Genomic DNA, 144,179 nt, shown 5'->3' on the forward strand with positions numbered 1-144,179 from the left:
AAGGAAGAGCATAGCCCATAGGAACTAAACTAGAGCAAAAAAGAGTATAAGGTTCATCACACCAAAAGAAAGCAGAGAAAAACTTTTCAACTCCATAGTTTTTAACAACAGAGCACCTTCCAACTTTGTTTTAATTTTAAAGACTTCAGTACTTTGGAATTCTTCCTTCCCAGGCATATTTTCTAATCACTAAAGTGTCTGCCCCACTTCTTATTTGCTGTAGATTATACCAAAGCTATTACACCTCAGAGGTAACAGAAAGTGCAGGCAGGGCAATGCAGGTCATAAACAGCTATGAGTGATCAGTATGGGTCATTATTTTCAAGAGCACTGTTAAAGAAGGGGTCAGCGAGTAAATAGCCCTCTTGAGCTGAGTAAACCAGGGAAGTTCATAAACTGGGTATTCATCTTTGGCTGATGTATTTCTGATTCCTTACTCCCCAGAACCACTCTGTGCTTTTTAACTCTTGTTTCATGAGAATACTCAGTAAACTAAGGTAGTTTGTCTTACTCAAAATGTGTCTGCAGCTACCTGAAAGGAGATTGTAGCAAGGTGAGTGTTGGTCTCTTTTTTTTCCCAAGAAACAAGCAATAGGTTGAGAGGAAATGGCTTCAAGTTGTGCCAGGGAAAGTTAGACTAGATATTAGGAAAAATTTCCTTCACCAGAAGGGTTGTCAAGCACTGGAACAGGCAGCCCAGGCAGGCGGTGGTCACCATCCCATGAGGTACTTAAAAGGTATTTAAAAGATACGTAGATATGGTGCTTAGGGACATGGTTTAGTCATGGACTTCGCAGTGCTAGGTTAATGGTTGGACTCAGTGATCTTTAAGGTCTTTTCCAACCTAAATAATTCTATGATTCTATGACTTAAGTTGAATTCAACAGCTGAGGCAATTCATCTCACTTTGAAAAACAAACAGGGGTTGCATAAGACATGTTTTACACCAAGGCAAATACAAGGTGGCTTAATTAGCATTTCTGCTAATTCAACTCTTAATTGTTCATGTGTAGCAAAATAATGCTAGATCATGTTTCAGTAAAAGTTGTGGCTTGTAATAAGATCGCTCAGTAAATATCCATGTTGGGACAGGTACCTCAGGATTCTTTTGACATGCTTACGTAACAGAACATATAGACTTAAATGAAGGTGCTAGCTGAAGAAGATGGAGAAGGAAATCAAATAGTAGAATTTTTATCTGAAGACAAATGAAAATGGATCAGTTTGACCATATTTATTTTCCTACCTCGGTATTAGGTAATAAAGCTGGAAGAGTGCAACAGCATAACAGTACTTACAACATACAGGGTTTTTTTATCATGCTTTAAGGGATTTCTTGACGTTTTACTGTCCAAAAATGTATGTGCATGTCTGTCGTGGTTTAAGCCCAGGCCGTAAATCAGAACCACGCAGTCTACTTCCCCCCCACCACCCCCACCCTGCAGCATTCCAGCCCTTCCGGGAACTCTCAGTTCTACATCCTGGGCATGACGTGCTGTGGTATGGAATACCTCTTTGGCTAGTTTGGGTCAGGTGTCCTGTCCCTGCTTCCTCCCGGCTTCCCCTCCTCCCTGGCAGAGCATGAGACTCACAAAGTCCTTGGTCAGAGTAAACATTCTGACCAGCAACTGAAAACATCGGCTTTATCAGTATTATCCTCAGGCCGAAAGTCAAAACCACAGTGCTGCACCAGCTACTAAGAAGGAGAAAAACTGACTGCTGCTGCTGAACCCAGGGCAATGTCCTTTGCTGCTTTGATCCATTAAAATTTTCAGATGTGATAGATTCTACAGCTTTACCCTAACTTTCTAGGGAAGTCCCTAGGAATGTTATTAATGCTGTGCGCCAGGTTGCTTGCTTCATAGCTACTTGCTCAGGCTTCCAGCTAATTCTGAATTTTTCACTTGTATGAAATCCTTCTCAGTTGCCTGCAATACATGTCAGTTTAGGAGTTAGGAGGTGAAATAATTGGGTTAAGAGGGACTGTTTCTGTAGCGTTAAAGCTGATCAGTAGGTGAAACTACCATTTTTTTCACTCATTGTTACAGATTTATCAGACCAGAAGCATCTTACAGGAAAACCAAATATGTATATTTCATTGAGGTTGTTAGTTTTGGTTTGTGACAGCAGCACAGTGGTAGAATCAATTTACCAGTTTGAGAAATCTGTTTTAACTTGCTGTTCCTCTCATTCCCTTGCGTTCCCAAAGTTACTGAAAAAAGCAGTCCTGAACATCAGCCTACTGACTGTGTCTAAGCCAGGCTTCTCAGGCCTCAATTCTGAACCACTTTCAGTGTGGACCAACTTATCTTGCCAACGAGATTTCAGAAAGGTGCCCTGAACGTGCCTGGTGCTTATAACTTTAATCAAGACAGTATATTCTGAACATGGGTGAAAAGAAAAGGCTGCCTGTGTTTTTAGTTGGTGTATGTTGTGATTCATCCGGGCTTCTCTTTTTTTCCTTCAACACATAGATGTTTGGCTTTGAGTTAAGATACCAAATTGTCTCTAAGACAAATGGAATATAACCAGAAAGAAGGTAAAGCTGTAGGGATGTTGCTGTTTTGCATTAATGCTGCTATGTTACCACAAGATGGAGCAGTTTGCAATCTAATGAAACGAGCTATTTTCAGGACTGGTATGTAACTTGAGAAAGAAATTATGATGAATCTTCCTTATAATGATTTTACAGCAACAGATTAATATGAAAATAACGTTTTGGGTTTCAAAAGGGAGATTCAGATTGTCTTTCCAGGATTTTTTTTCCTTCTGGAAAGAGATTTCAATGAGAAATAATAAATGCCAGTTAATGCTAGTTTTCAGCAGTCTAATCTCAGTGTATACACTGAGAAATGCTAGCTGCAGATGTGTGAAGCTTAGAAATGGTATGTTAACACTGTGCCAGTCATCATAAAGTTAAAATCATAGGATGGCTTGGGTTGGAAGGGACCTTAAAGGTTTAAACTTAAAAGGATCAGGTTGCTCAAAGCCCTGTCCAATCAGGCCTTGAACACTGCCAGGGGTAGGGCAGCCCCAGCTTCTCTGGGCAACGTGCGCCAGTGTCACATCACGCTCACAGTAAAGAATTTCTTCCTTGTATCCAACCTAAATCTCTGCTGTTCAAATTTGAACCCATTACCCCTTGTCCTATCGGTACAGTCCCTGGTGAAGGTCCTGAGAACCCAGCTGCCCTATGGTTTTGTATGTGAGCTGAGGGGGGAGGATGTCATGTAACCATGTGCCTGCATTCTCCTTTTTGCACTGAAGTTGGATGAAGCAGATGTTTTGTCTCACACAGTATTTTCAGCATGCACATAGGTTTGCTAGGCACTGGTGTCCCTGCACAGGAGCTCTTACTGGGGATTTTGCTGGCTAACCTCACACTTGCAGAGATGAGTACATGGTGCTCAGCCAAGCATGAAAAGCAGTATGTAAGATAGTCACAAGGTCCTTTACAAAGCAGTGACCTCTTTTTCCTCTGTTATGCACTATAACAATATAAATATCATGTTATTATTGACAATTAATATATACCACTGTTGCTTTGCACAGTATTTTTCTCTTTTACATTATATGAACACAAGTTTAAACAAACAAAAAAAAGAAGAAATTCTGGTATTATCTCCACCAGCTAAAAACTTATAGCTGTCAATGCCTACATGTGATCTATCACTCAAAGTACAAAGTATTTAAGGTCAAAGCACCACCAACCTCCATCTCGCAGGGCTGCTCTGGGGCTTGAGGTAAGGACTGTACATGGACACAGTGGAGATTTTTGAGTAATTTCTGCCCTGGTCCTACTGGGGCAATCACCTTTATCTTGGCATTATCGTGTTTTTTGACAAGTTACTAATGAAAGTATAACCAGGCAAGGAGGAACAGATGAAGGACCAGTCCTGAAACCGGGAGAATTTGCTTTTTGTTGATCTCATTCAGCTCTGGACCCCAACATAAGAAATATATCTATATTTTGTATAGTTATATGCATATTTATGTATATAAAGTGACTGTCACAATATTCTTTGGAACCACCACTTGAGCAAGTCCAGGGGAGGGCTACAACACTTCAAGGGCTGGAGCACCTCTCCTATAGAGACAGGCTGAGAGAGCTGGGTTTGTTCAGCCTGAAGAAGAGAAGGCTCAGGAGAGACCTTAAAGCAGCACTCCAGTACCTAAAGGGATCCTATAGGAAGGCTGGGGAGGGAGTTTTTGGAAAGGCATATAGAGACAGGAAAAGGGGGGTTGGCTTTTAGCTGAAAGAGGGGGGATTTGTATTAAGAAGAAAATTCTTTACTATGAGGGTGATGAGACACTGTTTGCACAGGTTGCCCAGAGAAGCTGTGGCTGCCCCATCCCTGGCAGTGTTCAAGGCAGAGTTGGATGGGACTGTGAGCAACCTAGTCTGGTGGAAGGTGTCCCTGTCCATGGCAGGGGGTTGGAAGGAGATGATCTTTAGAAGTCCTTTCCAACCCAAACCATTCTGTGATCTGCCAGTTTTCTGCTGCAAGCCACCTTTCACGCTCAGCCAGAGCTGGACATTCCCATCTCTGTAAGCAACTTTGGAGATCGTTAAGGAAACACCACTGGCAACTGCTTGGTGCTGGCATGTTTGCTGTCTTTCTGTACTGTAAAAGGGATGTGAGACTTGGAAGGGTCTCGCTGAGGCTGTCAAGTTGTGGTGGGTTTGGAGCCCAGCATCACTGAAGCAAGGGCTGCCCCTACTCATGTAGATGTAATATATCTAGGATCTGTTATTTAGTTAAAGTTAATCCATGAGTTATATCATAGTCCTGGGTTCAGCAGTACCAGTCATTTTTTCTCCTTCTTAGTAGCTGGTGCAGTGCTGTGGTTTTGACTTTCAGCCTGGGAACAGCACTGGTAACACCGATGTTTTTAGTTGCTGCTCAGTAATGTTTAGTCTGACCAAGGACTTTTGGAGTCTCATGTTCTGCCAGGGAGGAGGGGAAGCCGGGAGGAAGCAGGGACAGGACACCTGACCCAAACTAACCAAAGAGGTATTCCATGCCACAGCACATCATGCCCACTCTATAAACTCGGGGCAGTTACCCAGAAGGGCTAGATCACTGCTTGGGTTGGGCTGAATATCGGTCAGCAGGTGGTGAGCGGTCGTATTCTCTTCCCTTGTTACTTCCTTTATCATTATTATTATTGGTGGCAGCAGCAGTGGTTTGTGTTATACCTTAGTTATTAAACTGTTCTTATCTCAACCCATGGGAGTTACATTCTTTTGATTCTCCTCCCTGTCCCTCTCGGAGCAGGGGGAGAAAGGGGGGAGTGAGCAAGCGGCTGCATGGTTCTGGGTTGCCAGCTGGGCTTAAACCACAACAGTTCTTTTTGGTGCCCAACATGGGGCCTGAAGGGTTGAGATAACGACAGATCTGACCAGAGTGTGTATAATAGTATTTGCGATAAGCATTCAGTGTTTCGGATTAATAGTCACTCATCACAATGCTGATTTGTTGGCTCTCAAAGTTGTTGCTCTTGATCTCGGAGTTTCAGCATGTTGTACCTTACTTACAGCCGGTATTTGCTGTGTTAGTGTTTATCAGCTGAGGGGCTTGGGATAAGGTTCTTGTTTTGCTGTACTTTATGGTAATGACTTGTAATACAATACAGTCATTGGTCGTGAAACTGATCTGGCTTGCGTTCCCAGTGTGGTCACCACCTCTATACTTTGGGAGATATATAATAGAAGTGTTTAGCAATTACACATCTTTTTTCCCCTCCTTGGGTGGTCAACCTGTGAAGGAGACATTCTTACCTTCCCAGCCCCCCCACCAGACCGTTTACAGCATCATGTGAGAGTTCTGAAGGTTTTGAATGGCCTTTGGGTACCCTTAAGACCTGCCTGCTGATTGTGATGGGGATCAGCATGTTGGCACGCATACAGAGTGTGTTTTACCCGTTGACAATTTTGTCTGATCTCACGAGTTAAGCAGAGTCAGGTTTGGGTCTTGTCTGGGGTTAAACGATGATATAGGAGGACCGAGAGATTTTCCCTGAGGCTGGACAGCCATGAGTGGCAGGGTGTGTGGGATAGTATGGGCAAGTTTCTAGGCCAGTGAGCCCCTCCAGTGCTTTGGAATTTCACCACCGAACAAGTGCAAAATCCAGAAGAATTAGTAAAACACTTAAATGAGGTGTGTTGTCATCCTGGTCATACCGGAGAGGGACAAATCATGGCAATGTGCTGTGGCTTGGCCCATGCTTACAGAGCCTTGTTCAACACTATCCAGCACCTTCAAAGGGAAAAAAATGTCCCTGGATCTGAGGGCAAAGCAGCAGACAACGCAGAGGGAAACGCATCTGGGCTGCTGCACTGTGGCAAGGTATTGCTGCCGGGGTGCAGAACCTGGTGGTGAAGGTGTGCCATGTAGACGCCCATGTACCCAAGAGTCAGGCCACTGAGGAGCACCAGAACAACCAACAAGTGGATAAAGCTGCTAAGATTGAAGAGGCTCAGATGGACTTAGATTGGCAACATAAAGGTGAATTATTTTTGGCCCGGTGGGCCCATGACACTTCAGGCCATCAGGGCAGAGATGCAACATACAGATGGGCCCGTGATCGAGAGGTGGACTTAACAATGGACACTATTGCCCAGGTGTCGTGGTTTAAGCCCAGGCCGTAAATTAGAGCCATGCAGTCTACTTCCCCCCCCCCTTTCTTCCCTCCGCTCCTGGAGGGACGGGGAGGAGAATCAAAAGAATGTAACTCCCATGGGTTGAGATAAGAACAGTTTAATAACTAAGGTATAACACAAATCACTACTGCTACCACCAATAATAATAATGATAAAGGAAATAACAAGGGCAGAGAATACAACCGCTCACCGACCGGTACCTTGCCTCCACCCCGCAGTGATCCAGCCCTTCTGGGGACTCTCAGTTCTACCTCCTGGGCATGACGTGCTGTGGTATGGAACACCTCTTTGGCTAGTTTGGGTCAGGTGTCCTGTCCCTGCTTCCTCCTGGCTTCTCCTCCTCCCTGGCAGAGCATGAGACTCACAAAGTCCTTGGTCAGGGTAAACATTCTGACCAGCAACTGAAAACATCGGCTTTATCAGTATTATTCCCAGGCCGAAAGTCAAAACACAGCACTGCACCAGCTACTAAGAAGGAGAAAAAATGACTGCTACTGCTGAACCAGGACACCAGGTTATTGACGAGTGTGAAATGTCCTGCAATTAAGTAAGCCAAACGGTTAAAGCCTCTTTGGTATGGAGGACGATGGCTGAAGTATAAATATGGGGATGCCTGGCAGATTGATTATATCACACTCCCGCCCACCCACCAAGGCAAGCGCCATGTCCTTACCACGGTGGAAGCAACCACCGGATGGCTGGAAACATGCGCTGTGCCCCACGCCACTGCCCGGAACACTGTCCTGGGCCTTGCAGGTGTGCCCACTGCAAGGTGGAACAGAATTCTGTTTCCTCCTCACTCAGCTGCAGTTAAATTCCTAGGAATTGAAGACTTGTTCTTTAGTGAGACATTGAGAAGATGTTGAGAAGATGTTGACAAGAGCATTGACATCTCTTGGGTATTTCTGAGCCAAAGCCACAGGGGTCCCTCCTGTGTCTTTCACCTAAGACAACTCTCTGGGTAGTTACTGCTTCTGCTAGGAGAGCTGATGAGACATTCAGGTTTAACAGTCAGCTTCCCTCATAGTGTTTCTTTCCCTGTGAAAAAGTCACTTTGAGACCTGAGTCTCCCCCTAACATTACCTCTGAACTCCATTTAATTTCAAAGCAATTTGTTAAGCAAACAGGCAGATTATTTCCTCCTCTTCTGCCTGCTTCCAAGGCTGAAGGACTCATTTGTACTCAGGCTGCGAAGAACACTTAATGATTTTATTTGACTACGGCAAAATGAGAAAGGAAAACGATATTTAGCGAATTTCATTAGAAAAACATTTGCTGCTTTGTTTCTGTAACAGCAAGATTACTGGGTAATCTCTGCCTTAACACATTGGGGAGAACTGATTGCATCAGGTACTACGCTGATGGAGCTGATATTGATGGGCTGAACCTGCAAAACATACTCATTACCCTCTGGAAGATGCCTCAGACCAGGAATGTGCAAAATGGCTGTCCCATAAGGTTATCCCAAGGTACAAAACAAAAACTAGGTGGGAGGCAGAACAGTTCAGAGCAGCAGCAGAGGGTCAAGGGCAACTGAACTTGTTAAGGCATCAGGTCAACCCTGGTGGCTGCTGAAGGCTGGGAAGGTCCTGGGAGAGGAGCCAGCTCAGGCAGCTAATTGCTGCTGAATGCGGATGCTGCGGCACCAGCTGATGCAGTGATGGTGTCTAGCACTTCAGTCCTTTGGGACGTCAACCTCATACAAGAGGGATGGGGTCCTGGATTTCACCCACCAACACACTGGCCAGGAGTAGGAGGCAGGCAGCTGGGCTGGCCTCAGCTAGGCAGGACAGCAGTGGGAAAGGGAAGGAAGAACCGAGGGCCGGAGCTCTCACATCTTGCACGGACAGAGGATGTGCCCCTTCCCTACAGCAATGTGGCCATTCCAAATTCTGTCATTTTCCAACGAAAAGGGGATGCTAGCTGTGTTTCATAACCCGCTGTAAGTCTGATTCTACCTTAAGAAGCTTATCATTCACAAATAGAACGCTTTACTTTAGCATAAAGTTTTATCAGATGTTTAACATCAAAAGTCAAGACTTCATGCACTGTCTGAATTTGGCATCAATCTGATTGGTTTCTTTTGTAGAACGCCAGTTTAGGAATCAATTATATGTTGTAGTGGGCGTGAAAACAGCTTCTCTTTGGTCATTGTAGTAGATTACAGCTTGTAGTCTGACATCACTTAACTGCGTAGCAAATTGTCTGAAAATGAAAACTCCTATTAGGACACTTAAAATTTTCTGTTTCAAAATGACTACTTAACAACCATTAAAGCATCTTTATAGAAATGTCACTAGCCTCGTTACATCTGTACCTTTGGTTAGTTTCTTTCCCCCTTTCCAATTCTCCCAGCATCTTGCAGCTTGCCTATTATTTGGATGTATAATTAGAAATCCATTATTATGTTTTATGGAGATGTAAAGAGTAGGAAGAAAGCTGCGTAACTACTTTTTACATGCAGCATGCAAATTATCCACCTTGTGTATTTTGGCTCTGAATGTTCCGCAGATGTAGTTTCATTTCCCTTGGATCTCTGTTTACCCATTTTTATTGCTAGTCATCAAGTATAGCAGCAGAAAAATCAAAATAGGAGGGGGGAGGAACCTTCCCATAGAAGCAGCTTAGCATGCCCCTGTTGCAGAGTGGTATAAGCACATTAATGTCCTTCACCTACACAGTTCTGTGCATGGCCATTATTTATAATAGATGGTCATGGAAATGGTAGGGGTAATCAACATTGCATGAGAAAACGGTCACTGCCAAAGCTGAATAGTTGGGAAGTGCTTTGAAAGATACAATTTAAAATGTTCTGTCCAGATGCTATGTGTACTGAGAACAGATGCAGCATGGAGCTGCAACTGTACCTCACAACTCAGAACGAGCAAATGCCTCTTTTCTCAGCCTGCCTCTTCTGGATAACATTTGTTCTGGTCTTGTCTAAGGATGGTATCCCACTGTGTGGTACCCTCAGGACCTGATTCAAAGTCAGTGGAAATCATATGGAAATCATATGGACTTCAAGGCCCTTTACATCAGGCCTTTATGTTTTTAAGGAGTTAAGATCTGACCTTTATCCTCTGCGGAATCCCATCAATGCCTATGGCACAGTGTGGTTTAGGGGTTTGCACTCCTCCCATGGCTTCTTCAGATCCACCAGTCCACCAGAGCACGAACAGGGTGGAGGTTCATCGCTTCTCCCTCTCCTTCCCACCAGACAGAAGTGTCCTGAGTCAAGGGGCCTCTCCACCCTCTACAACTTCTGACCAGAAAGGTCGGTGATGCTCCTGAAGCTGGCAAAGCCTCTGGAACTGCGACTACCCCTTTCAGCTTGGCATTAACCACTGAGCGCCTTGAGAGAGCTGCAAGCCCTGCCTTTGGAGGACCCTTGTTGGGTGCTTGATGTTTTTTCCCCAGGTGACACAATGCCTCCAAGTGGGGATAGGCTGCAGTGCAATGGCCTTAAAGCGAAGTTTGCTTTATACTGGTGTTGGACACTGGGTCCGTTATAAGTGTATGGTAGTAGCTCTTGGAGAGAGTATCAGAGCACATACTCTTTTCTTTTGTTGGGGGGCAAGAAGAGGGTGCCAGTGTCTGAGGAGGAGCTGGCTTCACAGGAAAGAAGGAGCCTCCTCAATGGGGGTCTGGCAGAGCTGTGATATGGGAATTTTTATTACGGACCGTGGTGATGTTCCATGGCTTGGTGGTTCAGTGTAGCTTTCTGAGTATTATATTTTAAAAAGGGAAAAAAGGACAAAGTGCATCTAGTCGGTATGCATTGAAAAAACACCAGATAATCCTGAACACTTGTATCTATTCCTTTAGCCCCTGATTGGACGTAACCAGATATAACATCTCTACCATACACAGATTTTACCTCATTCCGAATTGCTGCTGGTTTTGCTTAGCTTTTAATTTCATACAACTGGCAAAATAATATGTTGCCCAAGAGTATCAGTCTTTTTTAGTCATGGTGAAAGTAGACAACAGATTCTGGTCAACCAGACATTACCACTTCATAATAAAGTAGTGTTTGATCAGCGTGTTATATGCCTATATATATACACACATGCATTCAGGTTTTATACATATTTTAGAATATTTACATTTATTAGAATGAAGGAAGATAGTTTATTCTTTCTGATTAAAAAAAAAATAGGAAAAAAAGTATTTCTTGAGCTAATTTGAGAGCTGTGTGTCCTGGGTTCAGCAGTAGCAGTCATTTTTTCTCCTTCTTAGTAGCTGGTGCAGTGCTGTGGTTTTGACTTTCAGCCTGGGAACAGCGCTGATAACACCGATGTTTTTAGTTGCTGCTCAGTAATGTTTACTCTGACCAAGGACTTTCTGAGTCTTATGCTCTGCCAGGGAGGAGGGGAAGCCGGGAGGAAGCAGGGACAGGACACCTGATCCAAACTAACCAAAGAGGTATTCCATACCACAGCACGTCATGCCCAGGATGTAGAACTGGGGGCAGTTACCTGGAAGGGCTAAATCACTGCTCGAGTCCGGCTGAGTATCCGTCAGCGGGTGGTGAGAAGTTGTATTCTCTTCCTTTGTTATTTCCCTTATCATTATTATTATTGGTGGTAGCAGTAGTGGTTTGTGTTATACCTTAGTTATTAAACTGTTCTTATCTCAACCCATGGGAGTTACATTCTTTTGATTCTCCTCCCTGTCCCTCTGGGAGCTGGTGGGGGGGAAGTGAGCGAGTGGCTGCATGGTTTCTGGTTGCCAGGCTGGGCTTAAACCATGACACCGTGCTATAGTTATGACTTAGGGAAGTCATATAGCTATAAAGACTGGAGCAATTCAGAAGGATATAGCAATTGTGAAGTTCTTATGGTGCTGGGGTAGGACACAGAAAATAGTTCAGCTCCTGCTCCTTTCGAGAGCTTGTATGTGACTACAGGAAAATTGCTAACCATGACCATGAGCTGCAGGAATTTGGTAACACTGGGTGCCTATTTAGCTCTTGGTCTTTCTGACCATGTCCAAGCTTTCAGTTGAGAATCCAAATAAAGGAGTGCTGGTGCCTGGCACCCTGACCCTGTTTGTCCATCCTTATGGCTGCTTGCGGGCAGGCTGATGCTTGTGTTGCTGCCTTTGTGCTGGGTCCTGAGCCAAGTCCTCATACCTGACAGCGTCAGAGATGCTGCTCTCAGAGGAGAACAGTGCTGCCTCCTTATCTGCACCACGCAAGCCACCAGCCCTCCAAGGGCTCAGTTTAGGAGGCTTTTGAGATGTTTTAAACGTAATATGGCTATATAACTTTTAGGTGGTGGTCAAAACCACTATTTCAATTGCTGAGGTGAGTAGCTCGAGAGAGGACGCCTTCAACACCGGAGCGGGGAGGAGATCAGTGTCCAGGAGCCTCAACTCAGAGAGGCCAGAGCCACCGAGGGAGCCTCAAGTCCTCGACAGGGCTCGCCCAGGAGCCGGCAGCTCAGCTGACGCGGGCAGCTGACTCACAGGGGGCGGAGCCAGCAGGGGCGGCACCAGCCCTGACTGGGTAAAAACCTGCCCTTGGGAGCGCGAGGAACAGGGCGGGCAAACAGGGCGGGTCGAGGCAGTTTGTGAGGGCAGGCGAGCGGGATGGTGAGTACTCGCTGTATGACCACAGCCCGCTCTGGGAGCTCTGCTCTGGCTGCCCCGGCGGTGGCCAGCGTAGGCACCCAGACAGAGCCGATGAGAGGGGAGGCTGCAGTGCAATGCTCAGAGTGTAGAGAGTGCCTGCACTGGTCTCCTGAGGGAACGGTGCCCAATGGGCAGGGCTGCACTCGGTGCTCCCTGGTGGAGGTCCTCCTGCAGCAGGTGGCTGAGCTGCGGGATGCTGTTAATAGGCTGCAAGATGTCAGGGAAGCTGAGAGGAAGCAGGACTGCCTCCTCCAGGCCCAAACTGTGCAGGGGCCTCAAGCGTCCCCTGCAGCTCATGGAGGAGTGGAGGAGGCTGTCAACCCAGGAAGCTGGGAAATAGTAACAACAAAAAACAACAAAAAAAAAAAAAGAGGAAGAGGACAATTAAAAATAAGGGGCTTCCTCCTAAAGCTGTTGTCCCCACCCAGAACCGCTTTGCTGTCCTGCAGGGTGCAAAGAAGGAAGGGCACTTGCACCAGAAACAAGCAGCTGGTGCACCAGTAAAGAAGCTCACTACTGGTGCTGCCAGGAAAAAGAGGCGGGTCAGAGTGGTAGGGGACTCTACTTTGAAAGGGACAGAGGCACCCATCTGTCGGCCTGACCCGGTCTCAAGGGAGGTGTGTTGCCTACCTGAGGCACAGATCAGGGATGTTGCAAAGAGGCTGGCTGCTCTAGTGAGTCCCACGGACTATTACCCACTTCTAGTGATCCATGTGGGTGCTAGTGATGTTGATAGCAGTAGCCTGGAGAACATGAAGAAGGACTATAGAGTCCTGGGAGAGGTGGTTAGGAGCTCTGGAGCTCAGATTGTCTTTTCATCAATTCTCCAGGATAAGGGGAGTACCTTAAAAAGGCTCGGAGGACTGGCCAGGTTAATAAATGGTTAGAAGGGTGATGCCATAGTCAGGGGTTTGGGTATCTTGAACACGGGACCCAAGTTAGTAGGCCAGCTCTGCTGGGGGCTGGTGGAGCCAATCTGGCAAAGAAGGGGAAGATGGGCTTTGGTAGGACCCTTGCCAGGCTGGTCAAAGATGCTTTAAACTAGATGTGTTGGGGGAGAGGGAAATCATTCCATCCCATCACACCCAGTCAGTTGCCAGCACCTACAATAAATGCTTGGAGCAATGTAGAGATATTAGAGCCGCTCCAGCCAATGAGCTGGCTTCATTTGGAGCTCGGCTCAGGTGCCTCTATACAAACGCCCGTAGCATGGGAAACAAACAAGAGGAATTAGAGATGTGTGCACGTCGACGGGAGTATGATATAATAGGCATCACAGAAACATGGTGGGATGGCTCCTATGACTGGAGTGTTGGAATGGAAGGTTACAGGCTCTTTAGAAAAGACAGGCCTGGAAGGTGGGGTGGGAGTGTTGCTATTTATGTTAGGGATAGGCTGGAGAATATGGAACTCTGTCTGGGGACAGGTGAGCAGTCAACAGAGAGTTTGTGGGTCAGGGTTAAAGGGAGAAGAGCTATGGGGGACATTACTGTGGGGATCTGTTACAGACCGCCTGATCAAGAGGAATCTGTGGACGAAGTGCTCTATAGGCAGATAGGAACAGCCTCACGCTCACAGGCCCTTGTTCTCATGGGGGACTTCAACCACCCTGACATCTGTTGGAGTGAAGGTACGGCCCGGCACAAGCAATCCAGGAGGTTCCTCGATTGTGTGGAAGACAATTTCCTTCTGCAAGTAATAGAGCAGCCGACAAGGAGAGGTGCCATGCTTGACCTCGTGCTCACCAACAGGGAAGGGCTCGCTGGAAATGTGACACTCCAGGGCAGCCTTGGCTGCAGCGACCACGAGATGGTCGAATTCGAGATCCTCGGGACAGTGAGAAGAGCGTGCAGCAAACTCACTGCCCTGGACTTCAAGAGAGCAGACTTTGGCCTCTTCAGGAACCTGCTCAGTAAGGTTCCATGGGATACAGCCCTAGAGGGCAGGGGGCCCAAGACTGTTGGTTGTTATTCAAGGATCACCTGCTCCAAGCTCAGGAGTGTTGCATCCCAACTAGAAGGAAGTGCAGCAGGAGGGCCAGGAGACCTCCTTGGATAGATAAGGAGCTGCTCAGGAAAATTCAGAGGGAAAAAGAGGCTTATAGAAGGTGGAAGCAGGGACAGGCGGCCTGGGAAGAATACAGGGATGTTGTCCAGGAAGCTAGGGACCAGGTGAGGAAGGCTAAGGCCCAGTTAGAATTGAACTTGACTAGGGATGTTAAGGATAACAGGAAGGGATTCTATAGGTACGTAGCGAGTAAAAGACAGACTAGGGACAACGTAGGCCCCCTCTGGAAGATATTGGGAGAACTGGCTACCCAGGATTTGGAGAAGGCTGAGGTTCTTAATGACTTCTTTGCCTCAGTCTTCACTGGCAAAGGCTCTGACTGCACCACCCAAGTCTTGGAAGGCGAACGCAGGGACTGTGAGAATGAAGACCCTAGGCCCACTGTGAGAAGGGATCTGGTTCGAGACCATCTTAAAAACCTAAACGTACACAAGTCCATGGGACCTGATGAAATCCATCCGTGGGTCCTGAAGGAGCTGGCGAATGAAGTTGCTAAGCCACTGGCCATCATATTTGAAAAATCATGGCAGTCAGGTGAAGTTCCCGACAACTGGAAAAAGGGAAGTATAACCCCCATTTTCAAGAAGGGGAAAAACCCAGGGAATTACAGACCAGTCAGTCTCACCTCTGTGCCTGGCAAACTCTTGCAGCAGATTCTCCTGGAAGGCATGCTAAGGCACATGAAAAACAACAAGGTGGCTGGTGACAGCCAGCATGGCTTCACTAAGGGGAAATCCTGCCTGACCAATCTGGTGGCCTTCTATGATGGGGCTACGGAACTGATGGACAGGGGCAGAGCAGTTGACGTCATCTACCTGGACTTGTGCAAAGTGTTTGACACAGTCCCACACGACATCCTTGTCTCTAAATTGGAGAGACATCAATTTGATGGGTGGACCACTCAGTGGATAAAGAACTGGCTGGATGGCCGCACGCAAAGAGTTGTGCTCAATGGCTCGATGTGTCCAGCTGGAGAACGGTAACGAGTGGTGTCCCTCAGAGATCGGTGTTGGGACCGGTCTTGTTCAACATCTTTGTTGGTGACATGAACAGTGGGATTGAGTGCGCCCTCAGCAAGTTTGCCGATGACACCAAGCTGTGTGGTTCAGTTGATACGCTGGAGGGAAGGGATGCCATCCAGAGGGACCTTGACACGCTTGTGAGGTGGGCTGATGCCAACCTTATGAAGTTTAACCATGCCAAGTGCAAGGTCCTACACCTGGGCAGGGGCAATCCCAGGCACAGCTACAGGTTGGGCAAAGAAGAGATTCAGAGCAGCCCTGCAGAGAAGGACTTGGGGGTGTTGGTCGATGAGAAGCTTAACATAAGCTGACTTCAGTGTGCACTTGCAGCCCAGAAAGCCAACTGTATCCTGGGCTGCATCAAGAGGAGCGTGACCAGCAGGTCAAAGGAGGTGATCCTGCCCCTCTACTCTGCTCTCCTGAGACCTCACTTGGAGTATTGTGTGCAGTTCTGGTGTCCTCAACATAAAAAGGACATGGAACTGTTGGAACAAGTCCAGAGGAGGGCCACGAGGATGATCAGGGGACTGGAGCACCTCCTGTATGAAGATAGGCTGAGAAAGTTGGGTCTGTTCAGCCTGGAGAAGAGAAGGCTGCGTGGAGACCTCATAGCAGCCTTCCAGTAACTGAAGGGGGCCTACAAGGATGCTGAGGAGGGACTATTCATCAGGGACTGTAGTGACAGGACAAGGGGTAACGGGTTCAAACTTAAACAGGGGAAGTTTAGATTGGATATAAGGAAGAAATTCTTTGCTGAGAGGGTGGTGAGGCACTGGAATGGGTTGCCCAGGGAGGCTGTGAATGCTCCATCCTTGGCAGTGTTCAAAATCAGGTTGAATGAGGCCTTGAGTGGCATGGTTTAGTGTGAGGTGTCCCCACCCATGGCAGGGGGGTTGGAACTTGATGATCTTAAGGTCCTTTCCAACCCTAACTATTCTATGATTCTATGAAAACTGGCCCCAAATGGCTTTTTGTAATTGTAGATGAAACAGAATTGTGTGGCTGGGCTGAGCCATAGAAAGCAGAAAAAGGTGGGTCTGGAGACCAGGGCAGACTTTTTGTTTTTGCTGCTATTAGCAAAACTGGTGTCAGTTCTTCCTCAAAAATGAATGATATTCTTTCTCCGTGTCTTCACCTCTTCCTTGAGGGCAGCAACAGCAGCAGCAGCAGCCACACTGGCTCTCCAGGAGTCTCATGTGCACCAAAGAGGTTTAGTAATGCTCTGTCCAGATTGTTACACTGAGGAGTTTCCTCCCACGGGTGATGCACGCACTGTGCCTAAGCCTAAGTGCTCCTGCTCACCGGAGAGGGAGGCTTTGTCCCATCTGAAGGGCTGCCACCGTTATTCCCAGGCATGACTGACTAGGCTGTGTTTGTGCAAAACTGACATCCACCTGCATTTTAGCCAAGGAGGGTTGCTGGCATGTTAGCCTTTCTCTAGGACACAGTGGGATTTGAAGACCTTGGGGCTGTTGCTTGCGTATCACCATGACTGACAACAGCTTTATACTGAACCTGGGGCTGAGGACTCAGGTCAGTGCAGTGGTGCAGTTTGGCTAGGTACAGACCAGAATGTCTCCAGCTCAGTCCCGTCCCATTTGTGGTGTCTCACAGGTCCAACAGCTGTAGAAACTTTTTGTAATCACTAGTTTAAGAAGATATATCTCTGGATACATCCAGGGAGTAGATCTGTTGAGGAAGCAGGTGCCGGTTTCCCATAGTTACTTCTAAGAGCCAAATTGTGCTTTAGTGCTGATTTTTAGTTTTAAGGCAATATTGAGAATTTAAAAACCCTTCTTTATTTTTTTTTTTTTTTAATTTTTTATTTGATCCAGCTGGAGCTTGTACTTCCTCTTTAACTTTTCCTTTTATTATTTAAAATCCTTAATTATCCGAGACAAAATTGGTAAGGAAATCTGCAGCATCTAGGGATTCCACAGAGCTCTCTCTATAAACACTCAGGCTATTCACTGTTGCCAAATAGACATGTGCCAGCTCTGAAACACCCACCCACTCCCTCCTTCTGCCGCAGCAAACTAATAAGCACATTGATTACATTCATTTAAAGAAAAACACTGCTCTTTTAATCTTTACATTCCGCGTGCTGTAGATTTCTGATTATGAGAGATATCCTGTTTATCACACATCATGTGGTGAAAAAGCTACTTGACACACCTCAACGCATTAGCTATTTTAAAAGAATATTTTATAGGGTACCATAAGTGGTAGTAGGAGATAATTATCATTTCCTGCAAGCTGTTGTTCACGAGATGAACGAGAGGTCTCTTAAATGTGGGTTTTGTAAAGGTCCCTTAAATGCCTTCAATCCCCCCAAACAAAAATGTTCATACGCAGTTTCTCTCTTCCTTCCCTCTCCTCTCCTCCCTCTCCCCCTCAACTCTGGGCGAACTTTGTCATAATGATATGAGACAACCACATGATGCCTATTTCGTTGCTCTGTAGAAATCAGTCGTTAAGAATGACAATTGCATAGTTATATATAGGTGCATATGTAAATATATATGTGTATAGATATAAATGCAAATACAAAATCATATGTATGTGTTGAACATGCCTTGATAAAACACATAGTGCGTATTTAAGCCAAACTTGAAACCCACCTTTATTAAAGAGTTGAACACCTTCTTTTAAACAGTTCGTAACATCCCAAGTCAGGTGCAAAATCCTTCTGAAATGTCCCATGCAGGTATATGGATGTACGTACATAGACAAGCCTGCCTGCCTCTAGCTGACCCTTGTGGAAGTTCCCCACAAACCCCACGGCCACAGAGCAGGCCACCGGTGCTCCCTGGAGTCTGCCCCCAGCCAGGTCTCCTGGAGGTGCTGGTGCAGGGAAGGGAGGCAGGGAGGTCCCCATTGGGGCAGCTGAGGCTGATTACAGCTTCTGAGCAGCTCAGAAATAAGCCACAAACTCATATCAGAGCTATGGGAAACCTCCCTTGAAATCCTCCTATGGCCTTTTGAGTTCATAGAATCTCAGAATCACAGAATGGGCTGGGTTGGAAGGGACCTTAAAGCTCATCCAGTTTCAACCCCCCTGCCATGGGCAGGGACACTTTTCACTAGACCAGGTTGCTCAAAGCCCTGTCCAACCTGGTCTTGAACACTGCCAGGGATGGGGCAGCCACAGCTTCTCTGGGCAACCTGTGCCAGTGCCTCAGCACCCTCATAGTAAAGAACTTCATCCTTGTATCTAATCTAAATCTCTCCTCTTCCAGTTTAAGGCCATTCTCCCTTGTCCTGTCACCACATGCCCTTGTAAAAAGTCCCTTTCCACATTTCTTGTAGGCCCCTTTAGGTACTAGAAGACTGTTATAAGGTGCCTGCTCATATTTCCCAGTAGAAGCAGGTCTCCTCAGTTACAAATTCATTTTGCTAGTTACCTTTAACACAATTATTTATTATGGGTCAAAAAATGGATACTCCAAAAAAAGCATTTTTTCCCCTTTGCTCTGTTGCCCTAACGTAGGTTGAATCTTTCAGTTAAACCTAGCTAAAGATAGGTATAAGAATAAAACTGTTTGGGTTTTTTTATACCATGTGTGCAATCTCCACAGCTATTCTAGTAGACTTTTAAAGGCGGCATTTACTGAGAATTCTTCCTAATATTTTGACTGCTAACCATGTTTTTTCCCCTTAGAATAGCTTTTTTAATGGAACAATTCAGACAAAGCACTATCATCATATCATAATGTACTGTGACAAGAACTGTTCAGCTTTATGTTTTGGCACTTAATATATTCTCAGCTCTTCACTGTGTCTGGAAAGGGTGACTTTCATTGTAGAGAAGTAGCTAGAAAAAATTCTGTAGTAAGAGATCCAGGACAATTGGTAGCAAATCTTCTCTTGCTGTTTTACAATTGGTTTACAATTGTTTTTAACCCGCGTGTGCTTCTATCTGGCATCTTCCAACAGAAGTAGCAGGCACCAGCTGAAGACTCCTGTGATTCACAACTTTAAAGTTTCTATAGACATTCCAAGATCAAGTAGAGATCACCTCTGTCCTTGAAAGTAGGGACCAACCAGCTCGCACAGAAACCCTAAATATACAGAAATAATGGCTCAGAGGGCTTCTGGTTGTTTGCTTCCAGAAACTTAATTGTGGTGGTGTCCGAATATGAACTACATTGCTATGGGCTTGGATATATGTCACAAATAAGGAACTTGTACAAGTAAAGAATACCCTGGATTTTCAAGTGCTGATGTGAAGCCCTCTGTAGGGCTCAGCAGAAATTGTAAAAGCATTTCTCTGCAGCGAAAGGACTTGGAAATAATTAAAAATATAATTTTTTTGCTATAGAAGCTTGTTCCTCTTGCCACGTATTTTTGTTGTCGTTCCAGTTGAGACTTTCTGCTGTAGTGATCCTTACAGGAAGCATTCCCAAAAGGCCTGAAACCTTTCAGATCTTATTGCTTATATGTTTTCTTTTCTTGACAGAACAGTATGAAATAGTTGACCTTGCCCAGAGCAATATCATTAAAGCTAAACAAGACAACACTTGTACTGTGTCTTGGTCAGGAGCTGTCTAAAGCACTCTCTGAGTTCCTGTGGAACAAGAAAAGAAATTACAGGCAATTGAAATACATGTGATGACAGCCAAATAATGTTTCTTATTTTAACATGAATTCATGGGTATATTAATACACATGTTTAAAATGAAGAAATTGAGTGGTTTATGGCTAAGAAGCTCATCTTGAAACTTTAAATCGTACAATAAATGAAATTCAGACTTAGATATTTTGAAGAGCCTTTGTTTTGAGGATCCACTAACATGCTCTGGGCTAACATCTGTGTTTTATCAGATGGCCAGCCGAGGTATGTCAGGATGTTTTATCCCTCATGTCAAATGTTGGAAAGCAGACACAGCCCTACTGACATTAGCTACCAACTAGCGACTGCACTTCAATCCGAGTGAACAGAGAGCCCGTAAGGGCTAGGAAAGGCCAGTGGGGAAGGCGACTACACAGCAGTTTCTGGACTGAACACAAGAAGACAAAAATGAATTTTTGGTAGGCAATAAATCTCTTCCTTTTTTTCTTTACTCATGAAGGAGCTTGGCATGTTTTAGATGTAGGTCCCACTCATGCAGCCTTTGTGTCCACATGCTTAATTAGGCAAATATTTTAAAGTCATTGCTCTCTTCACCTTCTTCTTCCCAGCGCCCCTGTCTAAGTGCTTCAGGGGCTTATGCAAGCACTGCTTCTGTCACAATGCTTGTGCCATCCAGTGACTTAGTGCATTCTAACTCCCAGTTTAAGGAGTGAGATGCTGCAACCTGTTCACGAAACCATGCAAACAGCATGGGCAATACCCTACTTTGGGCAGAGTTTTCCTTGCCTACCCATTAGCTAGGTGTAGGTCTTTTATTTCGAGGAATAGGAATACCTTTGTGCTTGCACAGGCTGGGTAGAGCTGAGGAAGGCGAATAGCCTCATAAACAGGATTATTCTCCTTTCTGGATCACCTTTTCCCATGACGTACTGGCTGTTATGCATTTTTCCCTCACCATCAGAGCTTTACTATGCTAGAGTGCCATTCACAGCACCCTTCCCATCCTAGAGATTGTAGTCAACACAGATGGCTCTTTGTCGCTAACTATACGTGAGTGCTAAATTGAATGTGAGCTCTTGTCTAATATTTAACAAAGCACATTGAGTTAATGACTAATGTTTCATTACTGCAGGAAGCTTTTAGTACCAAAAGGTTAAGTGGTTCATTTGAATATTGCCCAAGTATCTTTGCCCTGTCAGGGTTGGTTTTTTCCCCCTAAAGTTAATTTGCTATTGTTTGTGATCATGTCTGACAAGTGGTGGGTAAAAGCAAAAGCAGGTTATGGGAGTCCGTTTCCATGACATAAATTCACTGGTATTTAGCAAGCTGGATTTTACTTGGCTGAGCATTTAATTTGCATGGACCCTTATTTGGGGTGAAAAGATGGTTTTCAGCATAGGCCTTTTTCTGCTGGGAATTATTTGCATCAGAGGGAAAGGGATTGATTGGGGGTAGGAAGTGAAGAGAAAAGCGGACAAAGTGAATGGAGCCAGAAAAGGTTACCAGAGCTACCAGAAGAGACTTGCTATGCATTCACACAGGTAGAGGCTTAGGAATTACTACATATAAAATTGCAGTGGTGTAAAGCACCATGGAATCAATTTTCTGCTACACTAACATTAATGATATAAACTGCTTGTGACATGTGGTCATAAAAATGGAAAAATGTATATTTCTAAGACAAAACCCCCTCCATAATACTTTGGTTATGCTGAACTCTGTTCTTTTAACAAGTTTTGTCAGTGAAAAGCAGATTTCTAGTAAAGTACTTCACATCTTTTCCAGTTTAGTTTGTAGGGAAGGGGAACCCACCCCATCCGGCTTTGCTGTTTGCCAGGATGGGAGCAGTTTGTGAAGTTGGCGTCTGAACCCTGCAGGAAAAACACGACTGTTGCAATTAAATCAGCCTTTCTTTTTCTGCATTGCCACTGTAGTGACTTTACCACCCTACAGCAGAGTGTAACGCTAAATGTTCACCTGTGGCTTTATAGCACTAGCATTTTTAGCACAACTGCTTCTCAGGTCTGTGTGCTCCAGTTGCCTTTTGAGTAGATTTGGATACTTTTTGCTCTGAATCTTCAATTCAAAATCTTTTCTGCTTTTGATTAATGATAACCCCCTATAGCTTCACCTCTCTGGAAGAGAGATCCAGCTTAGTACAGCAATGCTAATACCAAGAGGAAAAGCAATCAGAGAGGCTTTGCTTTCAACTAGTTCATTATTACAGTTTCTGTATCAACTCTTTCAACTGGGCAAGTTTCTTTCGTCTAAATGTCTTTTAAAGCTCTAAAAGTTGAAGGAACCCTTGGAAGCCACTAACACTTCCCTTGCGCAAAAGCAGACTCTGAGCTTTGCAATGTGATCCACCCCTTAACCTTACGCTCACTGAAAATAGGGAATTTCTCAGTGCTGAATCGCTATGTAGGGTTACTTCCTGTAATCTGTTTCCATGAATTTACCTCTCTGGGATCTGAATCAATTTAATGCTCTTCCCAGAGTCTTTCTGTTTTGAAAGTCCCCTACTTCTGTCTTGCTGTAGATGCTGTTTTCTGGCACTTCTGGGTGTACCTGAAGTTTGCTAAATCTCTGAATTTTGGCTGCTTCCACACCTAGGATGTTGATAAAATAAACTCAAAATCTTAAAAAGAAAATTTAAAGGACCAATGTGCCAGTGCAATTCACTTTCAAAATTAAACCAAATGGACTACTTTGGCTGAACACTTGTGACAGCAGAGGTTTCTAATGAAGAGTGTGAAAGGTGTGAACATCCAGAACAGACACAGCTTGTTTAGTCCAGGCTAGAGACACATATATCACCTGTTCAAGATAGACAGAACTTGCTCCTCAAGAGAGCCTTCAACTTATAAGTAACTGTCAAAGAACAGCAGGGAAAGTGTCCTAATGTGAGTTATTATCAAGGGAAAAGGGGTCTCAAGACACTGCTGTGAAACATACCTTCTATGTATCACAGTATCACAGTATGTTAGAGATTGGAAGGGACCTCAAAAGATCATCTAGTCCAATCCCCCTGCTGGAGCAGGAACACCTAGATAAGGTTACACAGGAATGTGTCCAGGCGGGTTTTGAATGTCTCCAGAGAAGGAGACTCCACAACCTCCCTGGGCAGCCTGTTCCAGTGTTCTGTCACCCTCACTGAGAAGAAGTTTCTTCTCAAGTTTAAGTGGAACCTCTTGTGTTCCAGTTTATACCCATTACCCCTTGTCTTATCATTGTTAGCCATTGAGAAGAGCCTGGCTCCATCCTCATGACTCTCCCCCTTTATATATTTATATACACTAATAAGGTCCCCCCGCAGTCTCCTCTTCTCCAAACTATAGAGACCCAGCTCCCTCAGCCTTTCCTCATAAGGGAGATGCTCCACTCCCTTAATCATCTTAGTTGCCCTGCGCTGGACTCTCTCCAGCAGGTCCCTGTCCTTCTTGAACTGAGGGGCCCAGAACTGGACACAATATTCCAGATGCGGTCTCACCAGGGCAGAGTAGAGGGGAAGGAGGACCTCTCTCGACCTACTGACCACCCCCCTTCTAATACACCCCAGGATGCCATTGGCCTTCTTGGCCACAAGGGCACAGTGTTGGCTCATGGTCATCCTGCCATCCACTAGGACCCCCAGGTCCCTCTCCCCTACACTACTCTCTAACAGGTCGTTCCCCAACCTATACTGGAACCTGGGGTTGTTCCTGCCCAGATGCAGGACTCTGCACTTTCCCTTGTTATATTTCATCAAGTTTCTCCCTGCCCAACTCTCCAGCCTGTCCAGGTCCCGCTGGATGGCAGCACAGCCTTCTGGCGTGTCAGCCACTCCTCCCAGCTTAGTGTCATCAGCAAACTTGCTGACAGTACACTCAATTCCCTCATCTAAATCATTGATGAATATATTAAATAATACTGGTCCCAGTACTGACCCTTGAGGCACTCCACTAGATACAGGCCTCCAACTGGACTCCGTCCCATAGACTACAACTCTCTGGCTTCTGTCCTTCAGCCAGTTCGCAGTCCATCTCACTACCTGATCATCCAGGCCACACTTCCTCAGTTTAGCTATGAGGATGCTGTGGGAGACTGTGTCAAATGCTTTGCTGAAGTCAAGGTAGACCACATCCACCGCTCTGCCATCATCCATCCACAATGTTATTCCTCATAAAAGGCTAGGAGGTTGGTCAAGCATGACTTCCCCTTGGTAAAGCCATGTTGACTGCCTCTCATAACCCTCTTATCCTTGACATGCCTTAAGATGGCATCAAGGATAAGGTGTTCCATCACTTTTCCAGGGATGGAGGTGAGGCTGACCGGTCTATAGTTACCCGGGTCCTCCTTCTTGCCCTTTTTGAAGACTGGAATGACATTTGCTTTCCTCCAGTCCTCAGGCACCTCTCCCGTTTCCCAAGACTTGGTAAAGATGATGGAGAGTGGTCTAGCAATGACTTCCGACAGTTCCCTCAGCATCCGCGGGTGCATCCCATCTGGACCCATGGATTTATGGATGTCCAGATTGCTCAACTGGTCCCTAACCCATTCCTCATGGACTAAGGCAATGTAAATCTAAGTAGGCTTCAGTGGTAGTCTGGGATGGATTTAGCTTCTCCAGTGCTAAAGTTGCAGGTTCTCAACTCTTATGCCATCAAAAGGCTACAACTCCAGGTCCACTTATGTTTTCTTTCTCAGCTTCAATTACTGCATAGGTGCAATAGCCATTATATGTGGCAGGTGCCAGGCATTTTCAAGGTGTTAAAACTGTCTTATAATGACTTTCCCACCCCAGTTTTGTTTTGCTGTGGCATGTGTTGGGTTCATAAGGTATTGTGAATACAGAAGCCTTGTCCTTGCCTGTGTAGAAGCTCATAGGAACTGCCAGCATCTCCACCCCATTCTCCAGAACACAGCACTAGCTGCCTAATAACCTCTCACAAAGCCCAGGGGCCTGTGAGTGGTGACCCCCACCATCTCTCAGATAGTCAGAATGATACACTGGCTGGCTAACACTGCACCCCACAGCAGGTCAAGTCTCAGTCACATTCTGAAGAACTAAAAGCAGTTTGGTCAGTAATTGGCTATAGAGGCCTAAATCCCAAACTTATCTAACGTATAAATGCAGCAAGCTGCCTTAAACTGCTAACCTCAGCGTAAAGACAACACAGACTGGTTTGGGTTGGAAGAGACACACAAAGCTCATCTAGTTCCAATGCCCCTGCCATGGGCAGAGACACCTTCTATTACCAGGTTATTCAAAGCCCCATCCCATATCCTTATTTTCATGCTCATCATGACCCTGCCAATTGTTTTTGCAAGAAGGAAACTGAAAAAGGTCAGTGACAAAGTGAAGCTATCATGTCAGTGCTCACAAGGCTGGCTAGCACTCCTTTGCCTACTGTTTTCAACACTGCAGTCATGCTTAGTTTTCCACAGACACATGTCTAGCTGTAACCCACCGAGTTTTGTCTCTTACCATATGCTTCTCCCTTTTAAGCACAGCATTTCCTATAGGAACTGTGCCTAGTGTTTGCTTCTAATTACTTGATTTCAGTGGTCTTTCCTGGTAGCAGGAGATGGACTGGGCTGCTGTAGGCAATGGTGCTACCTGGTGCTCACGGGGCAGGGCTAGCTGGGCTGGCAGGTACCAGGTATTGCTTTTGCTGCTGTGCTGCCAGACCAGCACCCTGCTTCCTCACTAGCTTCAGCAGATGTGCATGATTAATGGATTATTTACCTTTTGCTGCCTGATTATTATCTTTTCTGCATCTAACCTTTTCACTTTTACAAATTTATTTTGACTTTGAAATTCTGGGGATTCCACATATAACCTTTATGTTTATTGGTGAAGCTGCTATTATTAGCCTGTTTTCCCCCCTTTCTAATTCTAGAGTTTAATTATATTTTTCCTTCTGCCTTTTGGTACAGGTGCAGTAATTAAATGGCATTAAGTCTGTTTCATGATCATTAAGTAGGCTCGTTATTGTCCTTTTTGTATATATTTGAAGTTGTGAATAAGTCACCTCTCTAATAAATCTGCTGAGCTAAACTCTGATGTGCCACTGATAGTAATGCTATGGTTGTACAAAGAAATGTCTTGAGTTGGGTTTAGTCCCTGACCCTTTCCAGCAACCACCTGAGAGAGGCTGGAGGGAAAAGAGATCCGCTGCATTTGAGAGTGCAGAATAAGACTTGCAGGTGGAATAAGCCGAAGAGAGAAGAGGTGAGGAGGAGAGCAGCAGGACAGAGATTTCGTTTGACTCTTAAGGGGACCTTCCCAAAGCCCCAGGGCATGTGGGGAATGGCATCTGACCTTCCGCCAGAAAGGTTCTAAGCGCTGGGTGGGCACTGGGGGATACTTGCATCATCTTTTTTTCCCTCCTCTCTGTCCTTCCTCTTCTTTCACCTTGGCTTTTGTTCCTTTCCCCATTCTGCCAGCCCCCTCCAGAATTGTCTTCGGATTTTTTTATGCCATTTCTGTAATTTGCCTGCTAAAGCACATTGTGCTGATTCTTTCCTTAGTCTTCTAGTGGATACTGTCCCGGTTTTGGCTGGGATAGAGTTATTTTTCTTCCTAGAAGCTGACAGTGCTATGTTTTGGATTTAGAGTGAGAACAACATGGATTTAGTGCAAGAACAGTGCTAATAACACACCCATGTTTTATTTGTTGCTAAGTAGTGCTTAACGCTACCAAGGACTTCTCAGTCTCATGCTCTGCCAGTGATGAGGGGCACAGGAAGCTGAGAGGGAGCAGAGACAGGACACCTGACCCAAAGCAGCCAAAGGGGTATTCCATACCACAGCAAGTCATGCCCAGTATATAAATTGGGCAGAATCACCCGGAAGAGCAGATCACTGCTCAGGTTGGGCTGGGTATTGGTCGGTGGGTGGTGAGCAATTGTATTGTGCATCATTTGGGGTTCTTGGGTTTTATTTCTCTTTTTGTTGACCCCATTTTCATTAGAATCATTATTATATTTTATTTAGGTTATTAAACTGTTCTTATCTTAACCCATGGGGTTTTTATCGTTCTTTTTTGATCTTCCTCCCCGTCGTACCTGGGGTAAGGGGCAGTGAGTGAGAGGCTGAGTGGTACTGAGTTGTCAGCAAGAGCACCTCCACCATTGTTTCACTGGCAAATCATGACAGTATTCAAAGAGAAATGAGGTCCTCTTCTCTCAGATATTACAAGGAACTGGGAAAAAAGCATTCCCAGTGCTCCCACAGCAGGTGGACAGTTGTGTAAAGCAATGGCAGGTAATGATGCATAAAATGAGCCTATCAAAGTTGCTAGGTGTTTTATGATTTCCATTGCTGGGACTACCTAAAAAAGACGTAAGTTTTCTGTGATGGGTCTGACCCCACACTAGGGAGCACACAATGCTTGGGTACCATGTTATACCAGACTTAAAGTATCTAGGTAAGACATGAAAAAACATAGATAATGCTTATCTTTTCCTCCAGCTCCCACACCTTACCTCCACCACAGATGAAGGTCAGTCTGACAAAACTGAGCAACTCACAGCCTGCAAAATTTATTGCCCAAAACTGGCCTGAACTTCACTCTCAAAATACTAGGTAAAAAAAATCCATAAAACAAAAAAGGTTTTCTTCTTCAGGACAATGCCATGAAATGAAGAGAACAGCCCAAACAGGTCAGACAGCTTTAGTGTTTCGATGTTATGTTGGTGATATGAAAGAAACGAGAAAGCTCAGCTCTAGTTGTCGCCTCTATTACGGAACATTACTGGCTATTCTGTCTGCCAGAATCTGCCAGGGTTTTAGACTAGATCCAGAGGGCCTTGGACATAAGAAATGAGGAATGGCCCAGCTCTCTGCACATCTGTCAAATATCTATTGTGCTCTGGTCTGCGGTTTTGGAGATGAGGAAAAATGAAAATGAAGTTAAAGATATCTCCCAAATATTATTCCTGCAAAAATAGTTCAGCAAGTAAGCACTGTCAGTCCTCAACCGCTTGCAAACCTTTAAAGCATTCTCCCTGCCTAACTCCTGAGTTTTTTCCATTTTAAAATTGTTCTAGCCCATTATTTCCTGAAGCCCGATTTTTGCATTCAGATCCCTCTTGATGCTTTTCAGAGTATTTGCTTTGAAAAAGGCTTTGGCAGATCTTTCTGGCTGCCTTTGAATTCTGTCATGGCATGGCTTCAATCAAGAAAGTCTTTCCACAGGGAGGAAGGTTATCAGCACAAGTGATTATATGTACAAAACACTACACACACTTGTAAGTGACTTGATATCAGGCAGATGAAAAAATCCAAAGTGTAGGGTATGAAGGTATCATTCATGAATAGCAGCTTAACAAAAGACTTCTTTCTTCCTCTGGGATTGAGATTTCTTTAGTCTGTAGTTTTTAGTTTTGACCATCACATTTCTGTGGCCATTCAGTATTACAGAATAAGCAACTGCTGACAGAAACACTCCTGGCATGCTGACTGGAGTATCTAGCGGGGATGTACTGAGAAGCTGCTATTCACAGAATCACAGAATAGTTAGGGCTGGAAAGGGCTTTTGGGAAGGTTCTGAAGGAGGAACACTAAACCTGCTTGACAAATCAGTGTGTCACAAAAGGCCACAGAGACGCTTTGAAGTAAGACATGACAAGTTAAAACCTAGAGATGAATGAGATGAGCACAGAAATGAAAACCTTCTTTCTGCTTTGCAAATATAAATCCCCAGTGCATAACATTATTTAAAAAAGCAGATTCAAATCCACCCTGTGCTCCTCCCTCCCCATGTCCAACTGCTTGTGGTTCAAGTAGAAAAACTCATGCTTCTATCAAACTCTGGCAGCTTTCTGGCATGAGTTTGCAGAGTAACCTTGTATATTACAGGGACTAAAGGGACTGAATCATCTTTGCATGCCATGTGAGACTTCCAGACAGATATAAAGAACTTGCATTTATTTGAATATACTTTACCAAGTCAGAGAAGCACCAAGCAGACACTCTTGAAGCTGTCATCAGTAGGTTGTTACTTTACAGAAATTGCCTGTTTATTCAGCCCTTCTGCAATAGCTGAGAAAAAAACATGAACAATTTTTCCAAGACAGATGCACCTTTTAGCCCAGTCTTGTGGATGCTTAAGCAATACATTCCTGTGGCAAAGAGCTGACCTGAAGACATTGGGACCCTTTCCAATCTGATTTCAAGCTTGTCAGCACTGTCAACTAGACACAAGACAACTAACCTGACACAGGCTGACCCCGCTTCAAGTTGGGCTTGGACAATGCTGCCTCTGGAGAATCTAGCCAGCCTAAGTTCTAAGGAAGGATTTTAACACACATTGGGATGGTCATGTCCTACTCAATGCAAGTGCCACATTGACAAAGGCAGTATCTTCAGGGGGTTCTTGGCAATTACAGGCAATGGTAATGTTGTTCATGACAGCTATTGGATTTTTAGGGCACTATTAGTATCAGCCTTGTTACCTACTGAAAACCTACTGTGCTCAGCCATCGGCTTTCTGTTGGCAACCCTGGCCTCTTTGACCCTGTGCTGTCCTGCAGCTATGGTTGCTGCAATGAAATGGACCTTCGGGGCTCATTCCTGCCAAAACTCAGCTATGCCTTATTGATTATTTGTCTTGGAAGAAGCTGCCATCTGGATGATTAGCATGAACCATTTTCTAACCACTGTCTAAAGGCAAAACTAACTGAAATCCCACAGTGCCGAAGCCACAACTGTCAAGTTGGTTTTTTCCTTCCTTCTCTTTTTAATACTTTGTGTTGCCTTTCCTCCACTGACTGCACAGATGGTTGGAGAAATGCAAACCAGGGCTCTCTCCAAGGGTGTATGTCCTGCTAGCTGAGCTATGGAAGTGATGTTTGTTGCAGTGATGTTTTTAGTTCTTCTTAGCATCATGCTGCACTCCAAGCTTTGCATCCTGAACACCCTTTGTAAGTGTCCTGAGCACCCCCAAATGTGCCCACAGCCTTTTCTTCAGCCAAAGAAACAAACTGGACCTGGTAGGGCTGTAGAAACCTTGCCAAGTGAACACAGACCTGAACTTCAAACAAGAGCTCTTCACTATAGCTCCCACTCTGTTGGATTTTTATCCTGCCAGTTCCCCAGGTACGCAGTGCACAACCTGCCTTTGGTATCCAGGAGATGACCACAGCATTGCCAATACTTATGACGCATTTACTTCTCTCAAGTACCAGCCCATGCTCTTAGATCAACACCAGCCCTGTTTCACAGTCTTCCCCTCAAAATGTTTTAGCACTTCTGTTTGCATTGCTCCAGGATGCCCATGCACCCGTTACTAATTAGACCTCTCATGTAACTGTCTGCTTTAATCATGGAACGGATTGCTTCAGCTGCAACAGAGACAGATCAAGACCTTTCAAATCTGTAACACAGCCACTGTAAATCTGTAAAACCCCAGATCTGGTCAAGGAAGAGGTAAACCAAAGTAAGAGTTCTTCCCCAAAGTAAAACTCCTTAGTTCCTAAGCACACCTGTTTATCTTGCTTAATTCAGCCTTTCCATCTGACCACCTCTGTCAGTCACCCAAAGGGATCCTCTAATTACCACTGAAGAATCTTTCTCCTTCACTTGGCCATGCACATCCCAGGGTTTATACACCTAGGAATGAATGACAGAAACATAATTAAAAGATTTTTTTATTAAAAATCAACATATTTATACATTTGTACATTCCACATACTGCTGCATATGTTCACCAACATAACCATTAAGTCAGAAAGCATTAACGCTAAAAACTTCCATCTGAACAAATTTACTGCAGGGGAACTTCAGTTTTGTAATCAATCAGACATTACAGAATGTCATTAACTTCTTTTCCCTTTAAAAGTAGCAGCACTTTTAATTATCAGTGTTCACAAGGCATAAGCCCAAAGTGTTTTACAGCAAGAGAAAAATTAATTAGTAAATACAGGCAAGAGGAGAAGAGCTCACAATGGAAATGTGTTCACTGCTGCTTATTATAAACAGCAGGATGTTAATAAAATGCTTAGAGCTGAATAGAGACTGCAGCAAATGGGAAAGGACAACAGAATAAAAGATTGCTTCTTGATACAATAGTATAAAATAAAGTATTTTTTAATGTCATTCAGGATAAAAGTCCTGCAAAGCACAGGCATTGTTATAAAGATTCAGCAGTCTGGATAATGCTTGTGTGTTCCAACACATAATGAAGGTCTGGAAGAACATACGTATACTCCATCCTTACCACCACCTTTCCACAGTTGGACATCAGTAGGGTTTCATGTAGTTGACGTAATAAAGCGACATTTTATTGAAGACAGATGTACTCAGGAGTCCACCCAGAAGATTTAAACCCACGTCACTTAAGTGCTCAAAGAGTGACATTTATTAGGTAACAAAGGTTGGGAAGCTTTTGGAAACTGGAAGCAGGGGGAAATCAAGAGAGAGGTTCTCATCGTAACCCAGACTCCAGTGCAGACCTGATCCACCACAGTATGGGCTGCCTGAAGAAGTCAGTTCAGAGGCTGCTGTGGTGCTCTCTGTGTAACAAAACCCAACCGCTTATTTTCTCCACACTTTGAGTATTCTGGGCAATTTTTTCTCATTAGTAATTTTCCTTTTTTGACTTAGTGGGAAAACTGCAAATGATGAGATATACACAGCACAGGTAATTTTTATGTAAGGAAGCGTGGAGATACGAAAAGGATTTAACAAGTGCTTTTCATATGTAGCAGCAACTGTTAATGAAGAACGCTAAAAAAGTCAGAGCTGCAGTAGTTCTGTAATTAGAGGTTACATGTTAAGCAAACATTCCTTAACATCTGCAAAAGCATCTGTGTGAGACTAATCTCATTTATCATGTCCTGAATCACAGACACCGTCACATTAAAACAAAAAAAATCTGCATTACTGTTTTGTTTTTCACACTTTTGAAGTTGGAGGAGCCTCTTATGGGGAGAAAAAAAATTAAATGTGAGAGATGAATTACAAACACAATTTAGCAAGAGCTAAATTAAGAAGAAATAGTCTGTCAGAATCTCCTCTCTCTAAAGGCAGGTTTAAGACACCACATTTCCTAAATGGAGAGAAAAAGATTGCATCACATTGGAACTCCCAGAACCCATTTGATTTCCAAACTAGAAGGACGGTGAAAGAAAGATTCCTCTTTCCTGCCTCTCCTCCTCTATGTATACAGTCAGCAATTAATAACTGGATTACCACTCATTCCCTCCTTGCTGCTGCAGCCATACAAAGAACTTACCACAGTAGCAATGCTGTGCCAGGACTTCAGGTACATACAACGAGAAAGAGCAAACCAACAGTGCCTAAATGAAAGGAGGAATGAACTCAGGTTCTCCAATACGAGGTTCTCCTACCCAAAAGGCATGTTGTAATTGCCCTACGTAAGGAAATTTGAATGCAGACCTTTCATAAATTTCCTGGTGATAAAGTACAGCATCCCATGCCACTCTGCTGAAGGCTGATATCTCTTCTGGTCGAGTATCATTCCAATTGCTCAAGTGCTGTATGCACACTTGGAAGAGCATCTTCCATCTGCCACCATCCTGCTGAGCAATTTGCTCTACCTCAGGCTCACATGTGGGCTTTATCTTTTTGTTACCATAGGACTTCCATATTAATTCATCCGAATGAGTTCTAGTATGAAATGTAACAAAGAAATGGGTAACGATGCACGCATCAAATGTCAGTGTTTTTCTAGTCCACATTTCTGGTGGGCTAAAAGAATTAAATCCTCCAACTTTAACATTTATCACCCTTTTGGTCATCTATGATTGCAAGTATGCTACCTTGCATGACTGTGATTTCCGTATGTTTTGTATGTACAATTATTGTTACTGCAGGATTTTTGCCAAAATACAAATCTGAAAAATGTTGAATATTAATAAAGAATTGTCTAATCTTTTACAGACATACCTTTTCATGCAACAACAATTACAATGTTACGATGTGGCCTGGAATGGTATGATCTCTATTCCATTGCAACACTAGTTGACAAGACTAAGTTCATCACTACCTAGTGGCTAGAATTAGTCTTAACCACGGAGAGTGGTCTTTGGTTTAGTACTTCCTTATTAGATAGCTGAAGAGCAGACTGAGGATGCATGCAGCAAAAGAAAGTATTTCTACTGTATGCTACTGCACACAAAAGGCTTATCAGATCTTTGTAAAATCATTTCCTCTCTATCAGGATTTTGAGGACAGGGGACTACAAATTTGCCTGTCATCATTGCCCACTGCATACACGACGTTTGAAAACCATGAATACAAGAGACAGAAGAATTTGCTCATACCAGTGCTGCAGGAGAATTTGTCTTTTTTGAAGGTGCATTTCACTAAACATTTCTTACACATCTTAGTAGAAAGCACTAATATTCCTTACTTGGATTTTATGTAATTTTTTAAAACCCAACACAACAACTACACTTTTCTAATTTCAAACTCAATAAAGAGAATGATCCAAAGGTGTTTTGCTTCAACAGAGAAGTGGATTTTTTTTTCCCTTGGATGTAGTCTGGCTGCCTTTTCGTGAGGGCAGCACTATGCTTACCAAGCTGTTTCATAAGCCAACCTTTCTGTAACAGGAGACCTCTTCTAAAACTGCATCTAGAAGATACGTCATTTTGCTGAAAGTCTCCACTCTGATTTGGAATGCTGAAACAGGGAGCAACTGTACTAAGTCAGCTGCATGCTAGTCAGTATTTATTAGAGTATTTATGCTTGGTATTTATTAGAGCTTTGCAGGATTAAAATAAATGCTTTGACTTTGAAATACTTTTATTTAAAGTCACCGTTTTTTAACCTCTCTTGTAGGAAGCTGCTTCTTTTAAACTGATTGCTTTAAAATGGTTAAATAGCAATGTCAATACTTATCAGGGAAGTTAAGGTGGCTTTGTTGTTATTCGAAAAACTTCTGTTTACAGGATGTTTTGCAGAACATAACAAATCCAGTACCTCTGTAACTCACCTTTGCAGATTTCTTCCCAATTATACTTTCTTTCCATTATTCTGATTGCACAAAGTCATCCTCAAGTTATAAAAACCTGTTCTTGTGGAGTTCCCATCTGCCTAAGTTATGTTATAGCAAACATTTAGCACATAATCTGTACACTTATCTATCAGGCACATCTTTAGCCTCGAAAGAAACTCTAGAATGATATAAGATCAATTTATTCAACTGTATGTACAGTATATTTGCATATTAATAAATAAATCAATATTAAAGTTAAGGTCTCTTCCCCCATATAAAAGTGACTACAATTTGACCAGATAATCTGACCTCTTTTTATCTTCTAAGCACAGCTGCGTCACTGAGGCTATTAGTTTCCACTTAGTTTTTTTTTTTTACAGTAACTGTAGGAGTAGAAACCTAATGGACCAGTGCTTACATTTAAATCCTATATAGCAGAGGAGAGAGGGGAAGTACTGAAAAGTGCATCAAAAGCCAACGATTTGTAGAGCAAAAATCAAGTTCATAATGTGATCCTGGGGAAGAAAATCCAGCCCAAAAGAGGACATGCTGCAGCGAATGTTATAACCAATGCACATTTTTGTCTTGATAGTAAGCTGCATGATGCCAGTCTTTTCACATAATGTTCCAAGAATCCCAACTCCAATAGATGCCATCTCCACCTCTACAAACTTATCAACACCACGTTCAGTGCGAAGTGACATTTCTTAAAATAACTGTTTGCCTTGTCTCCATAACATTCACCCTTACTGTGAAGAGAAGGCTCATTTTCTTTAATTGTTTATTACTATATACAGAACAGCCTATATATGCACCTCTCCATTTCTGGTAGTGAATTTTCTTCTATCTACATTCATGAGAAATTAAAAAGATAAGTGGTGATATTTCATATTTACTGGAAGTTTTCCCATTAACCCAAAGACTAGGTGTTCATCTTGATTTATACTTAAAGTAGCTGCACTTTGTTCTTTTTTCCAACCCACTTTCAATGGGGTGTAAGTCCTGGGAACCACTAGGACCAGAACATATTTCAAGTCTGATTGCTGGAGCTGGAAGAGTGATGAGTCATGTTTGAATTCGGATGTTTGTTTGCAGCACAGTGTGTGTGCACCATACTCCCATTTGGGTATCTTACAAAGACAGGCTCGCAGAAAGTATTTTGGCACACCTGACAGACCTTTTTGTCCGAAAGAAGAATTGGAGTTCCTCTTTGTTTAACCTAAAAAGAGGGAAAAAAACATCCAAACATGAGTCTAACAAGGAAGGAAGGGAAATTATAATGGTATGTGATTTCATCTGTACCAAATGGTCAAACATGGTCAATGATAAAGGTAGCAGGAAAAGACAGCTTGAACTATTTAACTTGAATTCAGTTTCCATATTCATATTAATTCATTTTCATGCTTTCTCTTATGCATTGCTTTTTTGTTTTTCCCTTGTTTTTCTTCTTTGTTTAATAAAGAAAAGCATTCACACATTTAATGCAACTGCAAACCTGAGGCAGCTTCCTAAACAAGGTCACAGGACAGCTCCACACAAACTCAGCACTGATGCACTTTTATTCCAGACAGATTCTGCCGGATATACCATTGTTTAAATGGATTTAAGAATTTGCTGGGAGCTTTAAACAACACAGTTCTAGCTAGGAACATAAGAAAGTTTCATAAGTAAATTCATCACTAACAAAAGCTACTAACAAGTAGCTGAGTAAACTTTGTTGTAAGTTTTTACAGGTCTCAATCCTAGTGAAAAAATGCTAACTCACATTTGTTAAAGTTTCTGCAAGAACTTTGTTAATCTATAAATCTCAGATTCACTTTCATTCAGCCCAGAAGTTCACCAAAGCTCTTCCTATTTCAAGGCCCCACCTTCCATTTTGTTTTACAGAGAAAGCAGAAGATTAAATCTGAATGTAGTAGTCATGGTAAAAAAAGCTAATAAATGCAGTAAGTATATCTGCCAAGGACACGAAGGCAGCTTTGGCCTAATTCATAGAATTGCAGAATCAACCAGGTTGGAAAAGACCTTAAGATCAAGTCCAACCATTACCCGAGGACTGCCAAGTCCACTACTAAACCATGTCACTGAGGACCTCATCTTCATGTTTTCTGAACACTAACAGGGATGATGATTTCACCATTTCCCTAGGCAGCCTGTTCCAACGCCTGATCACCATCTTGATGAAGACTTTTTTCCTAACATCCAATCTAAACCTTCCCTGGTGCAGCTTGAGGCCATTACCTCTAATACTACCACTTGTTACTTGGGAGAAGAGGCCAACCACCACCTCAAATTCTTCAAACTTCTTTTCTCATTATCACATATCAAAGGACTTAACTATAAAGCTTCTAAGCAACCTACCTTCTCGTATTTGTAGATTAAGTTTTCAGCTTGTGCTAATCCAAGCGCAGCCTGAGTCATTCTTTTTGTATGAATGCTTTGCCTCACTGCTCCAGCCAGGAATGGGGAGAGGAGCTGCACTGACCAGCTGTCAGGCACCACCTGCAAAACTAGACTCGCATCAAATTCAGCAGCGTGGTTATTCAAGAGGTCCACAGCAGCCATGACTAGTGCACAATCCGAAGTGCCTGGATTTAGATACACTGACAGCAACATATGGAAAAGCCTCCGTCTGTACTGCACATCTCTGTTCTCAGAGTTCCATATACAGTATTCTTCAGCAGCATGGTAGTCCTTTAACTCATGGACAAGGATATGCAAAGCCTTCTCGTGTTCTTCTAGTTTTCCATATAAAATTGCACTTTCCATATGAAGGTCTGTGCCCTGGATTTTGTCTGTTAAATGAGAATATTTAGGCAATATTTACTCAGTGGAGTAGACAACTACTCCCTCTCACAGTCAATGCAAACAAGCCCACAGACAAAACTCCTGCTATTTTTGCAGGGGTGCTGGCAGCTATAAGGAGAATAGATTTTTATTAGCACAAGAATGCCTAGATGTATGGAAACATCCCACACAAAAGAGCAACCAAAAACATGGGATAAAGAGATTACTAAGTAACAGTTGTAAAACCAATGCCACTCATATCTTTTAAATTCTATCATGTCAGTCGTGCACATTTTTGCACACACTGCTACCATGTATGATAAACTAAGATGAAGCCCCAAACTTTTTCACCTCTGCTTTGCACATTATAGAAAATAACAAAATAGTTTGAAGTCCACAGAAGACAAAGGGCAAATAGTACCTTGCTTTAAGAAAAGCACACAACAAACCCTTAATCTAATCTGACAGTTCAAGCAACAGGCAGGGGGAATGGCAAGTTCATCTGGCATTTCAAGATAAATTAGAAAATCCTCTACTTACAGTAAAGGTGATAAAGGCATAGGCCTCTATAAAAAGTAGGGAAATAAAATGTTTTTCTCCCCAAAATATTTTGGTTATCAAGCAGGAACAAAGTAGTGTGCACTGATCTCACCTTCGTATAAGATAAGAATTGTCATGTAAGAAAAACTGTGTTTTGGGGTACATGGATTTCAAGAGTATAATCCATGTTGTAACTCTTGCCCTTAAAAATCTGGTTAAAAATTAAAAGATGAAAAAGAGCAAGAGTTTCAATGATGCTGTTATACTGGTACATTATCTGTCATAACGTTTTGCTGACTGGAAAGGCAAGGGGACATTAAACATTGGTAAATTATTTCAGTTGTTACTCAGCTATTTTTATTTCCACATCCACTGGATTTTTCCGTGAAATTTCGGAGAAACATTTCAGATCTTTCAGTACAATAACAAGTCATTTCTCTTTCATCCACCGTTGCAGTGGATGAAACCTTAAAAATTAGGCATTATAAGCACTGGCTAAGGAAAAAAATAGCTCAGTTGTTTCTGGTTTTATACCAACAGTAAAGCATATGTTGCACTTTTGACTCAAGAAGATGCTTGTGTTTTTGTTTGGCATGAACCCCAGCTTCGGGGGTGAGAGTAGGTTATGGAGAACAAACAAATCCTTGGTAATCAGATTCCTCAAAGCTTTGTTTCAGTTCACCGAGACAGGCCGCTTGACTAAATTTACAAGTCCTCCATTTGTAAAAGACTGTCACAAGTTACATGCTCATCATGGAAAAGAAACTGACTCTAAATTAAGAAAATTGTATGAAGATATTTTTTCTAGCTAGTTATGGTATTCTGTCTTTGGTGCAGTGACAAACATACCATTATACCTCATGAACTACGGGAGACCAAAGACAACACTAACAGATACACTTTCTGAATTAACTTGCATCTGTTAGAGCTGGTAAGACTATCAACCCAGTACACCTTGATATCCCAGATCTTTTAGTTTTCTATCCTTATGAGGACTTGTTTCCTGCTAGAACTGACACAGAGCATTTACAATAGACAACATGCATCTTACCCAAAATAAAGTGAATTCTATAAAGATCAGATTTCTGAAGAAGACTGCGTAGTTTAAGCAGCAGTTCAGTTGCTTCTGTACAATTATCTGTGGTCACAGATTTCAGCTGAATTGTTGCCTCCAAGTACAAGACAGCTAGATGAGTATGGTACTTTTCCTTCTACAGATGAAAAGAACTGTTAGCTTAGTTTAAAAAAGACAATCCCTTCTCTCTACCAGTAACAGCAATGAATATTTACATAATTATATAGAAAAAATATTTTAAATTATTTAGAGTTACTCAAAGTCTTTTGTTCATGCAGACAGACAACTTACTCAGCCCAGCTTCACAAGACACACTATACCTATAGTATGGGATTCTCTATTTCACTAATACAGCTATTTTCAAAATGTAAGTATAAAATACCTTATTCCTAACCCCCTCTTCACCTTCAAGAAACAAACTCTCTAAGTAGCCTTTCTTGTCCCAAAATTATTTCCTTTCAAAAGTTCACCTAATGAAAGTAAATACAGTAAAGCAGATCTCTCTCCTCTGAATATAAGTATGACCTCCACTGTGTCTTCTCCTTTTGTTTCCCTTGTAAAATGAGTAACTTTGATCTAATCAATTCTTTCTCATATTGAGGCATGCTCTTTGCCCTTTTCAATTTCTGCTATGATAACTGAGAAAGCCAGCAGAGGTAGACAAGCACTCTGAAGGTACAGTGCTTTTCGTGTTATTCACTTCCCAATATTCATCAAAACAAGTTATGATTTGACTGTTCGAAACATTCTCACTAAAGCATCCATAATAAAACTAGGACTTTCTAAAGACCGAATCAATTTATAACCCAGCCTTTACTAGCAGGCAGATTTAATTATAAATTATTTTTATTACAAATATTCTACAAGGAACTGTATATGCTTGACTCAAAAAGTTTGATTAAAAATATTCATGACATGGGAAACTAGTACATTCATCCATCATGTCATAAACCTTGACATATTTGCAATAGCAACAGAAAAAAACCATTGATCTAGCATGTGTATTTAAAAAATGTAAGTTAGTGAACTGGTCATCAGTTCTGCAGTGTTGATTTCCTTGCTTTACTTGCAATAACTTCCCCAGTGTTTAAAATGTCCCATAGGCAAGCACCAAAATGTTTGGCTGCTTCTGTATGGTAGAATACACTGTCACTTATGACTTGTTAACACATCTTTTGACATTCAAAAAGTAGAGTGGTTTGGAATTTTACAATGAGAGGCACATGGTTTAATTCTATCCCTAATTGCTCAAACTTCTCCAGAAGGACAGAATAAAACATACCTAGTAGTAAACGACTGAATTAGCAAGTTCAGTGCATTGTTGCCATAGTGCAATAGGATTAGCAGTTGCTCAACCATTCTTCCATGATCTCATCAGATGGAGGTTTGAGCCTCATTGGTGAAACAGAAAAGTACGCAATAACCAGATATTAAAAAATAAAACCCAAATCCAAACTTCTGAGGGGAAGTAAGCAACTGTATTGCCATCACAAGAGATGAAAAGTTAAAAATAATGCAGATATCTGCTTCTCATCTACTTTTAACTTAAAGCCAATCCTACCCTACTCTGAGTACATCCCAAAACCTTCAAATTATGCTTATGGCTTCTTATCAGAATTGTTCATCACAGTCTGCATTCTGAATCTTATGCCTACTTTAAGTATTCTTGTAGGACTCACCTCTATTTTCCTTTCCAATACCAGATATTCTAGATACTTAACACGTGCTTTAGGGTATTTGTTAAGGCAACTGATGATATCATCTGGATTAATGTTGTTTTTCTCCTGTTCTTCCAAAGGCCTTTTAGTGAAAATCTGTACACCAACCTACAAAGAATTGCATTTAGTAGTGACCACTTTTATTACATTTTTTTTTTAAATACTTATTTAATCGCACTAACAGATTGGTTAGCACATTACTCAGGAAGATAAACACCACAAACCCCTGGCCAACCCAATACCACCAAGATTACAGTAATAGGAGCTTATCATGATCTTACTCACTCTTCTCTCCACTACCCCAATTTATAGTCTATATATTATCCAGCCTATAAACCTTGTGTTGGGCACAAAAAATACTGAACAGATCTGCATAACAGCAGAATGAGACTTCAGCCTTTGCAGCAAGAAAGTGGAAGTCAGAGACCAGAATGCTTACAGCCTTATTAAGTGTGATGACACATACAGAGCAAGAGACTTCTATTATGACCAAAACAAAAGTTCAGAAACTTGTCATTGCATGGAATAACTGAGCTTTAAATTAAAACAAATCAAGTTGTGACAAGTTCCACCTGCACAGGTTGTCTGATACAGCAACAGACATCCCATTTAACAGCATACCACACTAATGAGTGCTACAAAGCAACTTTTTTAATTCTGGTGGATTAAATTAACTCTTGTAGCAATGAGGTCTCATCATGTTGAATGAAGGCTATTTATTCCACATCCCAGTGTACAGAGACATGACCTGTCCCTGGAATCCTTTACCAAAAAAAAAAAAGAAACAGCAGCAACAGTTAACCTATGAAGTGATTTTCTTTCGCCACCCGCCATAATCTTTTTTTTTTTAAGATCTGAGAATTATTTTGCCTAATATGAAAAAAAAAGAAAATATAGAATCATAGAATAGTTAGGGTTGGAAAGGACCTTAAGATCATCTAGTTCCAACCCCCCTGCCATGGGCAGGGACATCTTGCACTAAACCATGTCATCCAAGGCTCTGTCCAACCTGGCCTTGAGCACTGCCAGGGATGGAGCATTCACAGCTTCCTCAGGCAACCCATTCCAGTGCCTCACCACCCTCACAGTAAAGAACTTTTTTCTTATATCCAATCTAAACTTCCCCTGTTTAAGTTTAACCTGTTACTCCTTGCCCTACCAACTATAGTCCCTAATGAAGAGTCCCTCCAAGCATCCTTGTAGGCCCCTTCAGATACTGGAAGATTGCTATGAGGTCTCCACACAGCTTCTCTTCTCCAGGCTGAACAGCCCCAACTTTCTCAGCCTGTCTTCATACGGGAGGTGCTCCAGTCCCCTGATCATCCTCGTGGCCCTCCTCTGGACTTGTTCCAACAGTTCCATGTCCTTTTTATGTTGAGGACACCAGAACTGCACACAATACTCCAAGTGAGGTCTCATGACAGCAGAGTAGAGGCATGCTGTATCTTTCATTGTACAGAATCACCCAAACTTTGTTTTCAAGAAAAAAAGGCAATTATCACTAGCAGCTGTTAACAGAGGGACTTAAAAGAATTGAAAAACCTGGAAGTTTTCTTCTGTTGATCACTATTTAACTGGCATTAAATATTCTCCAAAAATGGTCCAAATAGCTATCAAGATGGAACAATGTTACTACACACCCAAACAGCACTGCAGAGTAATACTGATGTTCTGTGAGAAGTACACTAATTACAAACCTCTTCATTTTTCTGTAAAACCCATTCAAAGTATTTCCACACTAGATCTTGGTCTGAGCAGAATGTAAGGAAGTCTACTATATATTCATAGAGATCTGAACGTGTAGAGTCTTCAATGTCTCCATCAACTATTTTCACCCATAACTGCAACAAAAACACACACAGATTAAAGTGCTTAAAACGTACAAGTTCTTCCAACTCAAAATTTATGTAAGATACTGTAAGACTTAGTTTTATCTACTGACACCTGTGGAATTAGAAAGAACTCCTAGGAACACCAATTGTATGGGTCCTCACTGGTCACTAAACTTATGCCATTACAGACTTCTTTTGCACCTGCCATATTCAACTAATTCAGATCCCATATCACGTACACTCTCATTCTAAATGACTGACCAAATACTTTGTGGAGGTACACTAACCACAAAGAAATCTTTTGGTAACAGTTCTTTTCTCCAGTGCTTGGTATACTTCTCATGCATTCTGTGCATGCAAGATTAAAGGCAAATGACACAAACAATTTAGAAGAAAACCTGATATTTTGCTCTACTTTCATTTTGACTCAAGAACTTTAACTACACTGTGAGACTGGTTTTATATATAATTGGAATTAAATGGTGCCACATCTAGCAGACCAGTTCAGCAATAAACCTTGTTCCTTGAAACAAAGAAAAATGTCTTGCACACCATGAAGATCTTTACTAGTTTTCTGCTCAGGAAATTACTATTTACATAACTGACTTGAATGCATTTGACAGTGTTACTGTGACTAATATACTCAAAAAGCCACACAGTAAGGCAAACTGCTTAAAGTATTGGATATGGTCAGAGACATTCACGCAATTTATTGATCAAGAATACATACATTTTTCTGGATGAAGTTTTCCATACAGCAATAACAAAAATGTTTAGTGTGCAGCTTACAGACCACTGCTAGTTTCAGTGACACCAGAAGGGGGTGTCCTGAAAGGGTTTAATAACCCTCCTGAAACCCACAGATCTTTCAGAATGTGTTCACTATCCATCATCAAATAAGGAAATAAACTCTCAGTTGCTGCCAGTATTTGCCATGAGATTACAACATTGCTTTCTTGCATGCATACAGACTAATCGGCACAGGATATGTTGCTGAAGTCCCTCAAACACCTTTTTTACGTGATCTTTTGATTATTTTAGTGCTTCTGTCAGTTTTTAAGAGTACAGGCATATGTTGTGGTATGCACAGTTTTTCTTTTAACAAAAGTATACAAGCATCTAAATAGCTGTCATCTTCATTAAGATCTTCCGTTTTTTCACATCTAGCATACTAAATTATTCAAGGAAGTCTTAGCATAAATTTCTCATATATACACATCACTACCTTTCAAACAGATAAATTAGCACCTCAGATTTTTATCATCTCAGAGGTAAACTGGCATTTTGGAATGTTTTACAGATGACACTACAAGCTTTATTCTAACCTGAAGTGCTGCAGCATCCTGACCATTGTAGTGATACAGGAGACCAAGTGCAAAATACCTGCATATAAAGAAAAAAAAAAAAATAAATTAAAAGCGCTAGATCTTTCCTACCAACCTCATTATGGCTTGAGTAGCACAGAATACAACAAATAATTGCTTGCAGTGACATATACACAGCCATGTCTACACTTCAGCAAGTGTCTGTAGGCTCTTTTTCAGAATCAAAGGAGAGAAGTTCTGTCCTGGAAATGTGGCTGTGTCTTCTCCTGTTTCTAAGGCACTTTCTAGTTAGTAGTTTCAACTTAAAATACATATCAAATTAGAGATGGTTTCCATGCCATTCTTTGAATTTTATATACAGATTTAACACACAGTTCCAAATGATAAATATTCCTCCAATAATTAATAAGGTGTCATTAAATCAAATTTTTATGATGCTTTTACTTAAAACAGTTTTACTAACAGAAACATTGTTTCTTTACTGCAGCATGAAATCAAGTAAGTCCAGAGGAGGGCCACGAGGATGATCAGGGGACTGGAGCACCTCCCGTATGAAGACAGGCTGAGAAAGTTGGGGCTGTTCAGCCTGGAGAAGAGAAGGCTGCGTGGAGACCTCATAGCAGCCTTCCAGTATCTGAAGGGGGCCTACAAGGATGCTGGGGATGGACTCTTCATCAGGGACTGTAGTGACTGGACAAGGGGTAACGGGTTAAAACTTAAACAGGGGAAGTTTAGATTGGATGTAAGGAAGAAATTCTTTACTGAGAGGGTGGTGAGGCACTGGAAAGGGTTGCCCAGGGAGGTTGTGAATGCTCCATCCTTGGCGGTGTTCAAGGCCAGGTTGGATGAGGCCTTGGGTGGCATGGTTTAGTCTGAGATGTCCCTGCCCACTACTACTGCACCACAGTTCAAAAAGATCAAAGAAACTTTAAGACAGAGAAACGACCTATGACTAGAGTTTGTATTTCACACATTTACTATCTAGTCTTTCCTGCTTAATGACAGTCAATTCTCCACTTGCTGGCATTTCCAATTTGAAGTCATGTGCAGTCATCCTAAGGAACTTCCTTTTGGTGAAGCACTGGGAGCAGAGAAAGTATGCAATTTAAAAGATCTCCTTCTCCAAATAAGCAACTACAATTTTAAAGCTGCTAGCTGGTTAAGAGCCTCCACCTAAGGTAATGCATGCTTTAAAGCATCATTTCATTCTGTCTGAGTACCACTACCACATCAATTCAACTCTTATATCATCACAAGGGCAAACAAATATCTTTTTCTCCCCAAAATTTGTAACAGTCCTTTATGTTTGTGTTGGACACAGAAACTTTCAGGGTGAACTTCATATTTACCAGCATAAGACAGAATGCATTTCCTTTACCTCACACTGTTGATTTATACCTTTTCACCAGCATTTTAAATGCTGGTAAGTCAGACCAAGTTGATCTTTTGGACCTGAAAGCACAGAAATTACAAGGATCTGAACACACTGCTCTAGAAGCCAATTGCATTAAAGACAATATTCCCTCTGGTGTCAAAGGTGCAATACTCAAAAAAATCCACTCACTTTTTGTGTTTTTCCAGCCAGGCAGCACTATCTGTTAAAAGACAAAAGTTCTCCGAAACTAGCAGATCCAGCAGGCTTTCATGATTTGCCTCTGCATACAGCTTGAGTAAAGCTGTGTCAATATCTTCCTTGTAGCCATTTGCCACTTCAGTGCTGCGGACTTCATTCAAATAACTCATGAGGAACCGTTTGCATTTTGTCATCTTCTCCTGGTCCCCTTGTGTCAGCTGGTTTAGGTCCGCATACTCATGCAGAGGGGGATGAGACCGTATAAATGAAGAGGAAGTAGGCAACAGGAAGGGGTAGAGAGAGATCAGCTCCCGGACATCAAGCTGGCCGCTTCTGCAATTACAGTGTCAAACTAGATGAAGCAAAAAGAAAGAAAAAGTATACATAGGCACAAAAAAATAACATACTGGGAATACTGCTCACATATGCTTAGAGTCAGGACACTAACAGGCTGTCAGTTTCTAAAGTTAGTGCCTTCTATGCTGGAGAAAATATATTCAGAACAAATTTCTATGCAAACTTGTTTATTATTGTTTCTCCTCCACTAGACATTGAAAGCTCTGAGAATTAGGAGACGGGCCAGTGTTTTGCTTTTGGCATCCCACATCTGTTCTGTGGCATATACAAAAATCAGCTGAATAGCCTTAGTGCAGTTCCTAGGCCTGTCCTAGACTTCATTCATACACTATGGGAGCTAGTTTTCTGACGGAGGCAAGAAAAAAAAATGCAGAGTGAACCCTTTCAGGCAAGCCACAAAGACTGTGCAAGTGTTATTCTGTACAGAATAGCAGCTTTCCATAGAAAACTAAAGCTTTCAGAACAACTTTTTGCATGATGAAAACCTTTTCCCCAGCCCCGAAGTATACCAAATTCTTCTTTCTCACTCCTTAAGGAGGTTCTGAAAATGAACCATGGATACTTATTATGCATCCACCTAACCAGTAAGTAGTAGCCTACTGTACAGGCACAGGTCTTGGGCGTCCATCTATGTCAAATACTATGGAGTGGCTTTTCCACTTCAGATGTGAAGGGGATCTATACTTTATTCAGGAGAAAACTGTAACAGATATGCTACATGAAACATTTTTCTTTCAGCCTAGATAAAAGAAATTTCTCAAGCATTTGAAGAATGCATGCTGTGACAGAAGAGTAAAATAAGAAGATTTTTCCACACATGGCAAAACTGCCCAATTTCCACAGCTAGAATGCCTCCTCTTCCCAGGCCTTGCTTTAGAAGAACAGCAAGAAATCAGGATTTGTATTTTATTTCACTGTCACAGTCATTATTCAGAATTCATCTTTAAAGATGAGCATTCCTGAAATGCAGGAGATATTGTTGTGAAAAAAAAAAAATCAAAATGAACTGACAGTTTTCTGGTTCGTTACTACCTTGTTGCAAATATAACTTTTAAAAAATAGCTCGAATCTATCCCGTGACCAACAACCTCAAAATGATTTTCCCTTCACAACTTTAATTGGAAAGAATTCAAAAAAACCCCAAATTATAACCATGGAAGCAGATGAAGCAGCAGATTTCTGCAGGCAATAAAGTGTGAATGATCTTCACATGCAGGCTCATCCCTTCCCTGCTGTTGTAAACTAACTAAAGCAGCGGGACATGCCCAGAGTTGCTCACTTCTTGCCAGAGACACAGTTCCAAAACCACCCAGGAAATATCAACTAGTAGGAAGCACTGCAATGGCAACACACTTACAAGTTTTTTTAAAGTAAATAAATACTGTTCTTTGGCTACAAAAATCTATACCAAGAGAATTAAATTCTGGGAGACAGCAAGTTTTAAAGCAGCAAGTATCCTGTTCCAGCACCTAGCGACTGCAAAGCATGGGGACAGCAACATAGGCAATAGAGGACCACAACAGAGAAGTTCTGAACATGGGAAGCCTTCTTGTGAGAAGAGGTTTAAATAGTAAGCTTTTCTGATTCCTACACAGAGTTCCTACTGTCTGAAAACCACCTCTACACTAGAAAGGTCACCCTCTAACCAAGAGTAAAGTGTTCATGTCTACTTAACGATGGAACGCAAAAGTAGATGAGGGCTTTTTGTTTGTTTTAGGAGGAAGAATAACCAAGAAGTAGCAAGTTCTGTTAGTGGCATGACCTGATGGTTCAAAGAGCATTTGGGCTTTCGATATGAACTAGTTACAGTAATCTAACTACAGCTTTGGCTAGTTCAACTACTTGTGAAAGTTTAAGGCCTGAGGACCACCAGATAAAATATATTAATGAGAGATATTACAGTAGAAAATCAACCCTAAAGAAAGATTATTTTTTCCCTTCCTCCAAGGCTCTTCACTGAATGTCAACAAGCTACTCAAAATTAATGCAGAAGCAAGGAATCTTGATAAATCCACAGAAATTCAAGTATAAACATTAATTCCCTTACTGGCTATGATGTCTAGTATTTGGAGATGGCCTAAGCTTGTAATAGAGAATCTGACCATGGAGACAGATGAAGAAATGCTATAAATATGCCAACAGATGAGCAGAAGTGTTTGCATAGACTGCCATTATCTTTCCCGTTTTTTGTCTGAGCATCAGTAAGTCTAGAACAAACAAGATTGATTGAGTGTGTATCAGGGCATAACCAGATATTACTTGAACCAGGTGCATTCACCAGGGCTGAATATCAGGGAACTTGGATTCCATAAGGAGTTTTTCAAAGTCACCAAAATACTTTGAATAGTTTATGTATGGCTGACCAGAAGAAAAGCACAGAAAACTTGTATTTGCTTTCTCCCCCCTAGAAGACTTCAGCAATTCATGAACAGTTGCTCTGCTTTGCAGTTGCAGCTATTAGAGGAAAGAAACATTCTGGAATGCTGACTCAGCTTCAAAATTCATGCCTGGACAGAACGTTTTCTTGTGAAGCCTGTTTCTTTCTATAGAGGAGCTCTCACAATCCTGTTCCTTGAAGGTCATTTGTCAGACAGACTGCTAGTTGGATGGAGGCTGCATAACTGACCTTGGCTCCTTCTACAAGGTGCTGCAGCTCCATGTAGGATACATTTCCCCCTTTCACTGCTTTTAAAAGATCCTCAGCTGCTACCAGCAAGACGGGCCCCCCAGATTTGACCCCACAGGGAATTATTGACCATCAGGGTGGAATAAAGTGATAGGAAAAAAGTTTGTTAGCCATAGTCAAGACAGCTGCAGAGCTAAACGAGTTTGGCCACCTACAATGGAAGTCACACTATAGCCAGTACAACCTCGACAAGCTATTTTACCAAAGCTGGCCACACTGAGAAAAATGAACAAAAGTGCACTGGAAATCCATATGGAAAGGCTTTATAGCAATGCTGTAAAGGATTCCTAACTATGTTCAGCTTGTAGTTCAGATACACAACACAGCAGTGATTCAGTCTAGTGTCTGGAAGATTACAAAGAGGAAGAAGCCTGCAAGTTGCTCACTAATGCCAAAAATTACAATTTTTGATACAGAAAGTGGTTGTGGCCAAAACAGATTGCCAGTAAATGCTGCTCATGTCCTTCCTGTCATTCCCTAATCTTCACTCAGTGTACACTGCCCAGTCAGGCCCAGTGTCTCCCATTATTCTGGTGAGCAGGAGGCAAAATGGCAAACTGCCTCATCAATAGTAGCATTTCTCAAACCTTTAATTTCCCCAATACATTTCCATAAACTCAAAGACAACCTTTTTCCTATACTGTATGCACTTAAAATGTACAGCAAATAGTCTAGCCTTAATCCTATTCCATAGACTAAACTGATTTAAAATGAATTTCAGCAGGTAACAAGGAGAGTTATTTCACGTGGTCAGCATGGACTACACTAACTCTGGACAGCACTCCATCACAGAATGGGGCACAGCTAGCAAAACCAAAATTATCAGGTAAAACAAAGATAACTGAGCAGCATTTTTTGAATGGAAGTGAAGAACCAAGGTCAATTTGTAAACAAGTGACTGCTGAAACACCTAAATCAGGAAGGTTAGTACACACTTCAAGAGGAAACGATCTGTTTTCTGGAAAAGGCCTAGCAGAACAAGTGTTAAATTCAGTATCAGCATCCTCAAAAAAAAAAAAAAAAAAAAAAAAAAAAAGTAACTGTGTCAATAAGATTGAAATTGCAGCTAATATTTAAATCACAACTTTGCCAGATTTCTTTTCCTAAGGGAAAAAAAAAAAAAAAGAACCAACCAATGTTCACAGCAGAGGCTCAATAATAAAGCCTTGAACTTCATGGGCATAAAGTAAAAAAACTTTGCTACTGTACGTTAGCATACACCCCCACCCCCCCCAAATATAAGTTGCATTAACTCTTCAGTTACAAAACTAACTCAATGTTACTCTGTTCTTACCCCAAAAAAAGCCATTTTATCACAGTGAACTCATAACTGCATTATAAAACATTGAAGTAACTAAATCTTTAAACCTAAGAACATTAACTCCTTATTTAAAGAAGATAAATAAATTTCTTGTCACACAATTACCTGAAGAGTTCTTTTGCTTCAAGGAACTGAAGCTGTGCAAACTGTATAAAACCTGCTTGCTGCAGGATTCGTTTGTACATTACCTATAAAAGAGAAGGGAGGGGGAAAAGTTTATTATTGTGTATTATTTTTGTAATGAGTTATTTACGTAGTGCTAGTCACGCCTTCAAAAACTACCTGCCAAAACCACTGAACATACAATCTTCCACCACATCTGTCAAGTTACATGCAAAATAAAACTTTGATCCTCTACATTTTAAATTCTATGTAACTGAATATGCTGAATCTGCTGCCCAGACTCAATTTCATGCACAAGTGTGAACACAACACTGATACCGAGTTCTTACTAAAAGCAAAGTCAACAAATTACAACTAATTCAAGTTTTCTTATTCAAATAATCACTTATTTGACACCAGCTTGGCTTGCCTCAAGTTTTGGCTTGTTGTATTTGCAAACATCAAAGCCAATAGTCATTCTTAAGTTCCCCATGATTGCTGAATCATGGCACAAAAAAAAAAATTTAACTGAAGGATGGTCCCTCTTGACCACACAGAGCCAACTTCCTTCCCATCTCATCCCACTTCAGCAGCAACTGTGTTAGTGATTCTCATAGTCTCATCCCCAGCTGATCATCATATTTCTGACTTTCTTACTTTTTTTTTTCCTCTTTTTTTTAGGTAAAATTATTTCCTGGTAAGTTCAGCTTATCCCATGTACAGTACGTTATACAATGTACATTAAAAATAGGAGCTCAAGTAAAACATACAAAAAACTGTCTTACGAAGTTTTACTGTTAAGGTCATGCCTAGACAGAAAAAAGTTTACAAGAAGATTACAAAACTACTTTAAACGCTAGGTATTTACTTAGTCTGAATGGTCAATTAGTTAAATGAAACCCTCATACCCAGAATATTTCCAATGGCAAAGTGTAACTACTAAAGCAAGGAACCTGAAGTGTGCTCTGCAAAGTATCCACTGTTTGAGACAACACTGGTACTTTGCAAATACACCTGGCTACCTTCACATGCTTCAGTTTTCCCCTTCAACTTTCTCATGAATATACAGCTTTCTAATGTTTAACAGTGTATATGAATTCCGTTACTGAAAACAGACACCCTTTTCAAATACCCAGAGAACTGCAATACATTAGCAACGTATTCCAGGCAGGCATTGCTGAAAGCTGTCAGGCCTCAAGCAGGGTAGACTGATATTCTAATTGGCAGTTTTTCACCTTGATTAAAGATTGTGGATTTACCAAGAGAAAAAAGCTTGCCTTAAACCCACTTAGTTTGTGCATGCTTTACTATCCTTTACTAGCAGTTTATCTTAAGAAAATACTTAATCTTGACCATTAGCAAGCCATTAAAACCTACTGATTTGTAAGGCTGTGGGACTTATCTTGTCCCCCAGTGTGGAGGAGCGAAGGCAAAATTGAGAAAACCTACCTGGCACACCTTTTCAGACAAACATAGTATAAAAATAAATAAACAATACTTATGACATCTTTATTTTAATGTTACTGTCCTTTACATCCAAGTATACTAAAGCTGAAAGGGAATTTAATTCCAGTTATAAAGTAAAACTACCTCAGGCAATTAATTAACAAAGTATCCAGAATACTTTGGCTATACAACTGTATTATTACATCAGTAAATACTAATCTGTGAATGGATGAACACCTGTCTGGTCACATTCTTAAGGATGCTGGTAAAGGATTTCAGTCTGCAACTATCTGCATCTTATGGCATCAAAGAACTTCAAAACCTGGCCTCAGATTTTGCCTTTCAACCCAGGGAGGGTTGAAGTACAAATATTTCTCACCTTGCTAACTAGCACCAAAGTAGAGATTTTATTTTATATTTTAACTCCGCAATTAGGACCACTAATATTTACATATTTAGTAAATTATGACATTGGAATGAAGTTTGAATTGATCTGACACACCATAAGTACTGCTTTAATTGTAGAGCTTAGTTTGTACAGCAACTAGAAGATAAAAAGAGCTTGTTGATAGTGCAAGTATAAGCCCAATGAATCTGTTTTAAATTTGAACTGATTAAGTGGCATTCATTTGCATTTAAATGTTGCCATATCTTCATGAATCCCTTAAAGCCACACAACAACAAAAAAACCAATATAATGTTCACAGACACTTTCCCAACATTTTAAAGATGCAGTGATGGGACAGGGAATAAACAGGTTCACTTTTAGCCAACAAGATAAACACTAGACATTAAGATGTCTTGTGGTAAAGACTGTGGAAGTAACAGACCAGACCGACTGTGAAAATATTCTCTCTCTCAGAGGTTTTTAAAAATGGGCTAAACCTATATGCCAACCACACACAGTTAACTTTTGTTCACGATAGAAAAACCATCCTGAGTTATTCCAGACTTGTTTGCCAGAATAGCTCAATAGGCTTATTTTTTAAAACTACTAAGTTACACTCAGTGAAAATTCAACACATTATTTATTCCCCTAATATTTTTGAAGAACCACCATAGGACTTGAAGTGCTTTAGAAAAAAAATCTATATTGTTGACTGAATTCACATTAAAAAACTAGCTACAAAACCATGAAATAAGATTGATATTAATTTGTATCTGAAAAAGCACTAGAGAACAGGAAGATCACTACTGAAGCTGTGATAGCTATAGTGAAGCCTTTCTAGCCTTTCAACTGCTAGAAAAAAAAACCCTAAAATGGTCAGAATTACCAATTAGCTTGCCAAAAAAAAAATTCTAGAAAGACACTTTGTCTTTTGGTCATGTTTGGGTGCTGTTAATGTTTTTTGAAACTAAAAAAGAAATAAGGGAAAAACAAAAAAGAGATACCTATGCAAGATGTGTGTCAATCTAACCAAGGTCTTCACTACCATCAACCATGATTTCTGCAAACTTCAGCTGTCCTGAAAAATTAATAAGCAGCATTCAGTCAGTTCATGGTAGCATGGTAGAAAAGCCTTTGTATTCTTCTACCAAAAATAATATCCAGCAAAGACATCTCCTTGCAACACTTTTGCTTAGCCTTTTTTTATCTAGCAGTAATTCCTGATGCTCAAAGGCAAAGTAATTTTCATTTAATATTCCAGAGATAAATTTGCAGTCTGCAGGTACCACTGGTTAAATAACAGATTAGAGTTACTAATGCACAATCTGCTTCTTTCTAGTAACTAAATGTTGGCTGTAGAAACAATTCTGAGAGTACAATACTTTACTGTTTCAGTCCCACTATCATTCTGCATTACCACCAAACATATCTATATATTTATGCTGATATAAAGAGAAGGAGCAAGCCCCTGTGTATGCATGTGATGATAACGCAGTACTGAATTGCAAGAAAAGAAAACCCAGGTTGTTCAGAGTCAAGAACTGTCCAACAATGCCATGACTGAGTTCAAGTCCCAAGATAGCAACAGTCACTGCAAACTGCAGAAATTAAAGCAACATTTGGAAAAGGGGGCACTATACTACATGTACCAGACAATTGCTATCACTTTTGTGTATGGCTAAATTATAGTGGCTAGATCAAGTGCCTTACTACCAAATCCTATGAATTCCTTCCCACTGTTCATATAAAATAGCAAAATAAGGCATTGAAAGTTTTGACTACTGAGGAATCAGTAAAACTTACAAAACATGTATCTGAAGATGTCGATTTGAAGATACCTATTTTCTATCTCGCTATAATCTATTATCTGAAGATCTCTCTTAGACAGGAGTTAGAAAGAAGTGACTATGTGATCAGTGAAAGTATGTCAAAGAAATGTTGCAAAAGACACACGTAAGACATGTAATTGGGTTGAACTCCACCATTTACATTATGTGAGACTACAGTAAAAAAAAAAGTCTGATGTGCTTGTAACTAACCTGTAATGACAGCATTAAGTATCAGTAGCAAGCTCAACATGTCACTTTCAACTAGCTAAGCTCTGAAAAATTGGACTAATATCTCAACAATTAAGCCAAATTGAGTCATTTTAATATGAGTCAGTGGGAGACTCCGTTAATTTAAACTGGTTAATCTCAGTTTACAAATACAGACTAGAACAGGCTATTATTTTGCTTGCAAGTTCTATGTTTTCTGTTTTTCAGCTGTAGCACTGATTCAAAGCAACTGAACACCCTTAAAAGCATATTAAGTTAGCAAGAACATTTAATATCCTTGGAAACAGTAATTTAAGGTAGACAGACACTGTGCACGTAAGACACATATGAACAGAAAGTAAATTATCAGACAGAAAAACCTTAAATGCAAGCAAACTTAGGAGGAATGAGATTTAACGTTACGTATTTTAGCTAATGAACTGCAGTTCAACCTGTGGAAAAACACAAAAAGATATCTCCCACACTAAATCTACATAAACTGGAAAAAAAAATAATGTGAGAATTACAGAAATACATAGAAGACATTGATTAGATCATGCATTCTGTCCTCACAGCAAGATTTAAGTTTACTTCTTTAAACAGATTATAAATGAAAAGTTGGAAGTGAAGATGCAAACCAAAACATACTGGAAACTGAATTCTGCATTTGCCTAAATACTTTTCAGCTTCCAGTACTTCCGGGTAATTGTATCTTCGCAAAACAATGGGAACACCTCTCTCACCAAACTTTTTACTTCCAGCAGCCTACCCAGCTGTTCATTCACCAAACGAGTTAAGGATAAAAATGAAAGCCAATACAAATTTAATTTAATGTCTACTTTTCAAGGGCTTGACCAAAATTTAAATGACAGGGAAGTAGAAACTTCTTGACATTAAAAATAAAAAAAAAATCCTTACAGACTGAATCATTTTGAACCACTGCAGTTCTGCAATCACTGCAGTTATGTTCCTAACTTTACATCTTCCTAAACAAACTGAAAGCAATGCTACAGATACTATTTCAATTGTAACAAAATGCTCCAACAACTGAACTTAGTACGAGGGAAGCATCACATGGGATTTTCTATTACTGGTTTTTCAGTTTTGTTTTAAATTGTTTTCAAGTTACACACAGGAAAAAAAAACCCAAAAAACCAACACCAGCAGAACAGCATTCAACCCTGCCAACATCACAGCCTTTACAAGCACTACCCAATTCAGCAGCATGTCTATTTCCTCAGGCTGAAACCATAAAAGGTATTAGATTTCTCTTCTACGTAAACTCCTCCTCCACCTTCTCTGGTCACTTGACCATCATATACATGGTCCCACTATGAGAACTATGTTTTCATGAAAATTAAAGGAAGGACAGACCTGAAATTTCTCTTTTGGAATATTCCTTCGAGCTCCTTTTGCTAGAACAAGGGCTTCTTCCACTCTGTGGCTGGCTAGAAGATCCTGAATCTGTTTTTCCAAAGGTAGCGGCACCAAGATATACACTCCCTTATTAGTAGCAACAATCACCTTTCCTGGGCAGAGAAAATGGACATATTCAGTTTACATTCTTGATAAAACCCCTCTTCCCCGTCCCTGCTTTCAGAAATAAGCTTTAAGATTTACTAAGATACAAAAACCTGAATAGTGTTAAAAGTTCCAAAAGCTCATCTCTTGCTACCATATTTACCAGATAGTATAGTTTACCTTTAAACTGCACCTCAGAAATACAGAGATAATGGTAAATTTATTTATTTACAGATGATATTCCACTCTGAGTAAATGAAAGTGGCTATAATCTCTCATAATGAACTAAGCTGTAAAAACCATCACTGAACCTACTGCCCAGATTCCACAGCACAGAGACTTTTAACTGCCAGATATTCCACAGGCTTACATTATAAAATTGTAAGCTGTATGTCAAAGGTAGCAAGTAACATACATTTCACAGTGATAGAGCTTGCATCTCTCCTAGAAAAAAAAAAACCAGCAACGTAATGTATTAAGGGTCCTTAATGGAAGAACAGATCAAAAGAAGTGTTTGTGGTTTTTCTTTAACAATTCTTTATGAAATGCCTCATTTTAAGCCTCTTACATAGGTATTTTAGAAAGCAGTACAAAAGAGCTCCTTTAGGTGTTAGGTTAGACCTTTGTCAGGACAGCCAATGGACAGATATCTGTAGCTCACAATTGTTGACTCATAAATTAACATTGCTCCTTGGAAAGAGATAATCAAGTTACATGAAGAAGCTCTATCCCCACAGACTCCTACCTAACAATTAACTTGACAATCAGAGCACGTTTAATGAGCATACATTTTGTTAGAAGCATGAAATTTTGGATGACTAAAGTTTACCTATCACAATCTGCAGGAACCTAATCAGGAAAGCATTTGCAATAGAAGCTTTAACAAGTAATTTTTAACAGGTGCTTACTAGATACTGTGTTTAAAACACAAACTGACTATGCCTACAGCAGTGGTTGTTCCAGAATTATTGATTCAAAGACCGGTCATTTTTAATACCTTCAAAGTCCTGTAGAATGTGACCTTCTTTAAAAGGGAGGGTTTGCTTTTGCTGCTGGTCCAGCATGCTGTGCACTGTAATGAACTCATCATCGAGAGCAACCACATAAGGAAAGCACAAAGCTGCTCCAATCACGTTTTCAGACCAGTGCACAGGGGCACGCTGTGAAATGCCATCTACAGTGGCAAACATGCCTAGAAAAAGGGAAAAAACAAAGCCTGAGTATTGTGCTGGTTGAAGGCTGTTGCTTTCCCAATATGAAGCACGGGTATCGAGGTACAGAAATAAAGTCTCAGAAGAACAAATGCAGTGTCAGGTGGCATGATGACAGCACATCACACCTTCCTGGACCACAAAGACCTGCTGGTTAGTTCAGTTCAATTTTTTCTTCACCACAGAAACAGACAACACTAAGAACTGAAGAGAGGATTACTGAAAGAACTAGCAAGAATTTTCAAGTTTATTAAGTTTCAAGATTTTTTTAATAAGAATTATGCCATGTAGCTTGAATTCATTTCAAAACACTAACTAGTATTTAGTCAAACCCAGCATTCAAACAATACTGCCTTAGTGAGAGCTTCAGACCTGCACTGCCTGACCTATCTGGCGATACAGGCATATTTGTTCCTTGTAGAGTCAAATATCTAAAGAGCATTTCAGTTCACAGCCAACCATTTATTTGTCAATTCTGAGTCACTTCCTGCGAGGCATCTGTGTTTTCAATCATTTGAAAAGAATATAGAGGCTGCATATAAAGGTTTGTCCCAAAAGCCAAGTACAAAGTAAAGACTTAATTAATATCCCAATGATACCTCTTATGCAGCCTTCAAAATAACCATATTAAATCTTCAGTTAATTTGAGTGGATTTTTTGCCACTATCTTTCCTCCTATCTATTCTATCCTCCTTCCTTCTCCTGGCTTAATAGGAGTTTGACTTGCTTTTGGACAATGCGCCACTGGTCCTATTCTCCAGTTCTTTCCATAGCATTAATTAAAGAAAAACTCCAGTCAAAGTTTTTGGGCCTAGTTCAGTAACCCTTTGCCAGCTGAGCCATACTGAGGCATGATGTAAACTTCTGTTCTAAACATGAACACATATTCCTTAAAATCAGTATTTTTATGCCATTAAAAAGACGTGCCATGAAAATTCTTGTTTGGCAGGAATGAGCCACTTGACAGCTGGTAGAGTAAGTCTGAGCTCTAAAGGACAGAGAAGATTAAAAGATTATGTTATTGAATTTGCAAAATCTCTTCCAAACAGAGGATAATGAGGCATGGGTAGTTAGGCAGAAGGACCGTCTTGGAATTAAAAGAAAAACAGAAGGTTGTAGATTTTTACAGAACTACAGTATAGAGACTGAGCTTCTGGATCGTTTATAGCAGCATTGAAATCATCAGCCCTTTCCCTTGACTAAGAGTGCAACACACAAATAGAATTTCACATCTATTAGCAATGTAATGCTATTTGCTTTCTCACTACAATGATCAGCTTTTCACTCAGAGCACCTTAGAGAAAATACTTTTGTTTGGCCATAATATATAATTCCAATTTAGTCGACAGATCTTGATATTCTTATGGATCAGAAATGGAATTTTATGCCAGGCAGACTGCACTATCCATTTTTAATGCTTTCCAGTTGTGACTCTGTGCTATAATCCCATTTCAGAAAGTGGAAGAAAATTTGAGTTAAACACAAACTAACCAGGAGTAAACTCAAGGTTAATTATGTTTGAAATATTAATTCTTAGAATTTTCTATTTCTCTGATATTCTCAAAAAATTTATGAAATCCTGATTGTAACACCACCTTTTTTTTTTTTTTTGTAAGACAGAGCTTTTTTTTAGGTAATATGAAAAAATCCTTTACAGAAGTGAAAGGGTATGCAGAGCAATGCACAGTATTTTTCCAAGTCAACATCACTCTACATTCATCTGCCCTCAATAGCTAGTATTTCTGTAGCAGAATGATGCATTTTCTCTCTTCATCCAGTTCTCACTTAAGGATAACACTACACTTGACAAATACAGTCAGAAGCAATGGCCTTTTTACAGTACAAGAATGCATTTGATGAAACAGATCAGGCCAGTTATTATTTCTGTATTAAAAATGCATATGCTATCCAAAGGTTACAAGAGTTATCCAAAACACAGCTACATTATTTTCAGCATCAAGATATCTAGAAATTTATAGAATCATAGAATTTAAGTCCGAAGAGGTTTCTGAAGGACATTTAGTCCAGTCCTATCCCTTCCCTTAAAGCAGGGCCAACTTAGATCAGGTTACTCTGGACTTGGTGCAATAGGCTGTAGATTTTATTTATTTGCTTGCTTTAAAACAGAAAGATTCCTCGTGAAAATATCTGTAAAAAATGAAATAACACATCTTTATTACCACTTGCTTAAAAAGGAATATGAAAGCTTTCAGTTATCATTAAAGTTGACAGCATAAGGAACACTACCAGTGGCTGAAAACAAGAAGGTAACTTGCTGCTTATTGTTGACTACCCTATTGTTGCTTTATGCAGTGTCAGCTACAAGAAAGGCACTGCATAACCATCTATGAATCACTCTCCTTGGTATCTGTGTGCTTGTCCTAAGTTATAAAGCTCAGTTCTCCAACTCCATTTGTAGTCTACTCAATCACTATACAACTGCTCAAACCATGCACCACTGAGGAGTTTATTCTGGAAAAGCAGAAGGAATAAACTAAAATTAGGCGTTTAAAATTTTATTTTTTACTTATTAAAGTTAAGGAATAGTTGAAGCAGGAAGGGACCTGTGGAGACTGTCTAGCCCAACTTCCCTAAAAGCAGGGTTAACTAGGACAGGTTGCTGAAGAACTTGCCAGTCAGCTTTTGAGTATCTTCAAGTACAGAGACTGCACATCCTCTCTAAGACCCATTTCCTGGTTTGACCATCATCACAATGAGAAATTTGTTTTCTTGGGTTTACATAGAATTTCCTGTATTTCAATTTGTACAGACTGCTTCGCATCCTTTCACTGATGCGATACCACAATACCACTGACCAGAGTCTAGATCTGTCTTCTTTACACCCCCTCTCTCCCCCAGAGATCCTTTCTTTTGCTCATTTAAGACAGAAGTGAATACATTTGTTTTCTTCCAGTCCTAAGGAACGTTCCCTGATCATCATGACCTTTCAAAGATAGAGAGTGGCCTCACAGTGACATTAACCACAAACTCTGAGCATTCATGGGTTCATCCCACCAGGTCCCACAGATTTGTCTGTCCAGTTTATTTAAACGATCCATAACCCAATCCTTCTCTACTGGGGGCAGGTTTTTGTTGCTTCAGGTTTTCCTCCTGGTCCTAGGGGCTGGCTGAGGATTCCTGAAGGAAGGCCATACCAATAATCACTGAGGTAAAGGTGGCACTAAGCACCTCAGCCTTTTCCATGTCTTTTGGCACCAGGTCTCCCACCCCATCCAGCAGTGGGCATCAGTAGCCTTCCTTTGCTGCTGATACACTTGTGGAAGCTTTTTGTTGCACTTCAAGGTGCTGAAAGTCAATGCCAGATGGACTTTGGTCTCCCTAACCCTATCCTCACATGCTTGGAGAGTGTCTATATTGCTCCCAGATCACCTGGTCCTCCTTTCACTTGCTTCATTATATTTGAATGTGGGCAAGAGCTGCTTGTTCATTAATGCAGACTTCCTGACACTTTTGCTTGTTTTCCTGCTTACTGGGATGGACCATTCTTGAACTTTGAGGAGGTAGTCCTTCTCTCCAGGACCATATCACATGGAATTCTTTAAAGCAGGTCCCTGAAGAAACCAAAGTCTGCTCTTCTGCAGTCCAGGCTCGTGGTCATTTTCCCTTCTCTCAGGATCCTGAATTTCACCATCTCATGGACACTGTAGCAAGGCTGCTCCCCGACCTTCACATTTCTAGCTAGGTTCAACAGATCACATCCCCTCATCAGCTCCTCAATCACCATTAATATACTCAAGAAACCTCCTGGACTGCTTGTGGCCTACTGTGCTGTCCCTTTATCAGGTACTGGAACAGTTCAAGTGCCCCCTACAAACTAAGGCCTACAAATGTGGGTTTCTTCCTGCTATCTGAAGAAGGCCTTACCTACATCTTCTTCCTGACAAGGTGGTCTGTAGCAGACACTCACCACAATGTCACCATGTCTGCCTTCTAGCTGTACTGCATGAACCCTCAGCTGCCTCCTCCTTTGACCCAAGGCACATCACCACATCCTCCCACTGCTGTCATGTAAAAAGCAATCCCTCGCCTCAGCTGTTAACATACAGATGTGATGATTTCCCAGAAAACATAAGAGAGCTTTCACCATTATGCTGTTTTGTAGACTTAGTGTGCATATGCTTGAAGCAGGGCCTCTTCAGCCCTCTCTCTTGATTACAAAGACTCTCATCCACTTCATCTTGCTCTCTGCCAACTTGGCTTACACCAGTTTCCTAGTTTAACTCCTTCTCACCAGGTTGATCAGCCTGTTGGCAAAAACGCTTCTGCCTCACTTGCTCTGGTAGATCCCGCCTCTTCCTTAAATCTACAGCCATAAAAGCCAAATCTCTCATCACCACTAATTGTGCAATCATTCAATGACCTGCATGCTCCACACGCTCCTCCTCAAGCTGTTCTTTCTCTCCAGCAGGCCTGATGAGAAAACCTCATCTCCAATACCAGGGAGACTCCCACTATTACTTGCTAACTCCTCCTGGTGCTACGCGTTGTACAGGCTCAGAGGATTTGTTGGACAGAGCTTCCTGCTTCCCATCTGCTTCTGAGCACTGAACATATTTTATAGATGCAGATCTGCAGGCAGAGAAGGAGAGTTCTTCCCTTTATGGGAATTCACAAGTTTCTAACCTTTGCCACCAAGGAACATACAGAAACAAAAACCTGTCCTTCCCTCAGTACAGCTGGGGGTTCAGGCTCATGCCTGGGTCCCGGAGAAGATTATGTTTCCTTTTGGTCATCCCTGGTGTCATGTACTCTGCTGACCTCCTCCTGCATCTCTTTTACTTAGCAACAGAAATGCTTAACCAAGCATACGTCTCCTGCAGGCAAGGACAAAATTTCCTGTGTCAGAGTCTCAGCAAGAGGCACCACATGCTCCCTTCAGTTCAAGCTCTGAAGAGCTGCACCCTTCTGTGGAAGATCGGTCTGAGTTGAGGCCTCTGACATTTTAGGGCAGTTGCTCCAGCTGGTGCTAGGAAGTATGCCCTGTGCCAACATGCAAGAACTGCTTGAAATTTTAAAACTGCTCACTTGCTGAAATTTTAAAAACTTGAAGCCTCCACATGGCAAGAAATTTGATCAGAAACGTGCAACAAAAGCTTCATAAAATGAAAAATTGAATTTTGGTAAGCACAGTTTCATACATCATCAGAAAGAACTAATTTTCAAATCTTAGTGGATTACAGGACTGAATGAAGATGCATCAAAAATTAAGTTCCTCATCCCTTTGAAAGACTGAACTATATACTATCTGCAAGTTGAGACAACCAAGTACAAAATGGCTAAGTCTATGGGTCAGCTATGAACAATTCTAACCATCAGTTTTAAATGAAGTCCAGGTAAGGAAAAAGGTTACATACCCAAGAAACTCAAAGATGTTTTACTTTACGATTACCTTTTTAAGCAATTGCTTTCTGCATTCTAAATTCCAGTCGTAACTCAAAAGCAGATGAATGTAAGTAAATGCCACTTCAAACACTATAAAAGCAAATATATTAATGCAGAATACATCCACCTCAGTAAAAGAGGTTGAATTTAGCATAGGTGTTCTACCAAGTGCCAAATAAACATGCCTTAAGCAACAAGATGTACAAAAGCAAACCAAAATTAGAATCAAAGATTTACATCAAGCGTTTTCAAGCAAATTCACTTTACAGTAGAGCTCTACCTCAAATGCCAACACACACAATGCTTATATACTATAAAGATGCTCAACCATCTTCACAACTTCAAAGAGGGAAGTGTTAAAGACACTAAGAATTTTACTGAGGAAAAACTGAAAGATGGGGAGGGAATAAAGAACAGCTGATTAAAAAAACCCCCACAAATCCACAAGCCAAATAGCAAGAAGTCTTTGTAAGGTTTCTGAGCTAGAGAAAAGGGGAAACTTATAGCCTGTTTAGAGCTGCAGAAGTGCATTTGTTTAAGATACCGCACACCTGATATTCTAACCCCAGGGCAATCTACTTACACAGGCATGTTGGATTTTGAGACTAGAGGTCCTACTGTACAGCCCTCTTCCAGGACATCAGATAAAAGTAACAGTCAGACTAAATAAAATTCTGCTTTCTGACTAAACATATTTGCGCTTTTGAAAGTATACCTATTCTTCTTAAATCAAAAAAGAAACTAACCACTTGACCAGAATCTGCTTTGACTTTCATAAAAAGACAAATAAAGATGGAAGTAGGAATGGGATCTCCTTAGAAACATGTCAAAAAAGAGTGCTTTCAGACAGTCAATTCAGACTATATCTTTCATAGCACTACTAAAATAGTTAATTTCCACATAAACATGTCCACATTTAAAGCAACTAACAAGTCTAATAAGAGGGCACCCAAGATGACTTAGAAAAGCCCCATATCTGAAAAAAACCTCAAGTTAATCTTGGAATATCTTTAATTTGCATAAACTGATGTTCTAATAAGTCTCTGCTTCTTTTGAGAAAAATACACTGGTGAGTTAATGCACATCTCACATTCCGGTCACAAGACAAAACTCGAATATAAACAAGTGGTTACACTCACATTTTTCTTTGGAATTTATATCAAAAAGTCTAAACCCGTGCAGATCCTCAAATTAATGGCTTAAATAGTTGTGCCACATACTATTCCTAATGTATCAGGGAAGATACATAAACTGCATCTCCTACCTGGAGAGTCATATGGCAAACAGCATGAAACCATTCTGCCTGTGGTCTGTCAGCTCTCGGATATTACAGCTTTTCCCGAAAGAAGTTAAAGATTACTGACCTCACAGCGTATTGTTTATTTAGACAGATCACAGCAGCAGTAGTCCTTACAATCATCTGTTAGAGAAGAGCATTATTCTGCATTTTGCAATATTAAACTATCATCTTCTATAATACATAGCTGACAAGTACTATAAAAAAAATTAAGCAGATGGGAGCATAAAACCTGGGTAGTATCTGCCAAAATCTACAGTTAGGACAGAGTTTAGCTCTACAGGAGTTAGGATACAATTTACTTCCACTGACATTTCTACTAGCACTGTAGCATATCTATTTGTGAAACTGTTATAAACTATTAAATGGACTTCCTATGAACTCCTCTGAATAGCAACTGAAGAAAAAATTAATTCATCTACACTAATTTAACGATTTTATAGCAACATGGGGCTCCTCAAACCCAATGTAGCTAGTCATTGCAGAAAGGCTATCAGGCTGTGAAGTGCCACTTGGTATCAATCAATTTTTTTACATTGTGCTGCAAGATACTACTACTATTAGTTATCTATGTAGAAATGAAGCTTTCTACAGACACAATTAAAATACAAGTAATCAGATTTTCGTGCCTTAAAAAGGCAGGACAGTAACAGTAAATCTTGGGTACTAAGTATTATTATCTACCTCCTGATCTTAATGTTCCAGTACAGACCTGTGAAAAAAAAAAATTCATCATTATCGTGCACAACACAATTAGTTAAGCTTTGCTTTGCAAATTGAGAGAAACTAAGAGAGAAAAGTCAAAAAATTGGGAAAAAAAGTGACAATCCTTAGTCTCACCTAGGCCTCCGGGGCCAGCCAACAGAAACTCTTGTCTGCCTATCCTTTTCACAATTGGCCGTTTCTCATCACTGCAATAAGGAAATAGATCCTGGGAGATTCCAGTATTATAATTCAAAATTATATACTGTGTAGTAAGCGCAAGACACAAGTAATAACCATCTACAGCCACAGCACAGGGTTGCTCTGGAGTAAACACTTCCTTCACTATCTGGACTCTGTCTTCAAACACCATGAACATTTGGATGGTCCGTCTCTTGACTGAGATAATGCAGACTTCGACGCAGAAAGGATCCCCACTCACAGGGTTTTCATTTAATGTGAATGTCACAGCTCCTTTGATTCGAGCGCCAGTGGGCACAGGTTCCAGGTTCATCATGTTAACTAGTGTTATTGTGTTGTCGCAAAGCACGAGAAGCCTGCTGAGGGCAGAGGCTGCTTTCAACTCACTCACAGGCTTCTTCAAGCCCAGGTATTTATGTAGTTGCTTGGTGGCAGCAAAAGTTATTTTTCCAGCTGTTGACATCTTTTCGTCCAATAGAAAGTGATAGATAAAGCAGTCATTGGTTCCAATGTAGAGGTTCTTTCCGCAACACTCAATGCATTCGATGTTGATGTAATTTTTGTCTCCCATTAACATCTCCCGCTCAACAGCAGAAACGAGCTTGAAAGCTTTAACACTCATTGTGTCTTCTGGGTGATCTGATTAAAGAGAAAAAAACCCATTATTTATCTCCACACACATCAAATATCAGAGGCAGAAATTTAAACACCAATACAAAAACTTCATTGTTGCAGTTTTCAATAGCCTATACTCTATTTCCAACCCGATTACACAAGTCAGAATGAGCACGTTGATAACAACGGAAATTAATCAAATTGTAATGTTCCACTTCAAGTCTATCCTGAGACAGATTCACAACAGCACCCAGCTATTCTGAAGTGATGCCTTCTCCACATGTAACCAGTATATTATTGGCTCTATTTGACACTTTGGCACTACAAGTGGTTCCTGGCAGTACTTAAACGATTTATAAACCTGTCATGCACAGGTTTCTATCACTTGTACATGAAAATATACAAGCTTCAGGTCTCAAATTTCTAGAGAAGCCTTAAGGTATTCAGCACTATGAGTTAACATCTCATGTTAGGCCTCCATTTAGGCCTATTAGGACCTAGTCTCTTAGCAAATATATCATAGGCATACTCCATTTTAGCACATATAGTTTACGTTCCTTACTCTCCAGTAAGCAGAAATATGTAACTTCCAAGCCACTTGAACAGTATTAGAATTTGTTGGTTCATGGTTTTTTTTTTTTTTTATAATAGCTGCAAAGAGTCTGCCACTTACATATTCTCTGTATCAGACTTTATAAATGTGAATGTGCTTTACAAGCAACAATTATAAAGCACATTCACACAACAAATTTGGAAGCATGGTCCATAAAGCATTCATTAAGCTTGGGATTCAATGTCACAGAAATTAAAAGAGTTGTTCTGTTCTCTACTATCACAACCATTCCAGAAGTCTGCTTTTAAGTGTTAAGCAGCACTTTCAATATTCATTCTACAAACTATACCCACTCTTTTGCAATCAAGCCCTGCCAAGGGACAAATGCAATTTATGAAGCAATTAATAGTGTTTTAAAACCAGCCAGTGTAATTTTACTGTACTCCAGACTTGTGTTATTTTTATAAGGAATGAGCATACAGCTGTGCTCAACACTCCAAAGAAGAGCAGATGAGAAATTGCTGGCCTTGTTTAATCACCTTCTAATTTGTCATGACTGGTCTGAAACAACCACTTATCCAACCCTGGGGAAAACACAATACTAAACATCTTGAATGGATTTAAGAAATAACATATACAATTACTTCCAGTCCACAAGTAAGAGGGAGATATAAAACATCAAGCGAAATTTCTGTGAACCAACAGAGACACCACCATCAACAAAATGCTTTTATGAACATCCTGAAACTAAATATAGTTAAAATTAATTTAGTTTTGAATTATTACATCTGAAAACTCCCTCTGCCTTTGCAAAAGAACATTGGAAACCATGGCAAAATTTTCTAGGACTGAGTGAGGAAAGGTAAGGGTACACAACTCATAAGAAACTACTAAAAAAGATTAAATCAAACTAAGAAGACAGCCAGAAGCAAACCATGTTATCAAGAGGTAGTAGCAATCTTTTATGCCAACAGCTTCCCATTTTATTTTTCAGAAATTAAAAAGATTTTATTTCAGTCTTCCACGACATTTTCAACCACATCATCATCTGGGGTGTGTATTAGTGTTCTGACCTTCAACAGAAAAAAAACCCCAAATCTAAGAAGTACAAGAGAAATAGCCTAAGGTAAAACAATAACACAAGTCCCTGGGAACACAGCCCTGATATCCTACAACATTATCAAAAGAAACACAGTGTACTAAGTTAAAGAGGGCTGCCCAATAGTTGACTGTCAAAAAAACCCCAACCATTTCTAAGAGCTTGTGTGTAGCCTGAAGTGATAAACTAGACGAGACGTTAGGCAGCTTTCATACCTAAAGCTGTCAACAACTTAACGTTCCTGTAGCCCAAGGTAAAAATGTTAATGTATGCCATTGGGAAAACTACCAAAGCCTGCTCTTGACCAAAATGCATTAAAACCCTTCCAAAAACATATCAAAGAAAGATGAAAAGTAAGAGTATAAAAGAAATCAAAACAGACATACAATCCATGAGCAGAAAGAACAACAACAAAAAAAACCATAGTACTACATAAGTCTGGTAGCAAAGAAACTAAAATATTCATGCTAGAAAAACGCCGTGAAAAAGGCTTTTAAGAATCCCCAACGTTAATACGCATAACCTGTAAGTGATTTTTTTTTTTTATCGGTTTTGTTGTCATTTATAAGAGCTCAGGGCCTGCACACATGCAAAGAAACAGGATCTGCAGAACACGCTGTTTCTTGAAAGTGCAAAAGCCTAGCCCACAGTTACAAATGGAAGTCACCATGCTACTTTTGAGTGCCAGAAAACAAGATCATGGGACGTTTGTTATCAAAATCTAATCAACAGACAAGCAGATTACTAGTCTACTAGATACTGTTTTCTTAAGCGCACCAGTAACACTGCACACTCTTTTCTGATAAAAAGCAGAAAGCAACTCTCCCCCACTTGCATTAGATAAAGTCTTGCTTTGCAGTCACGTTCTGTTTGCTGCTGCCCTGCAAACCAGCACACTGCCTTCTTTACCTCTGCATCGCCCCCTTACGCACACGAACTCCTACACTCTGTGTAGTTCGCAAGCGCTAATTAACCCGTGGACATGGCTCCGCAGACCCGAGATGCTGGGCCACGCTATCCCCAGGAGGACGGTGCTGCGCGTCACCCCGTCCCCTCACACACCCGCAGCCTGACCTGGGGGCGCAAGCCAGGCCCGGCGTCCCGCGGCCCCCAGTACACCTGCCTCCACCCCAGCAGACGACGGAGTCTCTCCTCCCGCTCTCCCTCCCGCAGCACCTGCCAGCGCCAGGCGCCGCCACAACACCAGAAGCCGGGCCCGCCGTTTCGAGGCGGTGCGGTCCAGAGCCAGCGGCCGCGCGGGCGCCGCCTCAAACCGCGCTGTCCGCGCGCTGGGATCTGCCGGCGGGAGCGCCGCTTCCGGTGTCGCACAAACCCCGCCCTGCGCCAGCGTCGCCGCTTCCCTGAGGGAGAGAGGCAGCCGCACCGGGCCGGGCCCTTCCGGTCACGTGTGTATGCGTGTGTGTGTGCATGGGAGAACCACCGGGCGTCCGCACTCCAACTACTGGGCTGGAGCCTCAACGAAACCCCGCCCATCGGAGGCATGACCAGCGCAGGGCAATGATGTCGCACAGCCGGCAGGATGGGGGTGGGTTCTGGTGTCCTCATCTCGGGCATCGGTTTCATGATGGGGCGGGGAACCTCGGTTTTGCGCTGCCACTGTAACGGGGACCCCTTCTCTGAGCCGCCGGGCTGCAGCCGGCCTAGGGCTCACAGCCGGGTGGCGCATCTGCACCGTAGAAGGACGGCTGGAGGGAGCCCCTGCGGTGCGCACGACGTTCGGGTTGGGGCCGGCCCGGGGTGGCCGTTTGTTTTTCCTATCGCTGTAGGAGCGCTACGGTTTGTGGTCACAGGGCAGGCCGTTCGTGACACAGGCGGAAAAGCAGCTCTTCCAAGAGAAAACAGAGTGTAACAGTGGCTGTGAGTGGTTTGTGAGGGGGAGAGTGCAAGGAGAAGGGCTGTACACACTGCTAGAGGGCAGCCTGAGGGGCACCACGTGAAATAACGTGTTATTACACTGTTTGTTTGTACGCTTAAATGAGTTTTAGATATTCAGAACTTGTATTCATGTTCTTGGAAGTGCTGTGTATAGCAATAATGTTACACACAGGGCCATATGTATGCAATGTGTTCCGTGTGTGTTTTTGTTCTGTTACTCAGAATTGCTCATCCTTCTTACTTCTGTGAAGTGCATCAAGTACTTTGAGTTACATTGCAATTTCATATTGTAACGACAGCGTGGTTAATTTACTAATGTAATCATTTGTTAATTCCCCCTTCCGCTTTGAGTATATAGGCAGTTTGCCAACTCAAACGTGGTGGCAGCTACTTTACTTTGGAACTGCAAAGCAACTTCAGTCATTGCAGCTCAGGAAGTGTTAATTGTTAGTTGCTGTTGTCCAAAAAGTGGATTTGAAAGCAGGTTTGTGCCTGGCATGTGTTAAACCAGCTCCACAGGCTCAGGAGAGATACTGTGTTTATTCATGCCTGGGTGCTGGGTGGACTGTTCCAGAGATCAAACACACCAATGCTTGCTTTCTTGTTACATTTATACACAACGGTTACAAGATGGTACACTCCCAGTTGCAACGGTTGGTTTTAATTTATATGTAACATTTGCTGTGTCACTCATTCTAATCACTCTCCATGCTCAGATGAGAGGCCTTCACTTGGGCTGGGGTCTTTCTGACCTGGGGGTGTGATTTTTAGTATAATAATGAAGGCAGTTCACTTCAGGACACCTTAAAAGTTGGTTTCATTGCCAAGTTAGGTAACTGAATGGTCACTTTGCCAAGCTGTCAAGTAACTCATTCTTAGTACTACCGGTCCTGAATGTTCTTTGATTCTTCAAACACGACCAGGATCTGGTTGTGCCCATGAGATCCTTGTTGTTTCGAGGTCACTTCATCCCAGGCTCAAGTTGTGTAACCGTGGCTACCAACGACAGGTACACAACATAGCAAGCAATGTATCACATCGCTGCCACTGTCACGGACACGTTTAACCCAGCGGCGAATCCTGACGTAACCCCCCCGCGCCACTTCCTGCGCCAGCCCACGCCTCGCGCGGCATTGTGGGAAGCCGGAAAGGGGCCGCCGGGGGAAGAAGATGGCGGCGCTGGGAAGGGGTCGGGTCGGAGGTGGAGGCGGCGAAGGCATTGATGGAAAGGTGGAGCGGGGTTCGGGGCGCCCGGAGTCGGAGCTGCTGCTGCACCCGGAGCTGCTTTCGGAGGAGTTCCTGCTGCTCACCCTGGAGCAGGTGCGCCCGGGCGCCGTCGGGGAGGAAGCCAGGCCCTTAGCAGCGGGTCCTGAGGCGGGGAGGGGAGGCCTCGCTGGCCTGCGGCCCTGCTTGTTGTCCTGACCCCCCTTCCGTCGCGTCACACCTGCGCTGTGTGTTTCTCCTCTTCACAAATAGGCACGCAAGAAGAGTTCAGGGAATAAACAAGCAAAACCCAAGTTGGTATTACACAAGTTGGTTGTGTAGTCTAGGTACTTGATTAAGGGAGGCCCGTGGTGTAAGAGGTGTGTCCGTATTTGCAGAGGGGCTGTGTTTGAACATTGCAGCTGCTGAAGAACAACTTTCTCTAATCTCTCCATGTGAGACGATGTTTGCATACAGTAAAATTATCCGTGGAAGGGTGATCATTATTATAATTGCCACGTTCATACTCAGTGAATTAAGGAAATGCGTCTTACAAAGTCACTCAAGCTACTGCTTAAGTATGCATAACTGGAAAAAAATTGACCTTAAAAGTGAGTTATAAGCAGTTTTAAACCATAGGAAGCTTCAGTTGATGTGATTTGGAATACTTGTTACTTCCTTGCCTGAAGATTTTAGGTGCACGGAACAGTAGTAATCAAAGTCTTATTTTATTGTATGAGCTTGCAGAATTTTTGTCATGTAATTTATGTGGACAAAAATGTACAGGTTTTAGGTTGACATCAGAAGTCATAAAGTGTTGTCAAAACCAATAGTGGCAGAGACATCACCTGCTTTTGGTGACCGCTAGTCTGTAGAAAGTTACTGGGATTTTTCCTCTTTTAATAAATTTGGAAGAAGATAGCAAGAAATTTTGTTTTCACAGCCCTATACGTGATTAGAAAGAAAATTGGTTCTCTGTTGTAACTGACAGTTGTTAGAAACCCCCCTTCTTTGGGAACTAGGAGAGGAAGCATCTCTCTACACTTTTAATGCGTTTTTTGAAATGCAGTATGTTTTACTAGTTTGGTTTTTAGAAGAATGAAGAGCAGTATTGTAGTTAGATTTAGGGAAATTGGATTCAGAGAAATGTGCTAAAGAGTGCATGAAAACATCAGTCATCAACAGGATGTCCAGCATAACTTTTTTCCTGGATTCTTTTGAGATATATATATATATATTTTTTTATTTATTTATTTATTTAATTTTTTTATTTTTTTTTACTCCTATTTTTATTGGGAAATATTGCAGGGTTTTGGATAGGGAGGGGCTGCAGAGTTCACCTCTGTGGACAAAGGCAGTGTACTGCCCAGTACTGGTTGTAGGTGGATCCAGCTGTCTCTGACACTGATGGAAACAGCCCATCACACACTAAAATTTCAAGCCAAGTTGCTCATGGCAGCAGTGCTCAAATGCACTTAAAAAAGAGCTGCAGCCACCAGAGGCAGAAGACACGAAAGGACATGCAGGAAGAGGCACATGAGGAGATACGTGAAGAGGTGTGCTTGCAGGTGGTGGAAAAAGAAACCACTGTGTACTGACCCAAATATCTTTCATTTCCCATTGACTCAATGAAGGAAGGACCAAGTGTAATCCACACGGAAAACAAAAGAAGCTGACAGTAGGAAGGAAGGCAGCAGACCAGGCTGTTGTTGGCACAGGGCTGTTCATGGCCTCTCCACACCGGTCACCTGTGCAGTCCTGTTACTTCCAAAACCCTAGCATTTGTACCTGGTACACTAAAGTGGCTTTTCAAAACAGAAATGATGCCACTAAGATTTTTGTGCTCTGAATTTGTCATAATAATGGCAACTTTTTTTTTCTGTTGTTCCCCACAGAAAAATATACTAGTTGAAAATGATGTAAAGATGGATAAAGATGGTCTCACTGATCTCTATATTCAACATGCCATTCCTCTGCCTCAGCGTGACTTGCCAAAAAGTAGATGGGGAAAAATGATGGAGAAGAAAAGACAGCAAAATGAGTTTAAAAGTGAGAATAAAAGGTAATTTAGCTTTTATTGGGCTACACTTGCAGAATTTAGGACAATGTAGTTAGTCTAATCTTTGTTTGCCTGATTAATGAAACTTGTACAGCTTTTGGACGTTGTTACAGTTTATAGAGATTGCTGTCTCAGGTCTTCTGGGTCAGAAGTGTTAGATTCTACTACTGCTCTAACAGGAAAAAGGGGAAGGTGATCTTTTTTGTCATCTAATTGTTATTAATGGTAGCTGGATTATAGTGCTTTTCATATAATCATAGAATAGTTTGGGTTGGAAGGGACCTTTAAAGTTCAACTAGTCCAACCCCTCTGCCATAGAGACATCTTCAACTAGATCAGGTTGCTCAGAGCCCTGTCCAGCCTGACTGTGAACACTTCCAGGTACAGGGCATCTAGCACCTCTGTGGGCAACCTGTTCCAGTGTTTCACCACCCTCATTGTAAAACATTTCTTCCTTGTATCCAGTTTGAATCTACCTTTTCATTTAAAATCTTTACCCTTCGTCCTATTGCAGCAGGCCCCATTAAAAAGTCTGTCCCCATGTTTCTTATAAGCCCTCTTTAAGTACTGAAAAAGCTGCTGTGGGATCTTCCCAGAGCCTTCTCTTCTCCAGGCTGAACAAGCCCAACTCTCTCAGCCTGTCTTCATAGCAGAGGTGCTCCAACCCCCTGACCAACCCTCCTTCTGGAAATGCTTGAATAGGTCCATGTTCCTCTTGTGCTGGGGGCCCCAAAGCTGGACATACAACTCCAGGTGGAATCTCAAAAGAGCGGAGTCGAGGGGCAGAATCTCCTTCCTTGACCTGCTGGTTACACTCCTTTTGATGCAGCCCAGCATGTGGTTGGTTTCTGGGCAGGGGAGCGCACATTGCTGGGTCATGTTGAGCTTTTCATCACCCATCAGCCCCAAGTCCTTCTCCACAGCACTGCTCTCAAATCCCTTCATCCCCCAGCTTGTATTGATACAGGGTTATTGGTACATTTCAAGGTACTTTATAATGAAGAAAAAAAGAAGTTATTTTGTTGTTTCACTATATAATTGTTAAATAATAATCATATTTTTATAGTGCTTAAGTAAAGGGCCAAAAGCATGTTTAATTATGCTTGTTCCTTGGACAGGGATGGTCTAGAGTCTGGGCTGTATGCTGCAGCAGTTTTGTGTCCAATTCAAAACTAACATCTGCCTTCTGAAGAAGATTCTGCTGTATTTTTGAAATCTTTGTGTTTGTATTCGATCAGAAAGCAAAATCTTCCTTAAAAGTTTATTTTACTAAAAATTCTCCTCCCAGTCTTCCCCCAGCCCAGAACTTTGATGTGTGATGCACATGGGTGGAGTTCTGGCTTAGCTTCAGTAGTACATCTGAAGTAAAGGTGGATAGAAATTCTCATAGTTTTGCAGTATTACAGCTTGTTGATTTCATGGGTGTGTTTTAGTTTTACTGCGTTTTTTAACTGTGAAGAGCTAAGCAAATTCTGTCAAGTGATTGATTTGCTTGTTGTTAGGGTTTGTCGTGGTTTAAGCCCAGGCCGTAAATTAGAACCACGCAGTCTACTTCCCCCCCCCACACACACCTTTCTCCCCTCTGCTCCCAGAGGGACAGGGAGGAGAATCAAAAGAATGCAACTCCCACAGGTTGAGATAAGAACAGTTTAATAACTAAGGTATAACACAAACCACTACTGCTACCACCAATAATAATAATGATAAAGGAAATAACAAGGAAGAGAATACGATACCACCCGCTGGAAAGGAGCCCGACAGAAAAGAGGACGTGCCCTTCCGGGTAGCTCCCAGTTACATCCCCCGGCATGACGTGCTGTGGTGTGGAATACCTCTTTGGCTGTTTGGGTCAGATGTCCTGTCCCTGCTTCCTTGCGGCTTCTTCTCCTCCCTGGCAGAGCATGAGACTCACAAAGTCCTTGGTCAGTCTAAACATCGGTGTTATCAGCTCTGTTCCCAGGCCAAAAGTCAAAAACACAGTGCTGCAACAGCTACTAAGAAGGAGAAAAACTGACTGCTACTGCTGAACCCAGGACAGGGTTTTTTTTTAATGTTAGCAGTGGCTGGCACACTGAGTTGTCTTGTTATGCTGGGTTTTTTCTTTCTTTTTCATGTGCATGAAAGTTTATAGTGTCTCAGTTTGTTTACAACTTGCAACTTGAGGATAAAAGCACAAGGTTAGTGTCTGAATAATAAAAAGACCTGTTGGTGTGCAGAAATAGGTGCATAAGAATTTTTTTATCACAAAAGGAAAATAGTAGGCTGGATGCTTTTGAGAGGATGAAGCAATGTTAATGTTCAGATGGGAGAATGGCTTCATCCAGCGTTTATATGTAGAATAAGTTTAGGGGCTCTTATTTTAGTGCAGTAAAATTCACTAATGTTTACCTATGTAGTAGTTTCTGGGAAAGTAGTAAGTAAAAGGAGGTATGTTTAATCTACCAGTCTGCTTTTCTGTACCACTTGCTCTTAGCACTTAATATCTAGCATACTAAGCTTAGTCTTTTGCTCTGTTGTTCGGTAGTTTTGAGATTTTCCAGCAGTCAATATTCCAGCTGTTGTTGTATCTTTTATACTTCACATGTTGGCAAAATACTGTCTAGAAAAGTTAAGCTTTTACTTGCTAATATTACTAACCCAAGAGAAATGGGAGAAATAGACTTTCAGTAAGTAAAAGTTGCACTAAGAAAACTTCAGTTTTAGTATGTCGACAAAGAATTAAGGAAGCTCAATCATGTTTTTGGATATTAAAATATTACAGTTTTCCTCACAGTTATGTGCACCATTGAAGCAGAACTGACGTTGTGCAGAGGACAAAGTAGAACTTGACATTCTTGTTTTTAAAAAGAAAATAAAATGCCTAGGTATTCTGAGGCTCTAAGTTATGTGCAATTCAGAGGTAGTAACTAAGCATGCTGTTAATTCAATTTAGAAGTAAGGTAAACTGATAGTGTGAACAATGGAAGCTTTCTGATGAGTTTCTCTATGGAAACCACAGCTTTACAGCATGCACTGGAATTAATATGAGGCATGGTGGCTTGATCAGCACAGTTCAGTGTGTGTTTGCATGCTTCTAGTAGTCGCAGATAAGAGGTAAAAACAGATTGAAAATTGAAAGTCAGTGTTGCATATTGTTCAATTTTACTGCTGGTGATTGACGGCACATCCTAAAATACTTGCTGTATATCAGCTGAGCAGCAGTTATACCTCAATAATACTATCAAATATCTGAGGTCACAGATGGTGATTTATACTCTTATTACTGAATATTTGAGTCTGCAGACAGTCATACCAAATAAACCCAAATGCAGTCTCTCCAGCTTCAAACATTTCACAAAGTATTTGTGTTCAGGGACAGTTAATTTGGAAGATCTATAATATTATCTTGTCTGCTGGAAGAAGGAGGATGGTATGAATCTCAGAGTGTGTTCTATGTCCAGGCCAGCTCAAAGTGTGGCTACAACATTTCTCTCAGATGTAGGAGATGCGTATTGAAATCTAGGTTTCATAGGGGGGTGTCCTGCCACAGGAAATAGGATCCCAGAATGTTCTTTTCAGCTGTTAGCTAGCATCAGTGTCCTCTCTCTGACGAGTGCTGGCTAACATGAGTCCTGCTCTGAAGCTTTTAAGCTGCCTGTACTTTATATAGAGAAAGGGAATGTCACAACCAAGGTTCTCTGTTCTTCTGTGAACCATGTATCTAAAAATGAGATGTGACAGTTCTTGATGATACAGCATCCAGAATTCTTTTGGAACTTTCCCAAAGTATTTCTCTGGGAATATTATCTGTATTGTAGCATGTGGTCATTTATACAAGTGCTACAACTCTAAAATTCTGTTCAGAATAGATGATGATCCTCCCAGAGCTGAAGTTAGTTCCTGGCTTGACAGTCTTCACCAAGCTGAATTAAAAACCAAACAAAAAAAATGCACCATCGCAAACAAACAGAAACAAAATCACAAAAAAACTCCATAGGAAAAGCAGGCTTTTGTTAGACTTTTGTTAAGGAAGGAAACTGAAAAAACGTATAAAATCTCTTCTTTCACATGAAAAGGTAGTTCCAAAAGGCTGCTGAGGAAATGTGTCATTATCAGGAGTGTTGAGTAAGTTCTTGGACAAACCCAAAGTGAGCAAAATGTATCATGTTTTACTTTTGAAGTGTGTGTCACTTTTTAGGCTTTTCAAGTGAAAATATACATCGTAACTTAATGTATCTGTTAAATAGGGCTGTTTCAGTAATATTTGGTCAACACAACTTGCCTGACTGAACCCTTCTGGTCCTGACAAGGGCACATTTCCTCAGCAGCCTTTTGAAACTGCATTACTGTAGATATAAGCCAAAAAGTTGTGTCTGATCTTTCGACAAATAAATTCTAAATGAATTGAAGGTCTGTCTTTGTCTCTATCAGTTCCCAGAAATGGATGAATAGAAAAAGAGGAGGATTATGTGACATATAATGTTGTGAACAGATAGTAATGTAGAAGCAGATTTGAATAAGAGCTGAACTTTCTCTTGCTCTGTGAGCTGTTCTTGTAGGTAAGGTGGCATATACTTTCTCAAATACCTTTTGAAATACTTAACGGCTATTATCTCTTTAGTTATTGTGAAATAGCTACAGTAGGATAAGCATAGTCTTTGGTCATACAACTATAATTGCCTGTCTAGAAAGTTCCTACAGAACCCTCTTTGCTAAGGAACGCTGTTGCTCACACAACCCCCTGCTTCCCTCCCTTCCCCCTTTATATTTTGAAAGCAATTTCTGTTGCCTAAGTTTAGAGTAGCTAAGAGTTTAAGGTTAGTATTTTGGGATATTTTTACTTTAGGCAAGACTAAATTCATATTTCAGTACCTGTGTCTTGGGTATACTGTTTTTTGATCATGTAGCTTATGTTTCTGAGAACTTTACAATTTGTATTTTCAGTGTTACAACAGTAGAAGGTTTAAGGAAACGGCCATTAATTGTATTTGATGGCAGTTCCACAAGTACAAGCATAAAGGTGAAAAAGACAGAAAATGGAGCTGCTGATCGCCTAAAACCTCCTCCAGCTGGAAGCACCACCAACACTGTTAGAAGATTATCTGTTCCTCCGAACGCCGCAACGTACATTTCAGCCTCCAGTTTATCAGAGGACGCTAAGCTGGGAATGAGGAATAATGAGACTAAGCAGAACAATATTTCAAAGACTAACAGCAGTATGTTGGCTAGTCTGAAGGTGTACCCCTTGTCTCCAGTAGCAGGAACTACTGTTGTGAAGTTAAAGAGAGCTGTTCCAAAAGAAGAATCTGATTTGCCGGTATGTACATTCAGTATCTTGTTTTGCAGCTTTTTATTCAACAGCAACTTGCAGGAGCCAAATGTAGACCCTTGTAAGAGTTTTCAGGATTATTTTATTTTGGGGTAATAGCAGAATTTTGTTTAGAAACAGGCAAAAGAGTCGCTGGTCTGGGAAAGATTAGAAGGAAAGAAATTAAGTATTTTGTACTTGTACATAGGAAACTTCTGTGTGAGAGGAGCAGTTTTGTATGAAACATGTATGTATGTAACTTTAAAATGAGTTGGTAGGTAATACTTAAGGTGGTGCTGGTAGCAGTCAAATAAAACACAAAATAATCCTACTGGCAGGCCTGAGAGAGAACAGGTATTACAGAACAACATGAAGAGCCTTAGAGTTAGGATAGGTGGTCTGTTTTCTGTAGTAGGGAAGAAAAAACCGGAATGATAACATTTGTAACAATCACGCTTGAATGGTTGAGTAGGACAAGCTTTCATTTGTCAAAGTGAAGGAAGAGATGTTATAGGATCTGAAGTGGGATGCTGGGAGCTGTAGAATATATCCTTAGAGAAAGAATGCCATCTGTTTTAAATCTCACATAGAAATTGGCAAGCTGGAGGAAGGAACTGGATATGAATATCTGGAGAGCTGCCTAGACTGTGGGTCTGAATGAGAAGCCATAACAACGATACTAACTGAAGTGAGAGGCTAAATGTTGAGTTCTCATTTTGAGCCATGGTGGTCTTAATTAGGTACCTGGGCTTCTGTAAGATGATGAGAAAGACATGCTGAGGTCTTGAACAGACCAGTCCTGTTCTCAAGTAGAAGGCTGATGACTGAGCTGTTAACCATGAAGGTAAATAGTTACCTTTCTTTCTGCAAGTCAGATTCAGCTGCAAACAAATTTTCTGTAGAGAACTACACTACAGCTGGGTGCAGAAGGAGGCCGATGAGTTGAAGTGATGAGAGGAGAGCTAAGGCCAGATACATTAATTCAGCAGGGCATATCTTTGAAAGTGTAGGTAATGGTGCTGAATGTAGCTGTCAGCTGGGGAGAAAGATAGAACAGTGGTTGTTGTTGGCAAAGGTGCGATTAGTCTTTTAAGAGCTTGTCAGTGAGCAAGGAGCAGTGGGCCATGTCCTCTTTAAAACATGCCTGGAGGTAGGGATAAGTCTTGCATTTGTCTTCTATTCTTTCATTATGCAAATGAAGTAATTTTCACATTTCCACTGGAGTATGGGACTATCTGGAGTAAGTCTGGGCTTCAAAGGAGGAGGTATTTTTCTGTCTGTTCTCAGTTGAACTGCAGGGGGAGCTTTAGATCCGCAGTGTAAATTACATTGATTAAAATTTTCTCAAGACACCAGACTTCTGTTTTCTCAGTATTGGGTCATAAAATGCTTTCTATTAATCTCTCTCTCACAAAAAAAAAAAATAATGCTTTCATGAAAGAATGCGGGTAATATCCTTGCTGTGTGGATTTGTAGGTTCCTTCAGACTTCTGTTAAACATGAGCACCTAAACACATGGCTGTTCTGAAAAACTTTTACAAGGATCATGGATGCGGCCCTGTATCAGATTTATGCTGGAGAGGTGTGCTTCCTACTTACCAGTATTACTAGCTTATTTTAATACTTAGGACTCTTCCAAGTATTGGTCAGATCTGAGCCCATAGAGCTTTTGAAACTTCTTTAGTATACACCTCCCAGCTGCTTTACATTGCATTTAAATGTTTTGTAGACACAGTGATGAGCACTTTTAAGTGGTTATATATCTGACACTTGAAAGCTATGACCTCTGACACTTTACTTTCTACCTTATCCACAGTTTTTGTTGTTCAGTTTAATACCGGTAAGTTCTTTGGTTAGTGTTGGTTAGATATGTTTGAAGTTGGATTAGATGATCTTTTGAGGTCCCTTCCAATCTCTAGCATACTGTGATACTGTGAAGTTAGGCAAGTGTATTGTGTGGATATTACTTTACTGTCTGAAATTAACATAATATTGAATAATAAGTCATGGAGCCAGGAAGAGTCAATGTACTTGGCTGAAGAGTGTAAAGCCTGATACATTTTTTAATATGACAGTAAGGACAATTGCCTTTTCAAGCAAATGACTGTTCTTTGGCTGTCAAAATAAACTGAAGTTGTTGTGCTGACTAGCACAGAACTGTCTCTCTGTTCTTAAGGTCTAATTCCCCTAAACCTTTCAGTGGTTGCAATCTACAACATTGCTGTAAATAAACAAACATTGAAACTCTTAAAGAGAAGAGAGATCTCTTGATTGTGCTCCCCAAACCACTGCTCTGCAGAATCATAGAATAGTTAGGGTTGGAAAGGACCTTAAGATCATCTAGTTCCAACCCCCCTGCCATGTCTGGACCATGTCACCTAAGGCTCTGTCCAACCTAACCTTGAACACTGCCAGGGATGGGACATTCACTACTTTTTTGGGCAACCTGTTCCAGTGCCTCACCACCCTCACAGTAGAGAACTTCTTCCTTATATCTAACCTAAACTTCTCCTGTTTAAGTTTGAACCCGTTACCCTTTGTCTTATCACTACAGTCCCTGATGAAGAGTCTGTCTCCAGCATCCTTATAGGCCCCTTTCAGATACTGGAAGGCTGCTGTGAAGTCTCCACACAGCCTTCTCTTCTCCAGGCTGAACAGCCCCAACTTTCTCAGCCTGTCTTCATATGGGAGGTGCTCCAGTCCTCTGATCATCCTCGTGGCCCTCCTCTGCACTTGTTCCAACAGTTCCATGTCCTTTTTATTTGAGGACACCAGAACTGCACACAGTACTCCAACTGAGGTCTCACGAGAGCAGAGAGAGGAGTAGAATGTTCTTGAGAACTCATGTACCTGTCTTTACTCTGCTTGCATGAACTGTTAAAGGTGTAATTTCTCAGGGTTTTTTTCTTATGTTATATGGTGAAAGGTAATTATTTCACCACTTCAATCTCCCATTGTTTTACTTTGGGCTTGCTTGCTTTATTTTTTTTTTCTGATTTCTTGGGGTGGGTCTTGAAAGATGAGTTGATCTGAGGCTTTGGCAATTATTTTGCTTTTTATGCTGATTATGACAAAGGAAAAGCAACTTTCCCTTCTCTTTTTCTAACGTTTTTACTATTTGATAGAAGTAAATTGGGTATCCTAGTTGTATGTTTGTTTTTTTTCTTAGACAATCCCATTTCAACAAGTATTTTAAGAAGGCAATCTGATGTAAATATAGAAGTATGTTTAGAAACTCCAATATGTGCCTGTCTTTAAGGTGCATAATTGAAAGATACTTTTGGATAACTAATTGTGAGATTAAGAAAAACGAAATGACATATGTGATTTGCAGATAGTTGAATCGATTTGCTTTCTCTCTTCTTTAAAGAAGTTGTGTGATATTTAGCGTTCTCCACAAGATGGCAGTAGAAAGCTGTTGTAGTAGCATAGAGATGACTGCAACTATAGTCAGTGTAAGATTTAAATACAGCAGGTTAATTTCTAACTTCTGCTTGCACAGTATATCTAAGAATACTTATATATTTTCTTATATTCCAGAATGACCTAAAGCCTACGGAAGCAAAGAAGAAAATCCAGCATGTTACCTGGCCATGAAGTAGCTAATGGTGCTTGAAACATAAGTGTTACTTCCATATTTTCAAACAGATAAGTCGTATTTAAACAGTTGAAATACAATTCTTTTTAAACCTTACAGGGATTCAGATTGCTGTGAAGTTTTAATGACTTTAAAAGTTCCCTGTTGTAACGCTGGAGTCATTATCACCAGTCACCTTAAAAGTGTCTACTTACGTACACCAAGTAGCTCAGTATTTCTTTAAAAGGTGGTAATATTACAATGTTCTACTACCAGCCTCACCCCCCTTTTTTTTTTTTAGTTTTGAATATTATTATAGTTCATCTCCGGCATGTCATTCCGATTCACACCTAGAAATACATTATTTTTGTTTCAGTAAGATTCAGTTTTGTTCCACTTATGGTCAAATAGTTAAAATAGCTATTGAGATTTAGAATCATCCCAAGAGCCTTCTTGACATTAAAAAGGTAATTCATTTAGATGAGAAAACTGACCATTCTGCTGGTAAGATAGTCTGAGACAAAATGTTTTCCTTTATGTTGCACAGGAGTGTAGAATTGACAGCGCAAGTTAGATCGGTAATAAGAGATGAACTATTTTAACAGCATTACTTCAAATTGAAGTTTCTCTTATTGACATATGAAATAAGAAATACACGGATGGAAGTATGTTATTAGGCTGTTTGTTATGGATCTTTGAGAGGAAGTAGTGAATGGATTAGTGCCATTTTCTCTTAAATACACAGGCATATTTTATACGTGCGTAAGTGTAAAAATGTGCCGACGTAGCAAATTTGCTGTTCTCCTGATCACAGTCATGCTTATAAAGTATGGGGAAAACATGTGGAATGCAGGCCAGTGCTTTCTCAACTTACTAACAGTTGGAAAGGGACAGGGATAGGAAGACAAAGTAATACCTTGAGAGCATTAATGTATGTAGTTGTATTCTTAAAAAATAAATAAATAAAAATTGGTAACCTCTTTTCCCTTCCTTTGATCATCTAAGATGGGTGTTGGTTTTCTGTGAAACTTGGTGTTTCATCTGCATTGTTGGTAGTGCCTTATAAGGCAGAAATCCCGTTAAGCTGATAGAAACTTTATTACTAAAACTCAGTGGCTCAGGGTGAAGCCAATTTAGATCTATTTTAGATATGGATGGTAAATAATAACACCACTCCTGGACTTAGTAAACCAAAAAAAGAATCAACTTCTGAATCCGCTTAGTTAACCCACTAAGAGAAGCTCAGTAGTGATCTGAAAGATGTTTACATTTGTAATATTGGTTAATGTTGAAGCCAAAACCTGTAGCTTAATTCATTACTGACAGAAGTTCTCCATTCACTGTTACAACATAAAAGGCACTTCTCGAATGCTGTAAAATGGTAAGAATGTGTATTTTGAAATAGTGTGCTGTTTTCCTTTTACTAAACACTTGTCCAGTTTTTGTACTTGAGTACAGCAAACTTTAACGTAATGTACATTTTGTATGTAAAGAGTTGTCTTTTAAGTAACCTTATCCTATTTAAATAAATTCAATTAAAAGCAAACAAAGTAGTGCTGACTTGTTTTTGTGATGTAATTAAGGTTGTTCATTTTACACACTTACATTTCAGTGGACTTGAAGTGATTAGAACTTAAGAAAGAGCTTACGGGGTAAAAGACTGTAGCTACTCTGGAGTTTAGCAGCAGTTAGTGTTGTGTAAAGTGCTGGTCCCTGTGCTAGTGTAGTAGCCGGGTAGGAGTTCTGTTTTCTGTGTGGCTTCTTGGCAGTGGTTTAGAGTTTAGTCTATATTTTGTTGTAGTTCCAGTTGCTAGGAGCACATGTATGTTGTTATGTATTAAGGAGTAGTATGCAGAACTGTACTGGAATAATAGCATGATGTCTTGTTTTCAGGCTAGTTTGCTTTTCAGCCTTGTCATGTGTCACCTCACTTTCCTCAAAGCTGGGACCATTTTGCCATCTATTGTAGTGCTTAGAGGGCAAGGTACAAGCCATGCTGCTTTTGCTCCCTTCCACTACCCCCTTAGTAATCTTTCTTTTCTGAGTAAATTATTAGAGCTGCAGTGTGTTGGGGGATTGCCAGCTCCCAGAGGAGAAACTGAGCTGCTTGCCCACCTCTGTAAGAGGAATTTTCATGGCCATTCTTTACCACAGCCTTCATCACAGAGTGAAGTCATCAAACAATAGAATTTAGTAATTCAACGAGATCTGATTTGCACAGTGTGCACTTCAAAAATGTCAGCCAGCAAAGTTCTTCAAATGGTTTACTAACCATCTATTTACCTTGTTGAATTAATGAGAGAGGAATGACCTGTGAGCACGTTACACTTGGTGCAAAAAGAGGCAAATTCGAGAGTGGAGACAGGAACTAGGAGCAAACTTTTCCTACCCAGTTACGCACAAAGTATATGCCTAATCCTTCTTTCCGTATCTGAAGATTCCAATTGGAAGTGTGACATATTACTTTCCTCCTTTTGCTGGATGTAAATGAATTCTATCCAGAAGGTGTACCAGGATCATACATGGTGTAACATGGCCAGATTTCTTGAGGTTTATTTGGGGAAGAGAGTTAATCTTCCTTTGGATTGTTTCCTCTTGATTTTATTGACTTGCCAGCATGCTGTGGCTGAACTTTGCCTTTGCAGCAGACATGTAGCAGAAATGATGCTAGAGCAAAGGGTATTTACATATTGCAATACATAACAAAATGAAAGCATGCCCCAGCGTAGAAGTTAAACTTCTGACTTTTGCAAAGATAAATGTCTTCTGAGCTGTCTTGACGGAGAAAAAATGTATTTTGGTTTTTAGCTTAGAGCCTATGAGCACATTTTTATCAGCTGCATTCCATTAAGTATTTTCACACAGTTGTTTAGTTTTGCTGATAATTTTCCCACTAATTTCAGTTAGTAGAAGACTATCAGTTGTATCAGCAGGGTCCATCTGAGGATTGCCTAAACCCCACAGGTTCCTAATGACAAAGTGCAAAAAGGGTTGTGTTTTGTGTGTCTCTTGCATTGTGTTCCTTCAGACTGTGAAAGCATTTTATTTGTAAATATCTGATATGTAAATGCAATTAAACCACAATCACTGTTTTGTTTTAAATGATTTTATTTTGAAAAATACAATGTGCAGTGTAATGTTGACTAACTGTAATACTGACACTCTCAATCAGAACTTGTACTTAACACAATGATCAGCTAGTCATGCAATAAAATATGTACCTGTTATGAAGCACTCCCACTTCAACTGTTTTATCGTTATATCTCTTCATTGCATGGCACAAATCCTTGTACATTGAACAACCTCTACGTTCACGGTCTTTCTACACACTTGACAGCACACACTGGTGACACAGCTCGAGGACACTGAGGTGAGACCACAGCCTTATTGAAATTGAATGGGGTTTGCCACTGATTTCAGTGGGCTGAGGGTTTCACCCTGAATATCCATCTATGAATGCATTGTATGTGGCCATTGTAATCCTTGAACTACATCACTTGCTTGTAACTGGAATATGGAGTGGAAAAACAAAAAGCAAAACCAAAAAAGAGTATGTTAAGTCAGTAACCCCCAAATGATGTTGCGTCTTGGGTTTTGCATTAGTTTTGGTTAGCTGTAGCAATCTTGAACAACACCACTGCTACTAGGAATTTTGAAGTTGTTTTCCCTCCAGATTTGGAGAGTTTGGAGAAAAAGGTTAAGTAATGTTAATAGTACAGCGAAAGTCAGAGTGGCAAAGCTAGTTCTGAACATCTGTATATTTCAGACTCTATATCGCAAGCATGGCTTTCCTCCCCTCTCCCCACCTCTTTTTTTGATCTTCAGATATCCTTTCCACACTCGGGGCAAAGGATGTCATCCCTTTCTGTGAGGAAGCCTCGACCCACTAACGAGAGAGAGCACTTCTTACAGTTAAAGCAGTCATTATGCCACTGCCGTTCTTCAAAGGAGATGTACTTGGTTCCTCCAAGTCCTGTTTGAAAACCAAAAGCATTCTGTTACAAGAAAAGAATAGTGCATCAGTCATCAAGTGGTGCTGTTTCAGACCACACTCATGTATCAAAGGGGAGACATACAGCAGTGAAAAAATCTATTTGTTGCCGTGCCTGTTTTGCTACCCTTATTCTGTACAAAGTATGACTTTCAAAGTATGGCATTATGTGATACAGCAGAAAAGGAGAGCAACTGCCCCTGAACAAAAGTCTGATAGTTTTTTTCTGAGTGTTTTATGGTGTCTTCAGTCAATTGTGTTTTGTAAAAATGTATTTAGATCATTAAAAAAAGTCTTCACAGGTTGTGTCATGACTTGAGCCCCAGCTTTGAGAGAAGAGTGCCTCAAGAAAAGAAGCAGGTTAGCAAAACTGCAAAAAGCACTGAAGAGTGTGAGGCTGTGGAGGTTATCATGAGGTGTATTGAAATTGTACAGGGGGAAAAAAGAGACAAATGTCTCTTAGTAGTAATTATCTCTTGCTTAACCTTGGAAAGGGCAAACAATTTTAATATGATGCTTTAGAAGGACTAGCTGGAAGTCAGTGAAAAGACTTAGTTGGGCATATCTCTTACCTGATGAGAGGGGGTTTGGTTTTGTTTTGCCTTTAGTAGCAACTTATTGAAAGAAACAGCATGTTATAGAAAGGACTGCAATACTCAAGAGGGAAATGCCTCTTTTCACACAAACAGAAAACAGTACCTATGGTGTTACACACTGACTTTTCTAGGAGCTATGTGATCAAGCATAGGTTAGTGAGGGACAGGCACAAGGGCAGAGTAGTGTGAAGAGAAAATGGTCCACACACAAGTCAGATTTGCAGTCTTGGCCTGTATGCATCATACTGTTAAGTGCTGATTACTTCTTACATGAGGTTATATTTTTATGCCAGGTGCTTTGCAGGAAAGCTCTAAGCAGTTGCTCCTTTAAGTACTTTTATACTGGAAAGCAGTATCTAAAAGTCTTGTGATGTCTCAGTTGCTGTCCTAAAAAGTCAGGGTAGAAATCCTCTAGAAATACAGCATGAGATATAAGCCAGTTGGACACTTTCTTCTGGCAAAGGGACTGTTGTTGCTGAGATCAGTGATCCCTTTCATGAACACAAGTGGAATGACGTACAGAACATGCGTATCCCGCTACGTGGACAGCTGTGTTGCTGTAGGTCCACCATGTTCCGTAAAAATTGGGTGGTAAGTGTGAAACTTCAATTTAAGGACCTCTTCCATTTCTTTTTGTTAGGCATTTGAAAGGCATCTTAAGTATTTAATTTCACACATTATATTGTATGTGAATTGTACAGTGTATTGAGTTTCCCAGGTTACTCACAATGAACGACTGAACTGTTTTTAACATGAGAAGCTGTTCATTGGGAGAAAGCAAGCAAACAAAGTTTAAAGGCACTGGCCATGAGAGACCTACCGCTGATTGGGTTTGTGCATCCAGCACACTTTTTGGCGTAGAGGTTGCAGAAGCAGCTCAGGCAATATGCAAAGTCATCCCTGGAGGTAAAGCGTTGTCCAGATAACTGCTTCTTGCACCCAGTACAAACGAAGCACTCTTTGTGCCACGGCTGCTCTCGGTAAGTGACACCTCCTGTGGTGATAGCCTATTTCACGGAAAGCAAGACAAGAAGTGTTTTCTTGAGGGTGGCAAGTTTGTATCTTTGATTTGGGAGAGAGGAAGGGCAATGAGGTTTTTGTGGGTGGAAGGAGGGAAAGAAGGCTTAACAGCAGCAAAATCATCGTTTTGGCTGGAGCTGACCTTGAGAAAATCGTGGAAGTGTTTTATGATAATTTCCTAATTTATATAAAGAAGTCCCATACTCGAAGTACTTTCTTCTCCATATATTGGATAATCTCACTCTCAGTTATTTCTTTGTTTTTAAAGCTAGTCTTTTGTATGTTGCTTTTCATACGCATGTGCTAGGATTCATTTCACCACCTGTCACATTCTTCATGGTGAAGGAACTACCTTATGTGTTTCAACTTCCCTATTGTTTTCCTTGGCAAAGACCTTTATTTCAAATTTTAGCTGAACCCTGTGCTTTTCTGGACTTTTTCTCTTAGAACAAGTTATTTGCGAAACCAGCCCTCCTGATGTTAGACAGATGGAACTTCTTTTGACTGTTTGAGTATTCCTAAGCAAGCTGTAAAATTGGGCAGTTGGAGTTTTCTTCCTTTCTTCCCTAAAGGGAGATTTCCTAGGAATCAGGCTTCTGTGTGATCACTCTACCTAGTATCTGTATTCATCTGTGTCTTTGCCTCTTTCACAAGTATTTCTGAGGCTGTTCTCAAATGTGGTTAAACTGGGACACTAGACAGGCTTTAAGATATGAAACTCCAATTCAGAAAATTAATGGATGGATAGGAGGTAATTAGGTATACTTTAGGTCAAAGGCTGAAAGAAAAATTGCCTTTACTTGTTTGGTTTTGCCTGTGCAGCAGCAAAGATGCAGTTATTTCTGGTCAGGTGGTATGCGACCAGACTCCAGCTTTGCTTGACTGGGAGGGCAAATGAGCAGGTAGCACACATGGAAGAAAGTCTGGGTAGGTTGGGCATAGGCGGTGGCTGGAAGCACACAGAAAAAGACAAAGGAAATACTGGCAGTGGGAAAGGGAATTTACTGTGAGTATAGCCATAATTTTGATTGCCTATGCGTATATCCATACGAAACTGGGATTTGTTAGTTCCATAATTAATGATTCTTTTTAGGAAAGGATTCTAAAATTCTTATCAGTGCTTGTGTATAGAGCTTAGGAAACTCACAAATAAAAGGTCCTTAGCCTAGAAAGTCATATTCCTGAGCATATTTAGCTTATAGTGTTTATTTCAGGAGCAGCATTTGCTCTGTGTAATGCTTATCTCTGTCTTATTATCTGTGTAATGCTTATCTAACTTCATTAGAATATTAACACATTATCAGTGCTAGCTTATTTTCCTTCCAGTTGAAATGCTTAGGTGTATGATGGGTTATACTCGAATGAAGTTATTCCACTGCAGAATTATTTTCTTTTTAAATGTGTTCTTATGCTTTCAACACAAAGGGTCTTTGAGTAAGAGAATTCTCATTGTAGTAAATGCTGTGCCTGGTGCAGAATGGGAACTGAAATTATCTCTTGAAATCAGTTGATTCTGAGTCTTTTAACACATGGAAATAAGGCATTCTACCTGCTTGGAGGTAAAATTGGATGGACTTCAGTCACTTAGGTTTTAGGTAAGTAAAATAAGAGCCCTACCTTCTTGCACTGGACGCACTGCATGGCAAACTGCTTTTCATAGCATGGTACACAAAAGTTTTGATTGTCCTTAGGGATGAAACTCTTTGTCCCAATAGGCTGTTGGCAGCGGTAGCAGATAAAGCAGGTCTCGTGCCAGCTGTTGCCCTTGTACTCCATCTTCCGAGTACCTGTAATGAGACCAGAGCATCAACTGAACCACTTCTGGTTGAGATAGATGCAGTTTGTACCTCCTGTTTGCCTGCCAGCTGGTTGTCAGTTAAGAAGCAGTGCTGCTGTGACAGAGGGGCCTTTTTCATGTTCCTACCAGCTTTGCATGGTATTTGGTACCATTTTGGTTTTTGAAGAGTGAGTGGTTATTTTCCTGTGAAGAACAGAAGCATTTACTGCTAATAATGAAGGCTTAGGACAACCTTTTGTGGTATTATTTGAGTTACTAATGAATTCTAATGCACAGGAAGGTTCTGAGGAATTAGCAAGACAGCAATAAAAGCTGCTGTTAGTGCTGAGTGAAGGTAAGGCCATACCTCCTCAAAGTTTGACTTTGTTCACTCCAAGTCTCTCTTTATTTGTTTTTTCAGACACCTGCAAGATACCTGGTTAATTCCTTGCAACCTTCTTGCCTCCCTTTCCCAATAAAGCATAGTCACTGTCTGAGACAAAGAATTATTTCATATATGTTGTAGGGCCTTGTTCCTGCCCTCATTGAGGTCCACTATAAATTTGCAATGGTTTCCAGCTCTGCAACACCTATCATAAATGTTTTTCTGTCTCTTGAAACTTTCAGGTGAGACATTGGCACAGGTGCCCAGAGAAGCTGTGGCTGCCCCATCCCTGGCAGTGTTCAAAGCCAGGTTGGACGGGGCTTTGCGCAACCTGGTCTGATGGAAGGTGTCCCTGCCTGTGGCAGGGGGGTGGAACTGGATGAGCTTTAAGGTTCCTTCCAACTCAAACCATTCTGTGATTCTGTGAAAAGCAGAAAAGTGGTATGGTGGCTAGGAGCTGAATGAACTTGTCTAGAATGAAGTTTTAGGGTACAGATACTGTGCTTTGCAGATTCAGCCCACTGTGTGACAGGTGGACTCACCCCTTCCAGGGAACTGGAGATGCCCTATAATATGGACAGATTTATTTGCACACTATGTAATTTCTTATGTACCATTTAAGTCTGAATATTTGATACAGGCCAGAAGGGAAAGCAAACAAATGATGCTTCTACGGTTCTGCATTACTATTGAAGCCTGTAGCAGCAAACATGATATCAAGTGCTCGGAAGACTGACAAGCTGATCGTGTTGGCTAATGATGAAGAACCACACTAAGTCCTTTGATGCCAACTCTCCACACCCCCATTACTTCAGGGTGAAGTTTTACCATTTTTCCCTTCTGAAGCATTAATTCCTCTTTGTTTACTAGTTGCATATTTTTCTTCTTTTAATTTACTTTTGTCCTATTAAATTCTGCCCAGAGGCGTACTGCAGGATTTTTTAATTTATTTAATTTTTGTAAAGAACTGACTTGCATAAGGGAACTGTTAATTATCTTCCTGCATGATGCTTACATGCATGAATATTTCTGTCATTTTATTAATGCACACCTTTTTAAGAATTATGCCCTCTCTGTGCTGCTAGCTTTCTGTATCATACAAAGGTGAACTAAATCAGCCCTTGAAGGAATAATGTGCTGGAAAAAGGAGATGTAGGGTTGCTTTTTTTTTAATAACCTATAATTTTCTTTTCACATTTTTAGCTGTTCTCTCTTTGGGATTGTGTTGCCACTGAAACTCAAGGCAGGGTGAGCCCTGTTTGTTAGCTGCTAAAGTCAGTGGGAGTTTAGTTTGAAGAAGGACATAAAGATCAGGCTTGTAATTACTTTAGTATTTAATGGGCATGTCATGATAATGCTTTATTAAATCTAAATTGTACATTTAGTGGAGCAAAGCAAAGGGCAAGTGTAGCATTAACCATCTCCATAAAGGGTATCCAACCACTTGCTGGTTCTTTCAAAATGAATTATACTTCAGTTGGTGGACACAGTGCTCTGATGCAGCTTCTGTACTAACATGGTGTGCTGTGTAAGCAGAAAATACAAGTTGGGTATATGGGTCTCTGAATGTGGTGACATCATGGCTACCGTGAGTAAGCAGCTAAAGATTGGTTGGTGATTGCAAAGCTTCATAAAAATTGATTTCTTTTGTTTCAGATTACAAAAGAAGAAGGGATTCTCTTGGTATATCAGTCCATTACTACATATCAATCTATAGCTTGCATAATAGGCAAAAGAGATTCATTTGGTAGATAAGCTCACTGATCATGGGGGTGAATTTGATGAACAATCTTAAAAATATATACGATTATGTAGTTCCAGCTTTAAAACTAGCACTGGCTACTTCCAAACATGTCAGGTGTTAGTGCTGCATCAGTAAAACCAGGTGCTCATGGAATAATAGAAGTAGGTGCTAAACTCAATCATGAATGGATAGGGCCATCTGCTTTTAAATATCATTGTTGTTTTGTTTATATGTCCTATTTGATCATCAAGCCCTTAGATGCACAATGTTGTGGGTTTTAGCTTTTGTCTAAGATGACCAATGTCAGAACCAGCCAAGGAAAAAATTTACTGGAAAAAGTAGCTAGTAATTGTTATGGAGCATGTATGTGGATTTTTCAAATTGCCTTTTAATATTCTATTTCTGGACCAATATTCCTTCCACTTTAAGCTCTCAAATCATCATAGAATGCTATCTTATTGACATGAGCAGATGAGGTTTTAGCAATCTATCACCATAACCTCATGTTATATGTTGAAAAAGAAAATAGCTCTTTCCTGTTTCTTCATATCTTTGTGCTCAAGAAAGATTTTAGAGGCACTTTGACCAATTTTTTATTTTTTATGGGAGAAGCTAAACTTAGAGTAATTACATAGAAAGCTAAATAGTGAATTAAGCAAGCTGTTAAATTTGCAAGCTGCTTTTGATCTTCAAGCAGTGGAAGCCAATCAGGACAGAACACAAAGTTGGGATTGGACAGAGAGATCAATTTTAATTGTCAATCTATCAAAAGCCTTGTAATGAATACTGCTATAGAAAATCATAAATCCTATTGATAAAAATGCTAAATGAAATAAATATTAATTATCGAGAGTAATCTGCTTCATGTGAAGAACAATTCTGTCTTGTTCCATTATGAAAATTATGTGTTCTGGTCACGGAAATGACTTGGAATGCACCATCAACTGTATTTTACAAAGTTCACCATGACTTAGCAGGTAGAGGTAAGGAAAAACATTTGTTATAAATGTTGCTGAATTTGGGCTTGATATTTAGTCTAATCTTTTCTTAGTCCAAAAAGTGAGCATCCTAACCTGGCATAATAGTCTTCTTGCACTCATTACATTTGGAAGAGTATTCGTTGGAGTAGCAATCAGTACAAAGTAGATGTTCCTCTTTTGAAGCAAAAGGTTTGTCCACCAATGAATTCTTGCACTGGAAGCAGTGGAAGCAGGTTTCGTGCCAGTGACGGTCCTTGTAAGACAGATCCTGTAGAAATCCAAAACCATGGAGTAAGTGGAATGAATAGTTTGCACAACTGGAAGCTCAGGGAATACAAACACATCCAAATCCAAACCACAGCCAGGAGCTGAGGCTAATTCACACAGCTCAAGAAAACAAAATGTTCTCATGAAGGTGAACTTACTTTGCTCTGATAACCAAGAACAGCTCATGACAACTATTAACCCTTTTTCAGTTCAAGGTAACCTTCATTTTTTGTATGTGTCAGAGGAACAATTATTTTCAGTTAGGTATTTACTTTGAAAATAAAGCTCCACTTTTGTGTCAGATTTAAAGTTGTTAACCTTATAGGCATAATAGACTTCCACTGATTGTCTTAGCTGTTGCTAATTTCTATGTCATTTCCTTCTAGCTCTTCACTACTGGACATAAATCCTTTTCCCAATTGCTTTCTGGTATTTATTCAGTTCAACAGATTCCACAAATGATGGAATTGGTTTGATCTCTGCTACTTTTTTTTTCACTACAACTAATTTTTGGCTCTCATGTTTTGGTTTACCTATATATTTCAAGTATGAATCAAACTGAAAGATGAGAGACTACATTGTACCTGCAGACAGTGATTCAGAACACTCTGGTCAAAGGATTAGCATGGGCATCTGAGTACTTACAAAACTCTCTGCAGTAGGAATTTTATTATTTAAAAAAAAACCAGTCCTTCTAAAAATCGTGACCTGAAGGGATGATTTGTGCCTCTTAAAATCTAAACAAATTTAAATTAAAATAATTAAAATTTAAATTAAATGTAACACTTGAAAACTGTCTTTGGACTTCAAAGAAAATGGAGCTTAGATCTTTTTATAAAGAAAAGGTGTCTACCCCAAAATATATAGGCTTTGGTTTGAGGTGGGAGTGTAAGGGGCTAGTATTGTCATGAATGGGCAGTATAAAAACATAGCAGAAATAGCTTCTCAGGTTGTAGGTCAAGATCACTATGTATTAATTTCAAGCGCTGAATCTGGTTAACTGAAGGAAAAGAATGAGTTTTGGATCATCAGATTTTTTAATTGTGAAAATGGAAGCATCTTGTAGTCTTCAAACACAACTAGGCCTAAGCTGCTCTAAGTCAGTACAGTCACAGGTAACTCCAAATGTTCAATCTTGGCCCAAAGCAAACAGAAGATACTGTGTATCAGGCTAACCTAAAATAGCAGCACCTTATGCCTGCAGGAGCCTCGTTCTCATGAATAGCTAACAGGGAACGAACGCTGAAATAGTTTTGCCTAGCTCAGCTGGTATGCGGTAACTTGTTAAACTAGAGTAACTTCAGTCAGAACTTGACCATGCAATTAACCATTTTTGTTTGGACGTCTGTGCTACCCACCTAATCTCTTAAATCACTGTAACAATTGGTACCCATGGTGTCTCATCTCTGAGCTTGCACTCAGCGACAAAGTATCTAAAGCTCCTCCTTTAAAGCTTTCAGACAGTTGTTTATTCAGCTTGTCTATCCATTTCAGCTAACTCATTTGAAACAACACAAATTTCTACTGCCAAATTTGTATCTTTTCTAAGAGAAAAATGAAAAAAATCTTCATTGGAATTTATTTACTTTTTTTTTTTCCTTTTTAAATGAAGTTGAATAGCCTCAATCTGATCTCAGAGGGGAATAACATTTTCAACCGAAAAATACGACCTACAGCCAACAGTTTTCCAAAATGTGAATTTTGCCAACTAGAAAGTAGAATGACAACAGATCTGGTTTTCTTTCTCTTGTAACAGTGTGTATTCAGTTTATTCCCTCCCACCTTCCCCCCTATATGCTGCCTTTTTCCTCTTTCTGCAATATTCTACAGGCTGGTTTTATATCCAAAATTCATCTTGTGAATGAATCTTTGTCTGTGGAAATGGACTTGGGGGTCCTGGTGGACAACAAGCTCAATATGAGTGAACTGTGCTGCTTTGGCAAAGAAAGCCAACAGAGTGCTGGGTGATATCAGCAAGGGCATCACCAGCAGAGATACAGAAGTCATTATTCCACTTGGCATTTACCAGGTCACACGTGGAATACCGCATTCAGTTTTGGTCCCCGCTATATAAAAAGAGATGTGGACAGGCTGGAGAGAGTCCAGAGAAAGGCCAAAAAGATGACCAAAGAACTGGGAAGCATGCCATGAGGAAAGGCTGAGAGAAGTGGGTCTGTTCAGCCTTGAGAAAAGGAGGCTTAGGGGAGACCTTATAACATGTTCCAATATTTAAAAGGTGGCTACAAAAAATTGGAGACTGTTTTTAGGAGTCACATGGAAAAGATGGGGAGTGATGGCTACAAGTTACTCCTGGAGAGATTGCAACTGGACACTAGAGGAAAATTTTCCACAATGAAAACAATCACTCATTGGAATAATCTCCCCAGGGATGTGTTGGATTCCCCAACCTCTGACACTTTTAAGATTCACTGAACAGGGTGCTGGGACATCTAATCTATGTCATGCTTTGCCTAGAAAGGTTGGACCAGATGATCCTTGAGGTCCCTTCCAACCTGGTATTCTATGACTCTATGATGTTGCTTTCTCTCTCTGAATCTGTCACATACGAAGCAAGGAAGCCTGATTTTGTCTAATGATTGTTCTCAGGTCAGTGTAACAAGGTGACTGAAAATATAGTTTGGTCTACTGCAGTGTATCTGTAAAATATTGATAAGCATGATTTCTCAGTTACTTTACGCAGCTCCAGGGAAATGAGTCCCTGGTGCTCCATATGGGTGTCTGCCTATACAGATGCTCATGGATGTGTTCTGTCCTCTACGAGTGTTTTGCAGTCAAAGTGCAGAGAGCACCAGACCAGTTCCAGATGTGCTACTAGTGAAAAGAGAAGGGGAGGAGGGCAATGCCTGTCTCTGCAGATCTACAATAAATCCTGCAACAGAATTTGCAGGAAGAACAGTTACATTTCTTCTGAACATGGAAGATAATGCTTCCCTTATCTGGTTTCATTTGAAGATGAAAAATAAATTAGCAATCGCTGAAGCTGCTCAAATTTGAATGGGTGCTTTTCTCAGCCTGATCTGAGACTTAGCCTCAGCTGAGAATTTCAGCTCAGCATTCCCTGGGACAACCAACTTAATGATGGATGTTTCTGAAACAGACGTCACAGAGTGGGCCAAGTGGAGGTCCTGTGTAGCCATTGTGCTGAACCTATCCACTTAGGCATATAAGAACAGATAAATGTATCTCCCTCTTTTGATATTCCACTTCATAATAACTAGTCTGATATTCAGTAATATACTGCAAGAGTGTTGTAACTCAAGACAGGGTTTAAACATTAAGAATTAAAAAACCAAATATTTTCTCCCTTTCCTGATCCACATTATTAAAGGCCTTATTTTTTGTTTAGTTTATGTGTAATACCAACCCTTTTGATTCAATTTTGGCCTCCTGCATGCTGAAACAGTAGGCTTATCTCACAATCCACTCTTAATTTCATTCTCACATATTGCAGAGGTTTTCACCCCCTCCTGCCTGCCAAGGCCAATTTATGGACTGCTTTAAACACTGGATTACTGTCGCTATTGCTTGTATTTGTGATGCTTTCTGTACCATAAGGCCTGCAAGGAAACAACTAAAAAAGGCAAAATCAACAAAAAGTCACACTTTAGCAGTTAAGCAAATGAAAACATAATGGATGGATTTCCAGAGAGAAGTATGAAGCTCTAGGTTTTGTGAGCATTCACCAGGGGCGTAGGCATTGAAAGGCCAATTCTTTTTAGAAAGAGTAAATTTCTACTAGAACCTGTTTGCATATGGATAATGTGTAGCTGTAAGAAAAATGGCTGTAAGAAAAATGGCATCGTGTCTTCATACTGCCTGCCAGTGCCTCCTACCACTCACTATATGAAGCTTTTAATCTGCCTGTGAAAGTTTCATAAATATCAGCTAGAATTGTTTACAGTTAATGAAATGGCTTTAGTCCAAAGGTGTCTGTCATTCAGACACATATTGCCATTTCGGAGGTTTTTGTGGTGGTAAAAAGAAAAGGATTTAAAATACGGAACAAAGTAGTTATTACTCAGTTACATTCAAAGTTATCCATAAATTATCATAGAAAGATAGTGAAGCAAATTCTTCCCTGATTTGAATTCAAAGAAAGCTTCTCCTCAGATAGTTGTCTCTGTGCTATAGCTAAAACACAAGGTGAAAACCTGGCATCAGTATGATCCTCTCAGAGCCCAGTGCTGTCAAAGTTGGAGTATTAGTAGTGTCCGAGCAAGCTTAAGCTCAGCTCAGGTGAACTGATGCTAGGCACCAGTGCTGATACACTACAGTAGTGTGAGAAGTGGCTGTCCTCTTGTCAACACTAGTTTTACTTTGGTGTAAACCCTTTCAGCTATAGGGTAGTTAGTTTTAATTGGAAGGGCTTGTAGGAGGGAAATTAAGAGCATCTCAACCGTAGCTGGGTTCTTACTTCACCTCTTAGTACAGAGAAACAGTGGTGGCCAAGAAGGGACTGAGGATCTGAGGTAGGTGCTACCTAGTACTTTGCAGGTTGTCATGTGGATGTGAGGGTGGGTGCCCCTGCCAGATGCATAGACCTGAACATGACCCTTTCTGACAATGCTGTCACTCTGTTAGGTTTTCGTTCGAGATTTTACAGCTATATAAAGGCTATGTCAGAACATACAAATAAATATGGAGTCTATTTTGTACTTGCAGTAAACATACAGGTTTTATTCCCAAACACAGTACAATTTATCTTCTTTGCTCGGGGGAAAACACAGTGTGTAAAAAGATATATAATAAAATACATGAATATATGTCTGTGAATGTTTCTCATGTATTTATATATCTATGTATATATACAGTTTAATGATGAGCAGAAACATGATTTTTTTTTGTGCCTTTGCGTTCATGAGTGAATTATGCTCTGTCATATAGTGTCATATAGAGGCACTCGTAACGGCTGTCTTAAATGTATTCGCTAGAATCTATTACTTCCATTGAAAAACTACTCTAGTTTTCCTCTCAGTGGGAACTTTGATATGACCTCTTTTTATACCAAACCACACGTTTTTTTTCAGAAAACTTGCAGGAATTTAAGTTTGCATCTTTTATTCATCTGTCAGGATTTGGTTAAAATTGGTCAACAGGTTCAAAAGCTGCAGCATAAGGCATGGAGAGCTACAAGTATCAGCAATCACAGAAACAAAAAAGATGCATTTGTTTCTGGTGCACTTTATAGCTCTCTAAAGAAATCTTTATCCTAGGTGCTAAAGATTTCTGAGAATCTTCTTCAGTTGTGTTTTCCACATATTGGTCTGAATCTTTACCTATATAAGATATTCTTATATTGCAGACAGTTAGAGGCTTTTTTTCCTATCTGCTATTATAGTGTGTCTTGCTTAAAAATACAGAGGAGCAGTATATCTGATAGCACCTTCACTCCCTAAATCCATAAATCTGGGTTGAAAAGTTCAGCCTGATTAATTCCTGGACACTTTGTCCAAGATTTGTTGAAGCTGGTCCAAGTTTTTAAATTCTTGCATTTCAACGCATGGAAATATCTTCTCAGGGGATTAGAAAGAGACTTTAAAACAAAAGCACATTCTGGAATGGGGCAGAAATATTTTGCTTTTTCGGGTCAGGCCAGCTGTATCTCTCCTCTAATCTGAATATTTATGAGCTGTAGGAAAGCTGGCAGTTTTATACCCTCTTACAATTTATTGCCAGTTTCCTGTCATGATGTTGAACCTTTTTGAGGCTTCTGAAAGGGGCTTTCCTGCTGATTTGCCAATAGGGTGGGATAGATCAGTTTGGAAGATATGAGACATTTATTTTTCCCAGTCTGAGTAAGCATGTGCTTTTATATCTCTGAACTAGTGATAGAGTGGAAGTTTGAGCAATAGGGACTGATTGGTGGTTCTAGAGATATGGATCAGCAATGTAGGAAATCAAATGTCAGACCTCCTCATACCACTCAAGAATCCCATGGCCATGCACTGCAAATTGCTGTTGTAATGCAAACTTACTCTGTCAGTGAAACTCTCAGCCAATTTTGAACAGGTCAGTTTTGTGCAAGGAGGATGTATACTGGATGAAGTCTGTCTGTATCAGCCCAACAGACACCTCACTGGATGGCTCAAATACCACCTGCCTTCATTCAGTCAGAGTAAAACTGATATGAATTCTAGGTGTTTTGGTTAATTTAAAAGAAATGCAGGTGGTGGCACCTTATTTGTGCCAGGTAGGTGTTTCCATGGGGTGCAGCAGTGCATAGCTCAGGCAAATGAGGCCTTTTTTCTGTCTTTTCCAATCTCTAGTTATACTCCACTGTATTTACAATAATAATTATTCTGTGTTCTGACTTACTGCTTGGGTCAACATTAGCCAGATTTTTGTGGTCCATGAGTTGGCAAATGTTCTTGGATATGTCTTGTCTGTTGATGGCAACTGAACTGTTGCCACTGAACTGTGATCTCTGCAAAGCCAGCAGTGAGCTGGCTCTGACCCAAAGTTTGGCAAAACCAGTTTCTGCCACCTTTCCAGATCCCAGTTGGCCCCAAGTACAGCTGGACTCTGCTAATGAGTTAGAGATATATTCTAACATCATATCATCCTATATCTTACAGGAAGAAAGAGGTGTTCTTCCTTAACATGCCTGCTAAAGAAGGGTTTGCCATGTGAAGTGGTGAAAAGCAGATACAGGGGGTCAGAAAGCATGCTTTCCCACCACAGGAAACCCCAAGGTAGCTGTTAAGCTAGATCTTTCCAGCACCATGACTCAGAGCTACGTATCCAGGCTACTCTGTCAGGGTTTCTGTAACAAGACACAAGTCTGGCATACCTTGCAGTCAGCACCAATAGGTTTTTTGCATTCCTCACAGGTGTTGGAATAAAGGTTTTCATAGCATTTCACGCAGTAGGGGCTGTCCTCCTTCAGGATGTACTTCTTACCAAACAGTGACTCTTTGCAGTAGTGGCAGTCAAAGCGTTCAGTCATGTTGGTGTCTGGAGTCCAGCTAACCTGTCATGAAGACAGAAATAGACACAGGTCAGACTGAGATACCTTTGACCCAATCTCCCAATATATCAGTTCTAGTTTATCATATTTTACCTCAATTTTAAGTAATCTTTCAGTCATATAAATGAACACAATAGGAAGAAACTGGACTATAAATTTTGCAGTGCTAGGTAATGACAATAGTCTATCTACTTTAGCCGTTCAGTGAACTCCTCTTTGACCAGAGCTAGTGTTAGAGATGAGAGAGGAGTAAAGCCTGCGTTTGAAGAATTCACATAGGATTTGTGAATGGGACTTGACCAATAGGCCCAAACCAAGAAGTTATTTCTGTAGAGGATGGAGGGAGACAAATACATTAAAAGGATGAGCCAGCTAGTCTTCAGAAGGAGCAACATCTCCTCCATAAGGCAAGAAAAAGGTTTGCATTGCTGGTAGACTTTAGTCATGCATAGATTGTTGAGCACCACTGTTAGGTGTTCCTGCCCCTTCCTTCTCTACATTTTCAATGAGCCAATGCCTGGCAATCATTGCCCTGCAGTGAGACACCAACCCTCCAGCTCTACTCACGCATGGGACTATGGACACTGTTACCAGCAGGAAACGTGGGGGCAGTGATTATACATCTGATTCTTCCCTGATGCAGTTGAATGAGCTATCCAACGGATGTGGAATACTGGGACACAAATGGGAGCTAGCTGCCTTTGTTCAGACAAATGTCAAATAATGACTGTTGACAAGCAGAAGAACCTGTAAATGGTTTATCAGCTTGTCTGATTTAGGGACAACTGCTGTTTGCTCCTCAGGACTTGTTATATCTCCAGCATTTTCTGGATGTGCACACAAGCAATGATGACACAAATGCCTTTGATTACTTGCATGAATGCTCATTATTGCCTGGGAGAAGTTATTTTGGGTTTCATTGGAGTCATCAGCTTCTTAACCTGAGGCTTGCAGCACGTGTTGCACCTGAAATCTGCTAGGAGGTTACAGGTGCAGCTGTCGGCTTAGGCAGGGAAATTTCCCAGGCAGAAAGTACATTCCACCTGGACGGCATGATCTTCACTGCCTGCCAGGACTCATCTCCTCTTTAAGCCCCATTTGATCTGTAAAGCCTAAAATGTTTTGGGTACTAATGGCTTAAGGGTCCACCTCTATCTTTCATGTGCAAGTGACATTTACAGCATCTGCAGTCCTTTTGCCAACTTCAGCTCTTGGTTTTAAACAGAAAGCTGTTACTTGCTTAGTGTTCTTGGCACAGGTTGCTCAGTTCTGGAGTTTGTCCTCTCCTTCTCCAGTAGAAATCACCCTTAGGGCATTCTGAAATCCTGAGTTCTCCTCCAGGATTTCAGTTTCTATTATTATTATCTTTTATTCCTCATTTCTGGGGTTTGATTAAGTTTTTAGGGCAGTCTGAATTGGCAAAGTTTGTTTTAATGGCTAGAAAGCTTTTTTCTATGCTCAACTGCTGATTTGTGTAGTGACTAGCACATACTAAGGAGTGAGTGCATTTAGCAGGTAGAAGTAGGTAAGTGATGGCTCAGCTGCTGGGAAGTCTTTTGAACTCCAAGTAACTACTAATGAAGAAAGAGAAAGAAACTACTAAGCTCCAAGTTGTGCTTGGAAGAAAAATCCTGACAGCTGGTTATCTGTGCCACTCACAACCCAGGAGCAGCAGTCCAGCTGCTTTGACCCTAGAAATGCTTTGGGAACTAATTAACTGTCTTATCCCAAAGGGGAACTAGGAGGCTGTTAGGTGCTCTTGGTCCTTAAAGAGTAGGGAGGATCATAGAGGGTGATAACAAAGAGACAGAAAGTAAGAAGACATGCTGGAGAGAAAAGTGCAATGACTACCCAAAGTTCCATTCTAGCCTGTCTCCACAGCAGCTGCTAGCAATGAAAATATAAGGGAGGAGAACAGGGCCAGTACAGAGTGATCTTTCCTTAATAACTGCTTCCAGCAAATTTGTCTCCTCTTGAAGCAGAGATGTCATCTTTGCCACAACATTTAAAAAGGTGATGGTGAATTTATTTTCCCCTCTGATTTGAGTCGGTTTACACACCCGACCTACATAGCACATTTGCACTTTCCTAGGAAAGAACTAGAAAGGACCTAATTTCCTTCAAGGAGTAATTTAAGCAAAATTAATGGAGTTAGACCAATATAAACTGGGGCTGAGAGGAGTGATAGCTTTGTCCAAATAGTCTGTATTTAAGACAAATCGGTACTTTTTACCAGACTGTATTAGATAATCTTTCCAAATGGTAGGATTTGGTTATGCAATTAATGTACATTATTACTAAGTTAAAGTGTGAGCAGGAACCATTTATGAACTTGCATTTTTCACCTTTTCCAGGATTAGTTCTTTCTATCCCTGAATTAAAAGTAGATGTGTGATACCAAAGGGTGAAAAATTTCCCTGCAGTCATGATGTGCAAAAGCAAAATCATAGACTGTGATTCCTTTACAGGTTTATACCATTTCTGTCCTTCGTCCAAAGCCGCTAAACCTGAAATATAGAAGTGCTTTGTGACTGGAAGAGGGACCATTCCCTCGGAGATGGATGTTCCTGTCTCTTGGTCACAGGAGGTTTCTTCGTGAGTGCTGTATGATTTTCTGAGTGCTTTTCAGGGGAGCAGAAAGCATTATTTAAGCATTATTTAATAGATCTATTTAATAATTTATTTAATTATCAAAAATTTTATGCAATAATCATTTAATAGTCTCTGCCTTTATTCTAGAAAATACCTGGGGACTTGCCTCCCTATCCTGAAAGTGATCTCATTTTGTTAAATGTGCCCTAAGATTGTCACAGGGGATCGTCCCCATCACCTGAAGCAGGGATATGCAGGCCTGATTTCTATGTCCCAAACAGATATAGGGGTGAACTCTGCTGTACAAGGAGAGTGCAGGGGCATCACTGGATGGGGTTTGAAGCACAACTGCAGAGATCTGGGAAATCAAAAAACAAGAAGGGAAAGTTTCCAAGATCTGCATTTTGGTTTTAATTGCATGAATCTTTTACTGGGTCTGGCACCAGTCTCAGATCCAATATCTCTTCAAGTTAGGATTTCAGGTTCATTTGGTTTCATTCAGAAAGCCGTAATTTGGGGTGATGCATATCAAATTCCAGGCTGTTTAGATCTGGTTCTTGAACTGGATTTCATGATCTACTATGTGGTGATTTGAGGCTATTTGACAGTTTTTTTTCTCTGGAAAGAATTCAATGTAAAGTAATTATGGGGCCTATCTACTGAAAAATCATCAGGAATGTCAAACAAATTGGTTCACTTTTGCCTTACAACCAAGAAATGTGAAATCATCCTAAGCAATGTTTTTGCCTGTCACGTTGTACGTATCTGTTCATATCTTGGTTCCTGTCAGATAAAAATATCGTGCTTAGCTTAGTGCGGGCTTTATGCACTGCTTTGGGCTTTAAGAAAAAACCCACTAAAGACATGCACAGTTGTGGATGGACACAAATTGCAATTCAGATTCCTTGCCATTGATCTATTTCTTCCTCATGTATTTGATAGCTGTTGACTGTAAAACTCTGCGGGCCAGAGGCTCGTCTTTATAACACCTCTTTGCAGTACAACAAGGTCTTTAGATCTGATTGTAACAAAAGTAGTCATTCTATACTTGTGCTTTTTTTTCAGACTTCATGAAGGAGAAACTGCTTTTTCTGCCATGCAGTCTCCCTCCTACAACATTAGACATGATAAGTACATCTTCAAAAGGAAAAGAGCTTTCCATTGCGTGCCTAGAGAGAAGTTATAGCTTATGCCAAATGTTAGCACTACCCACATTGCGTCTCCCAGGAAGTAAGAATTGGCATGAAAATTACCAAGAAGATAGTAGGCTGACTTAAAAATTATGCTTCTTTCCTCTTCTCCCCCTGTTTGCTCAGTTTCATTTTACTAACAGTAATTGTTACAGTTAACATATCGCCTCATAAAAATTAGGGATTGTAATGTCATTAAGAAATCATCCAGTGTTCTCCCATCGCATGAAACTATTGACTACTGGAAAAGGGGACTAGCTGGACCAGACCTTGCCTGCTTTTTCAACTATAGCTGCAAGCCTAATAAAAGATGTTCTGTCCATTCCTTACTTGAACTCCTCTTAGGGAATGTTGAACACTGAGAGGTACAGACACACACGCACAAGAGAGAAAGAAGCTGAGAGAGAAAGAAGTCAAGAGAAACTGTCTAAATAATGTCAGTTGTTTGATTTATATCTGATCTCTTGTTGTAACAATATTTGAAGACATGGAATTAAGCCCTAGTAGATGCCAATGGAGGACTTGCTATTGACCTCGGTTAGATCAATAGGGATGGGGATCTACCTGTGCCCCTGGAGCAGGATGTTCTGTTAGCCATGTGTGCAGGAAATAGAAGGTCTTTGGAGACACCCCTCTTCTTCCAATATGTACACACATTTCTCCCATCTGACTCTTTTCCCAGAAGAACTGTGAACATTGAGAATTTTCTATCTGTTTATTTTCCTTCCCCTGAGAAAGGAAGATTTGTCTCTGGCAACTCCAGTGACATAAGCCATGCAGGTCTAGAGCATTTGGAAACAATTTATGTTAATGTTCCAAAGGCTAAAATGCAAAGATTTATTTGCAACTCTGAACTAGAAGTTCAAACTATGCTGGTCTTTCTGGCAAGAGATGACTGTTTTCCTGTAATTCTTGCAGCTACTGCCACATTCATCATCTATCATCTCATTGCAGCAACTGCAAGCCACTCTTAGAACAGCTAATAATTTTTCCAAACCAGGCTATAATGCCATGCAAGAGGATGGGGAGGAAAGCTAATTTTGTTTAATTTTCATTCACTGTAGGAAAAGAAGGAATCACCACTTGCCACTAGCATTGGCAAAAAAGGGGTGAAAAAGAGCTGCGTACAGTCAGAATCCACACAGACTTCAACGTGTGAAAGTTAGCTGGTGTAGGTGCACACCACAGACACCCAAGCAGTCCTGTGTGTTTAGATCTAGATTTAGAAATTAAGGGGTGGCTCTGTCTTTGGCTGGCTAGGTGTAGCTTATGCTTTTCTTCATGGGCTGAGCACCCACAGACACTGTTATGACAGAGCAGAGGGAGAGCAAAGGGAACCTGAGTCCTTGAAGGTCTTGCTGGCTGTAGGGCGGGTGTTGCCTCTTTGACTTCCTTGGATCCCTGACCCTTCAGCAGCAGGCTCCTGGCCATGGGGAGTCAAGCGAGCTGATGCACAACAGTCAAGTCTCCCTCCCTGGGCCAGAGGAGGACATTCACTTCGTTACACTAAAGATGGCAGATGCAAAAGCTGATCAGGTGCTGAGTGTCAAGTGATGCACAGCTCATCCTGCAGGAACCCCAGCCAGCCATTCTTCTTCTTCCCTTCCATAGCCCCTATGTCCCTGCCAGTGGCTACTGGGGTACTGCTGCATTTCTTAAGTAAAGAGGAAAAAGAGAGTACATTTGCAAGGTTACTGGGACACTGAAGCTTATTACTGTCACTGTTGTTCCTACCAGCATCTTTGTGCAGGTCCTTAAAAAGGTCTGCTTTCTGAGCAGATGGACTGCATTAACACGTGCAGATAACCAAAGCATACCTGGTTCCTGTCTGGATTGCACAGTCAGCCTATCATAAATTGGAAAGTGGACAGTCTGCTATTTAAGATTGTTTTCCTCAACATACTATTAATAAAGAAAAACAAACAGAAAATATTTCTTGTGTGGTGAGGTTCCTCATGTGCCTGTCTAAAGTAATCCCAGTGATAGCAGTGAAGAAGGAGCACTCTAGTTGTGGTTTCTGTGTGGTTTGTTGTGTTTGGCAGTCAATAGAGATCTATTTCAGTTTAGAGCCACTCCAGCAGCGGTGGAGCAAGCATCAGTGGTAGTAACTACAGATGCCATAGAAGAGCTGAGCCCTGAAACTTTGAAAGTATACCCCACATAGTTTACACGATGATTATCTGAGGTTGATACTGAAATGAACGGAGGATGTATGGTCTTAACAACATTCCTGCATACATTTCAATTGCAAAAGGACCCTATTGAAATAACATGGAGCATGACTCTTTACCACAGCAAGAAAGAGCACAATTCAAGTGGAAAGGCTTGCTCTTATTTTCTGTTTTAAAGCCTTTGAAAGTGCTGCCTTCCTTCTTTCCCTTGAAAAATAAGAAAAGGCTTACTCAAAGAGAAAGATCAAATACTTGATGGTACTTAAGAATAGAAGATGCTAATAAAAGCATCTAAGCAAGTAACAGAAAATGATAGAGGAGAAAAATATTATATGATTAATAACACATTATCTCTGGCCCTACTGTACAGAAATCATGTATAAGCTAAATGACTGTAGACACTAAACCCCATTGCAGGTTTGTTTTTCCAAGAAAGGGATTGCTTTTTCTTATTGACAGGGAATTTCTCTGCTAATTAGGGTGTAATTTCTCTGGTAATCTCAGAGGCCATGTATTGCCATGCAGTGACATTTCTGTCTTCTCCTGTATTCTCGAAAGCTTGTGTACTACTATCCAGGGCACAAACCCAGAACAGTGTTGCAAATACTCTATTTCCTTCTTTCTAGAAATGATAGAAGCAAAACTGGGAGGACCTTACTGAGGAAGAATACTTTGTTATTTGTCCTGGCCTCTAGCCGAACAACTCTGGGTCTTTCTGTCTGGTTCTGTTTACAGAGGCAAGACCACAAAGCCCACTTCTGTCTGAGACTATTGGCATGTGTGGTGACTTGGGGGATCAGTTAATGTATGTCTTTCAGCTATCGTATAAAACTATTTTAGCAGTGAATGCTTCGGGGCTGTGAGGTATCCATACTTCTTTGCTCAGCTTCTGTGCCACTGGCTTTCCAAAACACAGCAAAGGAGTCTGGGTAAAACTTAGAGGTACCTGTTCAATGTGCACATCTTCGCAAAATGGAATGACTACAGATGGGTGAAACTAATTTGATCCAATTTGTTTGCTGGAGTTTGGGGCTGGAAGGTGGACACAAACAGCAAAGAGATCGGCTGTTAACATTGAGTCAAATACCTGTGGTACATGAGAGATGCAGGAGCAAGCACAGAAAGGCACAGAGAGCCTGGGGACATGGACATAGACAAACCTCTTGGGGGTGAGATCCTTTCTGACCAAAGAAGGAAGACGCTGAGTCCACCATGGAGAGATGCATAGCATAGTATGGGCAGAGGAGCAAATTCATCATTGGTGGGATCCTGATCTCTGAAGATACTTTCGGACTAAACCTCAAGAATGCTTCAGAGCGATGACAAAATAGAGCTAGCTAAAGGATTACAGGTATTTTACGATTTTATGCAACTTGCTACTTTTATTATACAAGATGAAGTAAAGAGTGGTGGGTATTGAGCGTTTGTGCCTGCCAAGGGTCTAAAACTACTTCCCACCACCAAAAGTGCAACCTTAGGCCTTGCTCTGCTGCAGTTGATATATTTGCAACTTTAAAGATGAAAGTTTGCAACTTTAAAGATGAAAGTTTGCTGTGAAAGGGAGAGGTAAATATTCTTATGTCAGTGTCATTCTCTCCTACATTCCTCTTACAGTATATTACTGTAAGTACAGTAGCCATTTAGCATCTTAGTTAATATTATCCAATATAATACAGAAGGTTGTGTGAAAAGTAGCCTAATTGGGACTGTAACTTTTAACCTGGAATGAGCATTTTGATGCTCAGTCCTAAAAAAAAGCTTCTAGTGTTTTTTAATCAAACACACTTTCTATATATATAGCTAATTAGTATTGTTGGAATGTTAATGCTTCAGCGGCTGTCAATGTAACCAAGATTTATTTCCATGAAACCTGTCATTACCCTGTCATTCCACACCCTCACTTGGGGTGAATCTGCATCACAAATAACTGTGCATATGTAAATGAAAAATTAAAATTACACAATTAGAATTAATCAGTCTAAAAATGCAAATTATGAGATCCCCAGTCTCTGAAGCAGAGATTCCCAAGTGGGGGAAGGTGACTGCCTACAATGCTACACCATCCAGAGTTTCTCTGAAGATGCTCAGGACCAATTTATTCATCAGAGAAACATGAAAAAGCCTCAGACCTGCATGTAACTATTCTGTGGGGACCACACAAGAGTGGCAGCATGCTGGTCATCCACAACAGGCATTACTTCAGTTTTCAGCCTGACTTTCATGGAGAAGCAGCCATTTCTTCTGGCTGATAGTGTTAAAATTTATGTCATCCTCCCTTAATTCTGAATGACCCCTATGTGGCAAGGCAAGAAGGTGAGGATGACAGCAGATATGGCATTGCTTGGCTTGCAAGCTCAGGGCTCAGTGCCCTGGAGAACTGAGCCAGGAGTCACTTATGTGAATATAGGTCTTTTCAGTCCTCCTCACCCCTTTCTTTTGGAACAAAACCTTGAATTTGCAGTGCAATGCAGAAAAGACTGTCACCAGCCCTCACAATTGCAGGAGTTGTATCTCGTCACCAACTTTTTTTGTTTCTTTGGCTCCTGATGTTTAAAGCAAGATGGAATCCCGGAGCTCTGTGTGATTGAAGGAGTTTTCTGATTTTTCTCTAAGGCAAAATGTGGCAGCTGGGATTGCTGATGCCTCAATGGACAGGAAAGATGTGACTTCAGGGAAAGGGTTTCCCTCACTTCCTTAAGAAACATATAATCATGTTAATTAATGTATAATCGTTGGTAGGAAACAGGGCCTTATCTGTACCCAAGTACTTCAGTTGGCAGTCACCATTACATGCTCTTCACGGCTGGAGCTTTGCATATACAAACAGTATCTGACACAGTATAGCCGCTGCTATGTGATAACAGTGATCTCACAAAGACTAGTAATGTTTTACTATAAATCCCAACCACCTTAAGTAACTTCTTAGTGCTTGCATGTGTAGTGCTGCTGATTCCCATGGCTGCACATTTAACAGGATGGTGAGAACCAAAAATTAGTATATTCTACCCCACCACTACAGTCTTGGGATCTTCTAAGCTTTCTCAAACCAGCTTGAGAATTGGTCCATTCCCCAGCCTCTACTGCTCAGACAGACAGAGATGTCAGGTTGGATCCCCAGGTAACTATCACAAATATGAATTCTCAGCAATAGCCGTTTGTGTCCTTCCAGCTGTGCCATTCACCTCAACCACGCATTGGTTCAGAAGCCAAAGCTAATCATCTGTGTTATGGCTAGGGTAAAAGATAGTTTTATTGGTGCTCTGCTCAGATTTTGGATACAGAAGAGACCCTATGGTAGTGTTAGGAACTGAGTTTTCAATTATTATAGTATCTCATATCCTTTTTTTTCATATTATCTCCAAATGTGGTCAAGAATATATACATGTTTTATTGAGGGAGCAGAATTCAGAGTGCATCCTTTCCCAGTTATATGTATAGGAGCAAAAACGACATTGAAGTTTTTATAAAATTTGAAAAAATAGACTTTATTTTTTCTGCCTTCCAGGTCCAGATTCATAAAGCAATCATTTTCAGTTTACCATCTGGCTGATAAAAGGCATAGACGATTTTAGCCAAAAAGCAGGGAGTCCCATAAGTTTATGAACTGGTATAGCAGAAACTGAATTATAGTTCTCAGTTATAGCATTCCTTCACACTCAAATGCACGTATCTAACAACACACAACCTTCAGGTGGTCCCTTCTAGGACAATTCCTATGTAAGACAGCAAACAAATATGTATAGCCAACAATAAATATTGTAGCTACAGATCATGGCAATCTCGATGTCAATCAGGATTTTAGTTAATATATCTCTAAATAGGACTCAGGGAAGTAACAATAACAGACTGACTAGTGCTTGTATATAGATTTTCTAAGGTTTGCTTTCTTGTGACTATGTATGTGTCTCTGTACACAGCAAAGAGGACACACACAGGTGAACTAAATAGAAGCTGTATGCATTTAGGGAAATAGAAAGTTTAGAACAGCCATTAATGCAGACAAAGAAAGTTAGAATTTCCTTTATTATGTACATAGAGAAATCCACGTTAAACAGCACACATTAAGGACCTGGATTATTGTGACTGCACACACATGCATGCAGAGAGAAGCCTGAAAAGAAGGAATTCAGAGCTATTAATTGGGAATTGCATTCTAATTTATTCTTTCCACTTAAAAAGAAGAAATAGAATGCTGATGCCTACCCATTTTTTCAGTACACAATCTGTCCACAGTGTTTGCCTGCAAAGAGGAGAAGCTACCTTTGTTTCATGTGCATCTGCTCTTACTACAGTGCAAAATGCTCCTTTGTTGAGCTCGGCAGCAGGAGTGTGCACAGAGGTAGGTGTAAGGGACCTAAGACCCTGGCTCCTACTTTTCATCAGCTCCCCAGTGGATTACACATGCAGCACAATAAGTCATTAAAAACAGTTGCACATGTAATGACCCATTGCCTCATCAGCTCTCTGATGTGTCACTTTATGGATGGACATGCAGCAGTAATTGTGCTGTTAAGAAATTTGTCTTTTTCTCCTCTTCACACCCCGTGCTCAGGGTGTGCTCAGGATAAAAAAAAGGGGGACCGGCAATCTCCCTCCGCACATCCTTACCCGACAACCCACTGGGGCATTCATTAAACAACCCTCTCCTCCTCTCTGCACCCTTTGTTTAAAGCGACACCTTCACAGATATAGTCCGTGGGGAGCAGGGAGGGAGGGAAGGAGAGGAAAGAAAAGGGCTATTTACTTACAGAGCAGTAGCGGGCAGCTAATGTCACCTCCTGGCCCGGGGACAGGGGGTCACGTCCATGAACAGATGTGTGAAGAGCGCACCGGCCTGCTCGCGGAGGAGAGCCGTACAGCTCGCCGGGGCTCTGCGCTGCCTGCCAAGAGCGGTGCTCCTCCGATCCCAGCGCTCCGCAGCCGGCGTTGTGTGGAAGGAGGCTGCTGCCTTCCCCTGCCCGGCAAAACCCCTCTCTATCATTTTACCATATAAGGAGACAAAAGCCTCAGAGACACTCATTCTTTGAGGCGCTCTGCAGCTGGCGTTCGACACTTTCTCTATTCCAACGGGTGTCGATGCTTCCCCCTCCTAAACGTCTTGTGTGTCTTGGCCCCCATCCTAAAATAGGGCTCCCCCTCCCTCCTTTCCTCCAGCCTTTGTTTCTCTAAACCCCCGATGCTTATTAATCACATAGCTTGGCTAAATCCGAGGGATCGCGCTTTACAGAACGGTTTACATCAACTCACACCCAAACATTTGTAAGGCTCCTCACCTGGCTGAGAGATAAAGTATTTGGTTGAAACTGGTATGAGGCTTTATTTGCTTTGGCTGTTTTGCCTGCTACGACTTAGCGCCTTGCCCAGAGAAGAGTGAAACAAGCTGTCTCTCTTCCCCTTTGTGGAGAGGTGCACATTTTGATGAGGAGCAAGTGTGCAGGTGTTTCTTTATGAGTGTTCGGAGACCATTCTTGTTTCTTTCCACCCTTCTTTCTTTCCAAGTTCCTCCATAGTGAGGAGGAAAAAGAAGCAGGGGAAATTAATGAAACAAAAAAAAACCCTTCTGTAAGAGAAAGCCAAAGGAACAGATTGTCTCAGCACATGCTCTGGACCCAGCGGAGAGCCCTGTCAGTAGGCACATGGAAATGAAAGGGGCAACCATTAATCCTGCTATAACCAGGAACTAATTTTTCTGCTACAAAATCCAATTTCATCTATCATCCACTCTAGCAGAAACACATTCTGTTAATCAAAACCGTGAGGGTCCTGGGAAACCTCCCAGAGGGAAGAATTTGGATCAGAAGCACATGGGAGATGGCTGTTGTCTGACATTCGAGGGGTAGGGTGGGGAAACATTTCAGTAATTACTCATTCTTGCCAAAGGGAGGTGCTTTAATAGGAATGCTTTCAACCTTAACAGAAACCTGTAGGGTAAATATTCAAAGCCCATTGGCCCCAGACAATGTTGCTGTTGTTTTGCATCCAGATGATGCAAGGCAGTCCAATGTCCTTTTGTGCTGGACACTGAGTCCTGCCACATGTCTAAGCAGTGGTACAGGTGTCCATACAGGTTAGCTAAGGCTTTCTTCTGTAAAGCAAACTTATCCTAGAACCCTGTCCTGTACTTACTGTCCTCTTGTGCTGCCAAATGGTAGTCGGATTTGATATAGGAATAAAATGTGTTAGTCAGTCAAAGAGCTACTCCAAATCTACAAAAGTGCAGACAGAATGAAATGGCAGGGAAAGACTATTTCTTCCATCATAAGTAAAACCTTTCATCTTTAAATGAGAGTTATTTCAATAAACAACAATGCCCATGGGTTGGTCTGTCTGTTGCTGCAGCCTTTGCAGTTGTGTTTTCAAAATGCAGGCATTGTTCCCTGAAGGAACAGCCATGGATGTGTGGGATTAAGAAGTATGATTCTATGGTAGTTAAAGCTTATTTAAATCAAAGCTGCTGCACTCACTAGCCACACATCCCTGTCTCTTCCCTTGCATTTTTACTGGCACTGGGAGATAAGTTAAACCAGCCAGCGAGCAATTTTCAGTGAGCCCTTGAGGTACATGGGACTGCACCTATATCGTGGGAGAGCTGTTGCTTGGGTTTCCAGCCCTGTCACTGACTTACTGGATGCCCTTGGGCAAGACATTGAATCTTTCTGTTCTTTAGTTTCACTGTCTGTAAATATAGAGCTCAGGACAACCCAACTTTTGTATGAGTTGTTAGCAAATTGACAAAGGACTAGTTAGAGTATAATAATAATAATGTTTCTTTCTTTTAAATTATTGCACAGTGACAACAACAATCATTAATTTCCATCTTAGTTACACTTCTTAGCTCAAACCTGATTTAGAAGCGTATGCAAAGAAGTAAAATAGGCCCTGAAGGTGTTTAAATTTGGGCTAATTGAGTCAGTTTATTTCCAAATGTTTCTAAAACAGATTAAATATTCCAAACGTGTTATTTGATTTTTTCAATTTCCATTATATTTTTATTTCCCTACCTGTCCCTTGACAGCCACTGCAGCAACTCTACCTGAGATTTTTTGATGCGACCTGCTGGAATACGAGTGTTTTCCGCAGTTACAAGTTAAAATGTGTATTGGCTCCAGCTGAAATGGTTTAGTTTAACTGTGGCAGGTCATGGGTTTACTTTGGGAAGACAAGAAAATTTTTCTTATTTAATCTATCATCTCTGACTCCTTGAAGGCAGAACAGCCTCTGATGGTTTAAAACCCAATGATCTGTGGGCTCACTGTGAGATTTGGTGCTCAGCAGCCACATCAAGACTGCATGGAGCTGTGAAAGGGATGAGGGAGTTATCAAGTTCCTTCCCTTGTCCCATGATGTGGTGAATGCACGCCACCAAACACTACTAAGGAAGTCAGGGAAAACCTCTGACCTCTTATGCTCCTTTCCTGCTTACTTCACCTTTTTATCTGGCAAGTAAATCTTCATCGGTGACTGGCAAATCTCCATATGCTCTCTTTTCCACCAGCATCAAACCCACTGGAGGTGGGTGGGAGAAAACTGTATTTCCTTAATCGTCAGGGAGATGGAGAGAAAGGGCAGGGGCTTTTTTTCACTGTTGACAAATCTAATGTGTAAGTGACTCACATTTCCCCCCACACCCTCCTACTTCATTGGCTCTCCTCTTCAAGACCTCAGAGGAGACAACACGAAGAAAATGGGACAATGTTTCCAACAGGGTGCCTAACTTTAAGGTTGAAAATACAAGCACCATTCAAGGCCATCCTGTGACTTAGAAGCATATCCTATGGCTTATGTATTTCTCATATATGTAGCATTTACATAGCATATATTCTTTGTTCTTCAGTGGCCTGTGTGCTTTAACAGGTTTGATTCTATGTGGAGGAGGCGATACCTCACATAAGGAAACAAGATGGAAAATGTATCATTTTCATAGCAGGTCTTCTCAATGATTTTACTAATCCTTCAGAAATCTCACTTCAGCTACTGGGTTGATGCTGGAGTAACTATAATTTCAGTACTTTTCTCTTTTTCTGTCTGAAAAGAATGAACAAAGAAAAATAGTGGAAAGAGCTATAAGTGGAATATTTCACTTTCCCCCAGTTTGAGTTACAGAGAAATTTAATGCCTCTGAGAGGATGCAGGAATGATGGAAAGCTGCACTCTTAGGTTTGAAAATGGCTAAGATACTGGCTGATTCCTTCCACCACTATTTTATCCTGGAAACTGTGAAGTTACTTCATCAGAATTCATCAAAGCCTTTTCTGATGCTGGAACCTGTGTAACACAAGCTTCCACTGAATATCAGAAGGTGCATTTAGGAGAACTACTATTTTTGGCACTACTGCTTCGGAAGTAGTACAGACTCATGCAGATGTTGCATTTTAGTTCATTAAACCTGAAATAATAGACAGGCAATATTAAATCTTCCTGAAATTTCATTCTTACAAAATGCTCTCAGATAGGTAGTTTTCTCCAAGCATATGAGGAATATGCAAAGAGTAAACATATTTTTCTTAGTGTGCATTTTCTCTCCCCATTCACTCTCCCAGTCACAAAGCTTTTTGCAATACTCCGATCTTCCTTTCTTCCTCTAGGTGACTAGATCCTCAGGCAGAAATACTCAGCAAGTAAGAAATAACAGAGCTTCTTAGATTCTGATGAAGGAATTACAGACACCTTTGGACAACCCGTTAAAACCTCCTCAGCCAAGGCAGATAGGGAACTTAACATGAAGTAAAAGTCTGTCAGCTTTGGGTTGATGCAAGACTTATTTTTGAGAGGGTGCTTAGCCAAAATCAGTGTGAATGTTTGCTTTCTTAATGTGTTAGAATAGTTTTCACTTACAGTCTTAAACACTTTTCTTCAATGAATTTAGAAAAAGGTGCCATGGCTCAGTAGCACCAAGAAACTTCTGGTTTGCATAGGAAAAGTTATCTGCAGAAGGATAATATATTGCTATGTAATAAGATATATGAAGCTGACTCACATTCAAGGGTGTTTCTGTAAGACTCGTTTGTTCTTCTGTAACTAGGGCTAGAGAGGTTGGTGGCACATCTTTGGAAGTGCTTTGGGATCCAGAGACAATCTCTTGACAAGAGGTGAGCAGTCTTTAGAAGCAATGACTCTAAACGCTGATAGTGTGGAGGTGTATGCGGAGGAGCTGTTGCTTCTTTCCTTTCCTCTCCTCTGGATTCATCTTGTTTGCAGTGTGGGGCCCCAAGTATGACAGATGGGAAGAGGCTTTTGGGTTTCCTGCACGTGGAACCTGGGATGTCAAATTACTACAGAGTTTGCAGTAATTGCTGGTCTTCTGAATTGGCAAATACTGCCCCTCAATTTAGGGTTTGCGTATTTTAGTATAATCATGATTTATTGTTCCCTGTTTCAGACACATGAAACAAGCACACTGCGATTGTTCCAAAAAGCTAATTGCTCTGTGCTTCTGATAGTACAAGAGACATTCAATTCCATACAAAATAGCTCACATTCCCCACAGCGTTCCCAGCATGCTCCAGTGTTTTTAGGCAAAGTCTCCTTTCCAGAATCCTCTCCCTCCCACTGCTCGCGGCTTCTCCTCCAGAAATTTATGTCAGTGAATAATTTCTTTCTGCTTTCCTTAACTCTTTTTTCTGCCTGCATCCCTGACATCTTTTATGACCCTCCAGAAACAGCCAACAGCAACATTTGTAACTGCCATTTCCCTTTATCAGGCAGCCAGAGGCCTTGGGAGCCTCTGAGCAAAGAGAGGTTTGTAAAACTGAGCAGTTAGCAGACACCTCAAGAACTTGCCTAACTCATTCCCAAGGCAGGACTAACAACATGGAACTCATTCCTGGTAGATCTTTGTCTAGTTTGTCCTTAAGGGTTAATATTAAGACCCCACTGCCTCCAAAGTCAAACGAACATAAGTTTTGTCAGTCCAACATAGACGTAAAGTGGCAGAAAGAAAGAAAGAAGATATTCAGACTGGACTTTTCAGTCTATATTCATGCCTTTAAAGGATGACTAATGTCAGGCAGAACCTGTAATTTGTCGGTATTTGGGCCATGCCATAGCAATAGCAGAATCACTGAACAGAAGGATTCTGACAACTCGTTATCCTGTTCTTGGGGACTAAGAAGTGTCCTGGGAAGAAAGTGAGAACAGTCTGTCACAATACTTTCCCAGCCTCCAACATCTTTTGGCTCAGGGACTTCTCAACCTGGAGGCAGTATCCATACTGAACATCACTTCCATGAACTTGCGCAGTTCCCTCCTACATTTTTCCCTGTGTGCATCACTCTATGCTCATTTACATTCAGTTTAAGACGTTGTTCCAGTGCCCACTCATGCTGTTGCCTAAGATTCTTCCGTTTCTCAGTAGAATTTCCAATATTAATCTCCTATTAATCTTCCTTTGCTGTAAGAGCTGCCTGTTTATCTTTCAACTGATTTTATGCAATACATGCAAAGATCTTCCCTCTTACTCTGTGGCTGCTTATGTGTTTTAAGGGTGTTTAGTGAGGGCCTTTTTGAATACATGGAAAAGTACAAATAAGCAGATGTTATCAACCGAAGATGTCCTGTCTCTTCATGCTTCCTACCATCTTACAGGAACCTGATGGATTAGTAAAGCATTATTTCTCTTTACAAAGCTGTACGGAATTTCTCCCAATGTATCATGTTTATCCTCCTTCCTACCCTGTATTGTAATTTCTAGTAATTTATCAAACTTACCAGGGTTTAATTTCCTCAGTTTCTCTTGGAACCATATAAAAGATCTGGCACCTTATCAACTACTTTCAGATGATCAGTTCTAAGCCTGTTTTAAATAAGAGGCCATGCACTATTATTATTTCAGCTAATTCATGTTTGAGTCCCTTTAGACCTGTTGGGTGAACATCATCGGATTCTAACATTTTCTTCCTATTAGTTTTATTTGTTCCATACCTCTTCTGCACACACTTCAGCTTGAAACAGATCCTCTGACGATCCCCATAATGAAGTGTTCTGCTGTGGGAAGCTCTCCAAGTTCCTCACAGTGAACACAGGAGCAAAGAAAAAAATCATTTAGCTTTTCCTGTTACAACCATCTCTTCCCTCAGGACTCTTTTTGTACCCTGGTTATCTGTTGGCCCTATAATTTCCCAAACTATTCGACTTGCCCAGTATTCAAAAGAAGTATGCATTTGCAAATCACTTCCCAGATTACTTCAGACTTCTAATATTTTGATATAAGTAGAAACAGTCACCCTCTCCAATCCAAATGTGATTAGGGACATCCTGTTTTTGCAGAAAGATCCTTCTGTATAGCAACAGTAGTTTTTCTGCTCAACTGCTGTTTGTACATACTACAGATAAGCTGAGAGGGTCTGAGGCATAGGTTCAGACATATATTATAGTTGAAAATATGAGCTTAAGTTGTGCACTTTGAAGTAGGGTCCTGTTGATCCTGTGCTTAGTTTGAACTCTATAAGTGCTCAGGACCTTTAAATAATAGGATTAAAATAATCATTTAGCTGCTGATGTGAATTTCATGTCTAGCACTTCACGTAGAGCTGAAAAAATATACCATCCATTGTCAGCCTTATAGACATATGGATTGTGTTTGTCCCTGCCAAGTTTGTATTCACAAGTCTGTCTAGTGGAGGTGCTGTATTAATGTGAAAAAAATTCAAACGAAAATGAAATAAAGGCTTGTAACAATGGCTTGTCTTGAAGGTAATGAGTCTCATGCTGAAAGATAAGTAATTGTTTTGAATCATTAGAGTGGAATTAGCAATCACATTATGATGCAGCACTAGTCCTTTCTTTTATTCCTAATGGCACTGCCTTCCTGCCTGGCTGCTCCCTGAAGACCCAGTCCACAGTGATGCTGTCTCTTCTTTATATCCAGAAGGATTTCCAAGAATCCAGACTTTCTTTGTAAGGAAGAGTTCCTAATATGTGGATGTTCAGAAAAAAATGTGGGGAAGGGACTGGCTTGTCTGGCATCAGACACAGCACTGGCAGGCAGCAGAAACTTCCCTTGCAGGACAGGGCAGAGGAAGACCTTGGAGGAAGGCAGGCTTCCCTGCTGGGTGCCCACAGCATTTCTACAGCCATGCTCACACTGCTTCTCCTGCTGGCTTTCTATGTGAGCATGCCTTGGACCCAGAGCTGTTTGCTGTTTCCTTTAGTAAGCTGCATATCCACCCTACATTTGCATTTGTAAGCACAAGGAGAAAAGGGAGAAAGGAGGCATGGCTGTAGGTGTCAGGGCCGAGAGTCTGGTCACAAATCCTCTCCGAGCAGCCAGCACAACTGCTTAAATAATCAAACCATAACCCATTCCAGGCATGATAAGCTGCATGTGCCCATGCCTTTCACATGCTAGGTCTCAGCTAACTCAGCTGCTCTCATTCAACAAATGAGGAAAACATTAACAAAAGCAGTCAACTGGGAGAAGTGGCAGACTCCAGTAGGAAGCAATGATAACATGGAGAGGAATGGCTAGGACAAACGAAAGACTGTGGATGGACCCAAATGATCCCCAGTGTGCAAGCTGGTTGCTCCTGCTCATGATGGTGGGAGAGTGTGGCCCAGTCATGCCACGCTGTCTGTGCAGTTTGCCACTGGAAGCAAAGTGAAGGCTGCTGTGAAGGACAGATGAGCAAACTGCTCTCACGTACTGCAACCTCCTTGCAACCTCCTTGTTCCAATGACAGGGAGATCTCAGGGTGACCACATTGCCTATTGCTCTGGCCCTTCTGCCTTCCCCTCCTGCGTCTATACCAGTAGTTTGTGTTGGTCCCAACACAGCAGAAGATGGTCCACACTGTCCAATTGTAAGTGCAGCCCCAGATTTGGTTGAGCCCAAAGCCCCCATTGCTCTCTCAAAGAGTCTCTAGTAAGGCCCAAAAGCTGGGCCTGCTCAAAGGAGGGTGGATGTGCCCATCTCGTTTTGCCTGGTAAGACAGTATGAACATCAGTTGTGCCAACGCCAGTTGGCTTCAGGGCCAATAGTTCCTTTATAAACCAAAATGTTTCTAACTCAGACAAAAGTATTTTACAGAGAAACATGACTATAAAACAGATCTAGCTATTTTCCATAAGGATGTCCTTAGAAAACCTGTTCCTGAGATTTCAGTAGTTTGCTTGATATAGTCTGTTCCTCTGTCTCATGCACTGTTTATTCCTCAGGGTCATGATCAAGCCTTTTTGGCCCACTCTAGTCCCTCTTTTCTGAATACTTTGTTGCTTGTAATTCTGTGGTCCCTTGGTCTTTAGACGTGGTAGAACGTGGATCCTTGAAACAGACAGTTTGCTGGTTGTTTTTCAGTGTGTGCTGGGGTTCCAACATCTGCAACCACTGTCTTCCTCACTTGGGTTAGCCTGAAGATATTCTTAAGCAGAACAACATGTCTTTTTGCTATGCACATCATATACTATGTTCGTGCAATCAAGTCCATATAATTATATCCTCTGCTTAGCCACCAGTATTCCACAACAAAAAATAATTGTATCCTATGACACTAATTACACTAATAAATCTAAATCCTCCTTAGGTTATGAATCTGCAAGTTATTGAACTGCGGGACTTAAGTAAGATGACACTACAAATAACACCGCAGCTTTATTTAAGGTTGTGGTTTACAAAGAAATGTGAATATTATTACCAGAAAGCTCAGAAATGCTTCTGCAGCCAATCTCGGAGGCCTCAGAGTAAAACTCTTGCTGAATTTGATGAGATGGAAGGTTAAAGAGTTCACAAACGAATTGCAGTCTTGATAAGAAGTTCTAGTTGTTTTTCACAATAGGTTGTTTATAGTGATTGACTATTTTCCCATTGGTTGTCTAACCAACAAACTTACATAAGCACCTTCTATTAGTAGTGAAAGCTCTGTTCTTTTTGTTATTTTATATGGTCAGTCTAAAATGAGAGACACCGGCATCCTCGCTGTCATTGGTACCACAGTCATGCTGAAGCAGTTCAGGAAAATAATTAGGACTACAAGTCTAGCTCAGAGTATCAGATCAGGAAACCAATCCCATGCGAAACCCCCTCTTTTCATTCAAGTTTTCTGCAAAAGACTCTTAATGTTTCCATTGCAATCTCAAATTTTTCAGAGACCTTCAGCTTTGCACAAAAAGATGCACCGGATAGAAATGTTTTCAGGTCATGTTGGCTGAAAAGACTATTGCTGTTACAAGTTTCCAAATAGCTTTGTGCTCTTTTCTCCCTGCAGATGAGAATAGCTGGTTGAGAAAACCACCAGAGTTCAGTGTCTCATCCTAAGTTTCTGTGCTCTTTCATAACCCTTCATTCCTGAGCAAACTCTTTCATAGCCTTTTGTTTTGAGAGGCGAAGCAATTTCTTTAGACTATTGCTCTCTGTCACAGCCCTACCAAGACAGGAAAAATTCCTAACAAAACACTTCCACATGGGTCTTGTTTCCACCAGAAGCACTTCCCATGCATCTAGTCTTTCTGTGCTCTTGATCCCACTTTACTCCTGGAAGCAGACTTTCAAGAGTTCCCACAGCACCCAGATGGTTCACCTCATGAATGTCCAGAGAATGCCCCAGAGCACAGCAATATACAGGAAGACAAATACGAGAAGTAAAAATGACCAAGGAGAAAGATGAGAAGTCACCACAACCTACTTCTTATTACAGAGAGTCTGCGTTACTAAAGCACCCTGGTTCATAGAATTAGAAAGGAGGGGAGAGTTTTCAGGTAGTAGTCAGGGACTTGTGATAACAAAGCCTGTTCCTTGATCAGCAAAATGCTTTGTGTAATCTTTGCAAAAAACCTATAGTGACATCCATCTCACCTCATTTTAACTGACCAAAAGTGAGCTGACCCAAACAACCCATCCGTGATCCCACTGTAGTGGATAAGGAAAGAGAGGTGGCTGTGAGCAGTGATTTGTTAGACACCTATTGAGGATGAAATGAATTGCCCTATAGATGTGCTTTTCATTCCACATTGAATCTAGAGGGAATCCAGATGTTTAGTTCACACAGATACCTAACCTTGAGTAGCTAAAGCACTGCAGATTATGTCCAGGCAGAATTCACACCTGAATTCAGCCACTATATTCCCCGCTGCTTAACTGGGCAGAACTGGACACAATGTCACTCATGCTGGCTAAAGGATTTTTAAGGCAGATGAAAGGAAGAGGGGATGAGTCTGCCTCCAAGACATATTTCTTGGAGCCCTGGGTCACTGCAGCCTCAAGCTGGGTCTCACAGCCTGCCAATCCTCACCACACTTCAGCACTTGAGCGTGCCCTCAGATCTGGCCCTTACTTCTTTCTGAATTAGGCAAAAGTGCTACTTCCCTAAAAGGATATTGAGAGAATTCTGCGCTATGAAATGAGGGCAATACGAGTACGTAACACAGAGTGTTTAGCCTGTGCTCATGAGAATTCCTGAGCTGGGGCTTATACCCAGAAGTTGAAAACTACAACAAATAGAGTTTATTCTGATAGCTTCTTCTCTTGTATTGCTCTGCACCAGGAGTGCCATGTTATACAGCACTGTCATATCTCTCTCTCTATTATATTTGCTGTCCTAACCCTTTGAGTGTCCTGCCGCCTTCTGCATCTAACGCTGGAGACTGTGGAGTGTGTTGCTGTTGATGACTTCTTGCATAGGAAATTAGGATACTCAGCATTTAAAAAAGGGGGTAAATAACAGAATAATGGCCTTCTGTGTGGTGGCATCTGTGGACTGCAGCCATTCCTGGTTTTATATGGTAATCTCTAAGCATGCTGGGCTTCGCTCTCCTAGCTGCAGACTACCAAAAAGGAGCACTAGTCAGTGTTACCTACTTCCCTCCACAGAAAGCGTGCAAATTTCTAGTCAGACTTTGGTGAAAAACCATTAAGCCTGACAGAGAATCTGCTGATCTGAAACCCCCTGGCTTTGTTTTATAAAGCGTGTGAAACAATTTCAGTCCCGACATCTGTGCCCATTCTACTTCCATGACAATGTGGTTTGATAGTGTACTTACTTTCCTTTTTTGAAGGAAAGTTTTCCTTCTGTTTTGTTACAATAAGGAAGTTTCACAGAGACAGCAGGAAATAATATTATAAAAGAGAAGCTGCACAACTGGCTTCACACAGAATGTTACTGACAATACAAAGTGGGATTGTGGGGGTAACATTTTTCCTTGTAGTTCTTTCAGTTTCATTACTTCTTGGTGGCAGATGTTAACTATAGCCAGTAAATGAACCTGCAGCAGAAACATTTTGAGTTTTATGAAGCTGATGGATCCCTTTAAAATGTGTAGTGCTCCTTCCACGTTTGTGTCAGAATGAGCTGAGCAAAACCAGGCAGGAATGCTCCGACTGCTTTCAGAAAATCTAGGATTCTGTGTAATACACCCTATGCTTCTCACACCTAATCAGCATTAGATGATGAATATTGTTGAAACAGCCTCAGATTTATCAGCATGAAACTGTACTCACTGTGATACAAAGCCTAAGATAGAGTATTGCAGGCAGTAATAATTCATCTCACTGAAAAACAACTGAGTCAGAGTGCCTGTACCCTGGTTAGACAATACACAGCTACAAAAAAAGGAAAACTGGCAAGAAGAAATGTGAAAATGGGGTTTGGTGGTACAAATTTACACAAGTTTGGCACTATCAAAATTAGAAGGAAAAGGAGGAGATCTGAGCTTTGCTGAAATCACTGGATGTTTCTGAGAAAACTCCCATTGATTTCAGTGGGGACAGGATTTCACCCGCAAGTCAGTATTCACATTCCCTTCCTCCTTTGGATTTCTTCCTTGCAAAATGGCCTTTTACATTTTCTGCATTAAAGAAGCATTTGAATGAGTCTGCCCCCTCCCAGCCTCTTCCCAGCTGCAATCAAAGGTCTGCCTTGTTCTGATGGCTTGCTGTTTGTAAAGGAAAAAGTAAAGTTATTCATCCATTAATCATAATTTCAAAGGGTAGGTAAGAAAAAAGTATTATTGTTGGAAAGACTGCTTTTAAAATGGGTTCACTTTGGGAATGAGGCTTTGAGTCTTTTTGTTATATTTCACTTTTAAATTCAAATCCAATGAAAAAAACACTGCATTATTACGCACGTTCCTGCATTTTTTCAAGCTAAAGATGTTTGGTCAATGTAATTTTTTTAAAATACCCTAATGTGTTGCTGCACATGATTGGAATGCTGCATCTGCTTCCTGTTTTTCAGAGGGGATACTGTTAATACAGCAGTGGCAATACTTTAAGTGCCCAACCAGAATGATTTTGTTATTTTTATTGTTTTAGCCTGAGGTTTGGATGATAGACAAAGAATTTAAGGACATGAGAAAAGTTCTAGTATGGGAGAAGTGACACTACTCTATTAAAAGATATTGGTTTTGTACATGATTTCTTTATTGCACAGTTTACTGTGCAGGCACATCAGTTTAGCTTAATAGCAAGATCTTGGAAGGAACAGACTGAGTGGAGCAGCAGGTCCAGCTAAGGTAGCTGCCAGCTCCCACTGGTGGCTCACTAATAGTCAATGCTGTGCTCTCTGGCGGGACACACTACCTTTGGGCTCCAGCCAATGTACAAAACTCATCTCACCAGTGCTGGGGAGCAGGAGATCGGAGCTCTGTGCGGATCTGAACAGAGCAGACCACAGTCTAGTGGTGAGACTGTTACTGCTGGAGAACAGAGAGACATGCGGAGGCGCTGGCTGCGGTGTCTGAAGACATTAAGCCTTCCAAGACATCCATGCAGGGACAGTAAGCCCCAAGATAAGATAGGCATGTGCAGATGATTTGGGTATTTTACATTCCTTTTTATTCCAGTTAAGTTTTTTGCTGTTCTTCACATGAAAGGTGGAGCGAGCTTGTTCCTAAGTGTGCTGTCTTAGCACTACAGCCCCCACCAGCATAAGCCTGGAAAGCTCAGCCAGAAAGACATGTTAACTGAGGACATCCACCATGGAACGGAGTCCCTATCGTGGTTAAAGTTGGACATGTGAGGGCACCATCAGTGGCCATGTCTTTGCTCATAAATCAAACATGGATGCTCCCAGGCACTGAGACTCAATCAACCACGCTGGTCAGCTGCCCAGACCTGGCTATGGCTTTCCCTCCAAAGCATGGCCTGGGAGAAAATCCTGTCCCTACAAGGTGTTCTGGATATTGCCACTTGATTTCAGAGGCCAAGAGTGTTTAACAACCTGGACACAGCCCCAGCACTGCATCTGCTGCGGAAACATTGCTGAGTGTAGTGCATGTGTTGCCATGACAGAGCTCGAGAGACAGCCCTGGGATCAAACCCAATTGCTCCACGTCCACAAACAGGTCAAGAGCTGATGTACCTATCAGCAGAAGATGGTGGCTGTCCATCAGCTTCAGATCAACTAAGGACCTACCCTTTTGCCTTTGAAATCCTCACTTAGGGGCTGACAATCCCAAACTCTTATAAGTGGGCTGACATTTCCTACTACCTTTGACTTTGGGTCAGGACTAAGGAATCCTGCTCCTCAGGGCTGCCAGGGTCCCACGATCCCGTCAAAGCCCATGGAGCAAATAGTTGCTCAGCATTTTGGAAAAAAGCCTTCTTTCACTAAATTTCCTAAAGAATGGAATAGTAAACAAACTCTGGTGCAAAATGTGATAGCTTCAGTTCTCGGGCTAAAAGTAAATTTGTATTGCTTACCTTTGTGTCATACTTTGTGATCTTTGGATTAAAAAGCCTTTTGTTAAAAGAATGTTTATATTGAAAATGTGTGTGTAAATGCATCCAAACAAATGTACACACATGCACAAACAATCTTATTTTTCCAAAGAGGTCTTCTTTCATTGGCTTCATTTGAAAATTAATGCTCTCATAAGATGAGTTTGAAAGTCATTTAATGTAACAATAGCCTGATAATTGGCATTCGGCAGTTATTCCTAAAGCTATTTTACAGGCTACTTCTGATGAATTCCTGCTTTGAGACACAGTTACGTTTCAGTAACTTCTCTTTCTTTTCCATTTTCCCGCAGCTGCTGTAATCCATAACAAGGAATTGTTTGAAACATGAAATCAGCAAGCATCTCCTGTAATTTGCCTTTCTTTCTTTCATGGCCATTAGGAAATAGACTGAAAGAGGGGAAAAAACTAAAATGTTCCTTCTGTCCTCTTTTTTTTCCACTATCTATTCATTTTCCAAATAGTCATCATAAAGAAGAAAATGCTTATAAAGGGAAGAAAAACCACAAACAAACCTAATTAAAAGATTTTTGCTTGAAGTCATTCAGTTTGCTATTCAAACCAGGAAAGTCTCTATAGTTAGACATAGCTGTGTTCCTTGAGAACATGAAAACCTGGCAGGGTATTACTAGCGCAGAAACTAAAGAGCAGCTGTTAGTTAGCACCTGGTTCCCAACAGCAGACTGGAAATACAAAGAGAGACGCTCTGTGTGTGCCCTGGCATCAACCAGGGAACAAACAGCTTAAAATCCACTCTTCCCCTAAGAAAGCAGTGCTCCCCTCATGGTGTCTACACAGAGCCCTGAGAAATCATTGCAAAGGGAAAGGCTAAAAGGAGGAAAGGGCCCAAAAGATAATGAAAACCAAAACAAGGCACTGCCTTACCTTGCTGCAGCTCTATGCTGCCTCTGCTTGTCAGTCTGCGAACGAGAGAGGACGGGAACAGACTTGCTGCTTTATTGGATTGCCCAAACTATGTGTTCAGCAATTAAACAGTTAGGCATTTGTGCCTCGGGTGAGCTATAAATATAGTATCTCCAAAGTACCAGCCATCAGCAGGAGATAAGGACCACAGCATCTCGGTGCTACCAGCCTTTTAAGGCATCACAGTGAGAGCAACACAAGGCACCCGATGGAAGAGACTGCCATGCTCCTGAGCTGTGCCAGCCCTTCACTCTGCTCCATTTGAGAGCCTGACCTTAAAATACACTCACCTGCTACATGGAGGTCCTGTGAGGGACCCCAAGGAGGTGGCAATATTTCAGGGCTTGATATTTTGGCTGAGCTGTGAGCAACTCTCATTTCTCCACCAGATTATCTGCCAGGGCTCTGGGATTGACAGAAAACACCCTAGGGAATGCTGACTGCTCTGTGGATGTAACATACTCCAACTCCTCTTCGTCCATCTGTCTGCCTGTCCATCGCAGGTGTGCAGCCTTGCTGCAGGAGGGCCTGTGCCTCGTGTCCTGTCTTGTTTTAGCCTATCACCACTTCATGTGGAGAGCAGTAGTGCCAGTCCTACGATTTTCCAGCATAAAAGATTGCAACTGTAGAGACTAGCCTGAGGTCACAAAATAAATCTGCATGGGCAGTGGGGCTATAGCTCAGGAGCGAGCTCCTTGCTCAGGACTCCCTTCCTGCAGCAATGCGGGTGTGATTCTGGGTGAAGGGGACAGTCATGCATGGAAGCAGAAAGAGATTAGAGGTGGAAAAAAGCTCTTTCAGCAGCTCATGTAGACAGCGTTTTGCTGGCTCTGGAGGAAAATCTGTCCAGGCAAAGCTCAGTGCAGAGGTGGGATTACAACCTGCCTATACAACTTGCCAATATTGGGTCCATCTCTGCATTTCTATGTACTTCTGCAGAGAAAGTTGCATGAGAGACACAGTCCTAGATATGATTTGAACTATTTTAAGGTATTTTATTAAAGGGGGAAAAAAGAAAACCTCTTTTCAAGACAGGGAGGTGAAGAAACAGCTTCTAGCAGTTTCCATGTGCAGGCAAATGACACCCCTTTACACAGCAGCATCCTCCTCTGAAGAAGTACCTCGTGTGCTGTTGCACTAAGATTGCATGTAGTTTATCCTCCTGGCTGAAGCAGGACTACTCACCCTGGAGCTTTAATTTCTTTGCTGGGTTTACTTATTACTTCCACAGTCCTGAAGAACCCCTCCATTCCCTTCATCTCCCTCTTCTATCTCTTCTCTTCACAGTGTTGGTTAAGCAATAGTCTCTAGGAGATAGTGTCACCTCCCAGCTTGTCTCTGAGCAGTTGACTTGGATAACAAGCACGGGTCAAGCTGTGCAGATTGGAAACTAACACAAATCGTGTGCCAGGCTTTCTGACATGACAAACTGATTTATGGCTTGACATGGGGCCCAGTCAGGTTTGACGGTTTTAACTCCAAACCAATGAGAAGCTGGCATCTGAAAGGTTCATCCTAAAGTAAAAAAGCTCACAACAGCATGTCCTCAGCCTCTGCCAAGCAACATGATTTGACAGCCTGAGTTAAGTCTCTTGGAACAAATGACTTTCACACGTCTCCTTTTGTCTATGCAGAAGTGCCCAGCCTCCAAGCACGGTGGATGAGGAGCATGGCCTAGAGAGGTCTGGGAGATGAGATTCACACAGATTCTATGATTCCTGATGAAAACAGTGTTTGTCCTAAGGCTAGTGGCCTTTTGCCACATGTTCATTTAGCTACTGTGTAAACAGCCCTTTTGCATTTCCCAGAACAATAAACAGTTACGAGGAGCTGTATAAGCAGCAAAAATGTGGTAGTTGGGACATACGTTTGGGCAGCTCTGGAAAGACTCAACCTTCTCATGTTAGCCAATTTTTTTGTTTGTGTGATTCCAAGGTCTGTGTGATGTTGTAGAAACAACCTGGATAAAAGACTGTTGTCCCCTTCCGCAGTCCAGGATGTACTGAGCAGTAACGACATGTTTAATCCTCAGGTGTCAACCCAATTACAGAGCACATTTGGATCTATTGTAAACACTGGAGTAGATGCGGACTTCCAGCACACTTCATCTAACTACTAGAGAATATGCTTTACAGATCTGTTATCATGAGCATTACTGCTTTTCTCTCTGAAAAAGAAGAGAATGTCCTGTAAAGCTGGTTGGCCCCACTGTCCTGTGTTTCATAGAATCATAGAATCACAGAATGGTTTGGGTTGGAAGGGAACTTAAAGCTCATCTGGTTCCAAGCCCCCTGCCACAGGCAAGGACACTTTCCACTAGACCGGATTGCTCAAAGCCCCATGCAACACTGCCAGGGATGGGGCAGCCACAGCTTCTCTGAGCAACCTGTTCCAGTATCTTGCCACCCTCACAGTAAGGAACTTCTTCCTAATATCTAATATAAATCTTCCTTCTTTCAGTTCAAAGCTGTTTCCTCTTGGCCTATCACTACATGTTCTATTTTTATGTGCAAATGTCTTATTTGAAAGGTACTGGTGTGAACTGGGACTGCAAAGGGCTAGAAGAAGCAGGTAAGCTGGTGGCTTGATAGCACAGCCAAATCCCCAGTTCATAACAGCAAATGCTAATCCTATCTTCCTCATTGCAAGGGCCTGAGTGTAAAATGTTTGCAAAATATTGACTACCAGCAAAATCTCCATAGCCTTCCTTTTCCCCTCTGGGTTTGCTGCTAAGTCTCTGGCAGTCAATATTGTGTGTACAGAACCCACCTCTAAATCCCCCAAATTAGATTAAAGGCTCAAAAACATCATGGTTTTAATCACTGTGCTACCTACCATGAGCACAAATGTCAGGACAACAAGGTCAGATTCCCATGAATATCTGTTAGTAGAGTTCTTCCTTTAGAAAAGGCAGTATTGATGTAAGCTGGTGAGACTTTTGTTTGTTAAAACTATCCCGAAGATATACATCCTTCTTGGATGCTTTGGCATCTTCTGTGACTTGCAAAGAATGGCAAGGCAAATCCCCACTGTGAGAGATCAATGGTAAAACCCCATGGTAGAGGCTTGGAACTAGATAATCTTTATGGTCCCTTCCATATGATTCTATGATGATTCTATGAAAACCTCAAACCCAGCCACACTGCACTTGGAGGAAGAGCATGCAGAGATGCTGACCCCTATGCAAACCTGCAGGCACAGACCTTTTACCAGGAGGCACATGAAGCACCAGGAGCATTGCATAACTTCAGTCCTTCCCATGCCTGTGAAAAATGCTTGTGGCAGGCAGCATTTGGGCTACAGCAGTGGCAGCCCCAGGGATGCCTGTGATCTCTAGGATCCTGCGGATGAAGGAGCATCTGGAGGATCCCAACCCCAGCTCCTTCCTGGTGCATGGCTGTCCTCACTGCCACCACCATGCCCAGGCTTTGGAGCTCAGGCAATTTGAGGGTGCCTTCACATGAAGCAGCAAAATGTGTGTGTGATTCCCAAGGGCCCTGTCTCTGCCTGGATTCCCCTCCTGCCCTGTGTTTTGAGCTGAAGCGCCAAGAAGATGTCATCACTGCAGATACATGTGAGCTTGAGAACAGGCTGAAACACTCAGAGCCCTGTGACCTTTGTGTTTTCCATGGGTGCTGTCATCAGCAGTTCAGCTCACCTACTTTTTGCCATCAAGAGTTGGCATCTAGAGTAAGCTGGTTATCTGCAGGCTTTCTTTGGTGCGTGGAGGTGCCTGTCTCCCGCTACTGACTACAGGGGGAGAGAAGATGACTCACATCAGGCAGCTAACTTCTGGTGACTGAAGTTGTGTGAAATGCGCCCCACTCAGCGTGAGATGCCCTTGCTGTGTGTCATGTGCCACAAAAAGCTGTGTAGACCAGATGTAGGTTAGCCTAGCCCATTTTCTTGTCTTCAGCAACGGCCAGCAGTTCATGCTTGGGAATATATACTTCCCAGAACAGTTTCCTGAATTCCCGTAGGTTTTGGTCTGGGGACACTGAGGCAGAGCAAACTAAATTTAATGACCTTGATAGATTTTTTCCTTTTTTTTTTTTTTTTTTTTTTTAATGTCCTTTTCTTTCCATTTATTTCTCATCTGTTTCTGAACCCAAATGCTCAGGGTGTTTGGTCCGTCCCATGCCCAGTCTTGCACCCCCCAGGCCTGGAGACTGGCAGATGCTCAGAGCACAGGGAGGAGCTCTTCCCCAGCACAAATACCACATTCAGGTAAGTGATGCAGATGAACCTTAGTTTGAAGATTCAGACACCCAAGTATCCCAAACCTCTAAAGCCAGAATTTGCATGGAAACCCTGGGGAGCAATCCCTTTTCTCCCCCTTCTCCTTGCCCTCTCCCACTCACACTGAGGGAGATGAATCCAGCCTGCACTCTGCACCGCTGTGTTTTTGCCGCTACTTAACAGCCCTATATCTTAGTGGCACAGCACTGACAAATGCCCTGAGGACAGGGAGGACTGGATGGTGTCTCTTTATCCAGAGGGAGCTCTGGATGTATTTTCAGAGTGCAAACAAGTTTGGAAAAGCAGAAATAATTTCTTCTTCACTCCTCCATTTATCTGCCCAGCAAATGTTCCAGCTCACAAAAGGCCACTGCTCTTAGCAGCTGTTTCATGGCCCCACCTCTGCCCTTTCCCATTTTGGCTGTAGCTGCTGTTTTTGGATCATGCTAAGACTTCTTCAATCCAAAACTGAATCTACCCTCATAATCCAGCATACTAAGTCCTGATAAGCTAAGAAGGCTTCACTTAACAGCAAGCTAAAATACAACTATTTATGGGTTGCAGTGACAAAGGGATCCAAGTGATTGCCTGAATTTGAAGCAGATGCGAGAAACAATCCCAGCAACAATGAATTTCGGTGTTCCATTTGCACACTTACCTGCCTGTTTGAATTAATGTCTTTACCTCACTGTACCTAACTCCACCAGTGAGTATGAGTACATGTGCAAAAGAAACTTTCAGGACTCATTTTAGAAGAGAGGTGTTTTCTCATGAGGCAACTGTTATCTGAGAGAAATGCAGTACTGCAATCTCAGCAACAAGAGTCGGGAATTGCCACGAGCAAAATTAAGCAAGCAAAAGCTCAGCCTGCTTCACCTGCCCCCAAGTACAAGGGTGGTTGTGTGGATAAGGAATTTCAGCCTAAACAGTTTTATTTTAGCATGCATAAGAGACTAAAGCAGACTTTTGTAATAGAAGCTGTAGATTGCTTTAACCATAGGTGTAATTGCCAGCCCACCCATAATAAGTAATAATAATTCCAACTGTGGCCTTAATTCATTGTGTGACCTTGGACATGACACTCACATCCACTTTATCAAACCTGGCAAGTGCGTACAAGTGCTGCTGAAGGACAGAGGAGCTGTAAGTGCCAGGCACTTAAAAAAATCAAATTAAGCTCCTGGGGGCTCAGGTTTCCCACTTACAGGGGAAACTATGAGAGAGAGCACTGCTGAGAACAAGATCTGGAAAACACACCAAGATCATAAAACCCACCAACCCTCAGCAGACTAAGCATTTCCCAGACCTCCACAGACATTAGAAGGATCCTTCTGGAAGCAGCACATTGCCCAGCAAGAAGCCCCAAGACTGGCTGTGATAACCCTGTCCCTACATCTTTGGCCTCAAGGTTCATGCTGGATGGTGAGCACCTGGTCTCAAGCAGAGATGCTTAAGCACCCCAGAGTCGTCCTGTGAGGCACACTACATCACAATCAATAGGCTGCTCTTAGGACATATTAAGTAGGACTTCAGTTGTAAGACTAGTATGACATTACACTACCTTCAAAGGCACTTCCCAAAACAGCTCAGAAATAGAAACTAGGCTAATGCAGCTGGCAGCGGTGGTAAATCTAACATGGTGCACAAAATGTTTAAGCCTTGTATCATCTCTGCACACTGTGGAATAGGGCTGTGTCCTCCCTTTTTGGCATTGCCCTGGAGTAAGCCTTGTGGCTCAGGTTAGCCTGCTGAAAGCCATCATGTGCAATTTGCAACAAGCCCAGCAATATCAAAAAGCTATGTTTATAAAGAGCAGCTGTTGGTGTTACGGTGTGTATCCTTCCCCTGGAGACATCATCAGCTGCATAACCGGTAACTCAATCTTTGCTAGTGGTTTGTTGCATTGCTGTTAGAAGTGCAGCACAGGGTTACCACGTTCCTTTCAGGCCATTTAGCACAATGAGGAAAATTTCACTCTAGAGCCTAGATTAGCCACGACACAAGTGCCAAAATTAATGTCAAACCTGACACCTACTGTTTCCCTGTACCCAGATCCTGTATGTGACTGTGATGAGCCTCAAATGCTTGTTTTCTCTCTTTGTCGAGTCACTGATTTGCCTCTTTTCTCATCCATAACATAAAAATTCTTCGGCTGATTGTATGAATACTTTATCTGTTTCAGTGATGTCTTTCGTGAGAGCACACAGTGATTTTGCTGGTGCCTGAAAAAGCTATATGGATGATAACTGGCATCCTAATTTTATGGCCAAGTTTGACAGAGAACAGGACATTTACCAGGAGGACAGCTTATACGGTACCTCAGCTAAACATCGGAGCTACATCTATCATCATCAGAGCTGCTCAGATTTTTCCAAAACGATTCTAAGACAAATAATAAGTTCTATAGCCATGCATTAAAAGTCTTAACAGACATGTTTAGCCATTAAGTCATTGCAGGGCAGAAACCAAAATGAAAGCATGCTGAACCAGAAAGTGGCATGTCTTTGCCATGTGTCAGTTAACACACTGATCAAAATGCACAAAGAGCCCTCTGACTTTCAGATTTCTGTGAAAAAACCCAAAACCACAGTGCCTTTTTCATGCTTTAAAAAGATACACCAAGCTAACTGATACTGTTCCTGTTTTACTTTTGCACCAAATTATAAAATAGAAGTATGATTCTGTGCATTGAGAATGGTCATGGTAAACAGACCACAGTTTGTCTAGGAACCTATGTACCTGTTTTTCACTGGAGGGAAAATAGACAAAACCAAAATCGAGCCCTGTTCTACACAAGATGCGGAAGGATGGTGAGATTAGAGTCTTTATCATGCAAATCTGCATTCTGCTTTTGCACATCTCCTGACCATGAATTTGCGTACGTACATACATACATAAAACCATCATCCAATGTAATACTAGACCACCTTAGCATTACCATAATTTTCTTTGCATTTCTTTCCATGTTCCACCACCTCTTTTCCTCTTGGCTGTTACAGCTGGCACGCCACATCTCTCCCTGCCTTCTTTCTGCCCCAAGCACCTGTAGTGTCAGCAGTGTGCTCTGCCAACCACCCCTCCCTCAAGCTATGTAATCCACAAGCTAATCCTCTCCATCTTTGCCTCCTTAGCATCCTTGCAACCACTTCTTTCCCCTTCAGGATTAACAGGCGTTTCCTCCAAACATCTGCAGTTTCCCCCCTTCACCTCATTCCCCAGATCTCCCAGTTTATCTCCACATTATTCCTCTTTGTTTACAGTCGACAAATGTTCTTGTGCTATCCCTTATCCAGCAAGCCATGCACAAGCACGCGCGACCGGCTCCACTTTGGCAGGGCTCACCAAATCAAAGCAAGAGCTGAAGCCATCTGTTGCAGCTGTTGTTTTACAGCTCCTCCACCATGCTGGAGCATGCTCCTGCCTCCCAAGCGGGAGCCTTGTGGAAAGCAGTTCAAATGGATAAATCACCCAGACACGCAAGGTATGCCCAGCACCAGCGATAGGGGCAGCTGCTGAGTGTAACCCAAGCCTCTTTTGGAAAACACTTCTGTAAACAAATCTACCATTTAATTTTGGGGCACAAACATCAACTATTCGGGAAAGCACCCTGCCAAGATGGAGATGAGAGGTTCACACCTCTCTTTGATCTGTGATTGCACTAAACTTGGCTCCAGCTCAGCAGACAGCAGTGATTCTTTCTGTCTTTTAGGAAGAATGTGCTCCTTTGCAAGAGCATATCAAGAAGAAGGCATTTTTCTGAGTCCTTGCATGAGCCGTGGGCATTGTCCCTGGTTTGAAATTGAGCTTGGACCTGCAGATGCTCAATAGCTGCCAAACCTAAAGGTTTATAAAAATAAAGGCCTCATGGCATTGAAAAGACCAGAACAAAGGGAAGTGCAAATAGAAAAGCTATCTCTGCCTTGCATGCTGGAATGTTTTTAGGGGATTCAACTCTGTGCATCATCACAACAAACCCTAAAATGACACCAGATCGCAGACATGTGGGCTCTCTGCCTCTGGTCCTGCTTTGGTCCTGATCTATCCTTCTGTGTAGGAAGAGCTCTAAACACAACTTTGCCTTCTACAGATCAAATTTTTAGGAAAGCAAATGCTGATGTATAGAAATGCAATAATTTCATTAATAAAATCTAATAGGTTGGGGGAGGTTATATCTTAAAAAAAGAAAAAAAGAGAAAAATCTGAGTGCTGGAGAAGAGGGGTGAATCTCCATTTACTCTACAGCTGGGTATCAAAACAACACAAAGCATGCCTGCTCCTCTGAAAAGCTGCAGGACCTTTCCAGGCTGGCTTGTGCAGAGCCACAAGGAACATTGGTAAGAGCTCACCTGGGCACTTAACCAGCTCAGCTGCTCTTTTCGTTCCTCTGGTTTATGGCATTCAGGCCTGTAAACCATCCATGGAATGCTTCAGGACCCAAAGCTGAGCTCTGTGATGGACCCTTCTCACAAGTCCTCTCACTGTCCCAGCAGGAGAAAGCCCTCACTCCCCAGCTTCTGCTGCAGCTTCACCCCAGGGTACCCAGCTCAGTGGGAGTTACTCTGCAGTCATAGCCATCTGCCACCAAACATGATGTGGAGTCACTTCCCTGTCTATAGAAAAGTGTTACACCACTGATGTTACACATGCTGCAGGGCACTGTGGCTTGGGCAAGAGGAGGAGGAAGGTGTGGTAAGGGAGGCTGAGGGGATCCCAGAAGCACAGCTCCACCTTTCTGACACAGTTGTGCTAAAGGACTGAATAGAGAAGCCTTTCAAATGTGTGACCTATTGCTGCTATGATGAAAAATTATTTGCATCATCTCTCAGTGTGACTGTAACAGAACATTTCTGCTCTTTTCAAAAAGGGTATCATGCTAGCAGCTTAAATTGCTCAGTTTTTTCTTGCTAGCTTGGTATATTTGAATGCCATGATCTGATCAAGAATAACCCTCCTGCATAATAATGGCCAGCCAGCAGTGCTTGTGCAAAGCAAAATAACTCCTAGATCAAAATCATTCTTCACACGGGTTAATTAGGTTAATGTCAAACAATTCAAGATCATTATTCCTAATGTTAATGCAACAATGTCATGTGTGTCTACAGCCCTAACAAAAGAAGCAAAAACTTTTGCTATTGGTGGCCAGTTTGGAAACTTTGCAAATGAAGATGAGCGCTAATGTCTCAAATGGGTTCTAAACACAGAGATTGCTTGATGCAAAGCATTGGCTAACATGGTTTGTGGATCTGGGAGAACAGATGGAAAATAAAACTGTGCTAATAGGATATGGAGTATGATAAATGACTTTTGGTTCTAATGTTTTCCAAAAATCTTTCACCAAGTATATCCATACCTCCAATGGAAGAAAATGCCACCACAGGATATTGCAGGGGTGTTGTTCATGCCAAGCATGTTCATGTCATTGTCAGCGTGAAATAGTTTTGCTAACATTAATTCTTGTCTTGACACAGCCAAGATCTAACTGACTACACACATTATCATTGTTTATATGTTTGTATCTACTATAATTGTTAGCTTATGCATATATATGTGCTGGTGTTTTGAGTGTATAAAGAATTAATGCAAGGAGGCTTAAATCCTGCTCAGCCTTCAAGAAGAAGCTTTCCTTCACAGTCAGCATGCATTAAAGTAAGCACCAGGATAGTGATATCTTTTCCCTGCCTGGGGAAAAAATGGATAGGTGCCCACCTATCCAGTAGGCACCAACACTCAGGTCAGGTGATGGCATGAGTGGGAGAGGTGTAGGTGGCACCTGAAACATCCTAGGGGAGAAAGTAGATGTGCAAGGACACACATATTCCTGAAAAACATCCCTCCATTGAAATCTGTGCTCTGGACAAAGTCTTGCTTAAAGATAAGTTTCCAGTATGTGAGCATGTTGAGAACATTTAAACTGGATGAAACGGAGAACAACGTTAGAATAATCTGTCTGCAGCTGTAAGTTTTCTTTTATTTCTGCACAGCTGCCTCTAAATAAGGATATTTTACTGCTGATCTTTGGATTCCTGAATAAATACTTTCCTTACTTTATCTTCAAGGCTGTCTGGTGGTAGGAGTGATTTAAGGATAACTGGCAAACCATCGCCATTCCATTCCGAAAGAAATGACAATCCAGTAAAGGAAGGTGTTGGACTGTTCTCCTAGAAAAGATACAAAGCCAGAGGCAGCCAAATGTTTCTTTCCAAGTTCCCTGGCTCACAAAGTTGCTAAGCCACTGTCCATCATATTTGAAAAACCATGGCAGTCAGGTGAAGTTCCCAACGACTGGAAAAAGGGAAATATAACCCCCATTTTCAAGAAGGGGAAAATGGATGACCCAGGGAATTACAGACCAGTCAGTCTCACCTCTGTGCCTGGCAAACTCTTGGAGCAGATTCTCCTGGAAGGCATGCTAAGGCACATGAAAAACAAGGAGGTGGTTGGTGACAGCCAGCATGGCTTCACTAAGGGGAAATCCTGCCTGACCAATTTGGTGGCCTTCTATGATGGGGCTACGAAACTGATGGACAGGGGCAGAGCAGTTGACGTCATCTACCTGGACTTATGCAAAGCGTTCGACACTGTCCCACACGACATCCTTGTCCCTAAATTGGAGAGACATCAATTTGATGGGTGGACCACTCGGTGGATAAAGAACTGGCTGGATGGCCGCACGCAAAGAGTTGTGGTCAATGGCTCAACGTGCGGCTGGAGACCGGTAACGAGTGGTGTCCCTCAGGGATCAGTGTTGGGACCGGTCTTGTTCAACATCTTTGTTGGTGACATGGACAGCGGGATTGAGTGCGCCCTCAGCAAGTTTGCCGATGACACCAAGCTGTGTGGTTCAGTTGATACACTGGAGGGAAGGGATTCCATCCAGAGGGACCTTGACACACTTGTGAGGTGGGCTGATGCCAACCTTATGAAGTTTAACCATGCCAAGTGCAAGGTCCTACACCTGGGCAGGGGCAATCCCAGGCACAGCTACAGGTTGGGCAAAGAAGAGATTCAGAGCAGCCCTGCAGAGAAGGACTTGGGGGTGCTGGTCAATGAGAAGCTTAACATAAGCTGACTTCAGTGTGCGCTCGCAGCCCAGAAAGCCAACCGTATCCGGGGCAGCACCAAAAGAAGCGTGACCAGCAGGTTGAAGGAGGTGATCCTGCCCCTCTACTCTACTCTCGTGAGATCTCACTTGGAGTATTGTGTGCAGTTCTGGTGTCCTCAACATAAAAAGGACATGGAACTGTTGGAACAAGTCCACAGGAGGGCCACAAGGATGATAAGGGGACTGGAACACCTCCCGTATGAAGATAGGCTGAGAAAGTTGGGGCTGTTCAGCCTGGAGAAGAGAAGGCTGCGTGGAGACCTCATAGCAGCCTTCCAGTATTTGAAGGGAGCCTACAGGAATGCTGGAGAGGGACTCTTCATCAGGGACTGTAGCGGTAGGGTTCAAACTTAAACAGGGAAAGTTTAGGTAAGATATAAAGAAGTTCTTTACTGTTAGGGTGGTGAGGCAGTAGAGTGGCTGCCCAGGGAAGCTGTGAATGCTCCATCCATGGCAGTGCTCAAGGCCAGGCTGGACGGAGTCTTGAGTGACATGGTTCAGCGTGTAGTGGTCCTGCTCATGGCAGGGGGATTGGAACTAGATGATCTAAGATCCTTTACAACCCTAACTATTCTATGATTCACAACTTCCTTGGGCAACCCATTCCAGTCAGTGGTGATGAAGCACAGGACTCCGTCAAGCAAATGTACACTGAACTGGGCCGTTTTATCTCCTTTCCCCCTCTATTTCCTCATGTTTATTACCCCTCCAAGTCATATTGATGCCTTTGTTACTGAATGCCTCCTCCTTCTCATAAGCATCCCTTACTGAGACCCACACAATCCCACAGCCCCCTGAAAACCTTCTATAAGAAATTTTATACAGTTCTCAAATTCTTCTTCCTGTTAAATCCTGCATCATTTTAAGCAGTATCTGCCTTTCCCGTGCATGGCTGTCTGACCCATTTGGCTGTCCTACCATGGGCTGTTTTACATCAGTAATGGTATAATTCTTCTCCTTTGATGGACGGTATTGCTGATTCAGTGGGCCCTATTTTCATTGCTCAGGTCACCAGGATGCCTCAGTCTGTTATTGATCCTTGCTGGTCTTACTGCTTGCTGTGGTTGCTATTTAGTCACATAACTTGAAACATAGAAATCTAATGCTGGTCTTTGGGTGGCTAGTAAAAGTAAAGGCCAATCTGGCTGCATGGAGGACGTCTAAACCACACAAAAATACTTCTAAAGCAGAGGAATAGGTGGATCTCCAGCTCTCATTACGTGTGTAAAACAAGATCTTGATGGTTTCCATCTTGAAGCATACAACTTGAAATGTGTGAAAGGAGCATGATTTCTAGAGGATTCGAATGCTAATGAAATTCAGCCTGCTGAAAGCCTCATCTTCACACAGAACAGAGCCTATCCCCTTCCCTGAACACAAGTGCCACATTTATCTCTCCCTCAGATACTCCTGCAGCTGAAATAACTACGGTTGCCACAATTTAATTAAACTATCAGTTTGAAATGTCTGAGTGTTGTACTGAGATGGCATGGAAAATATGAGCACAGATGATTGTGTTAGCTAGGAATAATGAGACAGCTTGCATAGAAAGGTCTATGTTGAGTTCAATCCAAGCTGACAAATCCCAGCATTATGGCATTAGGCTGTCCCTGTTGTGGACTGCTGAAGAACTGAGACTGTAAATGTTTATTCTAAAATGGGCATGCAAGGGTGTGTTCCGGATCATTTATTACTCTTTAGCATGCTTATGTGTATTCCCTTAATACCCACTGTTGATATTAGCCCAGCCAGTACTTGATACTGCTTGAGCACAGCTATTTGTAAGACGGAGAGTGCAAGAGCTGGACTTACTGTTGGCAACACCCTGATCACAGAGATGCTTTGAGACTAACCACAGTTACGGAGGCTTTGGTTGCTTTTATTTGTACTCAAATGGCTTTTTTTCTTTTCTGGCATTATGTTTATTGGCAGATGTCTCAGAGCTCTCCTGTAAGAAAGAGGAGAGCTGTAAGGCAGCACTGCAGCAGCTGCACAGCATGCTCTGCCTCTGAAAAAGCCACCGGGTTTATTAATCCACTGTATCCTGGGTGCTGCATGGTTTCCTCTGGGCTTCGCACTTTGCTTTAGCTGCACAGAAACCTGTGACTGGGCCATAGCAATAACTTTCTGCTCCATCCTCCCGGCCACTGGAGTCCTACTGAAGGGTCTCCCCGTCTTCAGCCCCTCCTGCCAGCTCCTGACCAGGCAGGTGGGTGACACAGCAGGGCTGATGTTTGGAGGTGGCCATTTGTGGGGAGAAATTAGTGCCATTATGTTTGCTTATCCCTTATCAACACTCTTTGAATAAAAGACCATAATGCTTGGTGGGTTTATTGACATACATTAAAAAGAACCTCTGTCAAGAGACTAGGAAGTTATCGCTGCTAATTAGCAGAAAAGACATTAAAAGGCACTCTATCTTAAAACTAGCAAGGTGTGAAAACTGTTTTGTTTATGAGGGTGATTGGTTGTGTGATGTTAGTTCTAAGGCCAGATCATAAAGCAGGGCTGCTTAAGGTAATCATTAAAAAGTAAAAATCTTGATTTTCCAACTGTTTTGAAGATGCTATTTTTAGAATGTCTGTTCCTGTTAAATTGCATCTAACCCAAAAGGATGTGAAAGGAAACAAACATAAGGCTTTTGTTTCGCATCAGCAGCCTGGCTGATAGGGCTTTCACACCAGGAGCTTGCTCTCTGGGCTTTCTCAGAAATGGAAAAGCAAAGCTTAGTTCAGCCAAAACACAAAGCAGAGCATTAAGACTGACTTTGGACCAGGCCCAGGCTAAACAGAAGCATGGCTTATGTTAAAATCAAGCCTCTGTCTTTCCTGGGTATTGTTCACCAACCCCTGGGTTAGTCACAAGGACTGCAGTGGGTTTGTAAACCCTCCTGTTGAATAGGGTGCTCGTCCCCTTCTGCCCCCCATGGCAGCCTCTGCCCAGCATGGCACTGGTGAGAGGACATCTGAGCACAGCTCTGCAATACCGTCCTGTTCTCCCTGGCCCTGTGGGAGTCCTGGCTGGATCATGGAATGCATTTTTCTGCAGGATATCCTACTGCTTCATTTCAGCTGTCTGCCGGGCCCTGTGGCCAAAGGTCCTGTGGCTGTTCTCCCTAACATTCTCAACAAGAAAAATGCATCATTAAAAATAAGCCAGGCTTATTTTTAATGTAATTATTTATATGTTTATATAATTCATTAATTAATTTAATTAATTTTAATTTAATTATTCCCTACAGCTGCTGTGGGGAAGAAAAACTGAACCAAGCAACAAAAAACAGAACCCCAACAAAACCCAAAACACCACAATATCCCACTTCCCTCTGCTGGAGCTATTTTCCTGGATCTTTCCAGGTGAAAAATGCAGTTTATCTTTTCCCCATTTCAGGCTGTTGGGTAGCTTTAGGTATGATCCAAACTCCAGTGAAGTCAATGGGAAGTTTTCAAGGTCTTTGAGTCAAGCCCTGAATGCAGTGTGGTAGGAAGTGTGGGTATCCTGCCTTACACTCAAGGTGAAAACGTACATCCTATAAATGTTGCGCGTTAGCACTCTAAGTAGTCCTCTCCCTTTCCCTGTTTCTCCAGCACACAAACAAGCCTCTGTCATGACATGGCAGTTGAACCTCTTCTCAGAAAGGAGGATGGGACTGACTCTGTCCTAGCAATGAAGTTGCCTTTGGCAATGGAGTTGCACATCACAGGGATGGTCCTTATCCTGGTCCCTGACTGCATAATTTCACACAGAGCCCTGTGAAGGTGGTTCTGTAACCATATAACACTTTTCCTGGTAACACCATAGGTTTCTGGTAGCGTACCATCTGCTTCAGTTTGGGCTGGAGAACTCTACATGATCTTTGCAAATAGCCACCACACCGTTCAAATGACTGAGGCCATTTGTACTTTAGACAGCTAGCTTTTAATTCCATTGTCTGATATGCAAACAACCTTAGATAGCAAATTTTCAGCTGCAGCCTAATAGATGGGACATTGGCTTGTGCAACAGACAGATAAACTTTTGCAGACTTGAGTCCCTGCTGATATGAGCTCTTACACCAAGGCTATTAGAAAGGCAGGTAAGAATCTGGCCATAAAAGTAGTCCTACATGCAGACATACAGAGTGGTAGAGGCTGAGGTGATGAGAACTGTTTTAAAGCCTCTGATTCATTCAAACTACTGCGAGTTAGACCAGCTCTGCTTCCCAGACCTTACTTTGCAAATAGCTGAGGTGAAGGCTAAGGACTTACCAGTGATTTTATAAGCTCTGTTTGGTACAATTTGTGCCAGGCACAGCTCAGAACAACATTTGCCAAAGCCTCTCACTAGGCTCTTTCACAAAGGCACTAAATCTTGTAGCAAACCCCACACACTTAGCACCATTTTCTAGTGAAAATGAACATTACATAGCTGTAAGGATAACCCTACGTCAAACCAATACTCTTTATTGTAGCTTGATTATTACAGAAGTGGCGCCCCAGGCAAGTTTCAAAATTCAAATTTCTGATACTTCTCACGTTTCCCCAAAGCTCTTTTTTTTCATTAACTTTTTTTCTCAAAGCTGTTACAGCTTCCTGAAAATTTGGTGTCTCTGTGGCTTCCTCCAGCTTTCCTCCTCCTGACTATGGGACTCACTGAATACCAGAGACTCATAGAAAAGCAGGGCTGAATCCTCTGCCCCTGGGCCGGATCAGCTGCAGACATACCATTTCTGACAGACGTTAGCTTGCTTTTATGGACCCATAGCATCCATGCAATATTCATAGAATTCTTTCCAACCTAAATGGTTGGAAAGAAGTTTTCCCCAATAACCAATCTAAACCTCCCTTGTGCAACTTGAGGCCATTTCCTCTTGTTCCATTGCTTGTTACTTGGGAGAAGAAACCAGTATGCACCTTGCTACAACCTCCTCATGGAAAACAGTAAGGTTTTTCCTGATCCTTCTCTTCTCCAGGCTAAACAGCCCCAGTTCCCTCAGCTGTTCCTCATAAGGATCTTCTCCCCTTCCCCATGGTATGGTAAAGACGAAAGGGATGAAGCACATCTGGCCAGCTGTGCCATAGGGGGTCAGAGAGGGTGACCAGTGGTGGCACCACAGGTGGAGACACGCCAAGATAAGCAAGAAGAGATTAGGATTTTTCCACGACAGTTTGTCAAAATTCCTCTTCTTGGCACCAGTTATTTTGAAAGCTGCCCATATAAGCACATCACGGCACTCAAGAAAATGAGTCTGATCTAGAGCTAGTCCTTAGTCACCTTACATCTTCGCTTATCTGCTATTAGACTCTGGGCTGTCATGACCTCTGTATTGTACAACAGAAGAATCATTGTCCTTTTCTCACTACAGCGTTAATGCTGGCCATTTCGGAAAAAGTAATCATGATTTCTGGGTGGATGGCTTAACTACACCTGCATTATTGTGGCAGAGGTGAAAAAAAGGCCTATTCCCTAAGAATATGCACTGGGGTACTATAATTTCCCAACCAGCTGGCAGCATTATAGAGGACCACACTGAACTAGGTATTTCATAATATCAAGCAATTTCAGGCGCCTTAACAATTGTCAGGATAAAAACATATTATCAGCCTGTAGGTCTACCCAGACCAGTGAGATACCTGTGGAAATGGTGTCAATCCCTTGGGGAACGGCCTGGTTTTCTATAGTGCCATGGCACAAAAAAGCCTCTGCCCTAAGCAGTCTCCCTGGCTTTGTTTAGGATCAAGTCTGTGTACACAAGGAAAGGCTCTTGGTTTGGATTGCCTGAGGGGGTTCGTGTTTTTCAGTTATTATTTCAGTACTTTGGCTGTACATGTTTTCATAGCTACACAGACTTTGCAGTGGGTCTTAAAAATATGCAGAGATGGTTTTTGTCTTTTATGTCTTTAATATGCAGTCACTTTTAGGGATACTGTACAGCACAGTAAACAAGCAGGAGAGACTGTGGGGCAGTGAGCCTGCTGTGGGCAGCCCAATCTCCATCGATTTATTATTGTTATCGTTGTTATCAAGATATCACTAGCTATTAATATCAAAACGCCTAAAGATGGCAATAAATACAGCTGTTTTAGGTTAGCTTCTATCAGCATCTCCCCTTCTAAGGAAGCAAGGTCCTTGCTGAAACTGTTTCCTACTGCAAAAGACTATTCTGAACCACTTCTTCCATCACGCTCACAACAGACATTTTCCAGATACTCTAGCTCACCAGACACTCCTTAGAAATGTCAGATAGGTCTTTTGTGAAAAGCTCCTGGTTTTAACAATATATTAATATTTCAAGCAAATACTTGGCGAGTCTTCAGATTTTGCCAGTGCGTCCTAGCATCTTTGGATAAAAAGGAGATTTATGGGCAGTGCTGAAGGGTGGAGGATGGACATCAGCCGTGCAAAAAGCATACCTTGTGGTTTTACTGACGCATGAATTATAATCACAGATGGTAGCAGGGTGCATTCCAGTCACTGTGACAAAGATAAAAGGCAAGGTGAAGATTTGCCTTACTAATTATTTATGGGAGCTTGGTGTTCAACTATGCAATGCTGCCATGGGCAGATTGCTTTTCAGAAAAGTACCGTAACATTAGCTGTCCCCCAAAACATCCCCTTAGATCTTTTTGCATAGATGAATGGTGACATGGCAGAAGTATTGCTTGTTGCGCAGGTGTGGCTGGAGTGCAGGGACCTGGGGATTGCTGCCTGTGCTCCCTGGTAAGATATGTTTTACTGCAGAGCCTCTATGGAGCAGGGACATGCATGGCTACCCAAAAAAGAGGGTCAAGCCTGTCCTGTTCCATCCAGGGCAAAGCTCCAACGGGTGTAAGTCCTCTTCTTCCTGCCTTTTTGGCCTTTCTCTTCTCTCTCTCCCTTCACTCCAGATTACAGACTGGACAGTTTTAATGCATCATCTGTCAGGCATCTTTTAGTTTACTATTATCAGATGGCTTAGACAACTATTGCCTTGCCCTGGTTTTGGCTGCTGATTCTTACTGACAAACTACCTCCCCGCTAGGCTGAAATAAAGAAGCTTTTTTCTTCAAAATTTGATCTGGTTTTTGCTTTTTTTATCATCCAGATTGGTTGCTAGATGTGGCATGTCAGCAGCAGGAGCACTGGGAGCTGGGACAAAGGGTGACTTTATAAGCTGGGTCCTGCAGCAAGGCTGCCACATGGGCGAGCCTTGCCATCGCAGCAACTTGACAGGCTGAGGGGAGTCCTGGGCCCACCCCTCTCTGTTGAGTGAGTGTAAAAGCAGTGTTGTCCCTAGGTATTTTAAATACAGAGGGAGACTCTGGCTTCAGCTTGAGGTTATCCCTGAGCTGCCATTCACCTAAGTGGATTTTTCATGGTGTAAGTTTGGTTGTGCAATGCAACCATTTTATTTCCTGGGATGTAAAGTCAGATGTACACATGTACACAAGGTAGGGTACCAGCTGGGGGCTTGTAGATGCTACGGCTTAAACATCTGAGTGAGTTAACTCAAGCACCATGTACAGCCTGTGGAGCCCAGAAAACCATTCAGTTTACCGGAAAGTATAAGGACAACCTCACTTGTTTAAAGAATGAGCACTGCTAAAACAAAACAAGACTAAAAACCAGCCATTGGCTGTAAAGACTAGTTCAGAAAAAGAGAGGTCAGCCTTTAGCTGAAAATCAACCCCTTGGGTTCTTCTGAGTTAGCAGAGATTGTCTTCAGAGCTGAATTCAGAGATGAAGAAGGGCAGGAGACCCAGCCTGTGACCCACAGATACCTTTTCCACTTTTTCCCTTTTGCCACTCAGTGCTGTTCACACTGCTGTAGCTGCACTGCACCAAAGAAACTACAGACTGCCTCCTAAAATGGAGCTAATCTGTGCACATGCTGGGATGGGCTGACAAGGGCTCATAGAAGAAGGTTTCAAAGCAGAGCTGCTTAAAGCTGCTAGTGGATGGCAGGTTATTTACATGTCAGAAAACACTCCTGACGGAAACAAGCAACAATAAACACCGACCCTTTACAAGCCAGCTTTCGTGCTCAAAGAAACCTGATGCTCAGCCATGTGGAGGAATCATTTCTTTCCTCTCTGTAACAGAAAGTTCACTGAAATGGAAAGCAGCAGCTCTTACAGCTGAGTGCTCCAACTGGAATTATTAAGTATTTTCTAATAGCTGGCAAAATGACTTATTCACTTTATCTGTTATCCTGTAAATACTTTGTACTAAATGCAGTAAACCATCTTTTGCAAGATCAGACTGGATTAGAAACTATAAAAATTGCTCCTAATGAAAACATTTAAGTCTGAAAGAGGATTTAAATATTATTTTCTGTCACGTTAGTGCCTTTGTATAAAGGAGAATCTGGTCCTTTATGTTTAAACGGTTTAAAGCATCCAGCTTAAACTGTATTACTCAGGAATTTCTGAGCTGCCATTAATAGCCTGCTCTTAATTAGAAGTACAAAGGAAGAATAGTAACCAAAACCTGAATTTCCAGGCATTTTTTAATTCAAACTCACCTCTTTTCCTATATTAAAAGATGTGACTTATATGCTAAATTAACAGGCTCTTAAAAAGAAGACACTAAAAGCAGAAGTTATAAAGCGTATAGTTTACCTGAGTTGCCTCGAGGAGTCCTTCTATATCACACACTTGCCTGGGCTGAGCCTTTAAGCCTGAGTTAATTGGGATTTAACAGGAAAACAGTGCTACAAGCTTACCAAACTGGCTCCCTGCAAGAGTGCCCTCCTTCTGCATCTGTGTCACTGCTGTCCTCTTCAGCTCGTCTCCCTTGAGCTGGAGCTGGATTTTGTGTCATGCAGCCACATGCAGTGGGGGTTTTGTAGGTAACAGTGTAGCCATCAGATGGACAGACTTCACTAGGGACAGACATTTCCCCATGGAGGTTATTGCTGTCATGGGTCTTCCTTCTCCATCCTCTCTCTGATATTAAGCCTGCACTTTTCCCCTGTCACAGTGGGGAAGAGGTCCTAGCAGTTGGGGTGAGGATGAGGGAGGTGGGAGGAAATGTCTTTGGTGTGCAGGACAAAGGGCCCACTATATTCTTGGTACCTGGATCTATGCTCACACTCTGGGAGCAGCTCCCAGACTCTGGCTTTAGGGCCCATAGCCCCACAGCCCCAGGAAGAGAACTAAACCTGTGCTCACCTCCAAGAACTATACATAGAATTATAGATTGGTTTGGGCTGGAAGGAACCTTAAAGATCATCTGGTTCCAACCCCCTGCCATAGGCAGGGACACCTTTCACTAGACCAGGTTGCTCAAAGCCCCGTCCAACCTGGCCTTGAACACTGCCAGGGATGGGGCAGCCACAGCTTCTCTGGGCTACCTGTGCTAGAGACTCACTGCCCCCAGAGTGAAGAATCTTTTCCTAGTATCTAATTTAAATCTCCCCTCTTTGAGCTTAAAGCCATTCCCCTTCGTGCCTCAGACAGGATGGACATTCACATATGTTTGAATCTTTCCCTGACCATCCTAAGCACATGCTCAGAGTTTAGGGATCAGTTTCAGTGAAATTGATTTCATACACTGGAAGCCGCTTCCCAGTACGACTCAAACTTTTTGTCTCCTTGAGTTACTGATTCGCAGCCTAAGGACTCAGGTGCAAGTTTGGGGTGGTCTGGAAAATGCAATTGAATGGAACCACTGAGGTGTTCACATTTGGCCCAGACCTTTTCCTTTCAGAGCAGAGGGAGGTGGCTCTCTACAGCCAGGTGATGCTCCTGGCATCCTGTAGGATGCTCCTGCACACTTCAGCCCAGTCTGGGGTGGGGAGCATGATCCTGCCTCCTCTGTCACAGAAGCACTGCCATGTCTACCCCTCACCTGTAGGCATGCATCATGGT

At 41.7% G+C, this 144,179-nt stretch overlaps 3 protein-coding genes across 8 annotated transcripts; 1 reads left to right on the top strand and 2 right to left on the bottom strand.

The window, feature by feature from the left end:
• Positions 1 to 30,080: 30,080 nt before the first annotated feature.
• On the bottom strand, positions 30,081 to 67,005 carry TGFBRAP1 (transforming growth factor beta receptor associated protein 1). 4 transcript variants are annotated; one of them, XR_013956492.1, is made up of 14 exons: positions 66,874 to 67,005; positions 63,368 to 64,069; positions 55,614 to 55,808; positions 54,470 to 54,624; positions 49,229 to 49,311; positions 44,751 to 45,092; positions 43,187 to 43,244; positions 41,727 to 41,870; positions 39,991 to 40,137; positions 38,288 to 38,447; positions 36,271 to 36,704; positions 32,346 to 35,128; positions 32,182 to 32,245; positions 30,081 to 30,557 (listed from the first exon to the last, which is right to left on the bottom strand). XR_013956492.1 is itself a non-coding variant. In XM_080614330.1 (14 exons), the coding sequence occupies exons 2-14, from the start codon at positions 64,050 to 64,052 to the stop codon at positions 30,550 to 30,552; spliced, it is 2,517 nt and encodes an 838-aa protein (XP_080470456.1). In that variant the 5' UTR covers positions 64,053 to 64,069; positions 66,874 to 67,005; the 3' UTR covers positions 30,081 to 30,549. The 4 variants fall into 4 exon arrangements, 3 of the variants coding, with proteins under 3 accessions (XP_080470456.1, XP_080470455.1, XP_080470454.1); XM_080614330.1 differs by having other exon boundaries at positions 35,087 to 35,128; XM_080614329.1 differs by lacking the exon at positions 30,081 to 30,557 and having other exon boundaries at positions 30,567 to 32,245; positions 35,087 to 35,128.
• A 122-nt stretch (positions 67,006 to 67,127) lies between these two features.
• Positions 67,128 to 79,836, top strand: LOC308218882 (ashwin). Of its 3 annotated transcripts, none has more exons than XM_080613378.1 (4): positions 67,128 to 67,243; positions 70,692 to 70,858; positions 75,779 to 76,151; positions 79,683 to 79,836. In XM_080613378.1, the coding sequence occupies exons 1-4, from the start codon at positions 67,238 to 67,240 to the stop codon at positions 79,737 to 79,739; spliced, it is 603 nt and encodes a 200-aa protein (XP_080469504.1). In that variant the 5' UTR covers positions 67,128 to 67,237; the 3' UTR covers positions 79,740 to 79,836. The 3 variants fall into 3 exon arrangements, with proteins under 3 accessions (XP_080469504.1, XP_080469503.1, XP_080469505.1); XM_080613377.1 differs by lacking the exon at positions 67,128 to 67,243 and adding an exon at positions 68,703 to 68,913; XM_080613379.1 differs by lacking the exon at positions 67,128 to 67,243 and adding an exon at positions 68,923 to 69,110.
• Positions 79,837 to 83,540: 3,704 nt separating this feature from the next.
• FHL2 (four and a half LIM domains 2) lies at positions 83,541 to 97,461 on the bottom strand (the record flags this gene model as incomplete). Its single annotated transcript, XM_080613171.1, has 5 exons — positions 97,291 to 97,461; positions 90,306 to 90,480; positions 86,944 to 87,113; positions 85,127 to 85,313; positions 83,541 to 83,692 (listed from the first exon to the last, which is right to left on the bottom strand). Exons 1-5 carry the CDS (start codon positions 97,444 to 97,446, stop codon positions 83,541 to 83,543), a joined length of 840 nt encoding a protein of 279 aa, XP_080469297.1. The 5' UTR covers positions 97,447 to 97,461.
• Positions 97,462 to 144,179: the final 46,718 nt, after the last annotated feature.

The sequence above is a fragment of the Psittacula echo genome (genome assembly GCF_963264785.1).
Source record: "Psittacula echo genome assembly, chromosome: 3".
Classification (NCBI taxonomy): Eukaryota; Metazoa; Chordata; class Aves; order Psittaciformes; family Psittacidae; genus Psittacula; species Psittacula echo.

Excerpts from the sequence above, each read along its gene's own strand:
- TGFBRAP1 (XM_080614328.1), bottom strand. The coding sequence starts at position 64,052 with ATGAGTGTTAAAGCTTTCAAGCTCGTTTCTGCTGTTGAGCGGGAGATG. Across the intron at positions 49,312-54,469 it reads TTCCAAAAGAGAAATTTCAG|GTAATGTACAAACGAATCCT; the intron begins GTCTGTCCTTCC and ends TCTCTTTTATAG. Across the intron at positions 35,129-36,270 it reads TAATCTACAAATACGAGAAG|GTTAAACAAAGAGGAACTCC; the intron begins GTAGGTTGCTTA and ends CCCTCTTTTTAG.
- LOC308218882 (XM_080613377.1), top strand. The coding sequence starts at position 68,764 with ATGGCGGCGCTGGGAAGGGGTCGGGTCGGAGGTGGAGGCGGCGAAGGC. Across the intron at positions 70,859-75,778 it reads TTTAAAAGTGAGAATAAAAG|TGTTACAACAGTAGAAGGTT; the intron begins GTAATTTAGCTT and ends TTGTATTTTCAG. Across the intron at positions 76,152-79,682 it reads AAGAAGAATCTGATTTGCCG|AATGACCTAAAGCCTACGGA; the intron begins GTATGTACATTC and ends CTTATATTCCAG.